At 40.4% G+C, this 144179-nt stretch overlaps 1 protein-coding gene and 1 long non-coding RNA gene across 12 annotated transcripts; both read left to right on the top strand.

The window, feature by feature from the left end:
* Window positions 1–3225: 3225 nt before the first annotated feature.
* On the top strand, window positions 3226–59978 carry Cpeb2 (cytoplasmic polyadenylation element binding protein 2). Of its 10 annotated transcripts, none has more exons than XM_085836664.1 (13): window positions 3226–5316; window positions 7552–7842; window positions 8569–8658; window positions 14677–14767; window positions 32038–32088; window positions 39152–39175; window positions 47711–47881; window positions 48864–48953; window positions 51329–51447; window positions 51590–51704; window positions 54204–54385; window positions 55978–56029; window positions 56132–59978. In XM_085836664.1, the coding sequence occupies exons 1-13, from the start codon at window positions 3694–3696 to the stop codon at window positions 56203–56205; spliced, it is 2973 nt and encodes a 990-aa protein (XP_085692790.1). In that variant the 5' UTR covers window positions 3226–3693; the 3' UTR covers window positions 56206–59978. The 10 variants fall into 10 exon arrangements, with proteins under 10 accessions (XP_085692790.1, XP_029333985.1, XP_021017746.2 ...); XM_029478125.2 differs by adding an exon at window positions 37052–37093 and having other exon boundaries at window positions 3228–5316; window positions 55978–59978; XM_021162087.3 differs by having other exon boundaries at window positions 3229–5316; window positions 55978–59978.
* Window positions 59979–123402: 63424 nt separating this feature from the next.
* Window positions 123403–124884, top strand: LOC147005135 (uncharacterized). 2 transcript variants are annotated; one of them, XR_015046830.1, is made up of 3 exons: window positions 123403–123504; window positions 123855–123896; window positions 124828–124884. It is a non-coding gene; the product is annotated as an uncharacterized LOC147005135 (long non-coding RNA). The 2 variants fall into 2 exon arrangements; XR_015046829.1 differs by having other exon boundaries at window positions 123403–123499.
* The last annotated feature ends 19295 nt before the right edge of the window (window positions 124885–144179 follow it).

Genomic DNA, 144179 nt, shown 5'->3' on the forward strand with positions numbered 1-144179 from the left:
TGGAGAAGCAGTAAGTTCTGATGGCTTATACATGGTACAGATTGGGACATCAAGACTGGCTTCAAGGATTTTGACCTTGAGCAAATGCAATGGCAATTTGAGGTATCTCTGAGATATTCGCTTGGATATTTAAATAGGTACCAGTAAAAGCAGAAGAGGGAGAGTAACCAAAGAGGAAGAACCAAAACTTAAGGGGCTTGGGTTTTGTTTTTCAATGATGGAAATTGGTGACTGATATATTTTTGTGCACCTGGGAATGTTTCCAAGCGAGCAGAGAGATGGTGATAAAGGGAGGAAGAACTATTGAAGCTAGGACTTGAATAGGAGGGGGTAGGTGTGCCAGTGGAGGACCTGCCCTTAAGCAGGTAGACAGGCCATCCATTGTAGCAAGTAGGAAAGTCAGGTGTCCATGGACAAAGGCAGACCTCAGGTGACTGCCTTCCTTTCTCAGTGAAAGAAGCAGTCAGGTTTGCAGCTAAAGGTAAGACTAGGAGAGAAGTTCTGATAAGAGGTTTAAGATAGAGCAGAGAGTACAATAAGGTCTTTTATGACTGTGGCCTTTTGGATTTTGTATCAATATGTATTTATGGATCTAAAGAATTGTGATTTGAACTCATTTGGATACATTTAAGCTAAAAACAGAATTCTTTGCACCCTCCAAGAATAAGGATTGCTTAATAATGTCTTTTAGTTGCACAAACATATGTGGGTTTGGGTGTATATAAAGTGGAAGCAAAAATATACATTTTAGTGCTTGCCCAGGATAGTGGGAGGGAACGAATGAACTGCTTATTTTGACTTAGGTACATTTGAGATACCAAGAAGTACAAATCATATTTAGCTAACAGAGAACAAGGAGTTATCTACATATCTAAGAAGACGGTGCTTATAACATCTAATCTTAGTCTAGCCTGAATCAACCCTTTAATTAATGGTCATAGAGTAAACATATTTTCAGATGAAAACAAGACCATAATATAGACTCCTAAAATCTGAGTTTGGAACCTATTGTAAGGCTACAAGCCCTTCACTTCCAGCACCAGCACCCACCTACACGTTACAGGAAACCTTTCTCTCTGGACATTTTCACACATGAGAAGCTCAGCAACTCCAAAGCTTTAGAAGTCAGAAAAGAACTTCCCCTCCTGTGAAAAATGGGGCCTTCCCAACCCTCTCTGAGGTGTTGAACTCGTGAGTAGAGGACATGGCAGATAGGATTTAGGATCTGTTGCACAGAAAATGAAGTTTGACCTCATGAATAACGACAAACGTGATGGCTCTTGTCCAGTTCAAGAGGGCTGTCAGTCCTTTGAAACAAAACCTTGCACTTAGAGCACTAAGCAGTCTTGTTTGTGTTCAAACACTGGTGCAGAAGGGCATTGAGGAGAATTTCAATAAGGGCTCTCTCTTCTCTGTCCTGAGCATAGACTGAGCTAGGGAGTGCTTACTGAAACTTGATTCCAATCAAATAGTCTTACTTAAGGAAAAAAAGAAAAACACAACTATATCTGTTTTTAAGACTTCGTTGGCCTTAGTTCCTTATTTTATGCTTTATCCCTGTAAAATATATTAATACTATCTAAATCTTTGAGCTAGAAATGGACATTTGAGCCGGGCGTGGTGGCGCACGCCTTTAATCCCAGCACTCGGGAGGCAGAGGCAGACGGATTTCTGAGTTCGAGGCCAGCCTGGTCTACAAAGTGAGCTCCAGGACAGCCAGAGCTATAAAGAGAAACCCTGTCTCGAAAACCCAGAAAAAAAAAAAAAAAAAAAAAGAAAGAAATGGACATTTGGGGAAAGGATGACACAGACTGGCATGAAACTTCCCTTGACATCAGCAATTCTCCTGCCCCATCCTCCCAAATGCTTGAATCACAGGCATGGACCTCACTGACACTGATAACTTATTGATAACTTTTTATTCTAATGTATGCTGCCTTTTACATATTGTAAATTAAAGGAAGCACTTCTCCAGATCAATATCTACCTTGTTTGTTAAATATGCTATTGAGACTAACTTTTAAACAGCATTCTGCTTATCAGGCCAATTTCTGAAGTATATGAATTCTACAAAATATGTTTTTGGGAAACTTAGCTTATTAATCACACATAGATCTTATAAATAAAGTATTTTCTTTTCGAAATGCTGTTCTCTTTTTACTGATTATTTGACTTGCATACTTTTGAAATAAGATGAGGAACCAAATTCAACTGACAAGGGCTTCAGAAAGACATTTACCTAACTTCCTTAAGAGAATAGTAAGTTACAACATCATTAGTCCAGTCTGAATCAACTTTCTGCAAACTGTTGAGATTTCAGTAGGTATTTCTGGAATCCCATTCAGTAATTTCAGTTTTCTAAGCACCAGGAAAACTTAAAATTAAAAACTAATAACATACAATTCTTTATTACGTTGTGTGGATCAGTTATCATTGAACTAAACAGTCAAAAGTGGCTTTCTCTGTGTAAAATGTTCCTGTGGGGAGGAATTACACGGGATTAAGTCCCCATCCAGCGCTCCTCAGTCTACATGGAAAGCCTTTCCCCTTCCATTTTACAAGCCTCAACAAGTCCGCTGCTGAGTCACAATCTCCTTTCCCCCCTGATGTGAGAAATCTTTCTCCCTTGAAAACTAATAAAGCTTCGGAAATGTTCCGATTAGAGTCTCCCGGGGGACGGAGGGAAGATAGCCAGAAAGAACTTGTAGAGGAGGAGTCCGGTACCCCTGGGTCGTGGTGACAGCGCACCCAGGGCTTGCAGCAGCGAGGCCAGGAGGAGCTGGTCTCAGAACCTACTCAGAGCTCTCCTGCGCGAGTAACCGCGCAGAGCCCTGTCGGCTCCCAGACTTTGTTCCCCTTGCAGAAGTGAAAATGTTTGCTACAAAAGGCGCCGGTGTTTCGCGTTTTACTCTTAAAAACAAACAAACAAACAAAAAAAAAAACGCCTTCCCGCGGTGGCAAGGGTGGGTGACAGCACGCGCGGCTCGCACCCGACCACAGAGCATGGGACCTTCCCAGAGCCCTGCAAGCTTAGCGCCCTAGTCCTGCTAGCAGGTCTGGGACAGCGGCACCTCACGTGACCCCCGGGGCTGGGACAGGGCGGGGCCTGAGGAGGGGGCGCGTGCGACCGGGGACAGGAGGGGCGGTTGCCCAGGAACCGTCCGCAACGCCCGCGCGTGCTCGCCTCCATGCGCACGCGCACAGTGCTCGAGACCCATTAGCCGTCTCCTCAACTTCCACCGGCTTTTTATTTTTCTCCCTTGGGCTCCATCCAAGGTCCTGGGTTGAGGGACGCGCCGCGCGCGCCCGCTGCCTCGCAGGGTCCACAACGCATGCTAATGAGGGGCGGGGCGGGGCGAGGCCCGCGGCGGCGGCGGCGCGCTCGCGCGTGCCAGGGCGCGCGACAAGGGGCGGCCCGATTGTGAGGTGGCTGCTGACGCACGTTCCGGGGTTCTTAAGCGGCGAGGGCGGCGGCGGCCGAGGCAGCGGCGGTGGTGCCGGAGCCGGTTCCGGGAGGCGGCGGTGGCCTCCGTGAGGGGCGGCGGGGCCCAAGTCGGTGCCCCGGCTCAGTCACAGTGTCCCTTTCCCATTGACCCCATCCTTCCACCACGGCCGCGCCGCCACGGCTCCCGGGGCTTTCTAGGCGGGGCAGGGGACGGGGTGCGTCTCCTGCCGCGGCCGCCGGCCTGATAAATGCGGGACTTCGGGTTCGGGGTGCTGCACACTGCCCTGCTGCGCAGTGGCAGCCCACGATCCTCGCCCGGCGGCAGCGCCTACCGGCCCTTCGCCGCCGGGCCGCCCGCCACGCCCTTCGGCCCGCTGTCGCCGCCGCCGTTGCCTGTCACCGGCTTCTCGGAGGCCGCCTCCCCCTTCGCCATCCCCTCGGGCGGCGGCGCGGCCAGCTCAGCCGCAGCTTCCTCTTCCTCCCCGCTCGTGGCGCATCCCCAGGCCGTGCAGGATGAGCTACTGCTCGGGCTGACACAGCAGCCGACGAGGCCGCTCTCGGGGGCGGCGGCTGCAGAGCAGCTCCCCAGCCACCACCCCGGCGGCGGCACGAACGCGGGTGTGACCCACCTCCTCCCCTCCCAGGACTTCAAACCGAGTCTGCACCACCCCTCCTCCTCCTCCGCCTCCTCCTGCTGCTGCTGCCGCACCTCCTCCCCGCAGGACTTCAGTAAGCGGCAGCAGCAGCAGCTGAGCAGCCAGAAGAGGAAAGAGTTGAGCCCGCCACACCGTCCCCACCCTCCGGACGCGAAGCCGCCGCCGCCGCCGCTCCACTGCCCCGGCCGCTTCAGCCCAACGCCGCCAACGCCGCCACCACCGCCCGGGCCGCTCCTGCAGTCGGCGCCGCTCGCCCAGCGCTCGCAGCCGTTCAGCCTCCCGCACACGCAGCACCTCCCGCCGCAGGACTTCGCCCCGCGGCAGCGCCCGGTCGACCTGCCCCAGCTCCCGCAGCTCCCGCCCTCGCCGCCCGCAGCTCCGCGGCGCCGCCACGGAGGCGCGGGAAGCCCTCGCCAGACCCCGGCCGCGGGCGAGGGCAGCGCCGCCGAGCCCCCCAATGCGGGCTTGCCCCCCTCGACGCCGCCGGTGAACCCCGCGCCGGGCTCCATGGAGTCGCCCAACCACCCTCTGCTCAACAGCCCCAGCACCCTCCTGCCCGGCGCGGCGCTCGGCACCAGCGCCTTCAGCAGCCTGCAGAGCCCGGACCTGCCGCACCCGGGCGGCGGCGGGGGCGGGGGACCCCCCGGAGGGGGAGGCGGCTCCGCGTCTCCCCCACCGCTGCCCGGCTTCGGCACCCCCTGGTCGGTGCAGACCGCGTCGCCGCCGCCGCCCCAGCCTCCGTCGGCGCCCCAGCAGCAGCCACCCCAGCAGCCGCAGCCGCCCCAGCAGCCGCCGCAACCACAGCCCCCGGGCTCCTCGGCTGCCACCCCGGGCAGCGGCGGCGGCGGCGCGGGCGGCTCTCTGAGCGCCATGCCGCCGCCCAGCCCGGACTCGGAGAACGGCTTCTACCCCGGGCTGCCATCGTCCATGAACCCGGCCTTCTTCCCGAGCTTCTCGCCTGTGTCGCCGCACGGCTGCGCGGGGCTCAGCGTGCCGGCCGGCGGTGGCGGCGGCGGCGGCGGCTTCGGCGGCCCGTTCTCTGCTCCCACGGTGCCCGCGCCGCCCGCCATGAATTTACCTCAACAGCAGCCGCCGGCGGCGGCGCCGCAGCAGCCGCAGAGCCGGAGGTCACCCGTCAGCCCGCAGCTGCAGCAGCAGCACCAGGCTGCCGCAGCCGCCTTCCTGCAGCAGAGGAACTCGTACAACCACCACCAGGTACGGCGTGCGGCGGTGGGCACAGGAGCGGCCAGCCCCTTCGAACGCCCCGGGCGCTCGGGCTTGGCGGCGGACCCGGGGTCGGGGCAGCGCTTTCGGGAAGGCGGGCGGAGAGTGAGTAGCTAGGGCCGGGTCCTTCCCCGGGGTGACGGAGGGAACCAGAACTGGGGTTGTTCCCTTCTGGAGTTTGTCCTGCGCTGGGCTAAGGAAACCCAGGCGGCACCTGCAGCCGCACCCGCGGGCTGTCAGAGCGGGGAGGAACTGTCAGTCTGCGCGCGGCGGGCGGCCGCGGGCTGGAGTGCTCTCGACTTCTGCTCTTTTTAATGTTTGGTCACATCTTGAAGGGTTGAAGACCCAAGGCGCCCTTGAATCTAGGTTTTAATGTGTTTCCTCCTAGATGCCTCGACATGGGTGTGTACCGGAATCAGGGGGTATGCGGTATCATGAAATGACAGCAAGCAGGCGCTTGGCTAGTCTGTGCCCTTTCTGACTCAGGATGTTTTCTGTTATTTGCCCCCAACCCGGACTCTGCCCAAGGCAGATTTTGGGTGTCCGCTGAGTTCGCTGATGTTGAGAGTTTCCTTGACCTTTAGTGGGGATAGCATTTATTATGGTGATCATTCGAAAGCCAATGTCAAGATGAGGGATTGCCATGGAACCAAAATTTGACCTTAACTGGTTCTTCTCATAACTTTTCTGTTGACCAAAGTTTTCAAGAATGGATGCTGATTAAATTAACCAACGTCACAGTTAACAGTCTATCGAAATTAACCCAAGTAAAAGTTAACAGATTTGTTGGATTGTCGTTTATGCCCCAAGAATGGGGAAATATCAACTTTTGAAGTAATACACTATTTCCCATGGTTTATATGAACAACTGTCTTTTGTGTGTCGGACTCTTCTCTTTTTAACTACAAGTTTGCCATTGAAATTGATAAATAATTTTGAATTTCCAAAGTCAAAATAGAACGTTAGCAGGACATACTGCCGTGATTTGTATTCAACTGTAGTGTGCTCCAATAAACAAAAAGAAATGGGTTTTACGGTGGAGTGTAAGAGGTCACACGGCTTTCATATGGAATTTTAGGTCACTGGAGAGGAACTTTGAACTGTGAGTCATTTAGTAGGCAAAATAAGGCCTTAGTGCACTGGGTAATTGTGCCTTGGCTCCTGGGCTGTGCTTTTCAGCTATGAGGACGGAGGAGGCTGTGTTTGTGCATGATTAAATTAGCATTTAAAACCCTGTAGTAGCATCCATATCAAGGTTTTAAAATTTTCTTAAAGGAAACATTTAACTTTATGATTACCATATTTATTGGGTTTTAGAAAGTCATAATCTATATTTTCACTGTCTAAATATTCCCAGAAAAATTTAGCCTTAGTTTATCGACAGTACAAATACTAGCAATTCCCAGGTCCTTTAAAAAAATGTACTGTGAATTTTCCATGTTTGGATGACTTAACTTTTCGTGTTATCGACTCTATATTTGAATATAATTTGCTTTTGAATGTCAATGAACTTAACAGAGACTTGCCTTAAGATTACTAAAAATAAGCAAAGCCTGTGGTTGTTTATTGTGTATCTCAGTGGATCCACCTATGGGTAGCATCAGATAATTGCTTAGCAGTTCAAGGATAATTAAGTGAAAAAAAAGAAAAGAAAACTGGAATAAAATACCTCAAAAGTTAAATTAACAATTCAGGAAAATGAAGTTGGGTTTTTTTTGTTTTGTTTGTTTGTTTGTTTGTTTGTTTGTTTTTCTCCCTATACTGTGTCCCTGTCCCTTAAAGGCATCTTCAATTCATTCTTAATGTTACCACTGTTTTTTGTTTTGTTTTGTTTTTCCAGAGTAGCCCAAACTGTTTAGAAAGCCTAAGGTCTAAAAATTTTGCTCCCATAGCTGAGGTCATTAAGAACATTTAACTAATACTAATTTAACTAGTAGAATATTGGTTACTTTAAGGATTTTCAAGGCTAACTTCAGCTTCAAAGTATATTTTTAGTAACTATCATAAGACATCACTGCTTTAGTAGATAGGAGGGTGAAAACTTCCCTAATTCGAAGTAAACAAGATCAAATAGCAAGATCGGAAGATTTCTTTTTGGAAGCCCCTTAAGAAATATTCTATTGGCTTTTGCGTTTCTTTCTTTATGGTCTCATTAAATTCATAGTTCTAAAACTTGAATTATACACTCTCTAAGGGCTGTAATTTAAATAGATATATTTTCCTCAGCCTCTTCTGAAACAGTCTCCTTGGAGCAACCATCAGAACAGCGGTTGGGGCACTGCGAGCATGTCCTGGGGAGCAATGCATGGCAGAGATCACCGCAGGAGCGGAAACATGGGGATCCCAGGGACTATGAATCAGATCTCTCCACTGAAGAAGCCGTTTTCGGGTAATGTTATAGCACCACCGAAATTCACTCGCTCTACTCCATCACTGACTCCAAAGTCTTGGATTGAAGATAATGTGTTCAGGACAGACAACAGTAGTAACACACTCTTACCCTTACAGGTAAGAATGGTATGTAAATATCCTCATTTCTAATGTTTATCTTTCACAATAGGAAGTGGGGTGGTTGGAGGCATCAGTAGCTGTATAGGAAGATTAACAAAATTAACGTTCTAATTTTTAAGCATATCATTTAATTATTAGAGGGTAAAATACACAGAGGAAACAAAGAATTTCTCTGTAAATACACAATGAATGGGAATAAGCTTCCGAACATTTTAAAAAGCTATGTTTCTCTCATACAGATTGAAGCCTTTAACTGGCAGTTCCTTAAAAGTGCTTGTTAGTTATTTCTAAATAGACAAGCAAAATTTGTCTTTCTGATTATATAGCCAAGATAAAAAAATTGTAACTGCAGTTGTGCATAGGTTTTTCTGTGGTCAGCTGTGTACATGTTAGATTATTCTTAATACCGCTGTGATTGTGGCACAAAAATATTAGACTCTGAATCTAATTTAAATTACCTCAGTGGTTCAGTGACTATAAATATAGACATATGTGTATATGTGATTTTTTTCCAACTGATGATGGCCTAATAATATTAATGGAAATCATTTTTCCAGAACTGTTAATATTTTGTGATTCTTGCCAATGAGATTCAGTTTTTCTCAAAACCGTTAAGAGGATGAACAAAAATTTAAGATAGTTTGATTGTTTTTCATTTCTATTTTTCTTTTTCTTGGGTGGGATGGGGAAGAGAACTGTTCATTTCTGATGCAAACTTCTATGCTATTGAAGGTGAGATCTAGTTTGCAGTTGCCAGCTTGGGGCTCAGATTCACTCCAAGATAGTTGGTGCACTGCAGCCGGAACATCCAGAATAGACCAGGTAGGCTGCACAGTAGTGTGTGTTTCTCAGGATCGCGGCTAGGAGTTTAGTATTTACATTATGAGTAGGAGTGATCACTTGCGTTTCACTTATGCCTTTTAAGCATATGTCGGAGATTATTAAAGCAATTTGAGTTTTTCAATATCATTTGATCTAAACTCTTCAATATGTTTCTGTTCAAATTTAAAAGATTTGTAGTCATATTTTGAAATCATAACAAATGTGTTTATTACAATGAGTTTATTATGTATCCAAGAGCACCTGACTTTAAACATCATTCAAACTAAACAGATACTGTCTTTCTTTCAGAATTATCTGCATTTAAAATACAGCCTCATATGTTTATTTAACATCCAGCTTTACATTTAATGTTTTAAGAAATCTTCCAGTCTATGTTTGTCATGAAGTTTGATGCATTTGTTTTGCAGTATATCTCTGAATAGCTCCTTTTTTATTTAGTTTTTTTTTTTTAACTTTTATAAAAAAGCCTTATAGTATAGTATTTTTACTCTATACTTTATTATTGCTTTTATCCTACAACTTGTCTTCAGTATCTTTGTGATTTAGGATGCTATCTGTCTTTCTGCAGACTGAATGTGAATGTATACCGTCCCAGGTGATGGGGATTACTATAGGAGGGCATAGAAACCCCAGTTCTCACATATGAGGGAGGGGCTTTTCCTAGAGATCCCAAGTCTGACCTTCATTTGCAAGTTAAGTGAGTGGAGCTTTGTAATCCATAGCTGAGGCTCTTCCTCAAGTAATGTAGCAACGTGAACTGATTTTTACCAAGATTGTATAGGCAGATTAATAACAAGACATTTTATAGCTAGCCTTCCAATCTGGAGGACTAGTGCTAACTTGAGTAATCAGTCGATACCTACTGCTGTAGACCAGCCCTGCCTCTTTATCAAAGTTGTCCTGCCAGGATCTCAGCATAAAAATAGTGGTTATCTTGCGGCTTTCAGCTTGCTGTCTTGTGAATGTAAACTCGCCACTCAACTGCTTCTGCTTCTCTTTCACTCAGTCCCAGTTCACTTGTGTTTGGGTAGCAGTGTCATAGTGTTCAGATTAAATCTGTGATTGCTGAAAAGAAGTTAGGTAGAGAGAGAAAAGCGATTGTAATTATTTTGAAGGTGGGAAAGGAAATATTGTTCAGAGATGAAGTGTAAGTACAAAAGCAGTGGGCCCTGGTACCAGCATACAAGCAGCCTTTACAAGTGTGGGGTGGGCGGGTAGGCTTGAAGTGTTGATTGAGTTGAGCCCTTGCCACTAGAGTAGGCAGAGGTGATGGTGAAAGGGACATCTTTAGACTCACTTCTGGGACTGAGGGACTGACTCTGGCCTTCCTACTTAGGCTTCCAAGCAACTGTGCCTCTTTGTAACTTGGGATTTTAGATAGGTCTCCCTCCCCCCAGTTTTGGCACTTAAAGATATACGTTCTGGGAAACTACTGAGCAAGTAGTGTTTGTACAGCAGTGCTGTGATGCTGTGATGGCGAGTTCAGTGGTGGATGAAAATAGATGACTGATGCGAACTGAAGTGAATTAGAAGGCAAGGCAATCCAAACCTGAGTCATCTTCTTACCTGTATTCTTTACCACTGGTTATGGCTTTTATCTCTAGGTCATAGCCTCGTCTATAAAGAAGGACCTTGAATTATACCGTGCAAAACCTTTGTAGGCCAACTCTTACACAGCCTCTGATCTGTTTGGCCTTTTCTTTTTTTCCCTGGTCTCCCAGTTCTCCTAACACTGACTGTATTGTTTTTTCAAATGATATAACAGGCTTGGGAGACTAAAGCCTTGAATTCAGACCATGCAAGTATATATATAACCTTATTGCCTTCTTTAAGTAGTCAGTCATTATACTTCTGTTCTGTTTCTATCTTTCCATAAAAGTGTGTGGTGTTTGGAGTTCTATAAAGCACAACAGAGGCTAGGTAAACTGACACTGGTAACTCAAAATAAATGTGAAGTAACTCCTCAGTATTCAGAAAGATTAAAATATTTAGAATGATCAATTACATTAATATCATAACTGGTTTTTATTTTTGTGATCATACACTTTTTGTTAACAAGTACATTATTTTAAACAACTTATTTCCTTTAGTCTGAAATGAATCAGGTCTACACTAAAATAAATTACAGACCTAATATCTTAATTAAGGATGCTTCAGCCATGACCTACAACAAGATTTGAATATGTAATTGAATGGAAGAAATATTTTCAAAGGTTAATTTATGTCATTTGTTTCAAGTAAAATTTTATGGATTGATTTTTTGTTTTTAATATTTTTATGGGAAAACTTCAAATTTAAAATATTTTTAAAGCACATGTAAATTATGTCCATTACTGACTTTAAAAATTATTGTCATTTTTTTTTTTTAGTGTGTGTATGTATACTTGTGTGTAAGGTGTGTGCACATATGCACATGAGGATGAAGAGGTGTCATCCCTTGGAACTGGTGACCAATTAGGCAAGGATGACTGGCCAGGGAGTCCCCAGGCACCCTCCTTCCTCTACCTGCCCAGCTTGGGAATTACAAGAACTCCCCACCATAACATATTTTGCATGGGTTTTGGGGTTGTACCTCATGTTTGTGAGGCAAGCACCTAACCAACTGAGCTACCTGCCCGGTCCCCTTAGTAGATCTCTCTACTGACTTCTCTCAAGCTAAGCTTTCTTATTTGTTTTTCTCTTTGTTTTTGAGAGTAAGCTGCTACTTTATAGCTCAAGCTGGTCTTAACTTTGAGGTGTCCCTGCCTTTATCTCCTGAGAACTGAAACTATAGTAGATGTGCCCAAAATCCATTAATTTGAAAATGCTTTTACCATTTAGTAAGAAATCATGCTTAAAACTGTAACTTAGTAATTTCCTCAAAATAGAATTTTCAGAGATGTTTTAGAAAGTATGTTCATTTGTGAATACTTAAAATGTTTTAAATCAGAGTCAATTTCCTTTTAAATAAGGTTGTTTATTGTTGATATGTGTCACTTCTGCAGTACATACATCCTGAGAAACCTATCAATATATATTGGTCTACAGCTTGCTGGGCCGTTTTCAGTGCTGGATATTTGCTGTACATCCTGGATATTACCTTGAATTAATTGGAAATATTTTTTACAAATCAAACATCCAAAATGATATAATGTAAAATAAATCACATTTTGGAGATCTTGTTTTAGGAAAATATGTCACTTGACTCTTGTGAGTTCCCCTGAGAATCAGTGTGTGATAGGAGAGTAAGGCCAGTGTGTCGTGATACAGTGGCCTTGCTGCAGGGACCCTGAACTTCAGAAAACAGAGAGCTTTAAACTCACACATGGCCAACAGTGAAGAAGAATGCTTTTTCCCAACTGTGTTTGAGCAGTGGGTGCTTTCCCAGGGTGTTTACTGTCTTAACTTTAAAGTTAAAATATAATATGCCTGCCTTTTTCCCATACAAGCTTGTGGCTAGAGTATGGGTAAAGAAAGATAGTAGTATAAACAATAGACTTTAAGAAGCAATGATAGGTTTTTCAGTTATTCTATTTTTATCTTCTTACTATGGGGCTCTATTGCCTTATTTCTGTAAAACTCCACTTAATTTATTACCAGGTTGCTTTTGTACTGTAGAATAGACGCTTTATGGATTTGTCCCCAGAGTCTAATGTTCTGAAACGTCCTAGTGATTTTCAAATAGCCATGCAGTGATAACTATAAGATGCATTGCCATGATTTTCTGTGTTTGTTAGTCTGTCAGGATTGCTGTGTGCATCCTTTATTGCTAAATTGCCTCAAGTCTTCCTTATAGTTTTAAACTGGTGACAATTTAGTTGAATAAATCTTTTACTTAGTATCCTTATCTTAGAAGGGCGCATCTTTGTTTTATAGCTGAATGTTCATCATTAAATGTGATTTGTTTTAAACTGTCTCTTGAAAAAAATAGTTCTCAACTATAACATGGATCCATTCAGTAGCTAGAAATTCATTTGCTAGCAAAGCTGTCTTGGTATTTGATACTTGCCCCAGTTTAATCAATTAGCAGGTTCAGGAGAGGGTTGGATTTAGTCCTTTATAATTACCACTTTAATAGTAGTCTTGCCACTCAAACAGCTCAACTTACATATTTTATAGAGATTTTATGGCAGAGATAAAAAAGTATTTAACAGACATTTGAGAGCTAGATGTGTGATTAGAAGGAACCCAGCTTTAATTACTTTAGAAGTTTAGTGGTAGGATCCGGAAACACAAACACATTCCTTGTACACACTGTAGAGTAGAATCAGAGTCAGTGGAAATGAAGACATTAGTAACTGTGTTGGTCTTGTTTGCACAAAGGTCATCTTCTTCTTCTTTCTTCCACTTTATGTCATTTATTGTTACAGTACTTTTGCTTTTTTTCTACAATTTTAAGTGGCCTATAGGCACCATTTACTCTGACACGGTTATTTTCTAGAAGATGGAGACAGAGTAGAAAGAGGTTCTGTGGTGTAGAGGATCATAAAGCTTAATGCTGTTTATAATGTCTGGCCAGTAGCTTCACTGTTACCTAAGAACTGCTGAAAAAGACCCAGGAAAGGTGCAGCAGTGTGTACTAACCTGCCTTTCATCGAGTTCTGATGCATGTTCAGTTTTGGATAGCACTGCTATATTTCATTGCCTCTCTTTGCTTCGCCCCCCTTACCACGTTCACTTGTTGTAGTGAAGAGTGCTGTAGATGGGTATGTTGTGTGTTGAGGATCTTTCAGTTAAAGCTCACTCATTGGGTGGTGCTTGGTGATAAAGTTAGAACATGAGCCTCCTCTCGAGCGTCTTTGCATCATTCAGTGTTACTACTCACCCTTCCTAATTCCTTGATAGCACCTTGTTTAGTCTGCAGTGCTGATTCTGGCTCCCTAGCTTTAAAAAGCATACAACCCTAGTTAAACATCAAAGGGGAATAAATAAACAAACCTTATGTTTCTCTTTAGCTCTCTAAAGACCTAGTTCTGAATGTTTGTTGGTCCCTATGGAAAATGATGAAAGCTATAAACTTTTTAAAAGAAAATAATATATGTAAATTACCTATGGGTACATAAAATCCTAGAGACTCCTAGTGTCACTTGAATGTGGATCCAGGTTAATCAGTGCTGGATCAATTTTGAGAGTTTAGGGTGATCTATCCTGCTTCCCCCATGTGTACATGAATTTGTGCATTTAAGTATATAACATACAGTTGGGAAAAGACTTCCAGACTCTTTGGAGGCTATGGGCCTTAGCATGTTTAGCTAGTTTCCCATATATTTCATTGCATATTCATTGAGTATATATATAATTAAATATATAGCACCAAAGAACTCAGTGCTTTCAAGCAAACAAGGGGATTGTGCTTTGAGCAAACAAGGCTACTGACAGTACAGAAGGCAATTCTCGGTTGGGGATGTGGGAATGTGAGCACCTTTCCTCTCCTTCCTTTTGCCTGCCTGCCTTCTGCAGTGGAGCTGGGAGAGGGAAACTTGTAAACTGTGGAAGCACGTTGGAGAGTGAGAGTTGAGTGTAAACACACTAGACATTCATCCTTTTTTCTGATACTACTGTCTTACAGAGTTTAGTGTATAGGCTGTTTATGCATTCATTGTTTTACAATTTAGATGACTAAGTCACTTCTAAGTATCTGATAGATGTTTAAAGTGTGGTGCAATTGTTAAATTCTTCTCCAAGATAATTATTTTCCAAGTGCAAAATTTTATCTGCCTTCCTAAACATGAGAAAAATGTGAAGCAACTGAAAAAGTGTTTTTGTGCATAATATTTGTAAAAATGATCAGAGATTATTTCACTGCATTCAGTTAATACTGCCAATGAAATTACATTAATTTTTATATATTTTAGAGGTGAATGTGTTTTAAGTATCAGTATTTTCTTGGGATACAAGTTAAATGATAATGTATTAATAAATTGTTCCGTTTTATGTGAGAAAGATTATATTATATAATGTTTTTAACTTTCTTTAAAATTACATAGATCTTATATCTTTTCTTTTTCTGTCTTCCAGGATCGAAGTAGAATGTATGATAGCTTGAATATGCACTCTCTGGAAAATTCCCTTATTGATATCATGAGAGCAGAGCACGATCCTCTCAAGGGTAGGTAGCATTTTATAGCTTTGATTTCATACACATATTGGTTTGACTGCTTATGGAAAATTAGCACTTATATATAAACTAACTGAAATGAAGAAATTTCATTAACATTCTTACTTCATACGTGTAATTTTTCTGTCACTTGTCTGTTTTATTAGTGGTGAAAGTCTTGTAATTGAATCCCCTTGAGGAAAGAGAGGTGTTAGTTGTCTACGTTTTAGCTAAAGTTTCTATTGCTATGATAAAATATCATAGTCAAACAACTTGGGGAGGGAGGAAAGGGCTTATTTTATCTTAGAACTTTAGTACATCACAAGGGGAGTCAAGGCAGGAACTCAAGACAAGAACCTGGGCGCCTGGATCAGAAGCAGAGACCTTGGAATAGCACTGCTTGCTCGCTTGCTTGCTTCTCATGGCTTGCTCAGCTTGCCCAAGGATGACACCATCAATAATGGGCTGGGTCCACCCAATCCATCAATCCATCAATCAGCAAATTTATAGAGGCATTTTCTCAATTGATTCCCTATTGTCACAAGAGTCTAGCTTGTGTCAAGGTGACAAATCAGTAAGTAGCCAGCAGAGTAGTGTATTGTGAATTTACCAGTATACTAACTGTTGTGTCTAGTTCAGAACTGCTCCTTGGCTCAGAATCATGAATTTCTTTTTTTAAATCTGAATTTTTAATCTAGAAAGGTAATTTTCTTAGAAATGTTTGCCCCATGGACAACTTTTTGTTGCCAAGTAAGTTAATAACATCAATGGGATGTCTAAGAGTCTTACTCGGGTCCTTTTGTCTTCCTAATCCTGTCATTTTAAGGACTGTGCTATTGTTGGTATACACTAGTGACAGTTCCTCAAATTAATAAGGTTATGCTTTGGATTGTTTCATTGTTTTCTTATGGGTTTTGTTGATCTTTGCCTCATATATTTTTAGGCTCTCTGTACGAGGTCTTGCTCTTTTTCAAAATGAGTATTGCTTACCTCGGATCTTCCATTTCAGAATAGAATTTACACTGGGTGTGGTGGCACATGATTTAGGAGACTGAGGCTGGAAGATCACCAGTTCAGTGCCAGCCTGAGCTAGGCAGCAAGACTGTCTCAAAGTAAACGCAGGCATACAAGAAAGAATACAATTGTTAACAGCTTACAATTAAGAACTTCATTAAAATTCCGTTTTCTTTAGAAAGAAAAACTCCTAGCACAAATTCAAGATAGTTCACTGTTACCATAGATGAGGAAAAGCTTTTCCTTACTTATTTCTCCTGATCTTTCTTAGCAAGGCTTCTGGAAGATGCTAGAGAAAATGCCCATCGCCACACTACTCATTTTCGTGTTTCTTTAGCCTAGGCATCCTACAAAGTAGAAGGGCATCTAGAGAGGCCAGGAGGGAAATGCAGCAGCAGCAGCATGTGCTGAGAGCAATGACTTCAAAGTTAAAAGGAATTCATTCAGTTTGTTAGGAAAGGCATCTTAGGCTCTGAAAAAGAGAGAGGATTGAAGTCCTGCAAGTTTTAGGGATCACCATGTTAGCCAGTTTCTGTTTCTAACTGGGATAATTTATTTTTCATATTTATTATGTCAAGAAAGGGAAAAGAAGCTTTAGGAAAACATCTCCGCATCGTATAAAGACATAAGGCTGCCTATGCTGCCGCTGTGTAGCTATCAACACCGTTAGCTGAACACTTCTGCTTGATGTCTTCCTCCTCCAGCTGCTGGCTCATGCCACTGGTTCCTGCTTAGCATGCCTTTTCTTTCTCCACACTTTGGGACCACTGCCTTTATATGGGGGCGGTGATGCTGGACCTCTACACGGTCTGTCTAAGCAGAGCTATGGCAAACAAAGTAAGCAGCTGGGGTACCTGATGTGATTATTGTTTCCCCGTCTTTCCTTCCCTCGTGTTCAGGGCAGCGCCCAGTCTTCTCTTGTCTTTTTATCTCAGAAAATCATTTCCGCTGCTTAGGACACAGACTGCAAATGTGTTTCTCATAAAATGTCTCCTGGAACCAGTATTTGCTTAGTCTTTCTCAAGAGATCTACCAATAGACAGGATTCGGAGAGTGCAAATTTCAAAATGAGCTCCTTGTTCTCTTTCTATTGTAATAGGAGATTGTATTACTTGTCTAGTGCTGCAGAACAACTCAGAATTAACTTAAAACATTAACAATAATCACCTTTCTTACATAATCTCTAAAGGTTAAAATTGGGGAACGACTTATTTCTGGCTAAGGGTCTTATGAGGTAGCATCCAAGAGGTTTGTTGATCCTACAGTGTGACTGACCTCTCGGTTAGTCTGAAGGAGTCCTTTCTGTGTGATTAGAAATTTAGTGTAAAGCTACTGAAGAAAACGAACCTCAGCTCCTTGCCATGTAGACCTCTCCACAGGCCTGCTTTATCCTTGTCACAGCATGGCTGCTGGTGCTACCTCGTCCTGTCCCCAGCCCCTTGCTGCCCAGAGTGAGTGCACAGATCGGTGTGAATGTCTGTGTCCTAGAGCCGCCTCAAAGTGGTTCTGATCAGAGATCAAGTAGTTGAGTCGGTGAATAGAATGTGAAAAGTACTGCTCTCACTAAGGTCACTCACAGAAGCAACCTCTCAGCCCACTGTCATGGAAAATTCTTTGCTCTAGCTCCTTCCCTTTCCTAGCACCCATTTCAAAAGTTAAGATGGAGGTTTTTATGGTCTAGTATAGCAATAGGAAAGCTCTCTCATCTTGTTAGAGATATGCAGATAGTAAATGGTGGCAGCCAGAGATGGCGCTGACTGTGCCAACTTTATCCTTTGCTGACTGCACTGTGAGGATGTATACTGTGAAGAAAGCCAAGTTCTCTATCCATGTGCAATGTATAGCCTTCTGGGGAAAGATACCAAACTATAAATATATAGAGGAGTTGGAAATACCATGGAGGAGGAGTAAGATGTGTAGAGAGATGGTATGTGGAAAGTTATCCCTAACTTTCGTGTGGAATAAAGGCAATTCTGATACAAAGCTGGGGTAGAGCAATGAAGAATTGTTGGGAGAAAGTGTTATTTCATGGAGAGGCATATATGAGATTTTAACTTTTGGAGAACTGAAAGACTGCTCTCAGCTTGTTGTTGAGGGCCACATGACACTGTTGGCTCATTCAGTGTTGTCAGACATGTGCTGTCCTTTGCTGGGGAATCAGAAACACTAACACACTGTGATGTGCTTTGCTCGGCCTGAATGCTTCTGACCCAACTGCTTTATTTATGTGCAGTGTGATCTCTCTGCTGACACACTATTTCTAATGACGGTCTCAATGCTAGGCAAACTGCTTTCTTTCCAAAGGAAGAATAAGTGTGGAATTTTAAGTGCCTAAAGAAAATCACGCTTGCCAAGTAGTTTCATCATTTTACCATTTTATATTTGCATATTTACTTAAAATAGTCTGTGATCTTTTTATGTTTGTGTGAGTCAGTTCATTCCCCTTTAAACAAAAGAACAAGGCAGATCATTGTTAAACCCTCCCTCCTCCTACCCCCAACAATTTGTAAAAAAAAAAAGGTCTTGCTGTGCAAGCATTTAAACACAGTGCTCTCCCTCAAACTGTAAGAACAAAAAAAAAAAAAAATGAATTTCAGCTCATAAAAATTGACTTAAAAACTATAGGGAGAAATACAGTTTGGGTAACAGTTCCTGAGATGATCAGCCGCAGCTGGTCATAATGACTTTCCCACTGTTCCCTGAATAGTTCAAGAAAACATGAACTCAGAATGGGATTTTATGCCAACAAATATTTTAAAGTACATGCTTTTCAAAGGATTTTTTAAAAATGAGATTTTATTACCTAGTATCAGCTCTATTACTCACTGATAAACTCCCATATGTAGGGCTTTGGAAGCAAGAAGCCTTGCAGACTTTAGGGAGCCTGCCTACCCCTAAACTATAGGAACCTCTTAACTGTTTGTGGAATACCAGATTTGTGCTCTCTTCCCATTTTGCCCTCTTTCCTGGTGATTTTGTGAAAGCGAGTAAAGTGCAAAGGCAGAAATAACTTAGCTGAATCTGAAGCCTCTGGTGTGAGAAGTTATATTCCGGAACTTGGGAACTTTTGAGTGGAAGAGGCTCTCCAGATTATGTCAGGTCCACTCTCCACAACTGTGTAGTTCATTAAAAACACATTGCTAGAAACTCTGGGATAGGAGAGCAAGGGCAAAAATAATTATGAAAAACTGGAAATGCTTAGTGCATTTCTTTATTAAAGCAAGATAAATTGATACATATCAGTGATAAACTTGTGAAACAGTTTTATGGATTTCTGCTACAAGGCCCTGCCTTATTCCCTCTGACAGACAACCTCAAAATTGACTATGGTTTCCTACAGTCACCAGTGATTCCTGGTGCCAAACATTTTACAATTACCAAAAGGGTGTGGACTAAAATCAGAAGATTAAAAATCCAAAATCCCAAATATTACAAAATGTAAAACTTGATGCTTTACACAGAAAATTTTACATTTCCTCATATGTCACAATCAAAATATAGTTACAATAAAAATATTGTACAAAATTATCTTTAAACTATATATGTAAATCATAATTTCATATTTGGATTTATATATCATATCAAGAGAATGCATTGTATGGTTTAATATATAAATATTAAATATTTTTAAATTCAACAATAAATCCAGTGTCTAAAATACTTCTGGCTTCAGACATTTTAGTTTCTATACTAGAATGATTTTTTTTAGAAAAACAGAAAACAAAGGAAGCTGATCTGTAAATCCTACCTCTTGGAAGATCGGAGGCAGGAGTGCCCTGTGAATTTGAGGCCACATTTGGGTTATACAAGAATCCCTGTCTAAACTGAAAACCAAACCTATAAAAGGAAAAAAGAAAGATCTGTTTTCTAAGTGGTGTGATTTTTGAAATTCATTTGTTTTATGAAAGAGTGCATGATATTCTCTTATTCCATTGGCTTTTTCTTATGACCATGGGCTTTTTCTTATGACCATTGGCTTTGGTAAGGAAAAGGAAACATACAACACATACACATTTTCCTAAATGCACCCTGACGCTGAAATAGTCATTCTCATAATAAATGTGGAAACAATATTTTATCACATAGCTTATTTTATCATAACTTATTATTTTATCACATAGCTACTCAGAACTGAGTTTATGAAAGTACGACTTACAAGACTTTGGACTTGTGTTCTCAGTGAGAGGATCTATAGTCTAAAAGGGGAATGAGAAAACTCTGTGAAAGTTCTTGTCAGAGAAAACTTACTTGAACTATAGCAAGAGTAGAGATTTGAAAGTCTTATTTCCTTATAGGTAGCTGTCTCTGTCAATAGCAATATTTGAGAGCATGGATGCCCTTATTTCCTTTAGGCATCTTTGACTATTTAGGCAAATTCTTGAATTATAACACTAGAACTTCATTTTTCAAAACCAAAGCCTTTTCATACAGAAATTGCAGTGCATTTGTGCCAATTCAGATACATAATATTCTTTTGAAAGTCACTTCATATCTTTCTTGTGATTTAAAGTAGAAGTTTTTATCTCTGAAAGTGGACAATTTAATAAATTCTTATATATAAAACATACATCGCATACATAATTTATAATGCTAAAATGAAGTACTTGGAAATATTTGGTATATAAATTTTGGCTTATATGAGGAGCAGTATCTTAGAATTTTTCCTTCAAAAGCATAATATTTAATCTCTTAAAGTATTTTCCACCACAGAAAGCCTTTACTCATTAATGGAAAACTAGAAATGTAAATTTTAATACCACCAGCAGTAATGCAGAGTAAATAATACTGGCATTTAACTGTGTAGTTTTTTTCAGTCTTGCTTTTCTATGTATTACTTAAGGTATTTGCAATCTTCATCATCTTTTCTCCAAACCTTGTAAGTGTTTTTAAAACTAGGATGTATATGTACAACAGTTAAAGTGAGATATGGCCAAAAACTTACACTCCCTTGTCCTTCTTCCACTTGGAGACTTTTGCATTTTTTAGTGGATTCCTTATTGGGTTGTTTCGTATTTCTTTAAGCTTTTAGTATTATGTTTTGATATCCTGTAGCTTACCTATCCTTAGCATTTCCACTATTCCGTCTTCATGGTTATTATAAAATATTTAATATAAATATTTATCATTGATATATCACAAGATGCATCTGTATAATTATACAGCTCTTTCAAAAACATGCATACACATCAGGTAAGCATGCACACAATTTTATTGCATGTGTCTGGGGTATCCCCATAGTCCTGGGGAGCTAAGCCCTGTGATCTTCATGTCCTTTCCTTCTTGTAATCTTGATGATTTTTTTTTCATTTTTTCCTTTTATTGCCAATAGATTACTTTTTCACATAAAATATATCCTGATTATGGTTTCCCCTCCTTCTACTCCCAGTTTCTTCCTACCTCCCCACCCAGCCAGATCCACCCCATTTCTGTCTCATTAGGAAACAAACAGGGTCCTAAGGGAATATAATAAAATATAAAATAGTATAATTTGATAAAACAAGAAACTAAAACGTTGGAGTTGGACAAGACAAACAGAAGAAAATGAACCCAAGAGAAGACAGAAGAATCAGAGACCCACCTGTACATACACTTGGGAATCCATAAAACAATAAGCTGAAAGCCACAATATATCCAGAGAAACCATGCCGTTGTCTTTTTTTTTTTTTCTTCTTCTTCAATTTTAGAGCCTTTATTAAATCAGAAATTTTAGCCAGCTGGTCTTTCTGCTTCAGGAAAAAGTTCATTCATGAGCTTTAAATCTATCTGCATTTGGCTTTTGGTGTCCCTCATGCCAGCAGGCCTCCAGGAAAGCAGGCAGGATTGTGGGGCAGAAAATACGACACAGGGCATGGGGTGCAGGTTCCCCCATGGCCTTGTCTTAAGATACCTAGACCTTGTTTTGCTAGGCCTGTGTTACAGTAACTTCCCACCAACAAGATGTAAATTTTGAACCTTCGTATATACAAACACACTGATTTTCTTTGCAAAAGATGACAGAGCAGTTAGAGTTATACTTTATCAGTTTGGGATATCCCAGTATTACTGTTTAATGTTTTATCCTGGTTCCTATCAAGTATGATACTATTCTGAAGCCTGTTGCATGATTGTCTTCTCTTCTCTTCTCTTCTCTTCTCTTCTCTTCTCTTCTCTTCTCTTCTCTTCTCTTCTCTTCTCTTCTCTTAACTTTTGAACTCTAATATTTTTCATGCCTGCAGACCAGAAGTTTCATAATAATGCCTTATTAATAGGTCACATATTGCATAAATGCTTTGCTCCATTTTGCTTATTTTTTGAGTTCCATATTGGTTTGGATCCACAAATAGTTGTCTTCTTAGAATTTGTGGCTTGATTTCATTTATAATTTCAACTCTTCTATTACTAATATAAGCATTATTAGAATTCTTTCAAATGATAAACCTACACTCATGATCTGTTGGATTTTTGTTTTGTTTTTGTTTTGCTTTGCGTTTCTTTGTGTGGTGCTGGGACAGAGCACAGAGCTGTGTGCCCTCACTGTCTCACCACCGGAGCACTGGAAGAGATGCTCTCATGCCACGTGACTGCAGCTTTATGACCCTCCGAGACAACGATTTTCAGAATCTTGCTAATACACCTTTTAACCTTATTTGATCTTAGTTACCTGGTGGACACTGTTATGTGGAGACTATTTAAGTTTATATTGTTATCTATGTTTTCTCTGTCTTTATTTTTTCCCCTTCTGCTTGTTTTACTCTCATGCTGGAAGCTGTTCTAAATACTGAGCCCGTTTATTGTCCGTACTTCGAAGTAAAATATTAAAGTGGGAATGGGAAGCTCTGCGCATGCAGTTAGCTGTAACTGGTAGGGACTGCACTAAGCTCATGATACTCAGAATGTCTGTACTTAGACCTTTCATTGTGGTCTAGGGAGCAGACCTGGGTGTAAGTCTAGCTCTGTAGTCCTTTGTGAAGAAACAGAAAGGTGGCTGTGTATCTGTGAGGTGATGTTAAAAGTTAACAGGCGTCCATTGGTGTTGCTGCTTTCTCCTCTGCCTTCAGGGTTAGCCAGAGTTTCTTAGAGCAGATTCTCAGCAGTCGTCTGCTTGCTTCCTGATGACGTTCCCCAGACACAGAGTCAGTCGCTTGGGGTTGTGTTTTCAGTGATTTACAGTTTATAGAGTCAGTTACACTTCTAAAACTTACAGATTCAAAAAAAAAAATGTTAACATGGTTCTCCTGTGATCCATTCCATTCATCTTTGCCCTGGTGAGCCATTTTAGGTGATTCACAAAGCTTAAAGAGGCAAATAAAAAGTCCTTGGTCCTCCATGTTTAGATGGAAGGCTGTAGTTTCTAGTCAACTTGTATTTCCTAAGCAAGGAAGCTTTGGCACCCTGTGTAGCTTAGATTATATTGTGTGAAAGACTTAGAGAGTCAAATGTCCTTCATTTATTTTAACTGTAATAACTTCTTAGTTTGTTTTTAAATATCTTTCAAATGAGAGAGACTGTGTCATGGGAAAACTGGCCATGTATCTGTTTGACTTTGCCATCTATGGAGATGTCAAGCACATAGAGGCACAGTAACTATTTGAAAAATAAATATTTTCCAGTGTCTTTTTAGTACTTCCAGAATCCTAGCATAAGATATTCATGCATGTATAGTAGCATGTATCATTACAGTTAGGGTTTTATATATTTACAGTTTTTAAATGAAAATCTCATGAGTTTTTATCTGTACTTATTTTCACAGGATATGCTAAGTAATTTGATTTTATGACTACATATATGCACTTTGATCTATAGTCAAAAATTGTCAGTCAAAACTGTATTTATGATACCAAATCTGCCAACTCTCAGCCAAGCCTACTTTATATTTGCCCAGGGCATTTACCACAGTGTTTTATAATGTGTGTAGGGCTTAGGGATGTAGCTCAGGAGTCCAGTCTTGCCGAGCATCCCCAAGGTCATGAGCTCATCTCCTGCACGTGGGAAAATGGTGTCGAGTATCTCACGTGGAATGCTGTACTGAGAGCAAACACTGGGATGGTGGGATGGTAGATTTTTTTTCTATTTGCTATTTTTATTTGTTATTTTTGGTAGCCATCAGCATTATTTTCATTTTCACAAATGCTTTCATGGTAGAAAGTTTATAGCTATTACCTCAACTTGACTTTAATATTCTTTTTGTGTTAGTTTTAATGTAATAACTGTAAGCCATTATCTTACTAGATAACTTAAGACTTGAGTTTAGTGTTTTCTTTCTTGTTTTCTCTTAGTTATACTCTGCTTGGAACCATTATAGTACATGATCCTTAGTATTTGTTATATAGTTATAGTATAGAGTGATGATTGAACGAAGACGTAAAGCATCGCTTGGGTAGATGAGGGTGCTATAATAGAACTTGATTTAAGAATGAGCACTTAACTCTAGTGGATATTGATTAGCTAGAAGTCAGTGTTCTTTTTTTTTTTTAAGTTTTTATTAGACATTTTCTTTATATACATTTCAAATGCTATCCCGAAAGTTCCCTATACCCTCCGTCCGCCCTGCCTCCCCTACCCACCCACTCCTGCTTCTTGGCCCTGGCATTCCCCTGTACTGGGGCATATAAAATTTGCAATACCAAGGGGCCTCTCTTCCCAATTATGGTCGACTAGGCCATCTTCTGCTACATATGCAGCTAGAGATACTAGCTCGGGGGGGGGGGGGTACTGGTTAGTTCATATTGCTGTTCCACCTATAGGGTTGCAGACCCCTTCAGCTCCTAGGGTGCTTTCTCTAGCTTCTTCATTGGTGGCCCTGTGTTCCACCTTATAGATGACTGTGAGCATCCACTTCTGTATTTGCCAGGCACTGGCATAGCCTCACAAGAGACAGCTATATCAGGGTCCCTTCAGCAAAATCTTTCTGGCATATGCAATAGTATCTGGGTTTGGTGGCTAATTATGGGCTGGATCCCCCGGTGGGATAGTCTCTGGATAGTCCATCCTTTCGTCTTAGCTCTAAACTTTGTCTCTGTAACTCCTTTCATGGGTATTTTGTTCCCTATTCTAAGGAGGAATGAAGTATCCACCCATTGGTCTTCCCTCTTCTTGATTTTCCTGTGTTTTGCAAATTGTATCTTGGGTGTTCTATGTTTCTGGGCTAATATCCACTTACCGGTGAGTGCATATCTAATGACTTCTTTTGTGATTGGGTTACCTCACTAAGGATGATATCCTCCAGATACATCCATTTGTCCAAGAATTTCACAAATCCATTGTTTTTAATAGCTGAGTTGTATTCCATTGTATAAATGTACCACATTTTCTGTATCCATTCTTCTGTTGAGGGACATCTGGTTTTTTTCCAGCTTCTGCCTATTATAAATAAGGCTGCTATGAACATAGTGGAGGATCTGTTCTTATTACCAGTTGGAACTTCTTCTGAGTATATGGTATTGCTGGATCTTCTGGTAGTATTATGTCCAATTTTCTGAGAAACCTCCAGACTGACTTCTAGAGTGGTTGTACAAGCTTGCAATTCCACGAGCAGTGGAGGAGTGTTCCTCTTTCTCCACATCTTCGCCAACATCTGCTGTCACCTGAAGTTTTGATCTTAGCCATTCTGACTGGTGTGAGGTGGAATCACAGGGTTGTTTTGATTTGCATTTCTCTGGTAATTAAGGATGTTGAACATTTTTTCAGGTGCTTCTCAGCCCTTCGGTATTCCTCACTTGAGAATTCTTTGTTTAGCTCTGTACCCCATTTTTAATGGGTTTATTTGAATTTCTGGAATCCAGCTTCTTGAGCTCTTTGTATATATTGGATATTAGTCCCCTATCAGATTTAGGATTGGTAAAAATCCTTTGCCAATCTGTTGGTGGCCTTTTTGTCTTGTTGACGGTGTCTTTTGCCGTACAGAAGCTTTGCAATTTTATGAGGTCCCATTTGTCAATTCTTGATCTTACAGCACAAGCCATTGCTGTTCGGTTTAGGAATTTTCCCCTGTGCCCATATCATCGAGGCTTTTCCCTACTTTATCCTCTATTAATTTCAGTGTCTCTGGTCTTATGTGGAGGTCTTTGATCCATTTAGACTTGAGCTTTGTACAAGGAGATAAGAATGGATCAATTCACATTCTTCTACATGATGACCTCCAGTTGTGCCAGCACCATTTGTTGAAAATGCTGTCTTTTTTCCACTGGGTGGTTTTAGCTCCCTTGTCAAAGATCAAGTGACCATAGCTGTGTGGATTCATTTCTGGATCTTCAATTCTATTCCATTGATCTACCTGTCTGTCACTGTACCAGTACCATGCAGTTTTTATCACAATTGCTCTGTAGTACAGCTTAATGTCAGGCATGGTGATTCCACCAGAGGTTCTTTTATTGTTGAGAATAGTTTTTGCTATCCTAGGTTTTGTATTTTTCGAGATGAATTTGCAAATTGCCCTTTCTATCTCAGTGAAGAATTAATTGAGTTGGAGTTTTGATGGGGATTGCATTGAATCTGTAGATTGCTTTAGGCAGGATAGCCATTTTTGTCAGTGTTCTTGTTCTTTTGGTGTCTGGTCTTTGCATCTTTTGCATTTTTATGATCTTACTAATACTTTAGGGGATATGCATAAAGATTTGAGAAGTGGGTTTAGAAATTATTGTTATGTGCACTGGAACTGATTAGAAATTGGAATTATTTAAGGTTGGTAAGGACTACATTCAAAGTGGATTTTTGGAACTTTATATAAGATATGTAGACACAGAAGTAAAGGTGAAGTGTAGATTGTGGAAATAGTATTGGATTAATAAACCAAACAGTGAGAACAGTGCTTTACTAAAGTTCATAAGAAGGAATGCTAGCTGTCTTCAGATAAGAATCCATAGGTGTGGGTGTTAAAACACTTGTACATCGACTACATATCAAACACATTTGTTCCTACAACTAGCATGTAACTGGTCTCATGTTACGTCTGGCCACAGTAACTTATTATTAATAACTGCCAAGTGTCAACTGCTAGGAAGTAGTAGAACCTGGTAGGTCTTGAGTTGGTGCTTTTACCACTGTGCCTTTGTGCCCTTCTTTGTAACTGGTCTAATATTAATTCTAACCTAGAATCCTTATGACTATATATAGTATGTGACATTTAGATTTCTCTTAAAGAGTGTTGGCAAAGTGCATGACATTGAACTTTAGCAATTTCTCATCATTATTGAGGAAAAAGTTATTATCATTATCCAGAGCAGAAGATACCTGAAACTGCCTTAAAAAATAGCATCAAACTCTAGATAAACATTGTAGCGCTGTGGTAGTCTGATTTTCTAGATGTCTATGAAATGATAAGTGGTAAATAGCAGATCCAGCATTTTGCATTAGACAAAGAGGTAATACATGTCCTGGGCAGGACAGAGGGGTGATGTGTGAGAATTGATGATGCTATTTAGAAGAGCACCGTGGTTAATTAGAACTGAAAATACAGAGAGAAAACCAATAATAAGATAATACTCCTGCTTTCATTAAAGAAATTTGCTTTGAAGTCAGGGAAAAAATTACCTTGGCAAAATTAAAAAGCACCCCTTTTAGTCTCCAATGTGCTTTGTTATTCCTGTTAACTTTGTTTCTGGTGTCAACATACAGCATGTCTTTAGGTAACTGCTTTTAGTCAAATTTGTATTTCACATCATAGAATAAAATGATATATTCACTCAACAAATATTTGAGAGCTTATTATATGTCATTCTGTTGTAGGTGCTAGAAAGACAGTAACAGAAATGGAAGCCCTGCTCTTAGATCTTTTGTTTTAAAAAGAGCAGTGGTGAAAAATTGTTAGATAATTTTTAAAAATGAGATATGGGGATAAAGGAAGAAAGAAGCTGCCATTGGAAACAGGGTGATATATGATGCTGCCTAGCACTTAGAGATCTGACTGTGCTGAGGGGTGCGACCCTTGGCAGAAATCAGAAGTAGAAATATATCTTCCAATGGGAGGATTCCTGACACATTAGAGAAGCAGCAAAAAGGCCAGCATAATCCCTGTAGGGGATGAGGTGCCAGCTGCTTATTATAATGGATTCTGATACTTTGTCCAAGCAAGATGTAGCTTGTTTTTAGTTGTCAGTCAACATGAGCTAAGGCATGCATGTGTATGTGTGTATGTGTGTGTGTGTATGCATCATTATTTAAAATGGTAATAGACTAATAAATGATTTAATGACAGTGGAAGTCCTCTATCTTTTCATAGACATGTAGAATTTAAAAGTATGCATTTAAAAATATTTTACGTTAATATCATAATTTTTACATGAATTTATCTGTGTGTGTCTGTGCTAGTGTTTGCCTGTGTGTATTGTGCCTGTGTGTGTATGGACATGTATCCATACCTCAGTACACATTTGGAAGTCAGAGAATAACTTGTGGGAGTTGGTGCCCTCCCTCCACCAAGTTGGTCACAGGAGTCAACTTGGGTCTTCAAGCTTGGAAGCAAGTAACATTACCCATTAAGCCATCCCACCAGACCTGATGTTAATGCTAAAAGGAGATTGCCTAGAAGTAGCACATATTAATTATTTATGGATGTATTAAATCCTTTGTGAAATGATTATTCTACAAGCTTGCTTACAATTATAAGGAATGACTTGCCTCATAAGCTTAGATCCTGTGGGTTATCAGGAAGCTATAATGGTTTCAGTGAGATGGAGGTTCTTCTTGTAGAGTGGAGCTTGCAGAACATGCCAGATGAATGAGAATGGCTCCCATAGGCTCATTTGAATACTTCATCAACCCTTGGTAGACTGGGAAATCTGAAGAGTTGTTGCCTTGTTGGAGCAGGTGTCGCCTTGGAGTGTCACTGGGAGGGACCCTACTTGGTGCCTACTTTTTTGTTCCTGTTAATCAGGGTGTAGCTCTCAGATACTTCTTGTCTTAGTCAGGGTTTCTATTCCTGCACAAACATCATGACCAAGAAGCAAGTTGGGGAGGAAAGGGTTTATTCGGCTTACACTTCCATGCTGCTGTTCATCACCAAAGGAAGTCAGGACTGGAACTCAGACAGGTCAAAAAGCAGGAGCTGATGCAGAGGCCATGGAGGGATGTTCTTTACTGGCTTGCCTCCCCTGGCTTGCTCAGCCTGCTCTCTTATAGAACCCAAGACTACCAGCCCAGAGATGGTCCCACCCACAAGGGGCCTTTCCCCCTTGATCACTAATTGAGAAAATGCCTTACAGTTGGATCTCATGGAGGCATTTCCTCAACTGAAGCTCCTTTCTCTGTGATAACTCCAGCTGTGTCAAGTTGACACAAAAATAGCCAGTACACTTCTCCAGCACCATGCTTCCATATCTCTATGCTCCCACCATGATGACAATGAACTGACCCCTGCAGCTGTAAGCAAAGCCCCGATTAAATACTTTCTTTTATAAGAAGTACCTTGGTTATGGTGTCTTTTCGCATCAATAGGATAGTGGCTAAAATAGATGTCTAAGTTCCTTTTCATGTTGTTTTTGCCTCCTGGCCTAAGACTCCTGTAGTTTAGCCATCTGTCTGCATCTCAGCAAACTGAACAACAACAACAACAAAGTCTTTCCCTTTTAAAGGATATTTTTTTTAAAAAATTATATATCCCACTTTTATCTTTTATTCTCTGTCTAGATCTTACACAGTTTGGCAAAACCAAAGAAATATAATTTTTATGCTTTGGGCCTTTTTTTCATAAAAGAAATTGTTGTTGCTAGTAAGCGTCAGAGTCGGTCTGCACCACCAGCCTTCTGGACTAATAGCAAGGGATTACTTCTGAGCAGTGTTCTTTTATGTATTATTTTGTACTGAAGCTCAAGTGGTCTACAGCCTTTAAGTAGTGCATGCCTTTTCCTGTATCGTCTTATCAATAGGAACTCAGTCTCAGGTAGTCAGTAAGAGAATCAAGCCAGATAGTTCCCATCCTATCAAGCATTCCTACCAGTGATGAGACCTCAGCCAAGTGACTTAATCTTTCTTGTGATAAAGTGTTTTCATATTAAAATGGAAAAAAAATAGTATGAAATCCAAGGGATTGTTAGCAGGATTAAATAAATGGCAGTTGAGAACTATAAAAACTCCTTGCATATAATAAGCCTACAGATGTTGGCCATTATTTCAATTGGCTGGTACCTTGTGCAAGTGGTTTTGATCTCATAAATAATAATAACTATGAAAGTTAACTTAAAAATTTATATTACTGTTTTCACTGTAGTAGAGGATAAATAATTGGATAATTTGAGTCTATATTTGCTCATTTAATTGTGAAGTTATTACATTATGATCTTTAATATTTTAGAACATAAATACAAATATATACTTTTTTACAAAATTTATTTTAATGGTAAACTTGTTTTCTGTGCCTTTTTAAGTCCATTCAAATGCCAATACCTATTAGAGATGAAATTTGTGTCAGCATAAGGTTACCTGTCTTTAAAGTAGAACAAAACCTCAGGAAAAGGGCTCTGCTCCCTTAATGTAGCATCATAGCAGAGTTCTGCATTCCTGGGTTTAGCTAAGTCCTCCTTTGTGTTTTGTTTTGTGATGCACTGTGCATGCATAATTCTTACAGCAGTGAGTAAATGTACTGAAATGTTGTGTTTCTGTCTCTCTGACTCCACTGTAGGGAAGACGTGTCTCTTGTTTTTAACTTTTGTGTGCTGCATTCTATCAGGAAAGAATTGTACTCATCAGCCATATAGGTTGCTACTTTTGAAGAAACTTACTATTTTAAATCTCATGTCAGAAAAGAGCAATTTTGATAGCTTTAAATATTTCTCTAAACTTGATTTAAATACAACAAAATGTTAAGATAGTCCTGATGTGAGTCCATTAAAGTGTTATGACATGTTACTAAAATTCAATTCAAAGAAACTGCATTTCTTAGATCTTTTTATTTTGTACCTTCTCTGTGTATTTTTCTGATTCTCACTCCAGACCACGGTTTCAGAACAGTAGACATAATTATATGTTTCTAGAGTATGGAAGCTCTATTTAACAGTTCATTTAGTTAACTAATGTCTTCTTTCATGAAACTTGGGAGTAAATAAATGGTGGTAAAATATCCTTTTAAGGGAAAATTGCTTAGTTTTCTTCACTGTACAGAACCAGAAATCAAAATGTTCATGAGATCATGTTATACATTTTTATATGTGCATCTCTACATCATTAATATGTGCATGTATATATATTTATGATCAAAATTGGATTATCTGCCAATTATTCTTGTATTAGAAGGTAAACAATTCAGTTCATATATACAACAAAAGCCACAATCTCTGGCTTGTAGAGTATATTGGGATATATTAAGTCTTTTCAGAGTTTTGGGCTAGGGTAGCAAGAGTGGATACAGTGCTCTAAATCAAAAGCTTATGCTCACCCTTCTGATGGCAGTGAATTTCATGTAGGATTTCTGTCCTTTTCAAAGAGAGCTGTGCAAAAGGGACTAGATTGCAATCCTAGCATTGCATTTTAGTGTAGACTTAAAAATAGATACTCTGGGTCAGATACCAGGAAAACCCCTGGATTTTAATGAGCTGCACTAGGGTCATCCTTGTTGTTGGCATTAGCCCATCGAATGTTGTGTCATGCAAATGCTAACTGAGCTACAGCTTGTTTTCAGTATACCCAGCATCTTTGTAGAAAACTGTTGTCTCCCAATTTTATAAATACAGAATCTTCAAGAAGAGTGACTTAGAGCAGACACTTTGTTACTGTTCTTACAATTACAAGCCTTAATATTTTTGATTTTCCTTCATAAATAATTTTTAAACTCTAAATGAGGGATATAATTATAATATATATAGCAACACCCTAGGAAGTCTTCTTTGAATTTCTTTATTTAAATATGACAGTATAAAACTACATTAAGTAAAAAATTAAAAGGCGTACTCACTTTTCATATTGTAGTTATTGATTTCAAAATGTAAATATATTTCCTTGAAAGTTTATTTTTGGCGAGAAAAAAGCTAGAGAAAATTCAAACTGCTTGGGTCCATTTTTAAACCTCCTGTATTCTGTTCTCAGGTTTTGGGCACTCTTGCTGCTTTTAAAATTCAGATAGAGATAAGCACTGTTGTATTTTCATTTGATCTCACAGCATGCTATGCTCTAGGGCTTGGGAACCAAGACTCCCTTTCCCCTTTTGTTTTCAGGTTTCAAACTTAGCATATATGTTGAGTTAAAGATCAACGTTTTAGTTTAAAAAATATACAGTGCTTAACCCTACTTACCCCCCGCCCCCTTTTCTTTTCAAAGAGCTTCATAATCTTCAAATTCTTCTTTTCCTGTGTTTTTTCAAGGTCGTCTGAGCTATCCACATCCAGGAACCGACAATCTGTTAATGTTAAATGGTAAGTTTTACCCAAAATTGTATGTTTTCATTTGGTTTATACAAATGAAGATGACTGTGTACATATTCTCCTGAGCATCCCCATACAGACAGCTTAGTCATTTATAAAATGACTGTGGTCAGGCACGGCTGTGCTCGCCTATAGTCCCAGCTCTGCAGGATGTTGGAATGAGCATCATATGACCCATCACATACACACCATTCTGTACAAGAATGAAAAACTGCTGTGGGAATTAGGCATTTGTGTGTCCCTGAAAAGAAGACTAGTCATCGGGAAGTGTACTTATAACAATCTAATTGAGCCATCCCAACCTCAGGAGCAATCCCTGTTTGAATGCTGGGGTTCTATTTCAAGCTATGACCTAGGACAAGTGACTTTGTTTTTACATCCTATTTCCCACTCTGTAAACTGGAGATAGAATATCACAGCATATAAGAATTAAGTGAGGTAAAAGTTTGCAAAGTACATAGACCCTAGTACTCAGTATAAGCCCTTGTTTTAAGGAATATACTGGTGAATTTATAAATGTAGTGATTGCACTGATTTAAGGTATTCTAACCAGAAGTTAGGAGTTTACCAGTCAGAGAAGAAAAACATTGATTAAAGTTTCTTTTTTCTATATTGGGCAAATATTAATATGTTTATAGTCAAAGGCTGTAGTTTAAACATGAGCATGGAATGGGAATGGAGGTGATTTTCAGGAGTACTTTTAACTTAAGGTAGGCAAGGAGAGCCAAAGAGGAGGGAAAAGTAAGAGTATTATTTGTTTAAAATCACGTGATTATGTTGGCTTGGCTCTTACTCAATTAAAGCTTTGTTGAAATAAGATGTGTTGAAGTTGTGGAAGCAAATCTGAAAGTGGGGCCACTGCAAAGTTAGAGCTTGTGGATGGTGATGCTAGTGACAGACAGGAGTGTACAGCGATGGTGTTCACAGTCTGGCCATGATGCACCGAGTTTCCTAACACATAGCAGCCTAGTGTAACCTAGTCTAAGTTCTCAGACTTCCATAGAAAGAGGAGGCCTGAAACATTCTTCAGGGACCCCTTTATTTCTCTTTTCCCTCTCTGTCCATCTTGTCTTTGTTTCTCAGTCTGTGACTAACGTGATGCTATTGAAACTGAATTTTAAAATAGCAAACTAGCTTACTGTTACTGTTCTGGCCATTCGGTTTGTAAGATATGATAGGCTTTGGTAACAATAAACTATATATAGATTCACTTCCCTTGAATATTCTGTGTGGGAAATAAAAATAAATCACATTTATTTTAACTTCTGAAAAAGTCACTGAAAATTTTCTGTTTTCATGTGTCAGAATACATTTGAAAGAAGGTACCCTGGTAGTCTGCTGAGATGTCTGAGTTACATTATTCACAGCAATCTTAGGTTGTTGCCTAGAGAGTAACCCAGATGATTACAGCACAGTGCCAGTCATGAAAGCAATGACATTGGAAAGGCAAAATGGTTTTGCAGTTTTATGTTTTGTTTTTGTTTCTGTTGTTGTTGTTAATCAGTTGTTTTGCAAATTGCTTAAAGTCCTATGAAGATTCACTAAATTATTATTCATAAAGAAGAAAGACATGAGAATATTTTATTTCAGGGAAGTTATATCTAATACAAAACATGCTTATTTAATTTTATTATTTTCTAAATATGAGCACTCTTAGTAGTCTGCCATTTGAGGCCATAATGCTTACTCAGAGAAGAAAGACAACCTGGAAACAGCTTTTGTAGCAAGGGTCTGGGGAATGAAAAGAAGCTAATGACTCTAGGATATCAATATGTATTCAGGACAAGGAGAAGAGACTGTTTCTTGGGGATAAAGAGTTAAGAGGTTAAAGAGTCACTTAATTGGGTGCCTCGGTGGGGTAAGGAAGTCTTAAAGAACGAGATATGAAGGTCACCAAATAAAGGGAAAATACAGCATTTGGCAGTAAGGGAAAATTTTTCTTTAACAAATGCAGTTTAGCTATATTCTTAGCATGTTATGTTTTCAGGAAACCAGGGGAATCAATGATGTTAGCACAAGGCTCCTTCTGTATTAAATAGTTACTAAATATTACTGATTGGTGAAGAAAGTATAGCATTTTATTGTCTAGATTTAATTCACTGTAGAGCAGGTGTTTAAGTTGCTTAACCATTGCTTCTTATTATAGTAAGCATAGATAACCCTATTCACATTAAAGATAAGTATTTAGTGATACATTTTGCATCACCATGTTTGGAGGTGTGTGGATAGCATCAGACTTTGACACCAGCTCACCTTTCTGTACAATCTGGAGCATCGTACTTGACTTGACCTTGACTTTCATTCCTTAATATCTAAGCCAGAGCACACTGCTTGCCTCAGGGGACTGCTGTGAGGACTGAGTGAATTCATGAATGTATTTAGAACAGTTTCTAAGAGTACATTTTAGCTGGGGAGAGTTAATGATGGAAATCCATGTGAAAGATCATGGAGGAGTGAAGCCAAGTCCTGTGAACAAAGAGCTGGGAGGTTACTTCACATGTCATGTGATGAAGAGACAACATACCTGGTGTTTTCAGCTATGGCAAGAATATTGTATGTGATAAGCAGAAAGCTTGTTTTTATTATTTCAGGAAAACCAATAGGAAGAAGCTATATTAGAAGTTGTATGTGAGGAAAAAGTTTGGGTCCCTTAAATTTGCTGTAGTGTGAGACCATTGTTCTATGGGGTAGATGGAATAAATTTCAGTGACACACAGGTATATTATTAAACAAATGCACAGCTATTTAAATTAAATAGTATTTTTGAGAAAATATGTAGAGCTGACAGAAATCAATGATTACAGTGCACCAAGTCTGAATTCTTTAATTAAACATAACACAATATAAATAACAGTGATACAATGCAAATTAGATTACTAAAATTAGAAAGACCTTATAACTACTTAGGAGTTAATTATGTGTTATGACTAAAACTTTCAGACAAAGCTTTAAGTAAATCTGGGGAACAGAAAGTTAATCAGGACACTGACCATACACTGACCATTGCACGCAGAGAGCCTCTGCCAAACTCATACCTCTGAGGTACCGCTACTCAGATGTCCCTTGGCACGGCACCCACATGGCTCAGGGAGTTTTTAAATCTAAAGTGCCATATAAGCTGGAGCCAGGAGTCATTAATTGTGACAGGAGGCAGAGGCTAGCAGACAATGTCAGCTGTAGACTAGCCTGGTGTACATAGCACCCTCCATTTAGCCAAGACTACATAGTGAGACCTTACCTCAAAAGGAAGAAAAAAAAAGGCATATAAATGTAACTACAGAGAGGCTCCTGTTTCTGAATAGACAGTGCTCCTTAGATAAGTTTGAAATAAAGTTGACTTGATGGTTAAAGATTACTATTATTGTAAGTCACTGTTATATGTCTATATTTAGTGCTCATTAGCTTTTTAAGAAAGTCACATTATATGCAGCTGTTTAAAATATCAGTTTTAATTATTTAGAATGACAGTTAGAATGTTTATATTTTTGAGCGTATAATCCTAACATATGTAATATCAGGGAAAAAGTATTTTCTGTATTTTCTGCAGGAATAAGGGAAAATGTTATATATGTCAAGTATTTGTCTCTATTTGGATTGAATTGCATTTCGCCCCTCTTTCCCAAAAGAAAATTAGATATTTTTATTAGTACATTGACACAAAAGGGGGAACAGACAGAACAAAGTATGAGATGAGGGACCTGGTGGTAGCAAGCTAGATTGAAGTTTAAATTTGCATTTATAATCCATAATACACCATTTATGTGGTGAAGCGCTTGTCTTATTTTGGAGGTGAAATGAATCATAGGTATCTTTTAATTAAGGAAATTTACCCAATGCATAGTGCTGCATACATGCCATCCTAGCACTTGGGAGGTAGAAGCAGGAGAATCAGGAGTGTATGATAATCCTCAACAGCATAGACCTAACTCTTGAGGTGGAGCCCAGCTTAGCTTGATGAGACCCTGTGTCAAGAGAACAAGCCCATTATTGATGCAGTACTTGTAAAGGTGGATGCTCTAATCTCCTATATCAATGTATGAAGTGAGGAAACACGGGTAGCCTTAAATTGAGGCTGCTCACACCAGGGAGTGTGAATGCAGTTGATGATGATGTGGGATTTTGAAGAGAGATGTCATTTGGATCATGGGTATTTTTCTTTTCAGTTTTGCCCTGTTAATGTTAGAGAAATAATACTGGCTTTAGCTTCTCATCCATAGAATTTTAACCTCTATTTCTAGCTTATTTTGTATTTTTCTTCCTATGCTGAAGTAATTTAGCTACACTGAGCTGAGAACCAGTAGTTAGACCACAAAGCCCCTAAACAGCTGTTTTGTTTCCTTCTTGTTATCTGGTTAGAACCTGAAGACCATCATCTGTACCCCTGCCCCAAATGTTAGCGTCCTTTGTATAAAAGTCTTCAAACTACCTCAGAGCCTCCTTTTTATATAAAGAGTACCAGCAATCTATGAAGAGTTAGTTACTTCTTTATAAATGTTTTGTAAAATATATTTTGAAGAATAAATCACTTGAAATCATATTGTTTTTGGAAGTTCAAACTGTTTAAAGAAAATTAAAAAAAAAAAAAAAAGACCAGGAAAAAAAAGAAAGCTTTTTAAACACACAGTGTTCATGAAGTTCTTTTTTGGTGGAGGCTCCTTACTACTCTGCTGCAGTCTCAACACTGAAACAGACCCCAGAACTCACATGGAAACCTCACATGTGAAATGTGTGTTAGGCTCAGCGTTTGTGGTACAGTGGTACCAACATGGTGATTGCCATGATAGGGTAAGATAAATGTTTCCCATAATTTAGCTTCACTTGTAGACCATTCTGTTTTACTTACTAAACCCTCCTCCCAAGCATGTATTCATGTGTCGGGTGTGGCTGTGTGTGTACCATTTGCCTCCTGGGGAAGTCAGAGGATGGCTGTCAGGAGTCTGTTCTCTCCTTCCAGGTTGGGTTCCTGGGATTGAACTCAAGTCTTCTGGCTTGCATGGCAAGTACTTTTACCCACTGACTATCATACTGGCCACATTTCTAGTTTTGGTAATATAGAGACATCGAATCTGAAAGCTGTCCAAAAAATAAGTAGATGACTCTTTACAGGTTTCTGAAACTCCTCTGGTATGAGATAGTTAAGAAAATTTTCTAAATAATTATGCTTAAAGCTAGGAATGACATTAATCATAAGATGCTGTTAATATTTATACATGTTTTCACTATTTTATTACTCTGTAGTTCCATCTAAAAGTATAACTGTTAAGAACATCAACAGGACTGGTGGTGTCTTATTAGGTCAGGAATTGTTAGCCACATTCTAACCTCATCATCACTGATGTTTTGATTTCAAAGTTGTTAAAAAAATAGTTTTCAGAATCTTTGATCTCTTGAACTATGGTTAAAATTCTCCATAGTAAATGTAATTTGAATAATATTATTGGGATACCCCTAGGAAAAGCAAAAGACCTAACTCTTGAGGTGTTGCTATGCAATGTTTTGGAACCTGTTAACCACTGGAAGATTTATTGTAGCTATTAAGGGAATTTCATTCTTTCACTTAATAGCTCTGTTTAGGTTACCTTTGTCAATATGATTTTGTACATTTAGTTTACCCTTGAGGTGAGACTATTTTTAAAGCCTCTTTAAGTCTTAGAAGAGTTAAACAAAATTTTAAAAGTTTGGTTTACTTTTACCCTCACCCTAAGCTAACGCATGTGTCAAGTAAGGTGTAGATAAGTAGACTTTGAGTCTGTTGGCGCTCAAGAACACATTGACTGTGTGCCATAATGACAGGGGTGATGCTGGTGGTCTGCTTGAAAGACTGGTGGAAGCCTTATGCTTACCAACTTATTTCTGAGAAGGTGAAATGACTGAGAGATAACATGTTTTCCATCCCTACTCATTATCATAGAGTTAGAGCCATATTAGCATGGAGTAGCATTTCTTTAGAGCAAAGCCTTACTGTACAGTTCAAGATATATTTTTTAAGCCTTACATAACACAGAACATACATCTTTGACCTTTAAGTTTTGTACTTTAGAGAGAGGACATTTCTAATACAAATTTGAACTGAGATTTAATTCAACATTGATTTTTTTCTTGCTTTCCCAATCTGTTAGCATGAATTAAGACCCCAGTCTTCTAGCATTCAGTTTGTTTTGTGTATTGCTTGTGTCATATAAATTATCAGGGAAAGACATTTACTTAGTCCACTGATTGGGGGGAAGATTTTCTCAACACTGCTAACTTTCTGTGAAGAAGTCACATTCATACATTATCTTTGGGAATGGTATAAACTGCCAGCTCCTTTCTACCTTATATTGCTAGCATTTATCATTCTATGAGAGTAGTCATTTTAATTTACACTAGAATGCCTTTTATCTAGAGGCAGACACATAGTCAGTAGCTCTTACATGGCAGAAGGCTAGAAAGTGTCATTTATGTCATTTGCTGCAGTCTCTGACTGTTTCCCTAATCGGCTTTGAACTCAGCTTTGATTACAGATTTAGTTTTATAACTCACTAACAGTCAACTTTCTTCACCATCTACGTTTTCTAGTATAGCCTTGTCAGCGTTGGCTGCAACATACTGGTTGTACATAGCTGGTGAACAATATATACCATACAATCTTATCAAAAGAAAAAATATGAATTTAATTCAAGTCAGTTTCATTCACTGAGAAAAGTATTTTGGGAACTGTTTAACTGTAAATTGTTAAATGTCTCTATCATGATTAGGTGAAACAAGTATTTGTGAGTTTTAAATAAATTGATGTTCCTGTCTGATTTTACAGCTTTAGGTGACTCAGATGGCATATGTATAGAATAATTGTAAAGAATATATCTGACACATATCACATGTATATCTGTATATATGTGTATGTATAAGGGCTTTGTAAATGGTAAAGTATGCAAAGTTTAAGTGCTGACGTTATCATTGGTCTTAAAGTAGCATTTTCTAAATGCCCACATAGCTTTTCGTGTCACGGATATTTGGATGTGTGGGCTTGTTTTTAGTTCTAACATTTTACAATTTGTCCTTTGTTTACATGCAGCAAGGAGTTATGGGCGAAGACGAGGTAATTCCTTTCTGTTTGCTATAGTTCATCTGTTTCTAGTTGGGCTATGTTGATCAATGTCCTAATTACTGATCTCAGAATTTTTTTATACAATGTCTGAAAGCTCAGAGAAGAATCACATGTGGATGTGAGCACTTACCAACTTTAAAATTTTAACTCTTAACCTCTAAGGGTGTATTTTCATACTAATGGTTATTAAATAAAATCTGTCCTGAAACTGTCCAAATTTTTAACTCTTATTAAAAATTATGTCTGTATCTTCTAAAATAAGGCTGTTTTATTATCTCCTCAAGAAATAAGGTGTTAGTATTAACCAGAGTGTCATGTGTTGTGATTTTCTACTCTGTAACCTATTCTCTGATCAATGACCTTGGTGTTTGACTCAGTCGGAAATGACACCTGTGTAAGTAGATTACTGTCATCGGTGACAGAACCCATGTTCTGTCATTGGTTCTGTGAAGCTGAGATCCTGTTCAGCCATTTTCTCTACCCCTGCATACCCCTTCCTACCTTCTCCCTTACAACAGGATTTCCGTGAGCATTCTTATTGGGACCAAGGAACAAGGCTTTGTGGTATGGGGCTACTACTGAACTCCCTGGAGAAGCAGGAACACCGTCTGTGACTGAAACCTCCCCTCTTCCTTTACCATGTGCAGAAGTTGAAGGAAAGGCAGCATGAAGGGAAGCAAAACCACACGAGTTGAGCAGTGAGCCGTACCTGATAGTATAGCTTCACACACCGAATAACAAATGTTTGCTCTCCCCTCTAGAATTTCCCTGAAGCCATCGGAAGACACACAGTAATAACTGTGCTCTTGGTTGTATTTGACAGATAGGTAGAAGTGTCCTCTCTGTTGATAAGTGATTCTCCGAACACATAGACAAAACCAGTTACCACCACTGACAACCAACGCTAGTATTTTGTGTTCTTAAGCTGTGGCTCCTGTTTCATATTTCAATTTAATTTCATTGCTGGAGTCTTGAATCTCTAAATATTTGACTGAATCTTTGGGTTCTTTAGGTTTCTAAAAAACTGGAAGAGAGTGAGGCCAGGTAATTTTCTAAAGGCTGCTATTAGTAAGCGGGAATAGAGTGGGATGGTTACACATTCAGACCTGTTATATCAGATCTATGTTCTAGATCTCTTGACAGTAAAGTGTGATTTGGGGGGAGGGGGGGGAGGGGTGATTTTAAAGTGATAGAGTAGTTCAGAATTCTTTTCATGTTGGATACCTTTTATGGTTTATCTCTAGTAACTTGTATTAAGTCAGTTAGGCATATTCTGATATAAATATAATGTGCTAAATTTTTAAGAGCAAGGTATCAGACTCAGTGGTTTTCTTATTATAGCTCAGGTCAATAGCTGTAGACGAAGATACAGAGAAGGAAAATAGACATTTAATTCCTTGCTGCTCAGATACCTTCCTAGCTGTGTCTCCCCTTGGGGGCTGTAAAGAGAGGCACTCCACTTTAGAGCTGCCTCAGCACAAGGTGGAAGGCTCCATGGTTTCTTGTCCTGAACTGGCAGCCTCTCCACAACAGCTGGGAGCTGTGGCCTCTTTTTTTCCTCAGGTTTGTACACGGTGGCTGTAATAGAGTTGTAGTCCTCTAGAGAGTACATAAATCCACTGCTGCCCTTGCAGTTTGGATGGTCAGATGAAAGGTTTACCATTGAGACTAGCTGCTGTGAGATTTTACTTGAATTTGGAGTACCTTGGCTTGGTAAGTAAAGGAAATATTTTATAAGAAAAACCTGCACACCAGAAGAACAGTTCAGAAAGGAATAGAGATGGTAGCCTGGCTATCTTTCTGCTTTCTCTTCATTTTCCCCTCCCGCTGATATAATAGCTGTCTCCAACCCTTCTAGCCATTCCTATTGTGACTTGTGCTGTAGATTTGATAGGCTAGTGAAATGTTGTGTGTCCATTTTGATCATTTGGGGGGGGGGGGGGCTTAGAGTAAACACAGCTTCAGTTCCTGAGGGATGTGTCCAAATGAGTTGGTGCAACTGGCCAAACCCACGTCCTGTCAGCGCCGATGCTGTGGGGTGGGGCAGCCTCAGATGTCAGAAGGCAGTCCAGCTTTCTGGTGCCAGTGGACTTTAGAAGGGTTTTCTTCCTTCCCACCTTTGCCTGACCTTTCAGTGCAGCAAGGAGCAGCACTTTCTGTTTTAAAGACTTCCCACTTGGCTGTACTGAAGTCAAAGTATGCCAAAATAAATGTCTTTGATATATTTTCAGTTCCTTAATAATGTCAACAAAAACTTTAACTCAAGCTGGCTCTAAGTATTGATTTAATGAAATATACTTTATTGATTGAAGAAATATACTTTAGGGATCATCAAAGAATAATTATACCAAAACTAGTGAGCAAAGCCGGAGATCCCTTTCTCTGAATGTCAGGAACCCTGGGGCCGTGGGAAGTTCTGTCGTATTAGGAGAGGTGGGCACACTGAAGCTCCTTATGTCAGGAACACTGCCTTTCCCTTGCGGTTGCTGTTTTCTTTAGTGTTTCCTCCATCCTGTTCTGAGACTAGGCATACTGCTCTGGGTTGGAATAGGGTTAGAATTGTGCTAGGAGGTCTGTAAGATTATTTAAGCCCTGTCACTCAGAATTTTTCTATTTCTATGTCACAATCTGTCCTTTTGATAGAGGAATAAACAGCTATCTCTAGAACAAAGTAAAATGCATTTAGGAATATTTAAATAATAGAAATAAAGAACTTACTTTAATTAATGTACTAAGAAAGCATGGGGGAAGCAGTTAGCCTAAAAGTTGGTATATTGCATTTGGATGAAAAGATAAGAGAAATAATTTTAGAGGGAGCAAGTTTTGGAAGCTCAGTTGATGAGGTTTGGTATATGCACAGTAGCTGTTTAGATTAACATGCCACTATATACAAAGAGTTATGAACAGTTTAATATAGAATATATTATTTATTTCTAGGATTTTCTCTCTAATAATCTTGTGGAGTGTATTGAAGCTCTGCCTTCCACATCTTTGATAATTACTATAGTCATCAGAGAAAGGGCAAAATCTCTGCAGCATGACAAAACTCTCAGTGGAGTTGCTGCACATAAGGATAGCTGGCCATGGCCTCTGGGCACAGCCTCATGTGTCTGAACAGTGTTAGCTTTGGTAGCTGCACTGGCATTATCTACTGTTTGTTTGGTTTGTTTGTTTGTTTCCCACTTTGGTCACCTTGGAGCTACATCACAGTAGAGTTAGAGTAGTTATAGCACAGAATGTACTCTTTGTAAAACTTAATTTACAGCCCCAAAGAGGTTGTTAACAAACTATACCCTGCCATATGAGTTTTTTTAAAAAATAAAATTTCAATAAATTTAATTTTAAGGGAAATATACCTGGTAATTAACTTTTCGAAGATGCAAACTACTAGCCTAGAATTGATTTCCTTGGCTTGTAAGAAAAGGGAAAAATTATTATTGGGGCAAAATATCTTCAAAGAATTGTACATTAAGTAGTAGCTCTTTCCGTTCTGAGGAGGAAAGTACCAGATAAGTGACTGCTTGTTTAAACTGGTGGTACTCAAGAGAAACCAGTCCTGAACCTACCTTTACTGTCTTGATAATTAGAAAAGAAATCCTTGCGTCACTCACACTGGTGGCTATTTACAGCTTCTTTCATCCTAGGAAATAGGATGACTATTCAGATCCCCTTTAAATTTAAACATATGTGTTTTCATAGTTTTAAAATGTTATAATACTATTCTATAAATAAAATTATGAAATAATTCATAAAACTGAAGAATCCTGCTTAGAATCAACCTATAAAATGATTAACTTATGCAAATATTTTCTCCCTGTACCCCCACATTATCATGTTGAGAAATGTTTGTTCTGAAATTCCAGAATAAGTTCAAAATCTTAAAAATCTCAAGTGCAACAGTATCTGAGTATGTTAGCAAAGCATCAGCTTCAGCTTCTCTGACATAAGTGCTGCCCCCCCCCCCCATCCACAGAGGTGCATAAGATGGGGCAGGGGAGACAGCCGAGCTCAGAATTCAGTGATGCTATTGTATTTTATATATAAAAACAACAACAAAATCCACGTATTTTTCTAATCTTTTTTTAATAGCAGTTTGAAATGTGTAACCTGAATTAGAATTGTTGCAAGGAGACTTAAGAGTTTCCTGCTAAAAGTATCCAAATTACTGATTATAGATTCTATCAATTGTTTATTTTTATTGATGATTGCCAAAAGGAACCATAATATCAATATCATTGTGCCTCCAGCTAGATTTTCCTAATGACTAAAATGATAAACTTGGAGTATCTTTACATATACTTAGTTTTTAAATTAATGATCTATACATTCTGTTACTTCCTCTTTCAAATGAGTATTAAGCTTCATTGAGTTTGGTTTTTTGTTTGTTTGTTTTGTTTTTTTCTTTTTGACTTTTTGAAATACAGCAATCACTGTTTTCTAGAATGAAGATTGTGATGTGTGTGAGTGGTATGGGAAATGTTCTTAGCCATTGTGCTTCATCCTGTTCAACTGAACTTTGGTTAAGGGATCACACAATGTGTGGATGGTTACAGTAAGCACAGTACACAGTTACTGATTGACTGTTAGTGTTGTTGTAGTGTGTTTGTTGTGTAAGTATATGTATCATGTTGTAGTTCATAAAAATCTTAAGTTGCTTTTGGTTACCTCTTATTCCTCTTTAGATTCTAAATATTTGTGATGTCATTTAGACTTGTTAATTGTATTTATTGTCTGTTAAGCTTGCATAAAAATACTAGAAAATGAAATTGTGGTCAAAATATTAGCACTATTAGTATGTCTAAATTCAATCCAGCATTTGGATTAGTCATTTTAATTTCCCTAAATCTAAGCAGTTGTTTTCCCTACTCATCTTTCTTTCTTTAAAATGCAGATTTATTCAATTAAATAAGATAAGTTGGGCAACTAATTAATGCACAATTAATATAAATTTTAATAGATATTGATGGTGTTGCTTTTATCAAAAGAAAAAAGGAAGGAAGGGAAGGAAGGATGAAGAGTGGAAGGAAGGAAGGATGGGTTGAATACCTCTAATCTGAAAATCTAAATTCTAAGAAATAGCAAAACAAGAACTCTTCCTGGCCCAAGTGTTTTAGAGACAAGATATTTGACCTATAATTTAAAGTTGAAGGATTTTTTCTATTAATCTCAAAGAAAATATAAACATTTATTTCTTATTGACCCTTATTTCTGAAAACAAAGGAAATTTAGAAATTTAAATTAATAGTTACTCAGAATGGGTGTCTTTCAGAACAATTGAAATTTAATTTCAATTGATATTATCTGTTAAGTAATGCCTATTTCCTGTAGGATCTTTCTTCTGTTGTTGTATCCTATAAATTTTACACACTTATATCTAACACATATATATGTATATATGTGTATGTATATATGTAAATGTATACATGTAAGTACATGTATGTCTATATAGTATCAGCAAGGAACACAATTCTCACCTAAAAAGGAAGAAGAGATAGTTTATTTGGAAATCAAATATGAATGGCCACAGCCCAGGAACACTACTTGAAATCGCGTCCACTGATAGTTCCAGTGTGGAAGGAAGACTTTATTTGGCTTTTGTAGTCACAGAACTAAAGAAAGTCAAGTAAGCTGGTGGTAATAATCAGGTAGGGAGACCATGCAGGAGGAGGTTTGTTTTCTTTGCAGATTAAAGAATTAAAAGGCAAGAAAAAATTGAAAGTCAAGCAAAACCCAAGTTTATTCAAAGGACAATTTCATTAGGGTTTAAAAGAGAACCCTCCAAGAGGCCAATCCCTAATTTCAGCGGCTGCCCAGAGGAAGAGCAGCAGAGGAGAGGAGGAAACCTTTAGTTAACACAGCATAGCGACAAGTACACCGTGAATAAGCACTTAGTGGGGAGAAGTTTTAGAGAGAGTAAGGAAACCTGAGGCACCAGACAAGGCATCCGTAGGGTCTGGTGAGCACTGGAGAAGGAAGGAAAACAAAGCAGTTACACCTCTCTGAGGCTGGTGCACAGACCCAGCCAAACTTGATGACATCCCTTAAGGGCTGTGCTAGAGGGCAAGGGTTCTGGGAAGGAAAGGTGCATTATCTCATTAAAGGGTGGTTATTCCACCAATCTCTTTATCTTGGATTCTAGTAAACCTACCTTCTGAGGGTGGACTTTGGTCAGGTGATTGACTGGCACAACTAGATTAACTTGGCTATGTTTTAGATCACTTGGAGAGTTAGGTTTCTGCACAAGCCAGAGATTCTATCTTCTTGACCAGAAAAAACTAGTTTTCCATAGTAGACTGGTGCTGTTGCTGTGTCAGTAGGCGTGTTACAGCAACATGAGAGATGTCTGCTGTAGGCCTCAGATGTTGTCTGATGAATAGTATTAGCTGAGGGGTTCACAGAGGCTACTCCCACTTTCTACACTCATTCAGTCAGCTTTGTGGAATCTTTAGCATGGCGTGGCATTTTCCCTGGGGACTCCATTTTAGACTGGCTTGCTCATGGTCACAGGTATGTAGCTCATCCCTCCTTCCCCAGCCAGTTCTCCACAGGATGCCATGTTCCTAATTTTCTTTATTTATATCACATCACCATGGGTCACACATTTCAAAATGGTAACATGTTAATGGTATTTTATTTAAGTATTTCTAGATTATGGCGCATGTTATATAGAATGTATACTTGTCTCTTTGTCCTAAAAATATATCCTTCATTTAATCTTCAAAGAACAGTCGTTAACTTTGCTCCTTCTGCAATACATTTCTGAAGACTAGGCTTCCTTTGATATCTGCATTGGACTAAACATGTACAATACACATATCCCTGCATGTGGCACCCTGCCATCAAATATGCAGATAACCTCAAACACTTCTTTTCATTTCTTGAAATTATCACTCATTTGCTTGATGGTTCTTTTTCCTTCTTCCCTCCTGCTGTTTCGTTGATGCTGCTGTCCTAGTGCTGCTCTGCTTGCTTCCTCTCCCTTCTTCTTTCCATGGTAAAACTTCCATGCCTCCATGCTTTCTCACAGCTCTCTGGAATTGTCATCAGTTATAGTGCACTTTTTTTCCCCCTTGGAAATCTGTTTTCTTGAAAAGATCACTCTCCTTTCTGTAATCTGATCCCACTTTCTACTGTGCATTTGTTCTCAGCACTAGAAGCTTTTTGTGTGGCTTAACACAAGTCTTCCTTGCGCCTGTATTTGACATTTACTCTTTTATATTCAGCCAAAGTGTGACTTTGTCTCTTTCCTTTCCACTGTTGTTTCTCATTCATTTCCCATCCTTGGCTTCCCACCTTCTTTGTAGTTTGGATCCTCCCTAAATCTCAGCAGTTTATTTGTCTTCCGTCATAGAGAGTTACGTGTGTGTGTGTGTGTGTGTGTATGTGTGTGTGTTTGTGTGTGTGTATGTGTGTGTGTGTGTGTATGTGTGTGTGTGTGTGTGTTTTGGGGGGGGGCTCCTGATCGCAGGCAGTTGATTGGGAGTGCTGGTTGTTTGCTCATTTGTTTTGTTGTGTTGTCTTTCCCCCGCCTACTGAGTTAAACATATTCTTTTAAGGGTACATTCTCTTTTCTTCAAAGAGCTTTCTTTTATTCTGGCTTTGAATGTCTCAGCCAGGTGCTACCTAGTACCCTTGAAGCGTCAAGAACTTCCCTCGGTATTCAGTGCACTACTCCTCTCCTCTGCTCTACTTCCTTTCCAGCATTTTGAGGCTTTCCTATAGATGTGTGTCATCGTTACATGTATAGATCTTACCTCGTGTGTGTGTGTGTGTGTGTGTGTGTGTGTGTGTGTGTGTGTGTGTGTGTATTTCTTGAGGATGAAGGCACTATATTTTATCAGGTCCTGTTATTTTGTGTGAGCATACAGGACATCTAACATCAGCATTATTTCACAAGATTGAACTAGACATGCCCTGTGAAGTGGGCTCAGATAGGAACTAGAATCCTAAGACACTGTTCTATGCTTTCCACATGTGCATGAGTCCCCTCTACACAGTCATGATTGTCATGGGTGATAACTTCAAGACTATAGACAAGTACAGTTTGCAGCTTAATGTAACATCTTGCTTTCTTGGTTTCTTTTGAAATGTCCTCTTACCTATTTGACATAATGCAGTTTCCTTTTTACCACCAATTTCTAAAGAATTCTGTTGTACATTCAGACCTAAGTGTTTCTTATACATTAACTTCTTGCTGCAGTCCATACAAATCTGAAATGAACTAGTAGATCTGTTGTTTCTTACGTGCTGTAGTTATTATCATGTGACTCCCTTTTGTTGCTGGGGCCTCATCTGTGCTAGGCAAGTATCTGCTCCAGAACCACTTCCACACACAGCTCAGTGGCTTTACTTCTGAGTCATGCTGAGATCACTTCTCTCTGCACTGTCTGTATCTCCATTCATTTTTATGCCAGTCTCATCTTAGTGCCTAACCCTTTGTTTGACATCAGTATGTTTGACTTTATCAGTATGTTTTATCATTTTTTTTAATATGAGATTCAGTTTATATTTGTTCTTATATTTTAGGTCGCTCTTCCCTATTTCCAATAGATGATAGCTTGTTGGATGATGGTCACAGTGATCAAGTTGGTGTTTTAAATTCACCAACATGTTATTCAGCTCATCAAAATGGAGAACGAATTGAACGCTTCTCTCGAAAAGTTTTTGTTGGTGGGCTTCCTCCGGATATTGATGAAGGTAAGTTTATCCTGCTTTAAAAACAGACAAAAAAACCCAAAAACCACCAGAGTAAAATGTAGTTTTGAGCTGTTGAAATATGAAGGTAATTGAACAAGTACTTTTAAGGTCTAGTAAGTTTTTACCATATATATGTAATGAATGTTACTGTGAACATTTTTATAAAGGACAAACATGTTCTAGTCCTATCAGTTTACTTAAAGATACAGAAACACAGTATAAAATCTAATAAAGTAGAAACAACCTAAAATAGGAAATTAGTATTATGCAAATGATAGCAAATGTGTAAAAATATACAATAAAGAAAAGTAACTTAAGGTAAAAGTTAAAAGTTATTTAAACTATTTTTGTAATGTTATGGAAAAATCTACTGATTCATTAATAGCCTACATAGAAGATATTTCTAAATTTGGAGATAATTTTCAGTATAGTTTATACATCTGCAAATGTATTCTGCATATTCTAACATATATTAGAGAAGATCATTGAAATTGACCATATGGTATTGAATGTCATTGAAACTATCTGGCTTGTGCTAACCTTGTGTGTTTTACTGACATAACAGCTAGTCTTGTTTTAGTAACTCAAAGTACAGCTAGTCTTGTTTTTAGTACACCTTATCCCAACAAAAACATGGTTTTACTTGTGAACACCAATAGCTGTTTTAGTTAACTTGATAATAATGACGTTTCAGTCTAATGCTACTTATGATTGCGTATACTAAGAATCCATTAATATTCCGGTGAACTATGAAATATTAGGATTCACATTGAATACATTAGCTATTGTGCTGCTTAAAAATGGCTAAATTTTATATAATTCTTTAATAAGAGCATTAGATATATTTTCTGTTGGTATTATACTTAATCTAAAGCTATTTGACACTTTAGACAATTAAATTTTCCAAGTACTTAGAAACATGGAGTTTCTTGGAATGAATGATTGGGACTAATTTGTGATGCACATTCTGTACTCTCCTAAGATGAGATCACTGCCAGCTTCCGAAGATTTGGACCTTTGGTAGTGGATTGGCCCCACAAAGCAGAAAGTAAATCCTATTTTCCACCAAAAGGTAAGAGGTGTATTAATAATATTTGCTAGGTTGAATGAGAGCAAAAGAAATAATCTCAACTACTTGGGGCTCACTTTTAGAAATGACTAAGTACCTTATATAAATGCTAGTAGTGACGTATGGACCTGGAGGATGGCTTATCCAGGAAAGGCTCTGGCCACACAAGCCTGAGTTCTATCTACCCTAGATCCCACGTAACGATAGAAGGCGAGACGGACTCCTGAAAGGTGTTCTCTGAATCCACATAGACCCAAATGATAAGTAAAATGAACGTTTTAAAAAGTTAACACTTTGTAGAGATGATTAGCCTGAGTTGAGCGAGGCAGAGTAAGTCTAAAAACTATTCCAGTTTTACTTGCAGCCATTCAAGAGTCAGAAGATTGACAGTTTCCCATAATTTTATTTTATTTTAATTAGGTATTTTCTTCATTTACATTTCCAATGCTATGCCAAAAGTCCCCCATACCCTCCCCCTCCCGCTCCCCCACCCACCCACTCCCACTTCTTGACCCTGGCTTTCCCCTGTACTGGGGCATATAAAGTTTGCAAGACCAATGGGCCTCTCTTTCCACTGATGTCCGACTAGGCCATCTTCTGATACATATGCAGCTAGAGACATGAACTTGGGGGGGGTACTGGTTAGTTCATATTGTTGTTCCACCTATAGGGTTGCAGACCCCTTCAGCTCCTTGGGTACTTTCTCTAGCTCCTCCACTGGGGGCCTCGTGATCTGTCCAATAGCTGACTGTGAGCATCCACTTCTGTGTTTGCTAGGCCCCGGCATAGTCTCACAAGAGACAGCTATATCTGGGTCCTTTCAGCAAAATCTTGCTGGTGTATGCAATGGTGTCAGCATTTGGAGGCTGATTATGGGATGGATCCCCGGATATGGCAGTCTCTAGATGGTGCATCCTTTCATTTCAGCTCCATACTTTGTCTCTGTAACTAATTCCATGGGTGCTTTGTTCCCAATTCTAATTCAAATGAATATATGTTTGAATATTTCTCTGCCTAAAGCATCATTTTATAAGTAATGTGGATTCAAACTACTAAAAAGTATTTTCAATGCTAGGACTCAAGATGCACATGAAATGATTCATTTATGTTTTATACAAATAAAACTATTTAAGTATTCTAAATATTACCAGGCATACGCAAGTATTCAGGTGATAGTATGACACAGCACTGGGGAAGTAACTGGTTGGTATTTTTAACTTGCTGTCAAATAATGGTTTTAAACTTCTGGCTTTATAAAAACGTAAACCCCCAAAAGAAGAAGTAGTAAAACACTGGAAGGCAGGGGCACGTGGAAGGAATATATGAATGCCTCAGGCGGACTCTAGGTGCCTGGAAATAGACCCCACCCTAATGAAATGAAAAGGCTATACAGTGAAGGAAAGAGTCAAAGACACAGCCTACTGGATGGGAGAAAAATCTTCACAACTATACATGTGACATGGATTAATATCTAGACTATAGAGAGAACTCAAAGTAACAGACAAGCAAGAAAGAAACCACGTGACCCAACCAAAAATGGACTTAGGAACTGAAGAAGTAGATTTATTTCTACAAATAAAAGTACAACTGGCCAATAAATCATTTTAAAAGCATTTGACAGTTTAGCATTCAGAGAAATGAAAATTACAACTACTTGATATTCCATTTAATTATGATGATGGCTATATCTTTCCTAATAGCAAAATATTAAAAACTTAAAATATAAAATTTAGAGTATTTTAAAACTAAATAATACTAAACTATTAAACATCACAAAATTTTAAAATTTTTACTTTAAACTGTTATTTAAGTATATTGGTCTAGAGGCTTGTTATTATATATAGAATATTTATAGAAAATTTCCTTTGAAGCTTAGTTTATATCAAAATTAACTTTCTAAAGAAAACTAGTCTTTGTTTTTAAGAATATTTATAGTTTTCCCTCTAATTATATATGTCTTGAGTGTAGTTTTAATCTTGCATACTCTTATCTATGGAAGTCTCTCTGGTACAGATACGTTTAATAACTTGAAGTTTTTTAATGAAATGAAATACTTTTATCAAATGCTGTTCTTTTGTACCGCATCAGAGCTACAAGTTCTGAGTATATCTTGACCTCATAGTCACCACTGTATCATGGAACCAGAGGGATTGTTTCACTGGACTGGACTGTGGTACTGTACACTGAGTGCCATAGGACCTTGTCAGGGCTGCCATCAGTCTTTCTCCCTCTTTCTCTTTCTCTTCTTCACTCACATCCCACGTCTGTGTATGTTCCATAGGATATTGTGTTCTCCTGTGGAAGACAGAATGATTCAACCCTATTTCATGGGCTTTATTTATTTTTAACAGTACTTAAATTTTTCACGGTTATTCCAGGCTATGCATTCCTCCTCTTTCAAGAAGAGAGCTCAGTCCAGGCACTCATTGACGCTTGCATTGAAGAAGATGGAAAGCTCTACTTGTGTGTTTCCAGCCCTACTATCAAAGACAAACCTGTAAGTAAACACCACATGAACCATGCCCTATAAAGGCAGGTTTTCAAAATGGTATTTTAAAATTACTGTTTAAAAATATAAGACCGCGTTTTAAAAAATTAAACAGTAAAAGGAGTAAGACCAAATGTAATTTTCTCCATAGGTTCAAATCCGTCCTTGGAATTTAAGTGATAGTGATTTCGTCATGGATGGTTCTCAGCCTTTGGATCCCCGAAAAACAATTTTTGTTGGAGGTGTTCCTAGGCCACTAAGGGCTGGTAAGTAGAATCTCTAAATCAAAAATATTTGGATTCTCATTTTCTTGACTTTGGAATCTATGGAAGTATGTCTTTTTCTGCATTTGAGTTATTAACTAAATTAGTATTTTAGATGAATGAATTATAAAGGTCTGTTTCTCAGTAACCAGGAACCAAAAATTTAAAGGATATGCAGCAGGATATAATTATAGATGTGTAAATTTACTGTATATGCATTCTATATAGTATCACACCATCTGAAAGACTAGTGATGTCTACCTCTGAAAGCAGACTCTTCAAGTCAGTGAAATACGAATTATCTATTCACACATGTAAATGCTTAAAGGATTTGATAGCTGCTGCAAAGAATGACAATTGGGAATAGAAGTATACATGTATGTGTGTGGGTATATATACATATATATGTGTGTGTATGTGTGTGTGTTTGTGTGTATACATATATATGTATAAATATGTATAAATATATACATATGCTTATATATGTTCATGTTTAGAATATGGTATGATGTGATATCTAAAAGATATGAGCTTATCAAAAAGATTGTATAGAGTTTGGACAGTAGGACCACTGTGAGGAGTGTGTTGCAAGCAAATGTTCCAAACCCTTCAAACAGCGTGTCTGGAAGTCTTTAGTGCAGAGCAGAGTATATTCATAGAGGGACTGTATAAAGCAAAGTGGCTGACCTGGGAATGCACAGAATGATAGGGGAGATACAAAGATGTATTAGAAATACCAATAAAAGTTAGATCACGCAAATCTAATGGACTAATTGATATTTATCCCCAGAACAAGAGGAGTTTTTAAGCAAAAGAGAGCCATGATGATAGAGATCTTTGAAAGCTCACATGACCTGATCAGTTATGAGGGAAAATAGGCTTTTAGTAAATATGGGTAAGGGCCCCTTGCAAGGCAGTGAAGAACCAGGTGAACAGATACTTGAGGACTTAGGCAGAAAATAGAAGGCTGAATCCCAGCTTTAGTCAGAAGCTGCGATGCGAGGTGGCTGCTTACCTTGTACATAGCTGTGAGAAACGGCAAAGGAGGGCATGGTAAAGGAGATGGTGTCTGGGTTCTCAATAGAAGTTCATGGCCCCATTCAGAAGTCTGAAGTAGAAATTTCAGTTAAACCATGTGGTGTCTAGTATAATGTTTTAAAAAAATAATTATTTCTAGTGGTTTGGAAATAAATGGGAGAGGAGGGATCAAAGACAAGCAGATAAGCTTGTTTCTGTAAACCAAAGGAAACATGATAATACTAGCTTTTAAGCAGAAATGACTGATGGAAGTGAGCAGATTGGATTCTCACTGTGTTCTAAAAAGCAGCTCCGTGGGATTATCTGTATAGTGGAGATAAAAATGATAAGTCAGAGATCTTGACTCAGGGACTTGATCCTTTCTGTCTCTTTGACAATTGAGTCAACAAAACCTCATTGGAACATGTTTCATGAAATAGAGGAAGATTGTGTTTATGCTGGTCCTTTTTATTGTGCTGTGTGTTGTGAGATTACAAGAAGTTGTCTGGGAGACAGTTGCTTTTATGAGTGTGGAACTCAAATTCCACAATTTGTACAAATTCGGGAGTTTAAAGGTACAAACACAGGTAGTATTTAAGTGCATATAGAATGGAGACCCCAAAACTGGAGTGTAGACAAAGGAACAAAGATGGAGCCCTAAGGTGTCTGATATTGAAAAGTGTTGTAATTGAGGAAAAGATGTAATAAAAAAAATAGTTTTATATGTAAAAAAAAAAAAAAAAAAGAAAAGTGAGACTAAGAAGTTATCAGTGAAGTGTGAGTTATCAGCAGAATGGAGAAGTATTTCCAGACAAGGGAATAGGTTAGCTATACTCAGGACTGCCAGCCGGAAGATTGAGCACTGGACTTATCCAGAGGGAAAGTTGATCCTAACGAGAACAATTAAAGTGGAGTCTTAGGGTGCTACTCTGATCATTAAGATTGTACAGACATGAGCACACTCTGGCTACAGATCTGGTCACCAGAATGATTGAGCTAGTCTGGCCTCCATCACCATGCTGTGTGTCCCTCCAACCTGTGTGGCCTGTCAGAGAGGACAGGATTTTCTTGTAGAAGAGGGTTGTTCTTAAGGAAAAAGAGACCATGCAGGTAGAAATGAGTGTGAGGGAAAAGCTGCACTGCAGAGGGGAGAGGAGGCAAAGCCGAGCCCTTCTAGAAAGAAAGTGAGTAACACAGATATGCAGACAAAGAGCACGCCACTGCTTCTGCACCAGAGTATAAGACAGTGCATACGACGGTGGTAATGAGTCTAGCTTTGCAGTGAGCAAGTGCTTTGGAGGATGGTTCTTTGGTTTGATTGTTAAGGTTAAGAATATATCTCAGTGATAGAGCACCTGTTGGCATGTGCAAAGCTCTGGTTTCCAGGCTCTCTCCTAGCAGCTGCTTTGCGTTAGCCTTCTCTTGGTTTGCAGTTGTTGATTTACTGTCTTCTCACCTTTAATGTGAATGTCTTTCCTTTTGAAGTGGAACTTGCTATGATCATGGACCGGCTGTATGGTGGTGTGTGTTACGCAGGAATTGATACAGATCCAGAACTCAAATACCCAAAAGGTGCTGGGCGAGTCGCTTTCTCCAATCAGCAGAGCTACATTGCTGCCATCAGTGCTCGATTTGTTCAGCTTCAGCACGGTGACATTGATAAACGTGTAAGTGACACACCAGGAAGTCATCTGTGCCTTACTTATTACTTAGTAGATGCTTTCACCATAAGGAGTTAATAATATGGCCCAAACACTTTTAGCTCCCTTTGTCTCCTAGTGTTATATCTCTGAAATATAAATTCCTGGTGAACTTTAAAGGCATTACATGAAAGTATAGATGTGATTCTAAAACCATGTCAAAAATTTTTATCAGCCAGTAAGTCCCAACTACCTGCTTAGATGTGGAGGCAATTTATACAAGCTTGTGACCAAGACAAAAGTGCTTAGGACCAAGCCACATGTCTGCCATAATCTCAGCCAAACAGCCCTCTCTCTGCTCCTTTTTCAAACTTACAACATGGGAAGGACTGCAAGTTAGTCTTTGGGTTAAGGACTTCAGGTGTCCACAGGTGCTTAGAGAAATTGATCCATGGAAAGTGCTAGTTAAGAGCTATATAAAAACTAAAATTTAGACATATGTATATATTTCTGTAAGTCATTTAACCCAAAAGTGGAAACATTAGTCCATTAGTAACATAGATTGGGTCATCAAAGTAACAGCTTTGAGAATGACAGCTGAAAGGCTGTCCTACTGAATAATTGAACACTGGTTACCATTTAAAAGAGGAGAGCAAGCCACTAATTTATGTACCTGTTTCACGCTAAAATCTGTGAATTGTACATGACTATTCTAAAATACTGACACCATCAGTCAGCCAGAGACAACAGCCTCGGAGGTTCGTTCCTAAAGTTCCAAGACAGTGAGGCTGCTGCAGCTGAGAGCACCTGACACTGCTTTCCAGGGCAATCCCAGAACTGTCCTCTTCCATGTGGAATTTAACCCTCTGATCCCCAAAGACCGGTCTATCCTCCTCGGTTTGAAGATGTGGAAGAAGGTCAAGAGAGACTGATGTCTAGAGCCAACTCAAAGCAGACATTTGCTGAGTCAGTCTTTCCCCATGAGGCTTTATTTCTTAAGAGTCTATAAAGAAGGCTGGGCGTGCCCTGAATAGCATTAGCCACAGTTCTGGCTTGTTTGCAGCAGTTATTGCAAGCAAGGTGCAGCTATAACCTACAGTGGAGAGGCTGCTGCAGTCCTAGGCTGTTGCGTTTCACCAGCTTACAGATGATCCTAGAATAAAGGAAAAATATGAGAAGAAATGAGTCTTTCATAATGATCTGATAATCCCCTATGAATTTTGCTCACAATTTGAAAATATTAATGCTACTATACAGGTGTTTCAAAGATGTTACAAAAGTGAGACAAGTGTCTTAAATCTTTAAAGTGACTTTTCTCTTTGGAAAATATAGTAAAATAGCACTTAGTGACCCCTGAAGGAAACCTGTTGAAGTAAATGAATGAGTGTGTAACCACTCAAGCTCACAGCCAGTTATAAACATGAAAACTGACACACCATGTAATCAGCACAGAGGCAAACTGGCTTGTGTTTGCCTTGTTCTCGGGGAAACTGTTTCCACAAGACACTGTCTATTGTCTCTTCTTTCTCTAGAGCACTATAAACATTTAAAGTCACTGCAGTCTTTATTTCTGAAGCAGACTCCACAGAGGTTTTCTTTTTTTCCTTGTCTGTTCCTAGGTGGAGGTGAAGCCATATGTGCTAGATGACCAGATGTGTGACGAGTGCCAGGGTGCGCGCTGTGGTGGGAAATTTGCCCCCTTTTTCTGTGCCAATGTCACCTGCCTGCAGTATTACTGTGAGTTTTGTTGGGCAAATATCCACTCTCGTGCAGGACGCGAGTTCCATAAGCCATTGGTGAAGGAAGGTGCTGATCGCCCACGTCAGATCCACTTCCGCTGGAACTAAGTATAGCCAGCTGGCCTCCGTGTAAGAAGGAAGGAAAGGGTGCATGTGGCTTACTGTGCTGAAGACACTGACGTGCAGAAGAAATAAGTGCGTTCTCCTGCTGCTCACCCAGCTCTCGATACATGCATCGTTATCAGCAGCCAAAACACTACAAGCCTCTTGTTTTCACCAAAACCCTACATCTCAGGCTTACTAATTTTTGTGATATTTTCATGTTAAAATAAAATGTTTTTTTGTATTTTCTCCAAGTTATTTTTATATGTAAAGTTAAAATTAGATATGAGAATGTTTTGCGTAGGGGCAACACAGTCTGCTGCTATATAGTGGGTGAAGCGTGCACTTATTTCTTAACATGGGATTTTTAACTTCAAGATCTGCCCCAGTACTTTACCAAAGGTAGCAAAATAATAGTGAAGATGGAATATGTCTGCTACAAATGCTTATTTTTATTGTTGCTGTTTTCAGTGTGTACATAAACTAAAAATTAGGGTTGATTTTGTTGCTCTCCATTTTGACTTGCAAGAAATAATACCTCAAGATAATCTGATTTATTAGCTATTTTTAAACATTTTTAATCACAAGCTGTATTAGCTTTGCTGCTATATAGGTGTTATGTGTAAATGTCACCTATTAATACGGGATTGAAAACGTTAGAGACACACTGCATTGCGGAGGAAATGCAGGCAGCACAATATGGCCGGAACTGCCATAGTTTAGAATGTGAAACAATGCATGTTTACTTACCTGTGTCCACCATATGCATGCACTCGGACATTAACTAATGAGGTGAGGTATTGCAGATGTTCAAAAAGCTCTCTTGAATCTAGGTAGCATGAACAAATTAGAAAATTTGTTTCTTTACAAAAAAAGCAAACTTGCATGCATTATTGTGACTTCAAGTTAAAAATGTTGTCCTACCTGTGTACAATACGCAAATTAGTTTTAGATTAGAGAGTGCAGCCATTTTGTGATCTGGTCAGTAGTGGAATTCGATTTTATGCAGACTGGATGTAATATTTGTAATCCCTGTGCAATTTTGTGATGTGCGGTTCTAATTCATGTGCAGTGATATAGTATAGATAAAAGATTGAATAAAAGAAAAACACAGGAATTTTAAAGAAAGTTGATTTTAGCCCCTTTGATAGTTCATGGTTAAGACATCCTTTAAAAACCAAAGATGGCCAGCACACTGCTAACCAGTCACCGAATGTGAGACCCATGAAAAGACCATACTTTAAAAGAGGATTTTATAGAAGAACACAGAACTTTAGTGAAGTCAAAATGGAGATGGGAAAATATAATAGATGGCTAGTTGCATAAAATTTACCTTTAAGACAATGGTGAAATCTGGCTTAAATTTGCTTACATGTTTGACCTATGTCTATGGGGTCTTCTGTCTAAACTGGGGTCACTGTTGCATGGAGCATTGTTATTCTTAATGGTTAAGAATTGCTTTTTTAAAACTTTGATGAAGGAATTTCAGTAATGACTTTGCTTGCATTTTTTCTTTTTTCTTTATTGAGGGAGTTGCGTGGAAACATGCACGGTTCTGACCTAGAACATGGTTCGTTCGTGGTGGTTTTCCTCTTTAGAGCATCCTAACAGCAGCTAGCCGCTGTGTTAATAATGTAGGAGTTACCCTGCAGTCTAAGCAAAGCACCCCACATGGTAAATGTTGTTTTTTTGTTGTTGTTGTTGTTTATTTTTTTAAATGCAGAACTAAGATTTTTGACTCTAAAGAGAGAAAATTGCAAGGGTATGGCCCGTGCAGCAAACCCTTGGGACAATCTTTCACATGAGCAAAGTGCAGATCTCAACATTGGTTGTCGATGGTATGCTTTTTTGTACTGTAAAAATGCGTGGTTCATGTCTAACTCTGCTGTTTTATTGTGGTTGTGGCTCAAGTTTTTAGTGTTTGACATTGATGCTGTTTTCAGAGGAGCTCTTTACTAATTTATTTGTCCGTATCCCAACCTGTTCCTCCCCGTGGCCCTCCAGAGTTTCTGGAGCATTCTTTTCACCCTCGCCCTGCCAGCCCTTGATCCATTTTGACATTTGTTGTGCACTATTTTTATATCTCTGTGAGTGATTTTTTCCAGCAGTCAGCTATTTTATGGCATACTTTTTTTCACTGATGACATCTCCTTTGCTATACCTCAATTTTTGGAATTTAGAAAAGAAATCAGTAGTTTTGCAATGTTAATTATTTAGATATTTAATTTCGCAGATTTTTAAACTTTATTTTCATAATTTCTGCTTAATGTTTAAAATTGAAGAGCCTTTTCATGTATTAAATAATGAACTCTAAAATAAATTATATAATAAAATAATTGGAGATGCCGAAAATTATTTTCCCTTCTTAAACGGAAGTAAATAGTTAAAATGAAGGGAAATGAAAGAGAAACACCTTCTCCTACCAGGGTGAATGTGACAGAAATGCTGGTTTGTGTCACCTTCGTTCCTGTTAGGACAAAGCTCATTGGTCTAATACTGTGTCCCTCCCTGCCTCTCCCCTACCTCTGATTTGTTTTGTTTTCTGTTTGTTTGGGGATTATTTTTCCTTTTATGTACTACATTTTTATTTTCTAACTGTTAAACACTGTATTTGAGTTTTTTAATTTACAGATCATATTTATTTTACTATTTTTGTAGAAAATTATTAATTTTGATTGTATTTTTGTATTTTCAAAGCTTCTTCATTTGTGTTCCCTAAATGTTCATATTGCTGCCCAAAAGTATGAATGACTGTGGAGGAAAAAGTACTTTAAAAATCCACACTTTTTGTTAAGAAGGAAACATTTAGCATTTATATATTTGTGTATGGAAAACACTTGATATTTTATCCCTGTTGCATCTGGCTGCACGAGCCTCTCCTCAAAGATGCCACAAAACTTGAATATAACACATTTTGGAAGGCTGACTAACCTCGATTCTGTGTTGTGATGTGCAATACTGTTTCTAATGTTTGTATAAAGATACAGTGTAAACCTTTTTAATGCAAATTTATTTTTTTCATTGCATATTTTGCAGACTTTATCCACAGTGTCATTTTTTACTGTCAGAAAAGATGCCCCTTTTGTCATTGCAACTATTTTTTAAACCCAGAAATCTTTGTACTGATGTAAATGATTGTAGTTATTTTGGATAGTGTTTTGCTAACAAAAGGAGAGACTTTTTTCATGCATATTTCTATTTTGTTTTTTTGGGTTTTATTTTATTTTAATAGTAGTAAAATACTTGGAATAATTTTTCATATTCTTGTCATTAATATTATTTTGTATTTTTATGTGAAAATATATAATTTTATGACACTAATTGCTAAAGTTTATTTTATGTTGAATTATTTTTGGAGCTGAAATCTTTGTAATATTAAAGCAACTAGTTTCTAATTCCCAGTTTCTGTATAGAATCGCACAAGTGGTTTATGGAGTGTTTGGATTGTAACTATAAATGGTTCTTTGATATGCAAATTAATATTTTCAGTTGATTTTATTTTATATTCCTAATGGGGTGTTAAAGCCGTTTTTTATTTTTTTCTAAATAAAAAGAGAACCCATGCTTTTATGGACACTAGGTAAAACGCCTTCAGCTTAAAATTTTTGTTAAATAATTTAGTTTATTTTATTGTTATCTTCCAGGTGTCTAAATCTCCAGTCTGTCTGTTGTACTGGTAATTTAACTCTGTAATGGAATAGTTTGCTGCCAACTATTTATATTAAGTAATTTTTAAATATTTGTAATATTGTTGACTGACTAATAAACTATTAAGTTATTGGCATAGCTGTGAAATCTTATTCTACAATTCGCACCCTTCGCACTGTCAGGTGAGACTGTAGTTTGTCAGAGGCATCAATCAATGTCTTAAGAAAACACAAGCCACTTCACAGTGTAGTGTGTGGGTCAGAGCCACTCCAGGAGCTACCTATGCAGGATTCCTCAGTATTTTCAGCCTGGAAGCCCCTTTGTATCCACGCTCCTTCCTTCACCTAGCCCTCACACACCTTAGATACCTCGCAGTAGCCCTGAAGTGTTACCTCATCTGACCTAATCCTTTACTCCAAAAATGAGAAAGTCAAGGGTTGCTAGAGAGTGCAGACCTTGAGAGCACTTAAGTTCCTCAGGGGACTCCACTGTGGTTCCCATGTTGGGCAGCTAGAAACTGCCTGGAGCTCAGGGGAACTGGGCCAATGGCATACACAAGCCCATGCAAGCTGACATAGAAGTAAACCTTTAAAACTGAGGTTACTCCTGCTGCTAAACAGGTCTAGTGGTCGTGCTTTAGATCACAGTGCTAACACCCGATTGTCACTTTCTCCTGGTTCTCTGCACACCCCGTGGGTTCTTTAGTGCTCCGTGTAGAGGAGGAACAAGGAAGAGACACAGACTGAGCAAGCTGAGGCCTGGTTCCCTTAGCATAAAGGTGAAATTCCATCATGAAGCCAACACAGGATTCTGGGATAAGTGAAAGGAAGAGTTATTAGTTTTTTTGTTAGAAAGTTTGAACAGTAATCCATCACAGTATAGATTTGTGCTTGTTGTAAGCATATAGGCTTCCATAGAGAATAATAGGTATTGGAAAATAAAAGTCTAGATTTTCAAGTCATCTATACCATGCCTCCCACCAAGGCTCAGGGGTATCACAGAAGAGGGAGCAGGGAGACTATAAGAGGTTTAGGGAACTTGGTTGTGCTTTCAGAGAACCTGAGTTTGGTTTCCAATTACCATATTGGGTAGCTCACAACTCCCTGACTAAGTACCATTCTAGGGGATCCTATGTTTATGTGACTCTACAGGGACCTAAACATGTGGAACACAGAGAGAGAGAGAGAGAGAGAGAGAGAGAGAGAGAGAGAGAGAGAGAGAGAGAGAGAGAGAGAGAGAGGGAGAGAGAGAGGGAGGGAGGGAGGGAGGGAGGAGAGAGAAAGCATGAATAAAAATGAAAACACTTTAAAAATGACGGTAGACACTGGGAGTTTGAGAGGACTGAAGAGACACTGTCTTTTGCACAGAATAGGGCCATTGTCCTTAAAAACTCTTAGGAGAAGCTGTTGCAGGCACAAAAATCAAGTCATCCAGCTGGGAGGGGGATGGAAAGAGGTCCAGGATGAGTTGGAGGTGAGGGTACGGGGTGAATATGATCCAAAACACATGGATAAATAGTCAAAAAAATGCTAGATTCAAAGAGCAAAATTTGGACTGGGAGAAGTGACTCAATGGTTAAGAGCACTGGGCTGCTAGGTCCTGTGAAGGTTCTATGTCCCAGTATAGGGGAATGCCAGGCCTGGGAATGGCAGTGGGTGGGTTGGGGAGCAGGGGGAGGGGGTAGGGGATAGGGGATTTTTGGAGGGGAAACTAGGAAAGGCAATAACACTTGAAATGTAAATAAAGAAAATATCTAATTAAAAAATAAAATAAAAACGAAGCACTGGGCTGCTCCACCAGAAGACTCACATCCCACCCCCAGCACGGTAGCTCACAACCATGTGTAACCAGAAGACCCACATCCCACCCCAGCACGGTAGCTCACAACCATGTGTAACCAGAAGACCCACATCCCACCCCCAGCACGGTAGCTCACAACCATGTGTAACCAGAAGACCCACATCCCACCCCCAGCACGGTAGCTCACAACCATGTGTAACCAGAAGACCCACATCCCACCCCCAGCACGGTAGCTCACAACCATGTGTAACTCATGACGCTCAGTCATCTTCTTCTGGCTTCCAAAGGTGGTAGGTATGCAGTGGAGGCCCAGAAACATACATGACATCCATACAGATAAACTTGCTTTTTAAAAAAATGTTTAAGAAGTAAAAGATAAATTTTCCCATATTCTATAATATGATCAAAATTCCCTAAATGGGGTTAGTCAACACGGTAACCCCTACATCATTACCACCATCACCCGTAGCCTCCCAAAGAAATCATGGATTGTACTCAGCACAGGGCACTAATTTTTTTATTTGAAACTTTATTAAATCCAAAGATGCTCATCTGGATTCTGACCTATTTTAAATTATAGCAAACATTTTTTTTTTTTACATTGTCTTGGCTTTTCTGGTGCTAACACATCATCTAACTTGCCAGACTCCTCTTTCACTTAACAAAAGAATAAAGGACTTTGGTGGTGGTGGTGGTGGTGGTGGTTATTGTTGATGTTGTTGTTTTCTTTTTGCAACAGTCCTTTAAACCAGGCTGACCTAGACACCAACCGCCAGAGACCTGCAACTACAAGCATAAGCCACCACAGTCAGCTGCAAAAGAATACATTTTGGATACAACCTAAGCACTGGACACTGACTAAGTGGGACCCTTGCCACCAGGCCCCTTTAGAGCCCTCTGTATAGGTAAAAAGTCAGTTCAGTTCAAACACAAAATAATACAGAAGATAAAACAGGCTAGCAAATAGGATGGTCGGGGGGGAAAGCTGCCACTATAATAACTTTTTCTTGAAGCAACTTGACTTCATGAAGAATTTCATATGGAAGATAATATATGTTTTAAATTTTTGCATTATTTTAGTAAATATAGTTTGGGGCAGTGTCTTAGTCAGGGTTTCTATTCCTGCACAAACATCATGACTAAGAAGCAAGTTGGGGAGGAAAGGGTTTATTCAGCTTACACTTCCATACTGCTGTTCACCACCAAGGAAGTTAGGACTGGAACTCAAGCAGGTCATGAAGCAGGAGCTGATGCAGAAGCCATGAAGGGATGTTCTTTACTGGCTTGCCCAGCCTGCTCTCTTATAGAACCAAGACTACCAGCCCAGAGATGGCACTGCCCACAATGGGACTCCCCCCACCCCCATCACTAATTGAGAAAATGCCTTGCAGCTGGATCTCGTGGAGGCATTTCCCCAACTGAAGCTCCTTTCTCTGTGATAACTCCAGCCTGTGTCAAGTTGACACAAAACCAGCCGGTACAAGCAGCCAAGATGGGTCAGTGGGTAAAGTATCTGCTGTACAAGCATCAAGACAAAAGCTTGGATCTTTAGCACCGACACAGCCAGCCATGATGGCGGGCATCGGTAACCATGATAATGTGGGGACTGTTGTGAGTGGAAATAGAGAGGATCTCTGGAGCTTACTGGCCAGAAGGCTAGTCATTCTGAGGTCTGGACTCTTTGGGGAGATATCCAAAATATTATCTAGAGACACCTGAGATTGCCCCCTGGCCTACAAACATACATAAACACATCTACATGAACATGTAACACAGAAAGAGAGGGAGAAAGGAAGAGTGAGAGAAGCTGAACAACAACCAACAAAAAATCTTTCTAAAAGAATTATATGATACTAGAAAGATGACTTAGCAGTTAAAAACTCTTCCAGAGGACCAGAGTTCAGTTCTCAGTACCCATGGCAGGTGGGTCAAAACTTTAACTCCAGGGGATAAACTACAACACTCTTCCCAGAAGAAGGCTTTCCAGAATCAGTGGGAGAGAGAAGATGGTGCTAGGTGACTGTCATGGGTAAAGATGGCAGGCTAATGTGTCATTAGGCAATACAATTTCTATTCCAGTTAGGTGACTACTTTAAGGTTCTAGCACCTTTGCATTGTTACATGGTTTACTTCCTCATAGCAAAGGAGCAAACTTACTTTGTTCCTTATTTTCAAATTTAAGATACTTGTGTGTGTGTGTTGTGAACTTTTAGAGAGTACACATTTCACAGTGCACTTCTGCTTATGTGGGTTCTTGAGGTCAAATAGAGATTGTCAGGATTGTGTGGTCCCCTGAGCTAGCTCACCAGCCCCTCAGCTATTATTGACTTTCTAAAATAAGCATGTTTTCCTTTCGGATGTACCAGGCATGAACACACTCAATAACAAACAAACGATGTTCATTGTGTGAATAGCCTAATGTGTTTCTACCCACTCACTTACCCACTCATTTTATAGCTCACTAATGAAGTATATTTTAAGGAAATTGGAAAAACAAATGCTTGCTCCAGTAGTAAGACGAGAGAGGGACACTACCACAAGAATTGCAAACCCAGGTCTCAGATTTCCCATGGCAACTGAATTCCAGATCTTCAAGACTTCCTCCTTTTTTATAATTGTGTGATATCACTCAACATCAGTTCACACTGTGTTTCAAAACTCTTGTCAGGAAATGGAAGATTCTTAAAAGAATCCAACCACCTTTCTATGTCCGTGTTTATGATGCTAGCAGGTAGTGTAGTCACAATATGAAAAAGGAAGATAGATATCTGTGTCTGTCAATGGATGCTCACCAAACCACTTGGGATACAGCCATGCAAGGAATATTACTCCTCACAAAAGGACACTTTGACATTTTCTACAACATGGATGAACTTTGGAGAAATTACACTAAGAAAAATATTTTGCTCAAGAGCAAAAATATCAAGTAGCACAAGATGCCATGAGTAGTAAACTTTGCAGAGACAGAACAGAGTGGAGTTTTCCAGAGGCTGGGAGATTTAGCTTTAGTTCAGACTTTGGGATAGATGAAAACTGGTGATGGATGGGGAGTCACATAAAACTGCGGATGTGTGTAATGATGTGGTATTCACAGTACCATAGAACTTAAACATAGTTAGAGGGAAGGCTTGAGAGATGATTGAACTATTCAAAGCCCTTGCTGCTCTTCCAGAGGACTGGAGGTGGGTTCCCATTACCCACATCAGGCAGCTCACAACTGTGTCACTACAGCTCCAGGGGATCCAACACCCCCTTCTGGCCACCAGCCCCACCCCACCCCTGCTCCCTCTACTCCATGCATATGCATATTCATACAGAGACAGATACATAAGCATAAACTAAACCTTAAAATAAAGATAGTCTATTTTATACTTAGTTCAGTACAATTTTCTTGAAATAGTATCTGGGAACCTGTTAGGATCTTTATATTAGTAGGGGTTCTCTAGAATCACAGAACTTATAGAATATCTCTATATATTAAGAGAATTTATTATAATGACTTACCTATAGTCCAACTAACCCAACAATGGGCAGCTGTGAATGGGAAGTCCAAGAATCTAGTAGCTGTTCAGTCCCACCAGGCTAGTTGTTTCATCTGGTCTTCTGTATAAGCTGGAATCTTGAAGTAGGTTTCAACAGATGTGCTGGCAAGTAAGTGCAAGCAGGTGAAGAAGAAACCCTTCTTCCATTGATTGTCCTTATGTAGGCCTCCAGAAGAAGGTGTGGCCCAGGTTCAAGGTATGTATCACCAAGCCTGGATCTGGAACTTGCTTTGTCCCAGGTTGGCCTTAAAGTCAGAGATCTGCTTGCCTCAGTCTCCTGGGATTAAAGGCGTGTACTACCTTGCCTGGGCCTAAGCTTTTCATGGCTTCCATGGCTCAAGATCTCCGTGTCAAGATCCGGGTCAGAAGCCTGTGTCTTCCAGTCTCAAGATCTGGACCACAGGTGTGCCTTGATTTCTGGATTGTAGCTCATTCCAGATGTAGTCATGTTGACAACCAGGAATAACCATCATGGTCTTCTTGTGTGCAAAAAAACATCCTTCCTTCTTCTGAGGCAACCTCTCACTTTCCCACCTACCTACAATTTTACTGTATACATGTAAATCCCAAAATAGTAATGTTTTTTACATTTTTAATTTAAACAATGCAAGATGGTATTTACTCGTGTACCTGCTTTTGCACATTTTTTTTGTATAAGGCGAACACTCAGGATCCCCATAGTCAAAATAGGCTAGAGCCCAGAAGGACAAATATTAAACCCTAAAGCTTTATGTCCACCCATGAGAGCATCATGGGCACAGTGTAGCAGGAGATGTGTGCTCAAGGTTTGGGGCAGTACTTCCTCCTGTTGTTCTGCTGATCATATTCTTTCAGACTGACTTCACATACTCTGTGCAGGTTAATCCTAGTACCATAGCATGTTTCTGGTACCTCTACCATCCTAGAATCATCACCGTGTTTTTTCCTACAGAACAATGCACTAGAACAATACAGAACCCTGGAAGGGTTCTAACCCTGAAGCCCTCTGTCTGTCCTCCCAAGCTTTCCTCTGAAATTTTGATGTAAGCAGCCATGGAAGAGTAACTCTTATCTTTTACCTACCTGTAAAACTAGCATCATCTAGATATCTTTGTCTACCCCAGGGCCTGTTCCCACTACAGCTGTGGTTGTGGAGGGCTTTGCTAATAAATCGTGGGGGAATGAGTCCTGAGATGATTATGGGCATATTAGGCATTCTGAGGCTCTTTCCTGAAACAATTCTTCATAGGTAGGCTCCAGACCCAAATACATCCATGTATGTGTCTATGATAAAAGGGGAAGCTGCAGAGAGTTCTGAGATATTCTACTGGCCCCTTCCCTTTGTCCTCTTGCTAAGCATTTGACCTTCGATCCACACTGCTCTTGCCTTTTAGACCCTACCGTTCTTACTCACTCCCATGGTCTCAGGGGTAAAAATCTTCCAAACCAATCCATGTTCCTTCTTGTACAAACAATCACTACAAAGGTGAGTTAAAGCATCTAGTAATACCCATGCCACAGCCTAAATGATCTGTGGTTTTGAAATGATTTAGTCCAAATAAATTAATCTAATTTAAATAAAATTTTAAAAAATCTTTATTTCAGCTATCCACAGAGTCATGGAAACAATGTTTTCAGGTTTCTTGCTATGGTGTTACTAGGGTGGACCCTCAATTAACTGTCAATAAAATCTTCACCTCTGAGACCTCAACATGCTATTTACTGTCCACTTTACCAGCATCTGATCTTCCCATCCCCCAACCAGAATCATCTGTACACTCTACATACAACATTCTCTCTTTGCAAGCATGTTCCTCTAAACTACCCTACATCCCTTCCATTAACCAGTTCCAAAGCTGCTTCTGCAGCCCCGGGAACAGCCTCAGCACCAATGTGCTTCCCTCATCAGCCTTGCACTACAGCAAAAGTACTTTTCAGGAAGCTAACTTCATAGAGAGAATGGGTCTATGGGACTCATGGTTTTGAAGCTTGAAAGACAAAAATCAGATGACCACACTGACTTATAGGAGCTTATGTAGAAGTAGACAGTTACGTCTCAAACTGGAGCAGAGAGACTGGGAGAGACTGGGCTCCCAAAATCTTAAGATACACAATCCATGACCTAAGGCCCTCCAAAAGCAGTGGTTCTCAGCCTTCCTAATCCTGAGACCCTCATGTTGTGGTGACACCCAACCATAAAATGATTTTGTTGCTACTTTATAACTAAGTTTGCTACTGTTATGAGTTGTAATGTATCTGATACACAGATTATGTGATATGGGACTCCCAGGGGGCTAAGGACCCACAGATTGAGAACTTCTGACCTAAAGCTTCTACCCTCTTCCAGTATGGCACCCTTTAGACCTAGACTTTCCGTCACAATGGTGTAGTGAGAAACAATCACATCCAAACCATAATAAGGCACATGGGGTCTCAATACTTTCTTCCCAATGATTGCTTAATTCTGCTTTAAAATAAATACTTAACTTAAAAGTCAGCTGCCCTTAACAATGCTTCTGTTCTTAGCTTGCATTTGCTTGTTTCCAGTTTATAACTTCCTTTTCCTTACTCCCTCCTATGGATACAGCATATCCCCTTTTTTGTTTGTAAATGTTAATACATGGCACTTAAAATTCTCTTCGAACTATGTGTGCTGTGCACATCTATTTATTTGTAGTGACTGCGCATCGTTTGTAGACAGTCCTTTCTGGTGATTGTTTTGGTTGCATTGTCTATAGTTTTGGCTTTCACAGTTATCTAAGTGGAAATGTCCCATGATTTCCCAGTCCTAGGATGTTCAGTCTTCTAAGGCTGGTGCCTGTCCAGTTGCTTCTCACTATGGTATTTAATTTGCCAGTCCAGACCAGGTTTTATTTAGGTACCTGCACCTCTTATCAGAGCCAGAAGTTAGTTGGCTTCAGTCCCAGTTTTAGACACCGCTTGATACAAGCTGTAGCCTCAGGCAGAATGATATAAATAAACTTCAGTGACCTTGCAAGGAGGAACCCAAGGGAATCTACACATAGCAGAAGCATCTTAAACACTGTGACATTAAGTGTCCTTCTAACTTGCCATCTGGTGATGGACAATCCTGTGCGGGTCTTTACCTGTTTAGTGCTGAGAGTTCTGCCACTATCCATGAACTCCTTCCTCTCTTTGCTCCCTTACCCTCCACAGACCACTCAACCTCCATCTAAGGAATACAGGATATGGGGGCCTTTAAAGCAACCTTCAAACAAGGACTGGGGCAATGGTTAACCACGCATTACTTTTACTTCCAGGTTTAAAATGCTCAAGCAAACTCCACTTTCTTCTCCAAAAGCCTAGATTTGTATTCCTGCTTCTGATCATCTCTTCCAGATAATAGATGACAGCTCACTGTAAGGGCATAAGAGTACTCTTAGTGGTCTCTGTTTTGGGTCGGCTCTTGTTTAAAACATGGCCTGGCATCAGTGGAACCAAGCAAAAGTCAGCAAGGAGAAATGCTATACAACTCATGGTCATCTCTTTGGTCATAAAGAATAGAATAATATTGACAAAGGAACCTAGATCATTGCCACAGAGTCTGTGACCTCCTCGCTGAGGATTAGTTTGTATGATATATTCTTCTGAGAAAGAAACAAACGCTTGCACAGGTCCTTTTCATATTCTTCTGTGACCTATTGAGTCTGGTAAAAAAAAAAAAAGATGATAAGTCTAGTCATTCAAGTTCCATGCAACAGCAACATGAAGTTATTTGATGTTAGCACGGACAATAGTCACAAGGCTATACACAGCTGCCAGTTTAGTGGGGGTACTGGTGAGAGCATTGAAGCACTGTGGAAAGTTGCATAAGAGGCTTTAATGAGCCTTCTGATTCTGAGTCACAAAGTCAGTTTCTCCTAGTAGAGTCACAACCCTTGCCTTCATGAGTTCAAATGAAAGTCAGCACTGAGTAAACAAGAAATGTGTCTGCTAACCAAAGGTAGGTAGCATCACTAACAGAGATTTCTCAACCAAAAGGAATCTCTACCACACAAGGACAGAGATATGCGAGCTTCCAAACAGCTGTTTTGTGGTTCATGCTCCCAAAATACAGGTTAACATGAAAAGCAATGCAGAGCTCTCTGCCTCAGGAGCAGCAGGCACCATCTTGGTTCCGGGACTCAGCTGAACTTAGGAACTTCGTCTGCACAGGTGAGAGTGTGCACCACAGAAGCTGACAGCTTCTGTGACCTGCCAAAGCAACACAGCTTCTGGGAAAGGTCCTGTTTTGGGCCTTCTTCTTCGGCCAGGAGGAGGTCCAAATGCAAGATATCTGTGCACCTTACCTGTAAGAGGAGAGCTTGCCAGCAGAGAGTGCTCTGACCACTGAAACTCAGAGGAGAGAGCCTGTCTCCCAGATCTGCTGATAGACAGTAACAGAATCACCAGAAGAACAATCTCTAAACAGAGTCAACTATAACAACTAACTCCAGAGATTACCAGATGGCGAAAGGTAAACGTAAGAATCTTACTAACAAGAACCAAGACCACTCACCATCATAAGAACCCAGCACTCCCACTTCACCCAGTCCAGGGCACCCCAACACACCCGAAAAGCTAGACGCGGATTTAAAAGCATATCTCATGATGATGGTAGAGGACATCAAGAAGGACTTTAATAACTCACTTAAAGAAATACAGGAGAACACTGCTAAAGAATTACAAGTCCTTAAAGAAAAACAGGAAAACACAACCAAACAGGTAGAAGTCCTTACAGAAAAATAGGAGAACACATCCAAACAGGTGATGGAAATGAACAAAACCATACTAGACCTAAAAAGGGAAGTAGACACAATAAAAAAAAAACTCAAAGTGAGGCAACGCTGAAGATAGAAACCCTAGGAAAGAAATCTGGAACCATAGATACGAGCATCAGCAACAGAATACAAGAGATGGAAGAGAGAATCTCAGGTGCAGAAGATTCCATAGAGAACATCGGCACAACCATCAAAGAAAATGGAAAATGCAAAAAGATCCTAACTCAAAACATCCAGGAAATCCAGGACACAATGAGAAGACCAAACCTACAGATAATAGGAGTGGATGAGAATGAAGATTTTCAACTCAAAGGACCAGCAAATATCTTCAACAAAATTATAGAAGAAAACTTCCCAAATCTAAAGAAAAGAGATGACCATGAACGTACAAGAAGCCTACAGAACTCCAAATAGACTGGACCAGAAAAGAAATTCCTCCCGACACATAATAATCAGGACAACAAATGCACTAAATAAAGATAGAATACTAAAAGCAGTAAGGGAAAAAGGTCAAGTAACTTATAAAGGCAAGCCTATCAGAATTACACCAGATTTTTCACCAGAGATTATGAAAGCCAGAAGAGCCTGGACAGATGTTATACAGACACTAAGAGAACACAAATTGCAGCCAAGGCTACTATACCCAGCCAAACTCTCAATTACCATAGATGGAGAAACCAAAGTATTCCACGACAAAACCAAATTCACACATTACCTTTCCATGAATCCAGCCCTTCAAAGGATAATAACAGAAAAAAAAACAATACAAGGATGGGAACCTCGCCCTAGAAAAAAAAAGAAGGTAATCCCTCAACAAACCTAAAAGAAGACAGCCACAAAAACAGAATGCCAACTTTAACAACAAAAATAACAGGAACCAACAATTAATTTTCCTTAATATCTCTTAATATCAATGGCCTCAACTCCCCAATAAAAAGACATAGACTAACAAACTGGCTACACAAACAAGAGCCAACATTTTGCTGCTTACAGGAAACTCATCTAAAAGAAAAAGATAGACACTACCTCATAATGAAAGGCTGGAAAACAATTTTCCAAGCAAATGGTATGAAGAAACAAGCCGGAGTAGCCATTCTAATATCTGACAAGATTGACTTCCAACCCAAAGTCATCAAAAAAGACAAGGAGGGGCACTTCATTCTCATCAAAGGTAAAATCCTCCAAGAGGAACTATCAATTCTGAATATCTATGCTCCAAATACAAGGGCAGCCACATTCATTAAAGAAACTTTAGTAAATCTCAAAGCACACATTGCACCTCACACAATAATAGTGGGAGACTTCAACACACCACTTTCACCAATGGACAGATCATGGAAACAGAAACTAAACAGAGACACACTGAAACTAACAGAAGTTATGAAACAAATGGATCTGACAGATATCTACAGAACATTTTATCCTAAAACAAAAGGATATACCTTCTTCTCAGCACCTCATGGTACCTTCTCCAAAATTGACCACATAATAGGTCACAAAACAAGCCTCAACATATACAAAAATATTGAAATTGTCCCATGCATCCTATCAGATCACCATGGACTAAGGCTGACCTTCAATAAAAAAATAAATGATAGAAAGCCACCATTCACGTGGAAACTGAACAACACTCTTCTCAATGATACCTTCATCAAGGAAGGAATAAAGAAAGAAATTAAGGACTTCTTAGAGTTCAATGAAAATGAAGCCACAACATACCCAAACTTATGGGACACAATGAAAGCATTTCTAAGAGGAAAACTCATAGCCCTAGGTGCCTCCAAAAAGAAAATAGAGAGAGCACACATTAGCAACTTGATAAAACACCTAAAAGCTGTAGAACAAAAGGGAGCAAATTCACCCAAGAGGAGTATACGGCAGGAAATAATCAGACTCAGGGGCGAAATCACCAAGTGGAAACAAGAAGGACTATTCAAAGAATCAACCAATTGAAGAGCTGGTTCTTTGAGAAAATCAACAAGATAGACAAACCCTTAGCCAGACTCACTAGAGGGCACAGGGAAAGCATTCTAATTAACAAAATCAGAAATGAAAAGGGAGACATAACAACAGATCATGAAGAAATCCAAACACCATCAGATCCTTCTACAAAAGGCTATACTCAACAAAACTGGAGAACCTGGATGAAATGGAGAAGTTCCTAGACAGATACCAGGTACCAAAGTTGAATCAAGATCAGGTTAATGATCTAAACAGCCCTATATCCCCCAAAGAAATTGAATCAATCATTAATAGTCTCCCAAACAAAAAAAGCCCAGGACCAGATGGGTTTAGTGCAGAGTTCTATCAGACCTTCAAAGAAGATCTAATCCCAGTTCTTCACAAACTATTCCACAAAATAGAAACAGAAGGTACTTTACCCAACTCATTCTATGAAGCCGCAATTACTCTGATACCTAAACCACAAAAAGACCCCACAAACATAGAGAACTTCAGACCAATATCCCTTATGAATATCGATGCAAAAATCCTCAATAAAGTTCTTGCTAACCGAATCCAAGAACACATCAAAACAATCATCCATCCTGACCAAGTAGGCTTCATCCTAGGGATGCAGGGATGGTTCAATATACGGAAATCCATCAATGTAATCCAGTATATAAACAAATTCAAAGACAAAAACCACATGATCATCTCGTTAGACGCGGAAAATGCATTTGACAAAATCCAACACCCATTCATGATAAAAGTCTTGGAAAGATCAGGAATTTAAGGCCCGTACCTAAACATGATAAAAGCAGTCTAGAGCACACAAGTAGCCAACATCAAAGTAAATGGTGAGAAGCTGGAAGCAATCCCACTAAAATCAGGGACTAGACAAGGCTGTCCACTCTCTCCCTACCTATTCAACATCGTACTTGAAGTCCTAGCCAGAGCAATTCGACAACAAAAGGAGATCAAGGGGATACAAATTGGAAAGGAAGAAGTCAAAATATCACTTTTTGCAGATGATATGATAGTATATATATGTGACCCTAAAAATTCCACCAGAGAACTCCTAAGCCTGATAAACAGCTTCAGTGAAGTAGCTGGATATAAAATTAACTCAAACAAGTCAATGGCCTTTCTCTGCACAAAGGACAAACAGGCTGAGAAAGAAATTAGGGAAACAACACCCTTCTCAATAGCCACAAATAATATAAAATACCTAGGCGTGACTCTAACTAAGGAAGTGAAAGATCTGTATGACAAGAACTTCATATCTCTGAAGAAAGAAATTAAAGAAGATCTCAGAAGATGGAAAGATCTCCCATGCTCATGGATTGGCAGGATCAATATAGTAAAAATGACTATCTTGCCAAAAGCAATCTACAGATTCAATGCAATCCCAATCAAAATTCCAACTCAATTCTTCAAAGAATTAGAAAGGGAAATTGGCAGATTCATCTGAAATAAGAAAAAACCTAGGATAGCAAAAACTCTTCTCAAGGATAAAAGAACCTCTGGTGGAATCACCATGCCTGACCTAAAGCTGTACTACAGAGGAATTGTGATAAAAACTGCATGGTACTGGTATAGTGACAGACAAGTAGACCAATGGAACAGAATTGAAGACCCCGAGATGAACCCACACACCTATGGTCACTTGATCTTTGACAAGGGAGATAAAACCATCCAGTGGAAAAAAGACAGCATTTTCAACAAATGGTGCTGGCACAACTGGCGGTTATCATGTAGAAGAATGCGAATTGATCCATTCCTATCTCCTTGTACTAAGGTCAAATCTAAGTGGATTAAGGAACTCCACATAAAACCAGAGACACTGAAACTTATAGAGGAGAAAGTAGGGAAAAGCCTTGAAGATATGGGTACAGGGAAAAATTCCTGAATAGAACAGCAATGGCTTGTGCTATAAGATCGAGAATCGATAAATGGGACCTCATAAAGTTGCAAAGCTTCTGCAAGGCAAAAGACACAGTCAATAAGACAAAAAGACCACCAACAGATTGGGTAAGGATCTTTACCTATCCCAAATCGGATAGGGGACTAATATCCAATATATATAAAGAACTCAAGAAGGTGGACTCCAGAAAATCCAATAACCCCATTAAAAAATGGGGCTCAGAGCTGAACAAAGAATTCTCACCTGAGGAATACCAAATGGCTGAGAAGCACCTGAAAAAAATGTTCAACATCCTTAATCATCAGGGAAATGAAAATCAAAACAACCCTGAGATTCCACTTCACTCCAGTCAGAATGGCTAAGATCAAAAATTCAGGTGACAGCAGATGATGGCACGGATGTGGAGAAAGAGGAACACTCCTCCATTGTTGGTGGGATTGCAAGCTTGTACAACCACTCTGGAAATCAGTCGGGCAGTTCCTCAGAAAATTGGACATAGTACTACCGGAGGATCCCGCAATACCTCTCTTGGGCATGTATCCAGAAGATGTCCCAAACGGTAAGAAGGACACATGCTCCACTATGTTCATAGCAGCCCTATTTATAATAGCCAGAAGCTGGAAAGAACCCAGATGCCCCTCAACAGAGGAATGGATACATTAAATGTGGTACATTTACACAATGGAGTACTACTCAGCTATTAAAAAGAATGAATTTATGAAATTCCTAGGCAAATGGATGGACCTAGAGGGCATCATCCTGAGTGAGGTAACACAATCACAAAGGAACTCACACAATATGTACTCACTGATAAGTGGATATTAGCCCAGAAACTTAGGATACCCAAGATATAAGATACAATTTGCTAAACGCATGAAACTCAAGAAGAATGAAGACCAAAGTGTGGACACTGTGCCCCTTCTTAGAATTGGGAACAAAACACCCAGGGAAGGAGTTACAGAGACAAAGTTCATAGCTGTGATGAAAGGATGGACCATTTAGAGACTGCTGTATCCAGGGATCCATCCCATAAGCAGCTTCTAAACGCTGACACCATTGCATACACTAGCAAGATTTTGCTGAAAGGACCCAAATATAGCTGTCTCTTGTGAGACGATGCCGGGGCCTAGCAAACACAGGAGTGGATGTTCACAGTCAGCTATTGGATGTATCACAGGGCTCCCAATGGAGAAGCTAGAGAAAGTACCCAAGGAGCTAAAGGGATCTGCAACCCTATTGTTGGAACAACATGATGTACTAACCAGAACCCCGGAGCTCTTGTCTCTAGCTGCATATGTATCAAAAGATGGCCTAATAGGCCATCACTTGAAAGAGAGGCCCATTGGACTTGCAAACTTTATATGCCCCAATATAGGGGAACGCCAGTGCCAAAAAGAGGGAGTGGGTGGGTAGGGGAGTGGGGGGGGGTATGGGGGACTTTTGGTATAGCATTGGAAATGTAAATGAGCTATATACCTAATAAAAATGGAAAAAAAAAAAGAAAGAAAGAAAAGCAATGCAGAAACCCATTAGTCTCTGGTTTGGTTTATAGATAGTAAAGCTAAAACAGAGCCTATGTTCAGGATTTGGTACATAGTTTGCTAAGGTAGCAGTAGCTCACTCTGGACACCGGAGCCTCTTACAGAAACCAGGTTTAGAAGAAACACAAGGAATCGCTAAGGAGGAGAAATAGAGGCAGGGTTGCTCTTGCCTGGGCTACTCAGTGTACACTAGGATCTGTCACTGAGACAAAAGGACACTGGAAAGAAAAAGAAAAGGGAAGCATTCCTGACAGTAGGTAGTGATAGACAGACTGACTCCTGAGTCTCCTGAGTATGCAGAGAGTTGTGAGAAAACAATCCCTATCAAATGCCCGGAAACCTTTAAACAACTACACAAGGCAGCTGCTGTTGGTAGTCCTATCCCACAGATTATACAAAGAAGTCTCAAACCGGTCAGGTAACAGTCCCAAGGTTGAAAAACTTCTTAATGTCAAATTTGGGCCAAAGAAATTTGTCTTTCAGACTTTTGGTCCTCATGCTCTGAACTAAAAGGCATCTGTGGATTCAGATGCTCCTCAGAGCACACAGGTCTCTTGTTTCTGAAGTATGCTACATACATCTCCAGCTGTTTCTCCTGTCTCTGCCTCCCACATCTCTTCAAGAGTTCTGGGATTACTTCTAGAAACTCCCAGTTTTTATGTGGGTTTAGGGCATCAAACTCCAGTTACTAGGCTTGTGTAACAAAACTTGTACCCACTGAGCTATCTCCCTCTCTCCAGAAAATTGCTCTTAACAACTCTTTGACCCTGTTTGATTCTATTCCCTTAAAGAAAATCGAGTAATATGACATCAAGCCCTTTTAGCAAAAATGTAGTATTTTATAAAACTATTCACTATACTATAGCTGTATTTGGAAATTTTTAGAATAGAAAATAGATTATTATTCAGCTTCAACATCATTGGTATTCTACTGAACAGAAATTTTAACATTTCCTTAACAAATGTCATTGTCACCATTTTCTGTTGTCCAAGTTTATGATTATGCTGGATCTGATTCCATATCATCATTTCACACGAAATTATAGCCATTCCTTGTGACTAATTTACTCTCCAAACTTTCCTTTTAAATACTTGCACTCAAGGAGCACTAAGTTGCCAGAACTGACTTAATTTCCTCTTACATGTGAAAAACTTAATTTGTTTTCATTTTTTCCCATTATTTATCTACCTACATAAAGGATTTTACATATTTGGAATTATTTCCATAGGGAATTTTGTCAAAGGCAGAATAATGATATTAGAAAGTACATATTTATTTAAACTCACAAATCCAGTTGTCTTTCAAAACCCACTCAGCCTATGTTCCCACCCACAAAATATGAGCATCCTTTGAACATATGCTCACCAGCACTACAAATTCAATTACTTTTTAATTTCATGATTAAAATTAACTACATGGGTTTTTTTTTTTTTTTGAAAATTTTTATCCCTTCCGTTGGTAGCAGGCAATGGGATTTAGTCATTCTTCTCCCTTGATGCTCTACTGTCATGCATGCTTGGACATGTATGACATCTCTCTAGTAGCATCATGTAGCTTAATATTTTATAATGCTCTTCATAGCCATACAATTTTTCTTCACAATATTTCAGACAGTATTATTGCTTTTGCTAGTTGAATTGTGGAATCATTTCCATGACCTCATTGATTTTACTTTTCAGTATCTTCTTAGGATTATTGTGGTAGCTTTGTAGGAAATAATGGGTTTCCTTATTCAGACCAGGAAACTTAGGAAAAGAACAGGTGACAATATGCATTAGCTTCTCACTTGTAGAAGTTGTGAGAAGTTCCCTGTTGTGCTCTCCAACCTTCTGCTTTGAATCCGAGGATATCCACCAATAAAGCAGAACTCAGAGCCGAGACTGGCACTCTTGCCAACAGGAAATTCTGAAGCAGGACCTTTGTGTGGTGGCTGCAGAGGCTTCAGGGCATTTCAAAGGCATTGCAACCTTCCATTTTCTGAGATACATTCTCAGAGAGGCAGACAGACACCTGCTTCAGACTAGACCATAGCATCCGATTATCCTATCACAATTTTATAATTCCCAGAGGTCAGTCATTCCACCAGATGATACAGATGAAGATGAGAACGACTGAGGAGGAAAACCTTCCCTGTATGCTATCTGGTAGGCTTTCCTACGCATCTCTTTGGCCAGATTGACATCACGTGATGATGCCTCCATAACCAGTGGTCAAAGGGAAGGAACTGCTGATTGCTTTTATGGAATTAGCAGTTAATATTGAGAGACATGGACGTCTTTGTTGAGCCCTGAGAGGTGACACCATCTAAAACATGGGTGGCAGAAGGGAGAGAATAGTCAGTTGAGTCAAAATAGTTGCTACTCTAAGATAATCTCAAATTATCCTTTTAATAAACTCATACAGTTTATGAGTGCTCAAATGTCTGTGTTTTAAAGGCACTGGACCTATTTGAGGAACCCAATGTTTTTAAGTTTTTCTATTTATTTCATACACAGTATCCCCAGAACTTCCCACTTTTATACATATCCAACGTGTTTTGTTTTGTTTTTCTCGATCTCTCTCAAAAATCAAAATCCCAAAATGAAAATCAAAACAAATTAAGAATCATAAATAATAACAAGTCACCAAAAAAGCAAAACAGAAAGTGTACAAATAAAACATGGAGTTCAGTTCATGTTGGCCAATTCCTCCTGGGCTTGTAGCCTGTCTAGGAATGGGGTTGATGTACCCAGTGTTGAACTTCCCTTTACCAGCAGGTATCAACTGCAAATGGCTTCCTTTGTCTAATTTATTTTGTGTGTGTGTGTGTGTGTGTGTGTGTGTGTGTGTGTGTGTGTGATTTTGTCTGCTTTAAGCTTGTGCTGGTTTTGTGCATGCTGTCCTAGCCTCTGGGTTTGCACATGTGTCATCTCTGTTGTGTCTGGACATCATCCACCATCTCTGACTCTTAGAAGCTTTTGAACCCCTCTTCTGCATAAATCTCTGAGCGGCAAATGGCAGAGCTTGATTAAGGCAGCCGTTTGCAGCTGAATACTCCAAAGTTTCTCACTCTCTGCACTTTGTTGAGTCGTGGGTGTCTATGATAGCTACCAGATACTTCAAGAAGGGCTTTTCTGATGAGAGCTGAGCAATTTGTTGATCACTAGGTATAGTAATAGGTCTTTAAGATTCATTTTACTGCCTCTATTTCTTTAGCAAAATAAAGTAAGTTTTTCCTTAGGCCCCTGACCTATTTACTCTAAGGTTTTTGGTCAATTTAGCCATGTCAAGTATGGGTTTGATGTTACAGAATAGACCCTGAGTCTATTTATCACAGTGGCTGGTTACTCCTATACCCTTCGGTCATAACATCAGTATATCTTGCAGCTAAGTCACTGTTGTCAATCACAAGATTGGTATGGATGACTACTTTTCTCTGTGGGCAGTATACATAGCACTTTCCAGCACCATGAATGCTAGCCAGTAAGGGGGAAGCTTTCAGTTTGGCACAAGCTCAATTTCGTCATGTTTGGTTACATAAGTACGTGCTGCCTTGTCCAATAGGACCATACTGTCAGACTGTGGAAGGTAACAAATAGCCTTCACAATAGCCTGTGATGTCTTGGGAGTGTCCACTGCCCTTTCTAGCCATGATTCCATAAGATGTGACCAAGTCTTGGCACTGGGGTTTTACTTGGTGGCATAATATCTAGTTGGGGTACTGTCTTCCCCAACACATGATGACTCCATTTAAAGTTCATTCACATAATAGGAATCTTCTGCAGTTAATGGGTTTCCATGTTGCTTTTCAAATAGCTTTTAATGCAGTGATTCTCAACTTCTCTAATGCTGCAGACTTTTAATACAGATGATGGTGGTGTGGTGATCCCAACCATAAAATTATTTCATTACTGTTGTGCTCACCTTGTCCAGCAAGAAAAATCGCAACACGGTCGGGTTCTTTGGAACTCCGGAAACCCCGGGAGGACTGCTTATATTCACCCCAGCACTGGGGAGAGCTACTCTGTCAGCACTTTCATATGTAACACCCGCTTGGGAGGGGTTGGCGCCAGATTCGGGCTAGCGCCTGCGCAATGACGTTGTTTACGGCGCTGGTGTACTGGAGGTCGGCGCCATCTTTTAGGCGTGCGGCTGCCTACACATTACTACTTCAAAACTACAATTTTGCTATTGAGTCATGATATATGCAGGATGTCTGATATATGACCCCAAGGGTGTTGCAGCTCATGGGTTAAGAACTTTTGTTACCTGTCTCTCTTCACATTGTCTCCTTTACCCTTGTCCGCCATGAAAATTCTCATTTGTCTTCTTCCCTCAGCCCCCTTCCCATCATCCCTTTGGGCCTCTTATTGATTCTCTTGTCCCAATTGCCCACCCCTATCCCCCTTTGCCATCATGTTGCATATAATCCATTACTTTCTCTTTCATTTTCTTCTTAACATTCCCCCTTCCTAACACACCCGCACATGCAGATAGATACACAGCATGCCCTGCCCCCCACCCCACCCCCATGCATATGTACAGGAATTCTTCTGTCTGGAACCCTCAGCCTGCCAGTCACAACCTCAGTCTCTAGTGCTTTGAGGCTCTTTCTTTCCATTTGGGGGATCCTGTAGCAGAGGCTTTGAGAGGTACAGAAACTTCTCTGGCTCCTGTTTTGTCAGTGGGTGATTTGTGCCCAGCTGTGCATAGGTTGAGGCTGCCAGTCACATCCTGCTGCATACTTACCAAGTTCCCAGGAGGTTAGTTGACAAGGCAGTGGCACAAATGGAGCCTTTTCATTCCGCTCACTTCCCTGGCCCTGTGGAGACTCAGCTTCTGGTTCCTACAGAACACTTCTGCCTCCTCCATTTCTGTTTCCTTAAAAAAAAAACACCAGGTCACCAGGGTCTGCTTCCCTGCATGTGTGCATATGCATCCCTCACTATCTATACTTTACTTATGTGTGCCACCTGCAAGGGTCTCTGTAAGCTGTATCCCATTTTTTTTGTTGTTTTTGTGATTTTCTGCTACTCATTCCTACAAATGCTCTTTGCTTTTAAGAGCCCAGGAACCTGCCCTGATGAATTTCTTTGATGGAGGCATGGCGTTACTGTTTGTTCATTAAATTTGTTTTTTTGCAGTGGTGCTGATGGTTGCTAATTTTATATGATGAAATGGACAGATCTCTCCAAAGATTGGCTCTGGCTAAATACACCCCATACTTTGTTTTGTCTGGATTACTGTTGTCTATTCTCCTGGGGGTGAGGTAGACTGGTACCCCCCCCCCAAACAACAACAACAACAGCAATAATAATAACAACAACAAAAAGAAAGGTAGGTTCTATGGTTTAGTAAGTTTAGGCTGCATTCTAGAACCTTCCAATAGACAAACAGCCTGCTTTTATATGCATCCTTTAAGTTGCATTGCAGTGAGGCTGCCAGATTGTTATTGATCTTAGTATTATTTTTAATATATATTACTGTAAAAAAATTAGGAGCTGACTATGAGATGCTATTAATGTGGCTAAGGTTTTAGTGTCCACTTTGGTAAGAATTCTAAAGTATGAGAGTGTGATCACTTAACTAAAGGCTGACATGGTACTGGAAACCTGTTTGCAAGACAAATAAACCTTATAACTCATGCATCGGAAGTTGTTTTATATGTAGCCTGACACCAACTAACCAGCTCTGGTATTTATCAACAGTGTTAATGCAGACCTTCAAGTTAAAGGGCACAGCCTCACTTAAGACCATTATTCTCAGTGAGACACCAGCTAAAAGTGAGTTATCTCAACCACTTGCACTTCAGGTAAATTGATTAAAATTTACCTGCAACTTTTCTAGTCCCATCATTTCTAGAATGTATTCTAGAATTCAGAAAAATGCGATATTTATTACAGGGGTTGTTGTTGTTATGATCCAACTCTGGAAAAAAAAAAACAAAGAAGCTCTCAAAGTGATTTCTAGGAGAGTCGTTGGTACCTTTACCCCATGAGTCAGGATGTGACCTTTTCCTGAGCCTTGACATATTTGTTAGTTGGAAAACTGCAACAAGCCTCAAGCTTCAATGTCCAGCATTTTCATCAGGGGTTCATTGAGTTTATATGATTGAGTAAGTCATTAAAATACTTACCTTACTCTCTAGCCACTCCCAGGGTTCCGACTGGCTTAGAATCTCAGCCTTCTAATCATGTGGCTGGTCTCTTTGGTGATCAAGCCTCATTTTGGAGCTGTCAAGGAGGTGACTTTGAGATTGCTCATTGCTATGTGGCTCAAGGGACATGCAGAAAACTACATGATGTCTGTGCCTTGGAATACAGACAAAATTAGGCAGATTCTCTGGTATCCAGCAGCATTGTTTCGGTTAACATCACTTAGGACCCACAAACAGATTTATGGCTCAGTTTCTGATCACTATGCAGCTGTTGATACTGATACCTTATAGGAGAAAAAAAAAGACATCCGCAGTTTCCTCATTGGGCTAATAGTTAATTTTAGCTCCTGCCTAGGGGCAGGGTAACTTCTACTCAAGTTTTAACTGATGGGGAAGACACAATAATATAAACTTCTTTTGTTGGAAATTCCTTGGTGCTGGGGAGACAGTTCAGTTAGTGAAGGGCTTGCTATGACAGTAAAAGAACCTGACTCTAGATCCCCAGAACCCACAGAAAAGGCCATGCACAGCTGTATAATCCCATAGCCTCAGCGCTGGGCATGTGAAGACAGATGCCAGGAGCTCACTGGCCAGCCAGACTAGCAGAATAACTGAGATCCAGGCTCAGAGAGAAGCCCTATCTCAAAGAACCCCAGGAAGTCCAGCATTGAACTTTGGCATATGTGCACACACACTTAAATAATTAAGTAATGTTGGGAGCTTGGCATTGTCCTCAAATTCAGTGCAATAACTTCTGGTATCCTATATATGAGATAATGTTATCTATTTTGGAATGTACTGTGTCATGCTAACCACAAAGACTTCAAGACCTTGTTTACCTTAGCATTTCTATTAATAATAAAATTTGATTTCATTTATACCCACTTTAACACCATTGGTTCTCTGCCTTTGTTTATTTTTGAGAAGCTAATAGCAGACTCTAATTCATGTCTTTGTTTCTGTATTTGTAGGGCAGGGAATGGAACCCAGGACTTCCTGTACTCTGGAAGCATTAGGGCTCTACTGCTGAGCCACAACCTAGAGTTCTCATCTGTAACTGACAATTCCACCATCCTTACCAAATCTCACTTAAAAGCGTCTTCCAGCTCTTTATACGACCCCTTTTCTTTAGGGGCTCATAGCACTATTTAAACCAAGATTATGATGCTTGGAGCAGGAGAAATGAAACAAAAGGGATATGCTGCTCCAAAAGTTTGTAAACAATCCACATATACAATACAATGCTCAACATCTAAACTGCTTTGTAAGAAAAGATGTTGATCAGGGACTGAGAATCTGAGACCTGGGATACACAAATCCTCCCATTTGCCACTTACTTTTGTGGGTTGCATTTTAATGGAACCAGGCATGCACATTCATTTATGGGATATCAGGAGTTCTTGTGCTATATGGCAAAGGAAAATAATTGGTCCACATTAAATATTTACTTTTGGCCCCTAAAAACATTTCCTCTCTCATGATGATTGGACTATGCACAGATCTATAAGTATAGCGCCACCACTGCCCAGCTGCACATAGATGTTCTTCTGTAACATTGATTAACTCTAAAAAGGAAAACCAAGTCTTCTAGAGTTCTACAAAGATACAAATGTATGGCTCTGGGTAGTTCCAATTTGTGATACATTTTTTGAACACTATATGGGTTACAACCTACTTCATACACTGCAGTTACCTTTGTTGTCATAACAGTATATCTCAGTTCCTAGCAAACAAGACACCCTGTCGGCAACAGAACTGAATCTTTACTGTATTGTTTTTTCCCTCCAGTTTCTTTCATGATGTTGTACCTGTCCTCAAGTCATTCTCGGTGTCCTCAGAGGGTGGCCTTGTTAGAAACTATTTACTTAATTAGCTAATAAATGCTGCAACTGAAGGGGCTCCTGGGTTAGTTAATTTGCCTGGATGAGGACAGCAATCAGTGATAGCTAGGTTACTAAGTCATTGTAATACCTTCCTGGTTCTTTGTTTCACTTTCATTTTTCCATGTACTGCACCTAGCAGGGACTTCCCAGAAGCCACTTGGTCCTGCGATGTAGGCTCCACTGCTCACCTTGAGGTTTTACTAGAGTTCATGGATGAGTTAATAATTACTGTTCAGTTCGGAAAGTTTCATTTTTTCCTTCCCAGTGCCTGATACAGTCAGCGACTTCCTCTGTGGTTGGATGTCTGTCCTTCAAGTAGCTGCAGTATGATTAAAAGCATCACTGTGGTGTGGGGACATAGAAGGGCAACCCCTGCGATGACCTCAGGTCTGCTTCACCATTGCATCTGTTTGTTATTGCCAATAAGCATCCCAACCAACCTGAGACTGTTATTGGCCCATCTGTTTCAGATGATATAAATTTATGGCATAAAAAGCAATAACAACAACAAAACAGCTTTCTGATAAAAATTAGACTGAAATACTAAATTATCTTAAGAACTGAAGATAATCCTGACATACAACTTCTACCGTTGTAGATTCTAAAAAATGCAGACTTGTGTTTTGGGATTATAATGGTTTTAGTTTATAAATGTTTTATTGTTCTTTAAAAAAATCTCCCTAAATCTCTTTGAGCTGTACCAAAAATTCAGGGAATTTCAGAAAAAGAAGTTTGGGGAATCATTCTAGAGTTTGGAAAAACCTTTCTCGGTTTAAATTCTTTTTTGATAGTTACACAGTACTTCAGAGTAGCAATTCCACTTCTACAAGTTTGCTCCAGAGAAACTGTTACATAAATACTATAGCTGTCACAATAGTTAGCAGTTTCTGTGCCTGGCTTGTGCCAGGGTTTAAGCTGAAGGCACCTCCTGAATACCTATAGTGAGGCGTGGAATGACACATCTGTCTTATCTTTATTTTACAGATGAAGAAATGATGTTTGCAAAGGTCAAGGTTCATATTACCAAAGCTACACGGTAGGGACAGTAAGAAGGTAATTTCTGCTTGTCTATATCATAAGGCCTAAGACACATTTAGTTATGTTGTACATAACTGTATACCATTATTCAGTGACAACTTAAGTATCAGGAGAAAAGACTGGAAGGATATGCAATGTTCCCATGATATTGTTGGGCTCTGAGAGGAGGGGCAATGCTTTTTAAAAAATTTATCTTGCATAAAAAATGTTACAGTGCTCCAATACAATGCACACACACACATATATATGCACATATGTACACACATATACAAATATGCACGTGCTCACATATATACGCATACATGCATGCATATGCATAAATATACACAAAGACACATGTACACATATTCTCACACGTATGCAAATATACACACACACATATGTATACATATATATATATATACACACGCACTCATTTATTCATCATATATACACATACCTAGATTCACTCCATCTTTAATATTTCTCAACTATATTTCTCCCTATTTTAGCAAATATTCAAAATAGCAGAAAACTTGGAAATGCCTTAATTCTCTTCTCCCTCCCCACCCCCTGGTACCCAGCTCATAAGTCTTGCCAGTAAGACTCTGCTGGTAAGGCATAATCCCCAACTCTAGAGCTGGTAATCGCCTCTTAGCATTTTCAAGGACATTACAGTAATCTTTTCTGATCACTATTTTCCTAAAGTGGCAGAAAGGAAAAAAATCTATGAAAAAAAAGTAATCTGAACATATTCCTTTCCATTTAAAAAGTTTGAAAGGAGAGTAAAGTCCCATCCCAACAATCCACATGTCCCCTCAAGCTTTTGTGCACAGGAAAGTCTATCTTCCATCTCCTCCTGTCTCTTCCTACCCTACAGGATCCTCCTCTCCTGTCGCTTTGGGACATGGTTCTCAGTTAACTGTCATTCATTCTTCTTGATTCTAAGTTGCCTCAGCCTATAAAAGACCCATTGCTATCCAATGGAAAATAGACTCTTTTCACACCAATACACATACTCTCTGTATCCTTCCCCCAAACCTACTGCTTCTTCTTCTAGAGAGTTTTATTAGTATTTGAAATCATTTTGTGCTTCACTTTATTTTCCTGTCTACTGTCCCCTACACTAGCCACATTTTCCCAGAGCAGGCAAGGCTGTGTATATGAAGGCTTTCTTTTTTTTTTTTTTCTTTTTTTCTTTTTTTTTTTTTCTAGACAGGGTTTCTCTGTTTAGCCCTGGCTGTCCTGGAACTCACTCTGTAGACCAGGCTGGCCTCAAACTCAGAAATCCACCTGCCTCTGCCTCCCGAGTGCTGGGATTAAAGGCGTGCACCAACATGCCCAGCCTACATGAAGGCTTTCTTATGGGAAACGGATAATATAATTATAGAACCCAAGAAGTCCCATGTAGAGTGCCGGCAAGCTGGAGAATCTCAGAAGCTAGGGACTGCTATCTATGCTATCTAGTCTAAGTCTGAAAGCCTACAGGTCTGGAACTCTTATGTCTAAGAGCAAGAGAAGGTGCTGAAGGAATTCACAAAGAGAGTCTGAATTGCACCCTTCTCCCTACTGTCTGTGCCCTGAGACGGATAATATCTGAACATTTTGCTGTGAACAGCTCTCATTTGCTTAGTCTCCTAATTCAAACACTAACCTCAGGAAACACTTCACAGACACACCCAGACGTCTTTTATCAGCTCTTTGGGTACCCAGGAAACAGTCAAGTTGACACCTAAAATTAATCATCACACCTTCTAAAAGACAGGCACTCCATGCTTGGCACCGTACCTGGCACACAGTGGATACTCAGCAATCACTAATAGCTACAGTAGAGGAGGGCAGAGGTGACTCCTGCCTCCGCAGCAAACTTGATAATTGTTAATTCCCTCAAATCAGAGACATACAGCTAAGTCCTTGGGAAGTGAGCACCAATCATATACTGGGAAAGCTCAGAGTTAATTCTGTGGAGAATATGTCATTTATAAAGGCATATGCAATCCAAATGTGCTAATTTAAAGTTTCTGTGTATATACTAAAACTCTTTTTTTTTGGGGGGGGGGGTTGAGACAGGGTTTCTCTGTATAGCCCTGGCTGTCCTGGAACTCACTCTGTAGACCAGGCTGGCCTCGAACTCAGAAATCCATCTGCCTCTGCCTCCCAAGTGCTGGGATTAAAGACGTGTGCCACCACTGCCCGGCATATACTAAAACTCTTAAGCAGAATTATTTTGGACAGTTTGATTGCACAGTAGAATATTTGGACTCAGTGTTAAGAAATGAGGCAAAAATAATAATAAAAAACCTCACACTTTCTTTTTTTTTTTTTTTTTTGGTTTTTTGGTTTTTTGGTTTTTCGAGACAGGGTTTCTCTGTAGCCCTGGCTGTCCTGGAACTCACTTTGTAGACCAGGCTGGCCTCGAACTCAGAAATCCGCCTGCCTCTGCCTCCCAAGTGCTGGGATCAAAGGTGTGCGCCACCACGCCCGGCTAACCTCACACTTTCAACTTACAGTTTACATTTGATGGCCTTAGATATGTTTCATTCCATTTTCTTATTCCATCTCTCACTGGTGGTGGGAATTTAGTGCTCAGTGGACCTGTCCAACTTCTACAACTCTGGATAGTGGTTGAGTCTCTGGACACCTACCTGGGCTGTGACTCTTGCTATTTCTCCTACAAGGTGCACATGCTGTGTAATGCTAGAGGCTGTTATACACTCTCTCTGGGAATATAAGTAAATACACTCTCCCTTCAATAAGTAGCTTTGGGTTCTGTTGTTGTATCACATCAGCAGAAAGTAACTAGCAGTTTAGAATTAAATAAAAAACAGAGTAAAATCTTTCACTTAATTCATTATTTTATTTTCATTAACAGAATAATGGACAAAGCATGATTAGTATTGGTGAAAAATGATTAAGGTTAGATGTCTCTTAATCCTGATTTTAGTATTTTGTCCTTCTGTGATCCTTAAAACTTTGGAAAAACAGTCTGCATTCAGGAATGGGTAAATTGGAAAGTCATCCTGCCCCAACCTGCCCCAATCTGCCCCAACCTGCCCCAACCTGCCCCTAAGATGTCCTGCACAGAGATAAAGCTGCACAGCTGGGTCCCAGGCAGGCATTAGGGAGATGAGGTTTCACCTCAAGTTCTGATCTTGAGAAAATACTGCCTAGTAGTTATTTGGTTTTGGATTTTTGTTTGTTTGTTTGCTTTTGTTTTGTTTGCTTTATCTTTCTATTGGGAAGTTTGAAAATGGGAATCTGAGAACATCTGGATACACACTCCAAGCCCAATGCTACTTCAGGCACATAACTTAGCTTTTCTGGACTTAATGACTCTTGGTCACCATTGGAGTCCTAGCCCCCTTTTCATGAGATTGCATGAGACACAAATAAATGTTCCAGGCATGATGTCTAAAAGACACTGAGTGCTCAATAAATATTAACCAACTAAACATCTTTGAGATATTGGGGGGGGTGTTGTATATGTATATGCATAGGGTTGAGAGTCAGGGGACAGGAAGGGTGAGAACAGTCTTGAAAGACAGGCCCCTGAAGTCTCTATAAAACACAGCAAGTCACCCCAGTGGAAACCAGCCAGCATTCGGTACAGGCTGTAGACTCAGCCCTGATGTTTGCAGACAGGGAAATCCTGGAACTGCAAATACTAGTCAGAGGCGAATGTGGCCTTTGTGCATGCCTTTTGGGCTGCTTTCTGAGAACTGTTGCTTCCTGTGACAGCTTGCCACCACCACTCTGTTCCCTAGCCTCTGGAATGTGCCTCTCATGGCAGGGAGCCTGAATTGTTACCTGGGAGATGAAGATGACCTTGGCTCAGAGTTTGCTGACTTCGCTGAACAGCTGGACAGGGTTAACAACCAGACTCTCATGGTCAAGGGCAGCTCAGGCATTTAGGGGGTCAAAGAAACTGTCAGCTCCAAAGTCATTTGTCCATCTCATTCAAGGGTTCTATTTATTTTCAATATGTTCTAGACAACCAGTTCTCCAGAGGCCATAGAGCTATTGATCATAGTATTTGGTGATTAAGCTGTTACCCTGAAAGACTTTCCTTAGAAATTTGATGTGTGTTTAATAGAATCAAATAAAATCCATTCCAGCTGTTATACTTGTGACATTGTGTTTCTCTGTCTTCCCTCCCCAACCCCTAAAAGCTGAGAAGGGAGAATGTCTGAGCTGCTACTAATACGGGCAAACTTCATCGTTCTCCCTGCCATTTTCAGACTACATGGTATTTCTTTTGGACTGAGTCCAATCACGAATCGTGGGTTTTACTATTTAGACTATGTTGCTGGCATCCCTAACATCCTAGTGTCTCTATTATAGCTTAGGATTTACCCTTATAGCTTCATGACTTATCCTCTCAGAGGCTTCTTGCAGGGAATCTTATCCTGCTACATTTTCCTGCCAACTAAGGCAGTCCTTTCAAATCTCGGTGGGCGTTTCTATGGCCTCATAACTCTTATACTCTGTATGGCTGCAAACCCACAACTGTATGGATAATACCAAAGTGTGCCACCAACCTAAACAATAGATGGGTATCCTAGACCGTACCTGCAATTGCTTCTCATTTTCTGTGTGGCTGTGTCCAGAAAAGTCTTTCCATAGATGCAATTGGATCACTCTGGCTGCATTCTTGCCTTAAAGAAAAATCTTTAACTTGAGTGCAGAGTTTTACCCTTTTGTACCTGTGCTAGATAGAATTAGGCAGTGTGGTAGTTTGAATGAAAAATGTCCCCCAAGAGCTTGACCATTTGAACACTTGTTCTCCCATTGGTGGGGCTGATTAGGAAGATTATGAACCCATTAGGGAATGCAGTTTTGTGGATAAAGTACTTACTGGGCACAGGCTTGGATGAGTTACAGTCTTGCTTCAATTGCAGTTTGCTCTCTCTGCTTTCTATGTCAATGTTGATTTGATCTCACAGTTCCTGCTTTAGTCTCCTGATGCCATGCATCCTCCACCATTACAGACTCTCCCTCTGTAGATGTAAGCTAAATAAACTCTTTCTCCAATAAGTCGCTTTGGTTTATGTTGGTTTATCAGACCAACAGGAAGTTAATAACACAACCAGCTTCTTACTGTTCCAGTGAAGTGTTTGGCTTTGATGGTGACAACCTCTCTGACAACCACACTCTCCGTGCCCGCTGCTTACAATCTGTTTCTTTTCTTGCCAGCCTGTTGTTCCTCACATCCTTCTGCTTTGCTTTTTGCCCCTGAATTGTATTGTCATTCTTGCTAAACACACCTAGGAATACCTATGGCATAGCCTGCATGCTATGCTGGCTTGAAATGCCATCTGTCTGCCACTGTTAAATTCAGCCTTTCACAGAATTTCAGGACTTGGTGAAGATGTAAGCAAAACCTTTGCAGAAGGTACCAAGACTAATCTCTCATTCAGGTGCCAATAGAATCCTTGTTCCCATCAGAACTGTCTTTGTCATCTATATGTTTATCAATATCCTGCTCTTCTTCTACACTTACACAACTCTTGAACATGGAGATATCAACTTGGTGCCTACATTATCTACATTAACAAACGTGATAGGGTAAACATTAAAAATGTATATCATACCTTATAATTTACAAAATTGTTATAATTATGCTCAATTTATAGCTGAGAGAAAAGAGCCTTTTTAATCAGACAAAAAAGGGTAAATGTAGTGGGTTTGGCCTAATGCTGCTTGTGTTCCAATGTTAGTTTGGGTCCCCAAAACTGCTTAGATAAGTATCTACACATTGCTTCTGGGAACCTGCCCCCGGTTGGTTCTGATTGGTAAACAAAGATGCTGACAGCCAATGGCTAGGCAGGGCAGACAGAGTCGGGACTTTAGGATTCCGTGGTTTGGGACTGGAAGGAGGAGAGGGAGATCCTGATGGCGGGAGAAGAGAGACACCATGCCTGAGAATAGTGAAGGACAAAAGAAACATGGCCACCATGTGGAGGAGCCAGGAGAGCACAGCCCAGAGCACAGCCCAGTTGGGCAGCCCTCTGGGTCCAGAGCAGCCAAGATAGAACACAAATTTAGTAAGTAATAACTCGGGATTAACATCATGGAGATTAGGTTGTGAAATGTATAAGGTAGATTAAAATTAAGGGCTCTGTGAGTATCAACCATTTGGGAACACAAATCATTGGTGTGTGTGTGTGGGGGGGGGGTTGTAGAGTAAACTGTGCTGCCGAGATTTATTAGTGAATCAATTCAACAGATGTCTCCATCAAATCCCTCCCCTCAGAGCTCAGAAAACCCCGGGGAAGGGGATGCAGACAGACTGTAAGAACCAGAGGAGAGCTGGGCGTGGTGGCACACGCCTTTAATCCCAGCACTCGGGAGGCAGAGGCAGGCAGATTTCTGAGTTCGAGGCCAGCCTGGTCTACAGAGTGAGTTCCAGGACATCCAGGGCTATACAGAGACACTCTGTCTCGAAAAACCAAAAAAAAAAAAAAAAAAAAAAAAGAGAGAGAGAGAGAGAGAGAGAGAGAGGAGATGGAGGACACCAAGAAAAGAAGAGCCTCTTAATCAACATGAGCAAAGCTTTATGAACACAGAAAATTATGGTTTCCAGTCAGTGTACTGTTTTTATGAGATTCCTGAGGGTATGAATGAGTGGGTCTCTGACTGTCATGCCTTCTCTTGGACTTTGTTTCTTCTGTTAGCTTATCTCATCCAACTCTAATGTGATGTTTTTTTTGTTTTATCTTATTACATTTTATTTTATGTTTAAATGAATGAGTGAGTGGATGAATGAATGAATGAATGAATGAAAAAATGCTTTGGTCTTCTAAGAGCCCATCAGAATCACCCATTAATATAGCCTTCAGAATTATGGGTTTTCTATAGTTCATGTCTTCAAATTTATTCAATTCCCTTAAAAATCCAAATTGAAAGGCTTATGAGCCAAATGGTTATAGTTGCGACACAGCAGTGGTCTCATTCCTCTGGAGATGGTTTTCTGCGTTCATGACCTTTCATTTTCCTGTGACAAAATGCCTGAGAGAAGCAACTTAATGGATGAAGGTTTGGCTTTGAGTCAGCGTTTCAGAGAATTTAGCCTCCCATAGTAACTGTGGTGGTTTGAATATGCTTGGCTCAGGGGATGGTATTATTAGAAGGTGTGGCCTTGTTGAAGGAAGTGTGTCAGTGTGGGGGTGGGCTTTGAGACCCTCCTAGCTGTCTAGAAGCCAGTCTTTTCCTGTTTGTCTTTAGAACAAGATGCAGAACTCTCAGCTTCTCCTGCACTACGCTTGCCTGCACCTAGTTATGCTTTCCACCTTGACAATAGATTGAACTTCTGAAAGTGTAAACCAGCCCCCCATTAAAGGTTGCCCAATTATAAGAGTAACCGTGGTCATGGTATCACTTCACAGTAATGGAAACCCTAAGATAGTAGGGAAAGAATGTCTGAGCAGAATGGATTGGGTTATGGCAGCTAGGATACAGAGAAAATTTATGTGGTGGTTTTCTTCTGGTTCTTTCTGCCCCACCTTTATTCTCTCTGGGCTCCCAGCACATAAGGTGGTGCCACTCATATCAAGGGTAGGTTTTGCCCTTTGTTTAACACATTCAGAGGTATACCAACCCATCATATAGATCAGCAGTTCTCAAATGTGTATGTGCATATGCATGTACACACATAGGCCCCACGGGAATAATAAATACACACATGCGCATGGACACATTCATGTGTACACATAAACCTGTACTAGTATGCATGCATACAATAAACTCACACATATGCTTACTTGTGTATGGGCATCTGCATTCTTTAGAAAGGATTCTGTGGTCTACCATTTCCTCAGCTATCACAAACTCTTCCTTTGCATCTTCACTGTTAGTACATTTTTTATTACTTGCCTTTATCAATGCTGGTGATGAAATATGAATTTGCATGTTATTATAAGTTCCTGACGTCTCAATGTCCATATTTTATATGAATAAAGAGATGCAGGAATCCACGTATGGTGTAGCCTTGTCCTGGTTGTTATCAGTGCTTACTTATCTGTGCTTATAAAGTCATATGATTTTAAATTGCACTCCGACGTTGATAATTGAAGGACTCCTATTTTTATCACAGGCCTTTGATTTTACTATAAGCAAGCGCATAATGACTGTCTTCACCTGGATGCCTCAAACACCTCAAATATGATGTGATAAAGCAAGTACTCATTTTTCCTCTCAATATGCTATAAATTGATTCACAGCAGTTACCTGACCCTCTATGATCCCTTGCCTTCCAGTAAATATGCCACCTTACCTATACATAACTGCCAAGTCTATAAACCAAATCAACAATAACAAATCCTTATCTTTTCCTTTTTAAATTTTCCTTCACTATGTTACATCTATCACCAACTCCTGTGAATTTTACCTGCAAATGCACCTGCAGTGGACCTACTTCTCTCTACTTCTGCCACTGTGGTCCAGACCTGCAGAGAAATAAAAAGGCCCCCTGACCGTTCGCTCTCACATCTACTCAGTCCAAGGAATCTCCTTAAAGCCAGCTCTCATTAAGCATTGCCTGGTTGACAGTTTGTCACCATTCCTTTCTGATTGGAGGGGGGAATTTCCTGAAAAAGTTCTACATAGAATAAGAAATCCTCTAAACGGTATTTTTGAAATCCCTTGTGGTACATAAACTTGACAACTGGAAACATTAAAAGTAGATCTTTTCTTCCTTCCTTCCTTCCTTCCTTCCTTCCTTCCTTCCTTCCTTCCTTCCTTCCTTCCTTCCTCTCTCTCTCTCTCTCTCTCTCTCTCTCTCTCTCTCTCTCTCTCTCTCTCTCTCTCTCTCTCTCTCTCTCTCTCTCTTTCTTTCTTAGTGCTGGAGGTGGCTGAGCCCAGTCAAGTTCAGTTTGCACATCTCCCAACACCAGAGCTGCATTCAACAACAGACATTTACACAGTCACAAAGCTCCTGTCGGATTACTTGGAGCCAATAATTTTCCCATTCTCCTTTCCCATTCAACTCTTATTCTTCCATGGTGACCACACCCTAGAATCAGAATTACATACAGGACCAGGGAGAGGCAGCAATGTCAGATGTAGAAGAATCTGGAGCTCTAGTGAATGTGTTAGGCTTTATTCAAACGATGAAGCAGGCAAGGTTTCTTTGAACTGGTTATTTTTATGATCAATGAAGATTAGAATTTTAACTGAGTTCGTTCTCATGCAATAGCAAAGTTGCAGTGTCAGTTCGAGAAGGTCACGTGTCCCTATGTCATGAAGGCATCGGGAATCACAGCATCCACACAGCAGAGTTCATCCACACTAGAATGGAAATAAAACCAGAATGCAAGAAGACTGATTTAGTCTGCCTCCGTAGAGAGTGGTGGTGGATAATTTAAACTCTAAGACAACCTCTGGGCAAAGACTGGATGGATGCCTTTGCGGGTGAATAGAGTAACATTTGCATAGTTGCCAAAACTGGAGTTCACAAGACCTCCAGGGCTGGAACCAGGGGATAGGGAAGTTTTGATGCAGCCTGAGAATCCAGAACAGTCCAGATCACTGTAAACGTTCTAGAATTACAGTTAGGTGGGAGAGATACTCCAGTCTACAGCTGCCAGACTATGGTAGAACACTTGAGTGGCTAGAGGAAGGCGAACAGCAGAAGAGAATGGCTCACGATGGACTTGTCAGTTTCTCTGCAGAGCTTTTCCTGTGTTTCATCAGCACATTGTTTTGTTTTTAATATCTTATTTATTTATTTATTTATTTATTTATTTATTTATTTATGTTAAACTCCAGATTCTATTCCCCTCCCGGTCCACCCTCCAACTGCTCCACATCCCAAACCTCTTCCTGCCTCCCAGCCCCCACCTGACCTCTAAACTCCCTGGGGCTTCTAGTCTCTTGAGGGTTAGGTGCATCATCTCTGACTAAACCCAGACCCTGCAGTCCTTTACTGTATGTGTGTTGGGGGCCTTGTATCAGCTAGTGTATGTTGTCTGTTTGGTGGTCCAGTGTCTGAGAGATCTCAGGTTAATTGAGACTGCTGGTCGTCCTACAGAGTCACCCTTCTCAGCTTTTTCTAGCTTTCCCCCAATTCAACCATAAGGATCAGCAGCTTCTGTCCGTTGGTTGGGTGCAAATATCTGCATCTGACTCTTTCAGCTGCTTGTTGGGTCTTTCAGAGGGCAGTCATGAAAAGTTCCTTTTTGTGAGCGCTTCATAGCCTCAGTAATAGTGTCAGGACTTGGGACCTCCCCTTGAGCTGAATCCCACTTTGGACCTGTCGCTGGACCTTCTTTTCCTCTCCATTTCCATCCCTGCAGTTCTTTCAGACAGGAACAATTATGGGTCAGAGGTGTGACTGTGGGATGGCAACCCCACCCCTCACTTGATGCCCTGTCTTCCTGCTGGAGGTGGGCTCTGTAAGTTCCCTCTCCCCAATGTAGGGCATTGCATCTAAGGTTCCTCCCTTTGAGTCCTGAGAGTCTCTTATCTCCCAGGTCTCGGGTGCATTCTGGGGGTCCCCCAACCTCCTATTTCCCGAGGTTGCATGTTTAAATTTTTTCTATTGGCTCTCAGAGCTTCAGTCCTTTTCCCTCACCCAATACCAAATAAGGTTCCCCTCACCACCCCACTCTCCTCCCTACACTTTCCTTCCCAAATCCCTCCCTCCCTCCCTACTTGTGATTGCTTTTTTTTTCCCTCCCAAGTGGGACTGAGGTGTCCTCACTTGAGCACTCCAGCTTGTTGACCTTTTTTGACTTCTGTGGACGGTATCTTGGGTATTCTGTACTTTTTTTTTTTTTTGGCTAACATCCACTTATTAGTGAGTGCATACCATGCATGTCCTTTTGGGTCTAAGTTACCTCACTCAGGATGATATTTTCTAGTTCTATCCATTTGCCTGCAAAACTCAGGATGTCCTCGTTGTTATTAGCTGAGTAGTATTCCATTGTGTAAATGAACCACATTTTCTGTACCCATTCTTCTGTCGTGGGACATCTCCGTTGTTTCCAACTTCTGGCTATCACAAACAAGGCCAGTATAAACATAGTGGAACATGTGCCCCTGTGGCATGGTGGGGCATCTTTTGGGTATATTCCCAAGAGTGCTATAGCTGGGTCTTCAGGTAGATCTAGTTCCAATATTCTGAGAAACTTTCAGATTGATTTCCAGAGTGGTTGTACCAGTTCGAAATCCCACCAGCAATGGAGGAGTGTTCTTCTTTCTCTACATTCTCACCAACATGTGCTGTCACCTGAGGTTTTGATTGTTTGTAAACTATCCTTAGCTCTGGCCCAGGATTCATCAGTGCTTGTTTGCATCAGGATTTACTTTGTTAAACTGTATGCTTGTTTTTAATGTATCTGTATGAGATGTTATGTGTATTAATTAATGCAAGTGCATACATATGTACATGTGTGGGGGATGCTTGTGCACATGTGTGGTGAGGAGGAGAACAGAGGTCAACACTGGGTGTTTTCTTCACTTGCTCTCTGCTTTATCTGTTGAGACCGTATCTCTCAATGTGGAGTTCCAGGATTCAACCATACTGTTGCTCAGCAAACCCCCATAGCCTCCTATTTCTACCTCTCCAGCCCTAGCATTACAGATATGTGCTGTCACAATGACTTATTACATGGGCACTGGGGATCTAAAATGAAATCCTTATGTCTTTGTGGCAAAACTACAGATTGCACCATCTCCCCACTTCTTAGCTTTTTAAAAAGGAGTTCTAATGGAAGATGATTTTATTTTTCTTTAAAATTTGTTTTTCGTACAGTATAATTTGATCATGCTATTCCCTATCCCCAAGACTTCTTAGGTCCTCCCCACCAACCTATTCACACAACCTTATTTTCTCCCTGCCCCCTGAAAATCCAAAAGCCAAACCAATAATGAAACTCAAAACAAAAGAACAAAAATAAACTGAGACAAACACCTCAAAACAAAACCAAAAGTCAGAGTGTATTTGCAAATTACATGATTTGAAGTTATACTTTTCAAAAAGGAAAAAAACAAACAAAAAAAAAAAAAACAAAAAAACCCTAGCCTTGATTTGAGAGTTTGCAAAGATCCTGGTTCTTTGAGAAGCAGGAAACAGTCTTCCTTACAAACTTGAACTTTTTCATCTCCAGAACTATGAATAATAAATTTCCATACTTTGTAAAGTTCCCAGTCTGTGGCCCTCTGTTATAGTATCACAACCAGCTAGGAAGCACCTGCAAAACAGCCATCCAAAATTAACACTGTAAAACATCTGGCTGGTTTTTTTTTTCTATGTGGGCATTATGAATCTGTGTGTTGCTAAAATTAGATTCATAACATTTGACTCATTTCCTGTCACAGTTTGGCCTCCCTGGGACCTACATCAAGCTTACCCTGGCATTTCTACACGTACCTAATCGAATCATAACTTTTAATGGCTACTCAGAATTTTACAACATAGTTCCTGCCACCAACCTATAGCCTTTGAATTTTGGGGTGTTTCTAATTCTTTCCTTTTGTAAATATACTAGACTGGATGTTTCTGTACCCATAGAGGTAACATTTGCCTAGATATTTCTTAAGGATTAGTACAAAGATGTGATTTTTTTTTATTGATCATAGATGTATACATATGGACATTGTTCCAAAATGTTGTTACAAAGCAGTACGTTATCAATCACTTGGCAAACACCAGAAAGCTTTGTTTTCCTTTTTTCTCCCAGTATAGTAAGCAAACAAAGGTATTCCATTATTGTTTCATAGTATGCTATGTTTTTCATTACTGATATTAACATGTTTATGAATCAAGGGTACATATTTTCTTTTGAAAATCACCAGCTTATACTCTCTATCTGCCTCTGTGGAGATACACACCTTTCTTTTTCATTGATATAAAATTATTATAGCCTAAAGATAGTCTTTGGCCCTTTTAATTGAAAAAAAAAAGGCTCCAGTTTGTCTTTGATATTTTAACTTGGCTGTGTTATTTTCACCACTCAGAAGCCAGTTTGTGTGATGCAGCCATTTAGCCCGTTTCTTTCATGTTTCAGCCTTTGGAGCCATGTTTGGGGAACCCATCACCACCCTGTGATTAGGTGAATACAAACCAGATGTCATCATGGTCTCTGCAGCTGTGGTATCTGCAGTGGCTGGCTCGCTGCTTAGGAAGCTTGGTCCATTAGCCAGTTTTGACAATAAATCCACTCACACCAACCACTCTGTGAAGATTAGCAAGGAGGAAATTGGGAGGCTGTTCTAGTTTGCCTTCTGCTGTGATAAACACCACGGATGAAGACAACTTGGGGAGGAAGAGGTTTATTTCACCTCACGCTTCCAGGTCGCAGCTTATCACTAAGGGAAGGAAAGGGAAGAGTGTAAACGGGAACTGAAGCAGGAATCATGACGGAATGCTGCTTCCTGGCCTGTTCTTTGGAACATTCTTAGTTAAAATTCTTATACTTACTAGGAATGGTGCTGCCCACAATGGCCTGGGATCTCCAACATCAACCATCAGTTAAGACAAACTCTCACATGGCCACAGACCCATGTGATGGAGGTAATCTTTTGTTTTTTACATTATTTATTCATTTTTATTTATACAAGTACACTGTAGCTGTCTTCAGACACACACCAGAAGAGTGCATCAGATCCCATTACAGATGGTTGCGAGCCACAATTGAACTCAGGATGTCTGGAAGAGCAGTCAGTGCTCTTAACTGCTCCAGCCCAGGAAGTAATCTTTTTAATTTAAGGTTCTCTATTCCCAGTTGATTCTAGATTGCATTAGGTTGACAATAAAAATTAACCAACACAGAGGGTTTGTAGATAAACCATAAAGGGAAAGACAACCCACCATCTTTTCACCTTGGGAATTTTTTTACATCATCCTCAAGTGAAACTTTAAGCTCCTTTATTTCTTTTTTTTTTAAAGATTTATTTATTTATTATCTATAAGTACACTGTAGCTGTCTTCAGACACTCTAGAAGAGGGCGTCAGATTTCGTTACGGATGGTTGTGAGCCACCATGTGGTTGCTGGGAGTTGAACTCTGGACCTTCGGAAGAGCAGTCGGGTGCTCTTACCCACTGAGCCATCTCACTGAAAGATCCTCTGATCTATAGGGATTCTCGAGTGTCTTGGCATGGAACTCAAACAGCTTATCTATCTTTTCCTTCTGGTCATATTACTCTTTCTTCTAAAAGATCTTAAAACACTTTGTAAAAATATGTCTGGTTTACATTTTTTTCTGTTACTGTGATAAAACACCACACCCAGGGTAACTTAGAGAAGAGAGAGTTTATTTTGGATTGCATTTTCAGAGGAACAAGAATCTCCTTACACAGCTGCTTCTGGTACTCAGTGAGCCAATGCATAGGTTTAAATATCAAACTGGAGGCTGATGGTTGACAAGTACTTAATCTGAGTTAGCTATATAATCCCTTGGTACTGCAGAGCAAGAACAAGAGGACAGTACTCTCTGTCACTACAGAATACTCACAGGTACTTGGATTTTTCTCCAAATGACTTGAGTGCTGTTTAAAGATGGAGTGGCCAGAGCTTTGTGGACAAAGACCAGGGTAGTTCTATGCCTTTGTTAGCTGTTATCATTGGGACCTTCACCGGGAAGCCGTCTTCCTGTTTGCATTGGGAGAATGCCTTGAAGAAATGTTGGACACTAGTAGGAGCATAGGGAATGGCTGACCTAACTTGCACCCTAAATCACCTCTTAGAAGGCAATTTAGTCGCTGTGCTTCCTGTTGATAGAAGCCAGTATGTATCTCTCTGCAGATTTACATAGTACCTCTGTCAAAATCGGAATGTTCCCCTCCCTCCCTCCAAAAGAATTGACGGGGTTTGTACAAATATATTAGTCTCTTATAACTCCTTATGAACTATGTACCCATCCGAAAGGGGCTATATCCTGCTTCTCTCATTCATTCTCTTTGTATGTTTTATTAAATATCAACCTAAGTCCACATGACTTGCATAGTTTCCACAATGGCCATGACATCAGCCGAGTGGAAACTAGGCTCTTCAACACTATATGAATCTTTTCCTCCCTAACATCCCAGGTGATGTGGCCACCAAATAAGGCTGATCGTTTGAAAACTCTGAAGATCTAGATAAGCCCAAGAGAGTATGATCAGGAAAGAAATTCGAAAATAAAACATAAACTTTCTTAGTATTTTTAGAGGTAGTTTTTCAGATCCTTTGGGAGTCAGGTAGCATATGATCGTTTGTATGCATATATGATGTAACTTGAAGCTTTCATAAGCTTCCTAAGGTCTAGGGACAGAATAAAGAAATAAGTACATTTTGGGCACCATTAAATAAATGAAAGGAATAATAAGGAGAAAGGGACATTTGACGTGTTTATGTGATGGGCATGAAGGCAACTGCATAAGACTTTCTCAAGTGTATTCCACAGAACTCAGTAATCCTTCTTGTGTAATGGCTGATCCCACTGTGGCTCACAGAGTTCTACAGTCTGCTAAAAGGCCAAGCTAGAGAAAGGTTTCTTAGTAGATGTTGCTTATGACGCCTTTGTGCCACTGCAGTGGGAGATCTGGTGAAAGTGAATGTTTAGGACAGATTGATCTTGGACATGAAAGGTAGATGAAGAGAAAGAAGAAGCCCATTGGGAGAGGTCTGGCCAGCAGGAAGTGAGACCTAGCTTCGTAAAGCAGGAAGCATTGAAAAGAGCAACAAATCAAACTGTATTTGAATAACATACTAAAAATTACAGTAAAATTAAGCTTAAGAAAGTACTTTAAGAATAAATTTTGGGACCTTTAGAATGCAAGCTCAAGATCCTACACTCATTTTACATAAACAGGGAGAAACGGAAGCTAAATCTAGCCAATATTTCATCAAAAATGCTAGCAAAGATGGCTAGTCTTTGCAGACCAGACAGCAGAGAATGACCCTGAGGTCAGAGAAGCTGAGCCTAACCCCAGCCTGACAACAAGATCTATGTCATGTTTACAAATGAAACGTGAAGGAGAAATCTGATTGTTAAAGCCACCAAGACACTCCTGACGGCTGGGGTCAGAGAGTTCGGTTTTGCTTGCCAGCTCCATTTTTGCAGAGCATCAGCATCCTGGCGTAAAATCTAATAAAGCACGTGATTACCTTTCACATTATACAAATGCATAGGCAGAGAAAAGACATTCCCCCGACCCCCTGGAACGTCTTGTCTTGGGTTTTTGCTTTTCTTGCTAAGAATGTGCCTGATGTAAGGCAGCAGCCAGCTCTGGCAAAGTTCCCTTCCCTCTCCTGCTGAAGCCCCACCCCCACTGGCTCCAGGAACCCAAGCTGGAGCCAAAGTCAGAAAATCTATAGACACCCTCCCTCCCTGCCAGCCACCCATCTCAACCCACCCGTTCCCAGTTTAGCAAGTTTGGCCTTCTGGCTGAAAGCTGACTATTTTGGATTTTGAAGAATCATGCTCTGTTTCCCCTGATGGCATCTCCAGGGTAGAGAGAAATAGACTGGCCTTTGTTATTTTGCCCCTGGTAGATTACCAGGCAGAGCCCAAAGCTTGGGGGTGGGGGGTTGAGTTGGAGGTGGCAGGAGGTCTGGTCAGTTGACTTAGTATAAGGCCAGCATTGTCCCAGCACCCTCTTGTGAGGACGCAGAACTCCTCAAAGAATTGAGCTGCCCACTTGGACTTAGAACCCACTAGTTCTGGTACCAAGGGCTTGTGTGCCACTATTCCTTGTTCTCTCAATTCCTTTGGGCTTTGAGCATAACTGGGATATTGACTTGCAAGGTAGTGTCTTCCCACACAGGACTTTTCCTGAAACAAAAGGAACTCAGAAGAGCCCAGGGGGCTGAGAGCTTTACAGTCGATTTATCTGAGATAAGGACAGGCAAAAGTCATGATCAGTTAGCAAGCATTGAGGAAGTCCTGCTATAGGACTACACTGGGGACAGCTTAAACTTTACCCTAAGACATCCATCGACCTTTTAACTCTCTATTAGCTCCATCGTCCTATTTTCGAATAGTGCTAACTTTGTTCAGCTATGAGGTATTATGCACAAATGAAATCTTGAAGTGAAGAAATATGCAAACTATGTTTAAAATTATAATTGGTATGCTACTATACATCCACTGTTTGAATCTGTGCCATTTAGGTAAAGATAACTGAAAAAACACAATGAGTTACTTCTGATTAACTTGAGGGCACAAACAAAGGCGACACCCGTTCTTTAGGCTTTGGAATATATCTGCTCTTGAATTTTGTTACTATTGCCCAGAACTGAGACTCCTTTCTTATGTAGATAAATAGCTGCAAGGTTTGGCAGGTCCTAAATAGTTCATCTTGGAGGCTTCACATGCGTGCGTTCTTAGGAAAACTAGTCCAAATGTTGTAATGTTGAGTTGTTATTAATTCTTAATTATCACTCCGTATTCCTTATCATAAACTTAAGTCGGATTGAAAGGAAGTAAAACTTGAGACCTGTGATTCATGTAATGTATGTCAAATAGCTCAAAGAGTTGTTTGTGAGCTTTGAAACCTGGGGCTGAGAACATAGCAGAACAGACCAGGACATGCCCGGGCAGGCCCGTCGCCTCCCTATCTCCCACCCCTCTGACCTAAGTTAAGTGTTAACAGGCTGCTGATGTTTAAATGAACCAATCATGTGAAACCGCGCCAATTCCTCCCCCAGCCCCACTCCTTTTCTATAAAAACCCCTAGCTTCTAGCCTCGTGGTTGAATCCACTGTCTCCTGTGTGAGATATGTTTCAACCTGGAGCTCCGCCACTAAAATACCTTGTGTTGTTACATCAAGGTGTTGTGTTCTGTTCGTGATTCTTGGGTGCACGCTGAATTGGGAGTTGAGTGGGGATTTCCCCACTAGGTTCTTTCAGGATCATTGGCCCTTCAAAAATACACTCTTCTAAGAAATTGACTGTGTTGGGATTATTGTCATGATACTATGTCTTACATGTCAACCTTCTCTCCTAGTACACAATAAGCACATATGTGCATTACGTATGCACAGTCAGTTCTATGTGGCAGGACCAGACTGCACTTGAATTGGGAAAAAGAATCAAACAATAAAAAGGAGGCCTTCCAAATCAAAGTATATTTTAAGAAGAAAATTGAATACACACATCAAACATCAGGAAATTTTTATTGGAAATCCTTCCCTGAAGTAACACAATTTGGCTGCATTACTCATTAGTGGTCTCAGCCGTGTTAAAGTTCAATCTTTAAAACCTTAAAGTGTGTGTTGATTTGAGTGGGAGCTAAAATTGAATAAGAAAATAGTTAAGAAATACTTTAGGAATTCCTAAAAGTGTTTTCGCAGCACAACCCTGACCCCAGGATTTCCTTCATGATTTCCAAATTGCTTTCACATACAGCATAGATGAAGCAGAACTCTTGAGCAAGCCTCCTATAAAGTGTAGCCCAGAGCACATGAGAATTCATTTAACAATCGGCTCCTAAACACACAGTTCAAGGCACTTAGGCTATGTTAAGTTTCATGTTGATATATGGTGTGTGGGCTCAGTCCCTGGGTATTGAAAGTCTACATTCATGGTGTGAACATGGAGCATTGACCATGTGCTGCACTTTCCTTAGAGCTGCTGTCTAAGTAGCAGTTAAAATAGTCCACGTGCTCATAATGCAGACTCTCTAATTGAAGAAGCCAGCGCTTACATTATAGACTCCCTAATGTAAGATGAGTTTGACATACACACTAACCAGGATTAGTAGAAAAACACTGGGATATGAAGCAAGGTGAATTCTGGGAGAATTTAAAAGGGTATTTATGAATGGCTAAGTACACACCTTAAACTTGGTGATTATAAATGGTTTGGAGAAGGTAATAATCAATTTTTCATACACACTCATGGCTTTATTCGGGTTTATTTGAAAGAACTCACAAAAGGTATTTCCATATATATTCACATACACATATATATAAAGACATACACACACACACACACACACACACACCCCTCAAGCATTTCACCCTCCATAGTCATTAACATTTTACAACCTTGCTTTATTATCTCTCTTATATTTCCTATACATGTTATGTCTTCATTAGTTTATTTTATAGAAAATCTATCACATTATTTCTATCATCACCAGTATGTCTAACAAAATAATTAAAAAATTAAAATACAGTTTCTGGTAGGTTGGCCATGTTCCAGCAGATGACCTCACACTTATTTATACATGGGCAGCACTAATTGGACTAGAAAGTTATAAAAAAAAATAAGAGTGCCTATCATGTGTATTCTTTTGTGATTGCGTTACCTCACTCAGGATACTATCATCCAGATCAATCCATTTGTCTAAGAATTTCATAAATTCATTGTTTTTAATAGCTGAGTAGTACTCCATTGTGTAAATGTATCACATTTTCTGTATCCATTTCTCTGCTGAGGGACATCTGGGTTCTTTCCAGCTTCTGGCTATTATAAATAAGGCTGCTATGAACACAGTGGAGTATGTGTCCTTATTATATGTTGGAGCATCTTCTGGGTATATGCCCAGGAGTAGTATTGCTGGATCCTCCAGCAGTATGATGTCCAATTTTCTGAGGAACCGCCAAACTGATTTCCAGAGTGGTTGTACCAGCTTGTAATCCCACCAGCAATGGAGAAGTGTTCCTTTTCCTCCATATCCTCACCAGCATCTGCTGTCACCTGAGTTTTTAATCTTAGCTATTCTGACTGGTGTGATATGCACTCACTGATAAGCTGATATTTGCCCAGAAGCTGGGAATATCCAAGAAACAATTTGCAAAACACATGAATCTCAAGAAGGAAGACCAAAGTGTGGATACTTTGGTCTTTCTTAGAAAGGGGAACAAAATGCCCATGGAAGGAGTTACAGAGACAAAGTGTGAAGCAGAGACTGAAGGAATGACCATCCAGAGACTGCCCCACCTAGAGATCCATCCCATAAACAACCACCAAAACCAGATACTATTTATTGTGGATGCCAACAAGACCTTGCTGACAGGAGCCTGATATAGCTGTCCCTTGAGAGGCTCTGCCAGTGCCTGACAAATACTGAAGGGTATGCTCACAGCCATCCATTGGACAAAGCACAGGGTTCCCAATGAAAGAGCTAGAGAAAGGACCCAAGGATCTAAAGACACAACAATATGAACTAACCAGTATCTCCAGAGCTCCCTGGGACTAAATCACCAACCAAAGAAAACACATGGTGGGATTTATGGCTCTAACTGCATATGTAGCAGAGGATGGCCTAGTCGGTTCATCAGTGGGAGGAGAGGCCCTTGGCCCTGTGAAGGTTATATGCCCCAGTATAGGGGACTGCCAGGGCAAGGAAGCAGGAGTGGGTGGGTTGGGGAGCAGGGGGAAGTGGTAAGGGATAGAGGGTTTTCAGAGGGGACACTAGGAAAGGGGATAACATTTGAAATCTAAATAAAGAAAATATCTAATAAAAATTAGTAAAAATAAGAAAAAAGTAACCAACAAAGTCATGATCTCTGTAAAACCTCTTTAAAATAAGTATCCCTTAGTACTATTCAATGTTAAAACTGTGATCAAAATGTACCTTATCTTCTCAACAAAAAAAATGTTCAGGGTTAGTTTCCCCAAATCCAGTGAGTTAGAACTGAAACAGAAATACTAAGTGAAAAGAAGGAACAGGTACAAGATGATAGAGGAAATGCCACCCAAGCCAAGGATCAAATAGGAACAGACCTGTCTGGACCTCATTTTACATGGGGAGTCACATGAATGCCAGCCTAAAACAGTGTTGCACACAAGTGCTCCTCAGAAGCCTGAGACAGGAGAGTTGATTGAGATCCACATAAGCAACATGAGGACACCATCACACAGTAGAAGGAGGGAGAGGAGGTGCCTATGATTCTAGTGTTTCATAGAAATCTGATCTGCCATAAAAGTATGAATTCTAAGGTCAGAGTCATTAGTGTTTTGAGTCCAGAGTATGATGGATACCACAAATAGCTTGAGGCAAGGCCTATGATGTTTTATATATTCTTGGACCAGGGAGTGGCACCATTTGGAGGTGTGGCCTTGTTGGAATAGGTGTATCATTGTGGGTGTGGGCTTAATACTCTCACCCTAGGTGCCTGGAAGTCAGTCTTCCACTAGCCGACTGTAGATGAAGGTTTAGAGCTCTCACCTCCTCCTATACCATACCTGCCTGGATGCTGCCATGCTCTCACCTTGATGGTAATGGACTGAACCTGTGAACCTGTAAGCAAGCCCCAATTAAATATTGTTTTTTATAAGACTTGCCTTGGTCATGGTGTCTGTTCACAGCAGTAAAACCCTAACTAAGACAAGACCCTAGAGATTAAAATGGATGATAAAGGACAGCAAATTGCAGAAGTAGAAGACACACATGAATCTTAGAAGGGATGAGATTATTATGATTAACATGCTTGACAGAGCCTTTAACTTTCCACCTGTTATAACAAAGTCTAATCTCAGTGAGTCTGATGGTCCCAATAAATCATGGTAATGAATGCAGGCATGGCTGTCAAGCTGGTTCAGCAGGTAAAGGTAATTGCTACCAAGCCTGATGACCTGAGTTTGATCTCAGGACTCCTACAATGGAAGGAGAGAGGTGACTCCCATGAGTTGTTCTCTGGCCTCCACATTTGGGTGTCAGCATGTGGTCATACATGTGACCTCATACATGAGGGCACATGCACTCACCCAATAACTGCATTAATATAAATGGTTAAAAAGAAAAAGATTCAGAAATGAGTCAAGAGAACAAAATGGTGAGTAGCTTTAGTCCATGTGGTGTATACAAACTGGGCTCAATGGTTTAAGGAAAAACCAGTACGTGAAGTAGAGAGAGGTGGGAGGGTATGAGAGGAGTTAGAGGGAAGGTAGTGGGCACAGATTCAATCAAAATATGTTGAATACATGTACGGGATTCTCTATCTATCTATCTATCTATCTATCTATCTATCTATCTATCTATCTATCTATCTCTCTATATGCCAAGCATGGGAGACAGGCAGGCAGATAGAGCAATGTGAGTTCAAGGCCAACCTGTTCTATATAACAAGTTCCAGATTAGCCATGCTGCATAGCAAGACCTTGTCTTAAAACCACAAAGTGATGGCTATGTCCTTCCACTGAGGCAGGGTGACCAGGATGTGAATCCTAGCTTTAGTAATGATTGGTTATGGGGAGTTTAAAACTCATCTTATTCCTTCTAAGATCCAGCATAAAGAAGGCAAAAGTAGTCTCTGTCACAGGTCAAATGGTAGCCCTCCAAAAGATATGTGCATAGCGTGGCCCTTAGAATTTGTAAATGTCATCTTATTTACTATAAAAAGAGCCTTTGCAGATATAAAGTCATATATGCTTTTACATTATCCCCATGGTCTCCAAATCCAATAACTAGAGATATATGGATGTGAAAACTAAGTTAACTGAAGAAGAAAACAGCCATAAGGTAGCCACAAGGAGCTGAAAGAGACTCACTACATCCTCCATAGAGAACATTTTCCCATCCACCCCTTGATGCTGGATGACTGGACTGAGAATACATTTGTACTGCTTTAGGTCTCCAAGCCTGTGATTATGTATCATGGCAGCCACATGTCCTTGGGTGGGAGCAGAGGAAAACAGACTATCTGAGGAAAATATTGACTCTGGCCATGGATATTCCCTTGATTCACTGCCAGCTAGACCTATCTTGGCCATCTGTGTTTGTTCACTGCAAAAGGTTAAAGCTCTCCTCAACTTGCTTAACAAAGAAGACCATTCACTGGTTTAGGTCACTAAGCAATTCAAAAGATCATCTGCCCCATGTATGCTGGACTCAATGTTCACATCAAAGAATTACCCTCTATTCCAATTCAGCCATGCTGCATCTTCCATTGGCATCTTGGTTATTCAAGGCCAGGTAACCACTTTTCAATTCATCTTGTTGAAAGGATGAAGAATGCATCCTAATAAGCCTGGCTTATGTTCATGTCAGAGGGGAAATATGGGTGGAATCTGATTCTGCTACTATAACAAAATACCTGAGAGTGAATAATTCAATGAAAGGAAGTATATTCCTCATAGTTATAGACACTGAAATTTCAAGGAAATGGTGAGAGCAATTTGGATGTCCAAGAGGGCACCCTGTTGCTGGGTGCTTCAGAAGGGACAGATACTGTCTCCTCACAGGCTGTAAGTTAGACATGTGAAAAAGTATGAGGAGTAGTTTCCTTTTTTATAAGTAGTCTTTTTTATAAGGCATGCCTCTATCCACGAGAGTGGTACCATTACCAAAAGAGCCCTTCTCTTAGCACTACCTAAGAAGATTGAGTTTCTTTCAATACATGCACGAGACAAATTTGAGTTATAACAATGAAAGAAAGACAACCTCTGAGAAGAAGAGAAAGAATGTGGCACCACAATAAAAGGAAACGTAGATTGAATAAGACAAGACAATAAAATGTATACTTCAAATTGGACAGAGATACCACTGCCTCCCAGAACTAGATGCAAATGCACTGAATTTAATACATGAATGTTGAAGCATGGGCAGTCAGAGAGGAATGAAAAGGCACTCATTAAGGATGGCCAATAAAACTACTGCTCAGACTCTGAAGAAGGCCAAGAATAAATTTCAGGTGCATTTGACCACTAGGATTGTAGTAAAGCTCTCAATATTCTTGTGTTATAATAAAGATATATATTTCTTATGTTAAGGAAAGCAAGAAATGTTTTGTTTGTTTTTTTGCTTTTGTTTTTCAAGATGGGGTTTCTCTGTGTAGCTCTGACTGTACTGAAACTCATTTTGTAGACCAGGCTGGCCTCGAACTCAGAAGTCTGCCTTCCAAGTGCTAGGATTAAAAGCGTGTGCCACCACCGCCCAGCTAAGGATATTTTTAAGACACAAAAACCACTAAGTATAGCATATTGATAAATTTAAAGTATGTTATAATTAAATTCTGTTGATGCAAAAAATACTCAAAGAAAATTATGTCAGCTGTGCACTGAACTATATATACATATATGCAACAGATAATCAAAATATATAATGTCAAAATGTTTGAAATGTAATGACAATATAACATAAGCAAGCAGAATGAACGAACTGGTAAAGGACATAAAATGTATCCCAAGTAAAAGACACTCAAAATCAGTAATCTTTTAAAATGTTTATCAATTTCATCAGCAATCTGGAAAGTACAAATGAAGATCTAATGCAATTTGTTGATTATACATAGTACATAAGTACATGTGTTTGTTACATTTAATTCAGTATACAGTTTATTAATGGTCCAACAATGTCAAGTATACTGAATGTCAAGAAGATGCAACAAACAGAAATAATTTACACAGCTAGTAGAGATGGGAGCTGGTGTAGCCACTATTATTGCCTGACTGATTGTGGCCATCCCAGAGTAATATAATTATATATGAAGGCCTAACCGCCAATGAGATGGCCTGAGAATAGGCTTTAGGAACTGGTTAGGAAATGAAGGCAATCCTCATGGATGGAATTCATGTCTTTAATGAGATATCTCAGAAAGGCAGCCCCTTCTGCCATATGAAAACACAGCAAAATGAGCCAACGGTGAAGTGTTCATTACACCAATTCAATTATGACCGTGTCATATGAGTTCAGTGTTCTAGCTCATTCAGCTCTAAGCTTTAGAGATCCATTTCATTCCCAAAGGGATTCATATGTACATATGCATGTGTGTATGCATGTGTGATGCATGTGTGCAAATGATGTAAATGCACATACATTTTACATATGTATAAGTTATAGCTATAGTTTTCATACATAATTGTACACATTATAATTATATATGGCAGATACTAAGGTTAGAGAGATGAAATTTCAAGTTTTGGAGTTACCACCAGAACAACCGATGTGTGAACTCTAGGAGGAGTTTCAAATGAAGACCAGGAGCCAAGACATGAGTCCTGTGGTCACCATGTTTAGAAACAGCAGAGGAAAGTGAGACATCATAGGGTAATTAATTGGCTAGGGAGGAAGGAAAGAAAGCAGAACAGAAAAAGCAACTTGGAAACTAAGGGAAAAAGGTCATAAGGTAGTCATGACAACACTGCCATGGACAATGAGAGCAGAAGAGTAAGGACTGAATTTGACAAGCCCATGACCATTGGAGACACTGAGTTAAAGAAGATCCTATGGAATTGCCCTACTGTTCCCTTGACCCATGATTCTCATCTGTGACATACCCAACCTACTGTCCCTTGCCAGCTGTCCCTCACATCATCATCATGATCAATACAAGACTTAGACATACCATTTTCCCACTTAGTTCTGCTGAAGCCACACAAACAACCTTCCTCCCTACTTCTCAACTGCTCCAGCTTATCTCTTGTTTCTCAAGCCATGGGGCTATCATCTCCAGACACCGGGTCATTTCCTTCTTTCTGCCAACAGGCAGATTTTCTGACATTTTCCTTCTGTGTGTTGCTGGCATCTTCGAAAACAACTGCATCTCTTCATTTTTCCACTTACCTGGCAGCGTAGGTCTGGGAAAATATAAATACTAGGGAGACCCCCTTCCAATTCTATTTTTACCACTGGTAAAGTTTGAGTGTATCCCTTGAGAGTCATGTGCTGGAAATCTCATGCCAAGTGTGTTGGAGGTGGTTCCACCTGAAAAATGTGTAGGTTGTTGGGGCCCCACATTACTTCATGGACTGAAAACATGATCTCACACTCATTTCTGCTCTCAAGAGATTGCTATTACCCTTCTACATTAAGGCACAGGGGGCAAAATTTCTCTCCAGCCATGAGTGGCATGGTCTTAGGCTTCCCAACCTCCAGAACTTTCTTTGCAAAATTTCTTTACAGGTTATCCTAGTTAAGCTAAGTAGTGGGGTACACGCCTTTAATTCCAGCATTTTAGAGGCAGAGGGAGGTCGATGTCTGTGAGTTCAAGGCCAGCTGATCTACAGTTCAAGTCCCAGGTCAACCAAAGCTACACAGAGAAACACTGTCTTGGAATAAAAATGATCCTATTTTCTGGCCATAGATTAATACTGCTCTCAACCTTGGCCAGAGAAGCTTCTCTCAGCAGTGAGTAACAGTTGACATGAAGACTCAATCATAAAGGCAAAGTGCCTAGAATAAGTAACCATCATGATGGTCAGTCTTAAATGATACATTTTTATCAATCCCACAAGACTTAGGGTGCAATATGAAATAGGGGGAGGAAAGAAAGTAAGGGCAGAAAGTTAGGGAGAAGTAGTGTAAAATGTCCTCTGAACACGGCATGGTCATAGCACCCAGGGGCTCCTCACAGCTCTAGTTACCTCCACATGTCAAATCAACAAGATCAGTCATCATTCCAGTGAGCCGCACTGACTGAAACTCAGTGGATTGGAAAGAAAAGAAAAAAAGTTGAGGACATGAAATAGGAAGATGTGTTATAAGTTTTCCTGTGGGAATAGGAGAAAGAAATTGGGGTAGATATGATCAGGATACATTGTATACATGTATGCAATCACCCAAGAATAAATAAATGTATTCTAAATAAATAAATAAATAAATAAATAAATAAATAAATAAATAACCTCATTTCAGATATTCTGTCAACATTGGCCAAAAAGGTTATGTGTGGGAGCTAGTCACTAAAAGTCTCCATAAATTGAGTACAGCCTACTTTCTGCTGCTCTTGGTCCCAGATTCCTAGTCTCTAAAATGAAGATGCTCTAATGGGGATGATATTAAGGATCCCTCCACCTGAAATCTTCTGTTTCAAGGAACAATGATAAAGAATTAAAACTACAGACTTGTCTGTTGACAAACTCGCAGAAGATAGAGCACTCTTTTTTTTTTTTTCAACTGAAGCTAACTTGGCCCTGGGAGTGGGGCTCATCCATGGGCCTGTTTTGCTGGGTGGTTTCCATATGGAAGGAGGGTCAGGAATGTGATGGAGCAGGTCTGTTTCCATCTGACAGGTAAACTTGGCTAGCTTCCAAGACTGGCTAATAGCTCCACGCTGACCCCAGCACGGCCAGTTCTGAGTTTCAAATATTTCTTTGGGTCACCAAGACTTTAGGGACTGAAATAGGAGTTTACTTGGAACCACTGGTGAATGTTCCTCATTTTGAAATGGCTAGTGATGACTGGTTTCATTTTTTATACCCACCATTTTCTTGCAAAGAAATTAAACAAATAAACAGATGCCACCCTCGCTCCCTCGTCTCTTTTCTTGGCTCGGGTCCTCCGACAATACAGTGCTTTCTGCACCATCTGCTGGCTCTGCAAAGGTAATTAACAAATGCACACCATTCCCAGACGAGGCTGCTTTATAAGGACAATCACGCCAGGAAAGCTGAGAGGGGCAGAGTCAGGCTGTGGCAGACCTGGTAGGCGGTGCAGTCCCAACCTCCACGAAAATGTGTTGTAGAAGATGCCTGTCAAACTCTAGCTTCTAAAAATGAATGCAAACGGATCAAAGTCAGAAAACATCCCTGTGAGGAGTAAGGAAAACTATAGAATAACAAGGGTGGTTGTGGTTCCTGTTGTTATTGTTTCTTTGTTTGTTTAGGTTCTTTTCCTGAGGTGGGGGGTTCATTTTCTTTTCAGTGTTTATGAAAATTTATTGTGCTTTTTTTAAAGGAGGAAAAATGAAAATATCCTTTAACAAAAAAGTAAATTATTGCTAGGACTACCACATGTTGGGTCAGAGGTCGGCAGGTTTTCTCATTTATTAACTGACCTTGACTATGCCCTCCAGGCCCTCAGAGCCTCATCCTCCTCATACCCGTGAGCTGGTAACAACAGCAACATTAAACATTCCAGGCCGTTCCAACAGCGAAGGAAGCAGGAACTTTGGGTCTGGAATGGGATCCAGTGTCAGGCTAGTAATAGCAGGAGGATTAAGAGTGTCCCTTACTGCTGTTCGTGTTGTCTCTATCAGGTGAACATCCAGGACAGATGGCCTAATCCACTCTTAGCAGCAGGGAATTAATAAGCCATCTAGCAAAAGCCACAGTCTAAAAAAGACAGAAGCACTGTGAATAAAATGAGAAAACTCATGGTTTCATGTTAATGAAAAGAAATAAGACTCCCTGCCACCACCACCCAACAAAGGCATGTTTTGGGCAGAGGAAATAGTTAAGAGCTTCAATATATGCAAACTACAGAGAGAGCACCCAATGCTGGTAGTCCTTCAACTGAATGAAAGGGTTGGAAATGAAAGGCATGTGCTGGAAGGTTTCAGGTGGGTGAGGTCCAAAGAAGGGTAATAATAATGAGGTTGATGTAAGAGTTGCACAAATGCAGGCTCTTGATTCCTGACATAGCTTGTCTGGTGACACAATTAGTGTTGGACAGGACCAAAAAGAAGATGGTATTCAGCATCCTTACAGAGGCTGTTAGGAGACACTGTGCCAGTCATGATAGTGATGGCTCCTTTGTTCTCTTTGGCTCTGACTGGCAGAGGCTCACAGGACTCAACTGTGGTGACCCAGAGAGAATGCCCTGATATAATGTCGTTTTCTGGGGGCCCTGGGCTGCTCAAGGCATAGACAGGGAGTGGGTGGTTTTGTTTTGGTTTGATAGTGGGTGTTTGCTCATGATGTATGTGATGCCTGTGGAGGCCAGAGGTCAGCCTCTGGTGTCAATCCTCAAGAGTTGTCCCTATCATTTTTTTCTCAGACAATCTCTCACAGAGACCTAGAGTTCATCGATTAGGCAGTGAGGCCTCTAAAAATGTCAATGCACTCTTCAAAAGGAAGGAGAAGAGGGAGAAAGAAAAGGGGGTTGGAGAAATAGCAGTGAGAGCATATGTCGCTCTTCTGGAGGGCCTGCTTCGGTCCAGCAGCCATGTTACCTATAACTTCAGCTCCAGAGAGACCAGGTGTATCTGGCATCCAAAAGCACCTGCACTCACATGCACATACCCTGTAATATACACACTTAAAATAAAAACTTTTTAAAATAATAAGTAAATGTCACCGTGCAGAAGGATGCTTGGATCACTTCCAGATGAGACAGCAGCCCACTCTGGAGCAACAAAAGATACCACCTTGCCTGGTTTATTCAGAGACTGTTTCTTCCAATTCATCAGATTTTAGTATTGGCATTCTCTGGGTGACATTTGAGAATCTTGGGTACTGTGAACTATACGCATTTAATTCTTGCTCTAAAATCCAGCTAAAAATCACCTTTGCTCCATCTCATGCCAGGGACACTTAGGTGTCATAGATCACCATGTTCTCTTTCTGTTAATGTGATGACAGACAGTGTTAATGATGGGTTTGTAATAGTTTTAAGAGGCTTTAGGGAGGAGCCTACAGATTTCAAGGCATGAGTACGAATTTCCCTTAATGAAAGAGAGAATAAAATCTCTATTCAGAGACCCAAGAAAGACATTGCCTGTGGTCTTGTTTTCTCAATCGGAGGGTATAGGTAGAGCATATAAGGCAAGGGGGGGGGGCAAGCTGGAGTAGTAAGAACATTTTCTCTGGTGGCCCTGAAAAGGATGGCTCTAGGTTTGGAGGTAGCAAGACCAAAGCAGGAGCCCAGGACACTGACTACTTAAAAAGTTACTGTGATAAAGGGCCTTGACATGGTGTTGGCCCTGCATGGACAAGTGTGTCTGGAAGGAGTGAGTGCTGAACTTACAACTAGGTTAGCTCCCAAAGGAACAGCTTCAAGGTTGGATGCTGTAGGTAGACTTCTGCCTGTTCCACATCAGTGACTAGGTGGTCTTGGGCTTGTTTTTCTGAGACAGGATTGTTCTAAAGATTAATAAAAATAACAAGGGTAGAAGACGCCAGTGCTCTGTGGAAAGTGCCTTTGTGGAAGTTTTATGGAGGTGGACCCAGGGAGGAACCTGAGTTGCCTGTAGTCATTTTAGTTTGTGTCTGGAATTTTTCTCCGGAAAAGAGAGACACAAGAGTAAAACCGACTTCCACTAACCCAGTGCCTACTTCAGTATCCTCCTTGTGCTTCCCCAATTAAACTTAATTACTGGTTTAATTGTGTTTACTTTGGGGTAGAAGTAGAAGGAAGAGGTTTATTGAGATGGCAAATAGGCCTTGGAAGTGATGTTGTTCACAAACAGGTGCTGATTCAATCTATCCAAACAGTTTGTGCAAATCCGTCTCAATTCTTCCCACTTTGCAAAGGGAAGCAGAAGTTCTGAGAGGCCAGAGAAATGTGCAAGGTAGCTCAGCTCTGGGAGAACGCATCTGAGCCTCAGGACACAGCTTCTTGGGATGGGAGTACTAAGTCCCGCAGTAGCTGATAGCCCAGAGCAAGTCTGTAGCCCAGGACACTCAGAGTATCAAACAGTGTCAGGATCTCTTGGGCAGAATTTGTCTCCCAGCAGAGCCCAGCTGCTGATTGAAGAGAGCCCAGACACTGATATTTGAGCTGGGAATCGTACAAACACCAGCCATGGACAAAAGACAAAAGACCAAAAAAAAAAAAATCCAATATTTTGTAGAAATTATTTAATCCTGTCCTAGGGTTTCTACCTTGACTTTGATCTTTTAGTTCCTGTAAAAAAGATACACACAGCCTTTATAATTATAATAAGCCTTAAACAGCACAAGAGCTGGGCAGATACCTACCCTCTATGCTATTAGTATCTACTTTCCTATTGAAAACCCTGAATTCTTACTTACTACTTACTATGTTTCGTCTGGGCTGCTCTTAATTCCAATTGGTCAGCCCTCAGGGCCACGTTTTCATGGCTCACTTAACCCATGGTGGCTTTTCCTTCTTCCTCTTTCATCTTCTTATTCTCTTGGTTCTCTTCTGACCCCAAATCTGGGAAACCTAAACCCCACCTATGTCTCTTCTGTCCATCCATTGGCTGTTGGCATCTTTATTTACCAATCAGAAACTTGGGGGCGGGGTCACTTGAGTCTATGAGCAGACTTCAGGTCACCAGAGTACACACTTAGCATTATAATATACAGCAAGACCAATGATCACAGACAACAGACAGGTCAGTACCAGTCCCTTTCTTGCTCATCTCTGCTCCCTGCAGTGAGACTGAGTTGCTCATTTAACTACCAGAGACAAGAAACAGAATTTAGCTGGGCAGTGGTGGCTCTTGCCTTTAATCCCAGTACTTGGGAAGTAAAGGCAGGCAGAGTTCTGAGTTGGAGACCAGCCTGGTCTACAGCGTGAGTTCCAGGACAGCCAGGGCTATACAGAGAAACCCTGGCTTGAAGCCCCCCTCCTCCCCCCCCCAAAAAAAAAGAAAGAAAAGAAACAGAATTTAATTTGCACCTTTCCACACCCCTCTGTATTGATTCCAGAAGGAATATTCTATTCTAGTATTTGGGGAAGAAAGTATTCATTCCTCAGCCTACACTAGCCTTCCAGGCCATTATTGCCTTTTCTTTTATTATTCTCACATGTTGCCTTCCACTTTCATTCTATTTCTAGCTGCATAGATGAATGACCTTGGACACTTCTGCTCCTGCTCCTTTGTCCGTGCTAGACTGATTGGTCAAGTAAATTTGGGCTTGAAAATAAGCTCTGTGACTTATTGGCTATTGTATCCTTTGTCAGATTTGTCTAAGTTCCCTAAGCCTTGATCTCTTCAACTTGACATGTGGAATGGTAATTTCTTCCTTGCAGAGTGTTGCTGAGTATTCAAAGAAAACACGTATTAGGTGTACTAGAATGTGACAAGTGCTATGGTCTGAATAACACCCAAAGGCCAATGTTGCCCCCAGAACATAGTTGTACCATGAGGTACTAGAACCCTTAGAAGATGGTTTGACCCTTTAGCTAGAACCTTCTTTTCTAGTGGTAAGAAATTAGGTCATAGCTGACATGCCTTCATAAGTAATGTTGAGACCCTGGCCCCCTTTCACTCTCCCTCATTGCTTCCTGGATGCCAGGGTGTGAGCAGTCCCCTCGCTCCATGTGCTCCACTAGTGTGTGCTGCCTTGCCATAAGCAATGGAGCCAACTGACCACTGACTGAAATTCCCCCAAATGCAGCAAGTCAAAAGAAACTGTTGTTGTTCCTAAATTGATTACCTCAGGTATTTTGCTACAGTGATGGAAAGCTTTCACACCAAGTGTTTAGTATTATCTTCCCTCAACTGCTAAGGTCAGTCAGAGTTGGCTGTTTTCACATCCCTAATCATTAGAGAAGTCATTTCCCTCTCTTCCCACCCTACCTCGTAAAAACAAGATAATTGTAGAGTTATTGAGCATTTCCTATGGTCCTAGTACTGTAAACGTGATTTCACCTACTATGTATCACGAACTTATGAGGTAAGCTTATTCTCTGTATTTTGTACTCTTAGAGGTTAAAATTAGTGATGACCCCATGAGGTCAAGTGTCTAAATGGGAGAGTGTATTTTTAGCTTTTCTGATAGGCCTATATTGTGAGATGTAAAATGTCTGTATTCTGACATGACATTTTTGTGAAATATTGTGCCAATTTTTGTTAGTTTTTTAAAATAATAACTAAATAATCTTAGTTTTTTGTTTCTTTGTTTTGTTTACTTTACACAAGTTAGTCAACTGGGAGAAGAAAACCTCAGACATGAGAATGTCTCTATCAGATTGGCCTGTAGGCAAATCTGTGGGGTGTTTTATTGGTTAATGACTCATGTGGGATTGCCCTGGGAATGGTATGACCCCCTAGGCAGAGAAATCAGGTCAAGTAAGTCTTGAGGAGCAAGCCAGTGAGCTGCATTCCTCCATTGTCTTTGATCCATTTCCTGCCTCCAGGTTCATGCCTTGAATTCCTGACCTTGCTCTCCTTAATGAGGAACTGTAAGTCAAACACAAGAAATAAACCTTCTCTTTCTTTAGTTGCTTTTGGAGAGTTTTTATCAAAGCAACAGAAAAGCAAATGACCATAGATTATGTTATACTACATATTTAACATGGCAAGCAGTCTAAAAGCCCTATCATATCTTCTGTGTGCACAAGTTCAAACACAACCCAGGCAAGGGCTCATCTATAGAGCTCCTTTGGTAAGAGAGGGAAACATGAAGAGAAGTCAGCTGAGGGTTCACACACGCAGAGTCAACATTCACAAGGTCAGAAGTCAGAGGCAACTTCATGAATGAAGTGTTACATGTCTTGCAAAATTTGACTTTTTTAAAATCATCTTTTCCTTTTCAAATGCTTTGACCTCTTTCTATCCTTTGTGGGGGGGGGAAGAAGTGTTCAATAAGTCAAGATAAGAAATGGGCAAGAGAAGACATTGATGTTGATAGTATGATGAAGTTAGAGAGGGAATAGAGAGGGGGGAGGGGAAGGGAGGAAGAAGAGGAGGAGAAAGACTATAAACTCAAGAGAAGTCTCAGACTGTGGTACATGTACCTCTGTGATAAATTGAAAGATGTCAACACCACAGCAGCAGCTGAAGTAGAGAGCATTCGGGAGCATTCAGGCTCTGCTGCAGCCCCTTCTGAGATGTGAACACAGAGGGGTGAATCAGGAGGAGGAGAGGAAGGATGAAATAGAGGACAACGTCCAGCCTCCTTCCTGGGTCAGTTGCTCATGGGTAGCAGGTACCGGATGGAAGATGAATACATCTCATGCCACCTGGAACTGGTAAGAGTGTGACCTGCCAAATACTCTAGAATCAGACTCCCAAGTTCACATGACCTCCCAGACACATGAGCATCATTAGTGAGAGAACACATTCTACAGCCAAGACCTCTGGCTTTGCCTCTCTCCTCACGTTTCACACACTAGATGCTCCATATATATCTTTCATGTTTGTATTCACTCATTATTCCTATTTTCTGATGACTTATACCCTTGAGCTCAGCCTGGCCTCATCTCCAGGGTCTCTGAATTTCATGTTGATGGTGATCTCAATTTAATATGAAACATCCAATGCTGAGCTACACGCAGTCTTCTCCTCTCACCCAAAGGGTCACCACTATGGTCTCACTTCTCTGGTATGTCTGGTTACCATCTCTCACCAGCGTGCTTCAGGCTTGGGAGTGCAAAGAGTATCTTATCTGGGTGAGATAAATGTACTGAGTGCAGAGGGAGGGAGGGGGAGAGAGAGAGACAGAGACAGAGACAGAGAGAGAGACAGAGACAGACACAGACACAGACAGACAGAGACTGAGAGAGAGACTGAGACAGACAGACAGACAGACAGACAGACAGAGGGGACAGAGATAGGCAGAGACCGAGAGAGAGAAAGAAAGAATGTAGGCAAGCTCAACTTCAATCCCAGTTACCAATGTCAGGGATTCTGGCACGTGTCAGTGTTCCCACCCAACCCTCTCTCCTCCCAGAAACTTTCAAGGCTCATATTGCTGTACAGAACTGGAATGGTGACATGTGTGGCATGTGGCAAGGGCCCAGCTAGGTTTTATTTGCTCAGGAAGGAGAAGGAAGGTGTCCAGCTATAGAGGCTCCAGGTCCTTCCAGGCAAACAAGCCAATATAAACCGGACAGGCTCTTCCAGATGGGGAAGTAAAGGTTCTCTCTTGGCTGCACCCTTCCCTGCAAGTTCTTGTGTTTCCACCTCCCTAGTTCTCAGAATCTCCTCAGGAACAGGAGGACCTTGTGCTGTGACATATGAGGAGGATCAAAGGCCCTGATGACTCATTGGAGGCCACCTGGAAAAAAGGTGTCAGGTCCCTGCTTGTGCTAAGCTGCTGGGTTCACATCTCCAAGGCTGCTCTTTCCTGTCCCCATTCCTCGAGCCTCTGCTAATGATGCATCTAACTGAGCATCAAATAATTGTACAGAACTTGCTCCACAGGCCAAGAGCTGCTGAAAGGCTGTTGAAAGGGAAAGCCTACATAAGGTTTAAATCCTGACCCAGGCAGAACAGAGACAAGGAGACAGGTGACATTTGGCAGTGCAGGCCTTTAATCTGAGCACTTGAGAGGCAGAGACAGACAGCTCTATGTGAATGTAAGACCAGCTTGATCTACATACCAAGTTTCAGACCACCCAGGACTACGTAGGAGACTCTGTTATTTATTCGGGAGCAAATATATGGAGGTCAGGACAACTTTCGAGAGTTTGTTCTCTCTTTCTACAACTTCGAGGCCAGTATTGAACTCAAATTCTCAGGCTTGGCAGCAAGTGCCTTTACCCACTGAGCCAGCTCACTGGCTCCACCTGTCAGTTTTCTGCCTCCTTGGTTCACGATGTAGCTCCACACACTTAACCTGTCCTTTTCTCTGGTGTCCATTGAAGCAGGAAAATTCTACTCTACTCTCTCCTTCCTAGAGGAAGGCTTAATAGATTTCTCGAGACAGTAATGGCTATTCCTTCCTGTGTTCCCAGTGAAAGAGGTGATATGTTTTTATGGGACACACACACACACAAACACACACACACTCACACATGATGTATTAGTAAAATATGCATGTGAAATGTGAAAATTGGTAAGAGATAGTTGAGATAGTAAATATAGACACACATGCATACATGTTACATATGTGTACATATACCTACATACATACACACATACATACATAAATAAAATCTCCTTGAATTCTTACAGTAACTCTACATCATTAGCCCCAAGCTTTCTGAACAAAAACTCAGGATTCAGCTTCTAAAGACAGACCAAGACTCAAACATAGGTCTTCTGTTTCCATCAATATGAAAATGTCTTGGTTATAAAGCCTGTGACATCTGACTCACTTACCTAACTGCTTTCCCATCTATCGGGGCCTAACTCTGCCCAGGAAATCCAAGGCACATCTGTTGAATAGAATTGATGTGAAGAGTGCTGGCAATTAGAAGGCTTTGGAGACCCAGCTCTTGGATGAAGGGACAAGGTGCTTTGGAATAAAAGATGAATTAGGTAAGAAGGAACCAATTAGCAGAGGATGCTACAGCCTATGATAAGGAGCTTTAATTTGATAGGAGACAATTGGGAGCCATTCATCGTAGAGCTGGAGAAAGGCAGTGACAAGCCCCTAACGACACTCAAGGGCCTTGGAAACCTTTAATTGCTGCCTCCAGTTCTACTTCTGAGTAGAAGTGGTGACATAGAGGATAAGCTCACATAGCCATATGCCTCAGGCTGTTGTGACCACAGCAAGGTCACTAGAGGATCATGTGCCCCCTTGTGTACGTAGCAGTGATGCTACAGAGGAGTAGGTGTCTCTTTCCCTGGTGTCCCTGAACTCAAGTTAAGTAAGGCCTTCTATTTCTTCTTCACAATGTCTTACATGGCTCCAGGGTTTCGGAGGCTCTGGGGCAGGGGCAGGCAACCACCACTACCACTTCTGACCCATCAGCATCTTCTGCCCCCTAGCCCACCTCACTAACTAAACCATGCCCAAAGAAATATTTACAGCTCTCAGAATCTCAGTTTCAGAGGCAGGTGTTTATACCCCCCCCCCCCCATCTAACTTCCAGGGCAGGTGGGTGTGTACAGAAGAAGAGAGAGCTGGAAAATTCTGCTGATGAAAATGTCAAGGTTGATTGGAGGTTTATCTTTTTTCTAAGCTTGGGGCCCCTTCATGTCTTTCATCTGCTGCAAGGCATGATGCCGTCCAGTTCCTGGGCCTGGCCTTGCACAGTCAGGGAGAGGCGTCAGCAGAGGAGACTCTGGCTGTTCAGGACAATAGGCCCTTTCTGGGCAGAGAATGCAGTGCAGTGTTGTATTATTTGTGTGGTGAAGGCACACAACCACTCCCATTTCCACCAGCCCCAGTTAGTAGTACTAACTGCTTAGATGCCAGGGCGATAAGAAGCAAAAAGCTGGATTCCCCAACCTGAAAAGTAAGGAAACCAAGTAAAACAAAACAGAAAGCCAAGTCACATCCGATAAAAAGAAAAGGCAGCAGAGGTGTGAGTGGGTGGTGGGGGTTGGCCTCCGAAATGGCACCAGGTGCATTAATTACACTTGATTGCATGTTGGTTTATGGCTGCGGTCACTAGTGTGCCGCATTCTGGCCCTGCAGCAGCTGGTCTGAAAGATATCCTTGGTATTTCGTTAAGCAAGATGAATATTGGCCAGATGGTGACTTCACGAGGACATAATTCACGTAGCATTTTCCTGCCCCGACACAGGTTTCTCTGAAGGAATCTTGAATGACACCCCCGAACAAAACAGAACAAGAAAACTCAAAAGCCCCAAGAAGGCTCAGCCGTAAGTTGAAGATTAATGGTCTCGACGGTGTCGCTGACAGGAGCCCAAATGGCAGTGGGAGACCTGGCTGCACACTGCGGATCTTGCCAACCCATCTCCCTGTCGCTTGCAGAATGAACTGACATCACCCTTGGAGTCTCAGATTCACTCTGTAGGGGGGAGGGCTGGCTCAGAGTCCCGAAATGACATGCCACAGGAAACTGGGTCACTTTTTTTTTAAAATTAATTTTGTATAGTGTCGGTCTTTGTCAACACCTGCTTTCTCTGTAATTTGATTGTGATGGTGAGCAAGGAAATATATGCCTACACATACACACATACATACTCTGGGTTTTCACAGATTGGGGCTAGTCTTCCTGAGTGGGAGAAGGAAAAAGGTCATCTTGGAAACTCTTGAAATTGCCACACCAAGGAACACTGGTAGAGCCAGGGCACCAGCTGAGCAAGCAAATTGGTTCAGCTCTGGGTTGCCTTAGAGAAAGTTCTTCCCTGGGAGTTATAAGTAACTGACCCACATGGAGTGAAAGAAAGAGAAAGAAAGAAAGAAAGAAAGAAAGAAAGAAAGAAAGAAAGAAAGAAAGAAAGAAAGAAAGAAAGAAAGAAAGGAAGGAAGGAAGGAAGGGAAAGAAAGAAAGAAAGAAAGAAAGAAAGAAAGAAAGAAAGAAAGAAAGGAAGGAAGGAAGAAAGAGAGAAAGAATGAAAGGAAGAAAGAGAGAAAGAAAGAAAGGGAAGAAGGGAAGGAAGGAGAGAGAAAGAAAGAAAGAAAGAAAGAAAGAAAGAGAGAGAGAGAGAGAAAGAAAGGAAGGAAGGAAGGAAGAAAGAAAGAAAGAAAGAAAGAAAGAGAGAGAGAGAGAAAGGAAGGAAGGAAGGAAGGGAAGGAAAGAAGGAAGGAGAAAGAAAGAAAGTAAGAAAGAAAGACAGACACACAGACAGAAAGATAGAAAAGAAAGAAAGGAAAGAAAGAGAAAGGGGAAAAAAAGAAGAAAACCTAGGAGTCATACACTTAAAAGTGGTATTTTAAATGAGGCAAGCCTTTCTGGAATTTGTGAAATGTCTGTCCTACGCACTGGCGTTCCAAACCATGAAACAAGGCAAAAGAGACTGATGGTCATTCTATTACAAAACAGGGTCAGTCTGAGGAAGTTCAGAAGAACAGCCAGGGGAAAGTAAGATGTCTGGAGTCTCTGCGCACTCATACCATAGAGCTAGCCCAGCTGACTAACCTTAGGTCGTGTTGCAGGTGCTATTTGACTTGAAAGAATAAATAATAGGGATAGCACCAATGAGGTGATGGGGTAAACCCTGTGACTTTGCACTCAACTGCCTGTGAAATTCCTTGCCTAATACTGCCCGCTCTGTCACTGCAACCTCCAGAGAACCACCCCCTGCGTTGCTATCTGTCCCTCTAACCCTGCAACGTGTCCTCTGTTGACCTCAGTGAGATTCAGTGTCCACACAGGTTAAATAGGAGGAAGAAAGCCGGCTCTCAATTGGTCAGCATCGAATGGCAGGGCATTTGGAAAGCTTGTTAATATGGAGCCTGCATCGAACTTGCAGAAGTCCGAATTTATTTCCATCACGTTGCAGAGCTGGGGAAGTAAGGCAGAGAGACCACAGGGGCCATCCTTATAAAATCACCACCCAGGCCCTCCTGGTCTGTTGCCTCCTCCCGCTCAGGACTGCTGATGTGAGTTCATGGCAAAAGGCCCAGTGACAACAGCCCCTCCTCCCCCGGCATGCTCTGGCAGGCCAGCCTTTGGCAAAAGGCCCACCCTCCCCATAAACCCACCTCTATTGTTTCATCAGAGGAGTTTTGATCCCCCGCTAAATAAAAAGGCAGCACCCAGTCTAACTTTCCTCTGCACCAGAACTGGCTCCTCCTACTGGGAACTCCAGCCCGGGGCCCGGGGAGGTTGGCAGGATGACTCAGCAGTAAAAAGCGGTGGGGGCGGGGAAGCCTCACTACTCAGAGCCCGCCCACCCTCCAGCCAGCTGTGGCCAGAAAAGGGAAGCTGTGTGAGGCAAACCAGGTCCCCGGGTGCACAGTGTCCTTTGTCTGCAAAGCCTTCTGACAGGAGCTGCCTGTGGTGACACTGCAGCTGGTAGGGTAAGCTAGGCTGAACTAGGAAGGTTAGAAGGCTCCTCCCCACACCCCAGAATCCAGCATGGTCCCACATTCTGTAGCCCTGACAGGATACCACAGACCCAGTATCAAGTTCTCTGTACATGTTAATGCACCGTACCTCAGACGGTAATTGTCTATTAGTCACCTTTCCAGTTCTGTGACAAACTATATGACAAAATCAGCTTAAAGAAGATTTTTGGGGGGCTCAGAGTTTAAACTAAAATCTGTCATTGTGGGGAAGAAATGGAGCCAGGGTCACAAAGCAGCGGTTGTAATGAAGTCAAGAAGCAGACAGCTAATGTGGGTACTTAAGGTTTTCTCCTTTTTCTCAGAGCAGGACTTCAGAGGATGGCATGGTGCCACCCACATTCAGGGTAGGTCTTTCTTCCTCACTAAATCTCTGGACTCATCCTTCGAGGTACGTACACACACACACACACACCCACACACCCACGTCATCTGGGTGATTCTAAATCCAGACAAGTTGACAAAGGCGATGGGCCAAAGCTTTGTCGTTCTGAAGATGGAAGGTACTCATGGATGCGATGCAAAAGGCAAATACCTTGTCCATAGGGAGCTATTCATTGTGGGGTAGAGGGAGCCTTAACCCAGGCCTAAGCAGGTAGACACAGCAGCAGATCTTTCCCACCAGCTATAGGTCTCTAGGTCTATAGCATCAGCTATAGCAAGACATACTTGGTAACAATGATTGTTGCTCAGCAACCATTTCTTTGTTCTTGTTTCCCTTTGGCACTGGGGCCTCTCACAGTCCTCTCTTGCTATCTTCTGCCCATGCTGGCCACCTTTCTCCACTTTCTTTTCCAAGCCTATCATAGTACTATATGGTATGCTTGCTCTTCTGCAGCAGTGACCCAATGCCTAATGACATAACCCACCATAAGACACTTCTGCTGCCATCACAGCCCCGCCTTGCCAGAATGTCAGTTTGAAATGATTTTTTTTTCAAGGACATAATTTATCAACATCACTTGGATACAAGGGAGTTGAATAACAACAATAGTAATGTTTCTGCATCTTAACTATATAAATCACCTCATTTCATCTTTCTTCCATACTTTTCCATCCCCTGAATTCTTAGTAGCACTGGTGATAGCATGATCATTAGCTTCCAGTAAAGAGTTGGGCATTTGGGACAGCTCTGTTCTTAAGACCAATTTACCTTATCCTATATTGCCATTTGAGTAGTAAGATAAGGACTGAAACAGAGGCTCAGGATAATAGAATAGTATCAAGGGGAAAGTGTTCAACTGAATGAATTGCTGACTTCTTTTGTTTTTGATATAGGACAAGTCAAATCCCTGATTCATCATCCGTGGAGTCCCCTGGAATTGAAGCCCAAACATAAAGTCACTGATGTTTTCTATTTCTTCCTTCATGTTTTTCTTCATACCTCTTCCTTCCTTTGGGTTAGTAAACTGTGTGGATTGGCTGGAGTTCTCCTGAGTCCCATGGGTAACTCTTGGCAGCAATAAACAACTCTGTATAATTTAAAGACTTGTCATTTCTGTTTTTTTTCAACATAACTAATACCTTCAAAATGATCTAAATATATTCATTTTTACTCCTCCTTACTTAATTTGAATGATTCCATTCTTCCAAACATAATGAGTATACGAGACAGAAACTAGCCAGTTACTGAGTATTGCTCCCTGAGCTATCCATTTGATAAGTCTTATCTCGCTGAGTTCAGCTGCACAGCTGTCAGAAGAGCCAACTGCTGCCGAAAAGAAATTAAATGATCTTTCCAAAATCACCAAGCTAAGAGTGGCAGGATTGATAGACCCTGGAATCAACCTGCAGGTAGAATCCTCTGCATCTTTCTACTTAGTATCCCATAAGCCCCACACATTCATCCAGGTCAAACCCCAACTCACCTCCAGACCTCTTTCTGTGAACACCAGTACCACCTGCTGGCCTGCTGAGCCAGCTTCTCTTGCCAGCACCCCAGGTCTTCTGTCTCTCTCACTCTATTCTCTGAGTCAAGTTGTTGTTTCTTCCACACCTTTTCCTTTCTGCTCACTCCACTGCAACATCTATTCCAGGGCATCATAATGTCCTGCTGAACTACAGCAATTATCTCTCAACTGGTTCCCCTGCCTCAGCCCTTCATTTTATGCTTAGCACTTGATTACTCTTCCCAGAGCTTGACTACGAGAATCACCTTCTCTATGCTGAGTCTCCAAGAGCACCTCATTTGATAAAGTCTATCTCTTCCCCCGCCCTGCACTGTCAATGCTGTCTTCATGACTTCTCTGTTAGATTAATAATGCCCTGACCAATTGGTAGAGAAGTCAGTTTTCTTATCTTTCTACAGATTCTTTGTTCTACACCTTTTCCCTCAGAGATCCCTCTGAGTGAATGGTCATTATTTCCCATGTCTCCCTCAAGCTCAGGGATGGCCTACCCTTTCTTCAAGAGGATAATAAGCTCCCAGGAGCCTGCCCCACAGACCTCTCCTGATTATTAGCACTTTCTGAGCCCTCTAAGACTGTCTAGACCACAATCTGGGGCTATGCCAAGAATGCCTTAGTCATTATTTCTATGAAGATATCTGTCTCTGCCACCAGCTTAGTACACTCTGAGGGGCTTACACTGCCTGCAAACAGGCATCATGATCATGGACACCTCAGTGTCATTACCACAAAATAGAACAGATGACAGCCTCTTCTTCCTTCCCGTATGAATCTTTTTCTTTGTCGGAACCTGTTGATTCAAGGTCTAGGCTAGGTTTAAAGTGACTGACTATCAGAACATCAGGGTTGCAGTTCTTAAGTTTCTAGAAACTTCCTCAGGAGCATTCCAGGGCAAAGGAAAGGGGGCAAAGACCTCGAAGGCAAAGATGCTTTACCTTCTAGGTTCTGTTATCTTATTCAGAAACATCTCTCTTGAGTCTATTCTACAAGCTTGGGCTTCTGGTCACACTTTTGTTTCTGTACATTGTTATTCATGACTTTAAAACACATGAAAATTACTGGGGCTGATTGATTCCATTGTGTCCTGGAGCTTTTCAACAGTTTAATCTGTTGCAAGCGATGAAGGGTAATAATGATTCACTCGTATTAAGTGTTTTTGGCTTGTGCTTGGCACTGTGCTAGCTACAGGTACTAATGACACACAATTGGGATGTCCTGAATGAAACCTAAATGTGGGATGAGTTTATTTATAACCTAGACAACACTATGCCCTGCATTCTCGAAGGACAATGGTTAGTATCTGGAACAATTTCCATTTCTGTACCCTTTGATAGAAAGAAGACAATGAAAGTGATTGTGGTCTTTTTCATAACTGTTTGGTGAAGGTGGCACAGCAAACTAGCTGACCTTCACCTTATCTGTAATCTTAAGCAAGGTTATCATTTGAGACACCCCTGATTGAGTAGCTGCTCTTATCACTGTGGCTATGCTGTCAGTTAGCTGGCTGAAAGGTGGGCTTTATGGAGACCTTACTAAAGCTAACCATCCTGGGCTTTAGCATCCTTGGCAACACTACTGCTCTAACCAACAGACCACAGCATGACTCAGAACTTGGCATTGAATTGAGTCAAAAAAAAAAAGCCTTCTTTCAGGCAGCCCACATACTAAGACATAAGACAAGTGTCTCTAGCCAGGAGATGTCCTATACACAACTGCACAAATTCTAACTTCATAGGTACTGAAAAACACGAGAGTATTTTAAAGTGTGTGTGTACACGTATGTATGTGTCTGGTGTGTTCATGTATATGAACTAGGTGACAATTTCCACAAGAGAAGGTATCTCAGAGTCTCTCCAGACAATGGTTCTAAAATAAGCAAGATTAGTCATGGTCAAACCATTTGCTTTTGAACCTAAACCAGATACTAAATTGTGCTACAAAAATCTGTAAATTCCTGGTATTCAGGACTGCCAAGATGTCTGAGAGAAGATGGTCCAAGCCTCAGTGGAGCTCATCACAATCACCCCTCGGCTGACAAAGGCGCTCTGTATGCTGTGCCCTGATTAGGAACAAGCTTAGGATTTAGCACAATCTGTTCTGTGAGGCCAATTTTCCAGGAGCTGTGACATAATTGCGCTCAGAAGTTGTGAGCTTGATTTCGAAACTCTTGATATTGTCATGGAAATGATCGTTGTATTTTATTGCAATCAATTTTTTCTTTAGACTAAAGCAGAGAAGTTGAGTAAGAGGGGGAAATTAGTCCTTTAATAAAGGAAGAAAACAGATACTTAATAGCGCGTTTCAAAGGTTGAATACAGTAAATTACAAAGCTGGAGAAAATAAGACATACCATTTTCCTGTTCCTTCTTATTCCCCCTGCTTCTAGCTCATCCTTTCAATGCCTCCTCTGCCCATTCACAAATGGCCCCTGCTTCCTGCCTTTTGTTGTTTTACCTCCCTGATGTGGGAGTGGTGTGATAATGAAATCTCTCAGGCCAGTCCCTGCAGATAGATAATACCTCTTTGTTGGCTGGTGTTTTACCTTTCTTCTGAGGCTCTCCATGGCTTAAAATAAGGCTCTACCAAATGTGTATGGTAGATGTCATTCAACTTCTATTTTTTATGGGTTAAAAACCTGAAAGAAATCACAGCCTAGTGGAAGGGCCATGCATGGCTTTTGCTTTATTCATTTTCAAAGTCAAACTAGAGAGATGGTTATTACATACATATACTTAAAAATACAAGAAAAGTGGGGGTTCTCTGATCGTTTCCCAAGAATGCAGTGATTGGAAGAAAGAAAAGAAAGGAGACGGGGAGGAAGAAAGGAAGGAAAGGATGAGAGATTGTTAAAAAAAAAAAAAAACCAATCAACCAACTAACCAAACAAACAAAAACCTACTCTATATGCATCCTGTGGTATGAATATGTCCTTTTTCCCTTCCAACCTCTGGAGTTTGCAAAGGACTTTAGACAAGTACACGTGGCCCCATCTTCTGGCAGACTTACGCAATAGCGGTACCTATCTGATGATTTTCAAGGGTGGTTTCTTCATTTTTCTTTTTCTTTTAAATGTACTGTTCAAGGTTTGTCTTTTCTCTGGATTTTCACCACAAGAGCTTTATTGCTCTCTAGATGCTTCCACTTCTCAAAGGAGGAATAAGAGACACAAATTGGATGGGAATCCAGAAGCTTCATGTTCTCTTGTCAGCACACGTGCATCTATCTGTGTAGGCAGCCCATGCATCTGCAGCTGCCTTCTTTATAGAGAAAGAAGTAGGCTCTCCCTCGTAGGTTAGGTGATTGGAAGAGATGCCATGGAACTGAATGGTCAATGAAGATGATTTATCAGCTGGTGTTGGACAACCTCCTCTCCATGACCCCCCCACAAATGAGTGACTCAGCTCAAACTTGGCTGGAATGCCAGCATCCATTGGCCTGAGCTGTTGATCTTGGGGCAATTAATTGTTATCCAAACGGGAGGTCCAAAGAGTCAAGATTCAATGGGAGTTGCAATTTGGACCAAGGATTCTGCAGGCCTTGTTGTGTTAGTGAGGATGGAGATCAGAGAAATGGCGATAGGAGAATGATGGTCTAATGTGTTCTTTTCTTGGAGGTAAAAAGTAAACAGAATTCTGAGAAGCAAATTGGTGGATTTCTTATTCTCAGGGGCTCACAAGGGGCTGTCTAACCTCTAGCTGCTGCAGTATGATGAGTCTAGACTTTGCAAGGTCATTTCAGAGGAGGTGGATCAGAATGGAGAGCTGAACAAAAAGTCCTATCTCTCCTTCATCAATCCCAGAAGAGTTTTCCCACATACCACGGAAACTGAGCAGTGTGTGTGTGTGTGTGTGAAAGCAGTCTCATTATAAAACTTGAAACAGGATGGCAGAACAGGATATTAACTACCCACACAACCTATAAAACCAAAAGCATGGATCTCTTTGTTCTGAAGCCACATAAGCATCTCAATTTCATTTAAAAGTGCAGAGTAAGGAAAAGGAAAAGCTTGTGTGTGGCACCCTGCAGAAACCATGACCATGCCTTAGATCACGTGGAGCTAGTTCGAATCTCTACTATCTCAGTCATCCAGCTTGTTCATAATTTGGAATGTTGGTAAGGATCAACCATAATGTAACTGTGGTATTAGTGATGATACCAAGGGTAAAACCTAATAATGTGTCTTGTGACTTTACAATATGCCAGGTTAAGTATGAAGCCTTGTATATGAATTGTCTTTAATTCCCAAATGAAGTTGTGAATCAGATTTACATATTGTCTGTGTTTTTGAGATAAGAGAGACATGGGCAAAGACAAGGACACCCTACAGTCCTGGAGTAACTTTGTCAGACCATCATTTTTACAAAGCACTTGTTATGTTAGGCCATGTTTGAGGAAGCAGAGACAAAAGCAGTGAACAGAATACAGAGTCCTGCAGCTGTAGAGCCTACACCAGGCAGATGACAAACAAACAAGTCACGACAGAGACCGAGTTGTGTTCTACAAAAGGCCAGTGTGGAAGTCATAGCCCACGATGTGAGTGCACCTGGAGACGGGACTTCTGAAAGTTAGTTCTGAAAGCTTCTGCCACATTGCCTAAAAGAAAGAACTGGGGAGCGTAATTGCGTATGTGGGCTCCTGTTTTCAGATGGTTCAAATCTTGGTGGCCTATCGTTTGGGTAGAACAATGTGGCCGTAGGAACGTGTTCATTGTATAATTTTCATACTAGCATCAGACAAAGAGGGATTCAGGGAAGAACCATGGTAAGATATAGTTCCTAAAGAAATGCTCCCTTGGGGGCTGGAGAGATGGCTCAGTGGTTAAGAGCACTGCTCTTCCAGAGGTTCTGAGTTCAATTCCCAGCCACCATGGGGTGTCTCAAGAAATACCCCCTGTAACCAGGTCCTCCAATTACGTCCCACCAATTACTTTACAGCATTTCCCAATAATACCATTTTATTGCTAATCTCTTAATATTGGATTGGAGTCCCCATGACTTAGTCATGTTTGGAAAATTCCTCACAGATACACCCAGAGGTGAGCTTTACTAGTCTCCTAAGCATTTCTCACTCCAATCAGGCTGACATTTAAGATTATCACAGCCATTTAGGACATTAAGATTAAATGAGGTCATAGGCATGACCTTAATCCCCAGCTGATAAGGGATGGTGACCTTACAGGAGGAGAAATTCCTTTGAGACACAGTCAAAGGAAAGGTCAAATGAGCCACAAGATGGTGGCAGTGCGCATGCCAGGACAACAGTATTTCTCAGTATTCCAGAACTAGGTGACCATGATCTGAAACTTCCGACGTCCAAAAACACAAGGGATGAGTTTCTATTGTTTATGTCACTCAGTCTGCGGAATTTTGTTACAACCAGAGCCGAGCCATACACAGTGAATGTCCTCTGGTGACAAGTGCTATAGATACTGCTTTAATGTTGCAGTGCTAGGGATGGCTATCTCTCTATACATGGGTGACATATCTCTTTTAGGGAAGAAATAGAAAACAAGTAGGTACTTGAAGAAGAGAGCATCGAAGGGATATTATACATCTATAAACAACAGGAAGAGAGCTGGCATGACTAGAATAGAATGGATGATGGTGAAGTAGCAAAAGATGAAATGAGCCTATGCTGGAGCCATGCCTATTAAATGGTCCTCCCAGGGAGGACTATATTTGAATACTTTCATTTAGCTTGTTCAATCTTACCTATACCTTTATAGGTATTGACTTTATTTAATCTCTCATTTAAAGAGTTTCGCTCACATACAGTATAGTGTTGAGTTTGGCTTTTAAATCAATTTGAAACATTACTCTTTTAATAAATATAAAAAGTCCATTCATACAATTGAAATGAGTGATGTACTTTGTTTTTTTTTTTGTTTTGTTTTTTTTTTTTTTTTTTTTTTACTAAATTTGAGCATAAAGGACATGAAATGCTGTAAGAAAGACAATTCCATTTTCATGATTTATTAACATTTTACCAAAGCTTCTACTATTTTTTATTAGGTATTTTCCTCAATTACATTTCCAATGATATCCAAAAATTCCCAGATACACTCCCCCCAGTCCCCCACCCACCCACCCCCACCCCTTGGCCCTGGCATTCCCCTGTACTGGGGCATATAAAGTTGGCAAGTCCAATGGGCCTCTCTTTCCAGTGATGGCTGACTAGGCCATCTTTTGATACAAATGCAGCTAGAGTCAAGAGCTCTGGGGTACTGGTTAGTTAATAATAATGTTCCACCTATGGGGTTGCAGTTCCCTTTAGCTCCTTGGGTACTTTCTCTAGCTCCTCCATTGGGGGCCCTGTGATATATCTAATAGCTGACTGTGAGCATCCACTTCTGTGTTTGCTAGGCCCCGGCATTGTCTCACAAGAGACAGCTATATCTGGGTCCTTTCAGCAAAATCTTGCTAGTGTATGCAATGGTGTCAGCGTTTGGAAGCTGATTATGGGATGGATCCCTGGATATGGCAGTCTTTAGATGGTCCATCCTTTCTTCACAGCTCCAAACTTTATCTCTGTAACTCCTTCCATGGGTGTTTTGTTCCCAATTCCAAGAAGGGGCACAGTGTCCACACTTTGGTCTTCGTTCTTCTTGAGTTTCATGCGTTTAACAAATTGTATCTTATATCTTGGGTATTCTAAGTTTTTGGGCTAATATCCACTTATCAGTGAGTACATATTGTGTGAGTTCCTTTGTGAATATGTTACCTCACTCAGGATGATGCCCTCCAGATCCATCCATTTGCCTAGGAATTTCACAAATTCATTCCTTTTAATAGCTGAGTAGTACTCCATTGTGTAAATGTACCACATTTTCTGTATTCATTCCTCTGTTGAGGGGCATCTGGGTTCTTTCCAGCTTCTGGCTATTATAAATAAGGCTGCTATGAACATAGTGGAGCATGTGTCCTTCTTACCGGTTGGAACATCTTCTGGATATATGCCCAGGAGAGGTATTGCTGGATCCTCTGGTAGTATTATGTCCAATTTTCTGAGGAACCACCAAACTGATTTCCAGAGTGGTTGTACCAGCTTGCAATCCCACCAACAATGAAGGAGTGTTCCTCTTTCTCCACATCCTTGCCAGCATCTGCTGTCACCTGAATTTTTGATCTTAGCCATTCTGACTGGTGTGAGGTGGAATCTCAGGGTTGTTTTGATTTGCATTTCCCTGATGATTAAGGATGTTGAACATTTTTTCAGGTGCTTCTCTGCCATTCGGTATTCCTCAGGTGAGAATTCTTTGTTCAGTTCTGAGCCCCATTTTTTAACGGGGTTATTTGATTTTCTGGAGTCCACCTTCTTGAGTTCTTTATATATATTGGATATTAGTCCCCTATCTGATTTAGGATAGGTAAAGATCCTTTCCCAATCTGTTGGTGGTCTTTTTGTCTTATTGACGGTGTCTTTTGCCTTGCAGAAGCTTTGCAACTTTATGAGGTCCCATTTATCGATTCTCTATCTTAGAGCACAAGCCTTTGCTGATCTATTCAGGAATTTTTCCCCTGTACCCATATCTTCAAGGCTTTTCCCTACTTTCTCCTCTATAAGTTTCAGTGTCTCTGGTTTTATGTGGAGTTCCTTAATCCACTTAGATTTGACCTTAGTACAAGGAGATAGGAATGGATCAATTCGCATTCTTCTACATGATAACCGCCAGTTGTGCCAGCACCATTTGTTGAAAATGCTGTCTTTTTTCCACTGGATGGTTTTTGCTCCCTTGTCAAAGATCAAGTGACCATAGGTATGTGGGTTGATCTCAGGGTCTTCAATTCTGTTCCATTGGTCTACTTGTCTGTCGTTATACCAGTACCATGCAGTTTTTATCACAATTGCTCTGTAGTACAGCTTTAGGTCAGGCATGGTGATTCCACCAGAGGTTCTTTTATCCTTGAGAAGAGTTTTTGCTATCCTGGGTTTTTTGTTGTTCCAGATGAATTTGCAGATTACCCTTTCTAATTCGTTGAAGAATTGAGTTGGAATTTTGATGAGGATTGCATTGAATCTGTAGATTGCTTTTGGTAAGATAGCCATTTTTACAATGTTGATCCTGCCAATCCATGAGCATGAGAGGTCTTTCGATCTTCTGAGATCTTCTTTAATTTCTTTCTTCAGGGACTTGAAGATCTTGTCATACAGATCTTTCACTTCCTTAGTTAAAGTCACGCCAAGGTATTTTATATTGTTTGTGACTATTGAGAAGGGTGTTGTTTCCCTAATTTTCTTCTCTGCCTGTTTATCCTTTGTGTACAGAGAGGCCATTGACTTGCTTGAGTTAATTTTATATCCAGCTACTTCACCGAAGCTATTTATCAGGCTTAGGAGTTCTCTGGTGGAATTTTTAGGGTCACTTATGTATACTATCATATCATCTGCAAAAAGCGATATTTTGACTTCTTCTTTTCCGATTTGTATCCCCTTGATCTCCTTTTGTTGTCTAATTGCTCTGGCTAGGACTTCAAGTACAATGTTGAATAGGTAGGGAGAGAGTGGGCAGCCTTGTCTAGTCCCTGATTTTAGTGGGATTTCTTCCAGCTTTTCACCATTTACTTTGATGTTGGCTACTGGTTTGCTGTATATTGCTTTTATCATGGTTAGGTATGGGCCTTGAATTCCTGATCTTTCCAAGACTTTTATCATGAATGGGTGTTGGATTTTGTCAAATGCTTTTTCAGCATCTAACGAGATCATCATGTGGTTTTTGTCTTTGAGTTTGTTTATATAATGGATTACATTGATAGATTTTCGTATATTGAACCATCCTTGCATCCCTGGGATGAAACCTACTTGGTCAGGATGGATGATTATTTTGATGTGTTCTTGAATTCGGTTAGCGAGAACTTTATTGAGGATTTTGCATCAATATTCATAAGGGAAATTGGTCTGAAGTTTTCTATCTTTGTTGGGTCTTTATGTTGTTTAGGTATCAGAGTAATTGTGGCTTCATAGAATGAGTTGGATAGAGTACCTTCTCATTCTATTTTGTGGAATAGTTTGTGAATACTGGGATTAGATCTTCTTTGAAGGTTTGATAGAACTCTGCACTCAACCCATCTGGTCCTGGGCTTTTTTTGGTTGGGAGACTATTAATGACTGCTTCTATTTCTTTAGGGGATATGGGACTGTTTAGATCATTAACCTGATCTTGATTTAACTTTGGTACCTGGTATCTGTCTAGAAACTTGTCCATTTCATCCAGGTTCTCCAGTTTTGTTGAGTATAGCCTTTTGTAGAAGGATCTGATGGTGTTTTGGATTTCTTCAGGGTCTGTTGTTATGTCTCCCTTTTCATTTCTGATTTTGTTAATTAGAATACTTTCCCTATGCCCTCTAGTGAGTCTGGCTAAGGGTTTATTTATCTTGTTGATTTTCTCAAAGAACCAGCTCCTCGATTGGTTGATTCTTTGAATTGTTCTTCTTGTTTCCACTTGGTTGATTTCACCCCTGAGTTTGATTATTTCTTGCTGTCTACTCCTCTTGGGTGAATTTGCTTCCTTTCGTTCTAAAGCTTTTAGGTGTGTTGTCAAGCTCCTAATGTGTGCTCTCTCTAGTTTCTTTTTGGAGGCACTCAGAGCTATGAGTTTTCCTCTTAGAAATGCTTTCAATGTGTCCCATAAGTTTGGGTATGTTGTGGCTTCATTTTCATTAAACTCCAGAAAGTCCTTAATTTCTTTCTTTATTCCTTCCTTGACCAAGGTATCATTGAGAAGAATGTTGTTTAGTTTCCACGTGTGTGTTGGCTTTCTATTATTTATTTTGTTATTGAAGATCAGTCTTAGTCCATGGTTATCTGATAGGATGCATGGGACAATTTCAATATTTTTGTATATGTTGAGGCTTGTTTTTTGACCAATTATGTGGTCAATTTTGGAGAAGGTACAGTGATGTGCTGAGAAGAAGGTATATCCTTTTGTTTTAGGATAAAATGTTCTGTAGATATCTCTCAGATCCATTTGTTTCATAACCTCTGTTAGTTTCACTGTGTCCCTGTTTAGTTTCTGCTTCCATGATCTGTCCATTGGTGAAAGTGGTGTGTTGAAGTCTCCCACTATTATTGTGTGCGGTGCAATGTGTGGTTTGAGCTTTACTAAAGTATCTTTAATGAATGTGGCTGCCCTTGTATTTGGAGCATAGATATTCAGAATTGATAGTTCCTCTTGGAGGATTTTACCTTTGATGAGAATGAAGTGCCCTTCCTTGTCTTTTTTGATGACTTTGGGTTGGAAGTCAATCTTATCAGATATTATAATGGCTACTCCAGCTTGTTTCTTCCTACCATTTGCTTGGAAAATTGTTTTCCAGCCTTTCATTCTGAGGTAGTGTCTATCTTTTTCTCTGAGATGAGTTTCCTGTAAGCAGCAAAATGTTGAGTCCTGTTTCTGTAGCCAGTCTGTTAGTCTATGTCTTTTTATTGGGGAGTTGAGTCCATTGATATTAAGAGATATTAGGGAGAAGTAATTGTTGCTTCCTTTTATTTTTGTTGTTAGAGTTGGTGTTCTGTTCTTGTGGCTGTCTTCTTTTAGGTTTGTTGAGGGATTACCTTCTTGTTTTTTCTAGGACGTGGTTTCCGTCCTTGTATTGGTTTTTTTTTTTTCTGTTATTATTCTTTGAAGGGCTGGATTCGTGGAAAGATAATGTGTGAATTTGGTTTTGTCGTGGAATACTTTGGTTTCTCCATCTATGGTAATTGAGAGTTTGGCTGGGTATAGTAGCCTGGGCTGGAAATTGTGTTCACTTAGTTTCTGTATAACATCTGTCCAGGCCCTTCTGGCTTTCATAGTCTCTGGTGAAAAATCCAGTGTAATTCTGATAGGCTTGCCTTTATATGTTACTTGACCTTTTTCCCTTACTGCTTTTAGTATTCTATCTTTATTTAGTGCATTTGTTGTTCTGATTATTATGTGTCGGAAGGAATTTCTTTTCTGGTCCAGTCTATTTGGAGTTCTGTAAGCTTCTTGTATGTTCATGGGCATCTCTTTTTTTAGGTTTGGGAAGTTTTCTTCTATAATTTTGTTGAAGATATTTGCTGGTCCTTTGAGTTGAAAATCTTCATTCTCATTTACTCCTATTATCCGTAGGTTTGGTCTTCTCATTGTGTCCTGGATTTCCTGGATATTTTGAGTTAGGATCTTTTTGGATTTTGTATTTTCTTTGATTGTCATGCCGATGTTCTCTATGGAGTCTTCTGCACCTGAGATTCTTTCTTCCATCTCTTGTATTCTGTTGCTGATGCTCGTATCTATGGTTCCAGATTTCTTTCCCAGGGTTTCTATCTCCAGCGTTGCCTCAATTTGGGTTTTCTTCATTGTCTCTACTTCCCTTTTTAGGTCTTGGATGGTTTTATTCAATTCCATCACCTGTTTGGTCTGGTTTTCCTGCAATTCTTTAAGGGATTTTTGTGCTTCCTCTTTAATGTCTTCTACCTGTTTAGCAGTGTTCTCCTGCAATTCTTTAAGGGATTTTTGTGCTTCCTCTTTAATTTCTTCTACCTGTTTAGCAGTGTTCTCCTGCAATTCTTTAAGGGATTTTTGTGCTTCCTCTTTAATGTCTTCTACCTGTTTACCAGTGTTCCTTTGTATTTCTTTAAGTGTGTTATTAAAGTCCTTCTTGAAGTCCTCTACCATCATCATGAGATATGTTTTTAGATCCGTGTCTAGCTTTTCCGGTGTGTTGGGGTGCCCTGGACTGGGCGAAGTGGGAGTGCTGGGTTCTGATGATGGTGAGTGGTCTTGGTTTCTGTTAGTAAGATTATTACGTTTACCTTTCGCCATCTGGTAATCTCTGGGGTTAGTTGTTATTGTTGTCACTGTTTAAAGATTGGAGCAGACGCTGTGTTCCACTCACCAGAAGTCTTAAGATCCTGTGGCGGGTGTCGTGGGTAGCTGGTGGGTGCAGCCAACCCTGCGCCCTAACTATCCCGGTGCTGGTCAGACCGGAAGAGGCTTGTGGCCCTACTCAGGCCGGTTTTCTGCCTCCCCAACCAAAGCAGTCTCAGGTCCCGCATGATTGGACTGGAGCAGAAGCTGTGTTCCACTCACCAGAAGTCTCAAGATCCTGTGGCGGGTGTTGTGGGCAGCTGGCAGGTGTCAGCCGACCCCGAGCCCCAGCCACCCTGGTGCTGGTCAGACAGGAAGAGGCCTGTGGCCCCACTCCATGAGTGATATTCTTGAGCTCAATTTTGTCTTATTGTTTTACATTGTGTATATACTATACATAATTAAAATGCATTTGTATTATATTGATCATAATTTCATCTCAGTGAGCAATGTCTTTTTCTGAAAAATTGGAGAAATGTTTATAGCATAGTAGTTCTGCTAGCATTAATTATTTTACTATTTCACTAATTTTCTGTTTTCTTACTGAACTTTTCTCTGTGCCATGTTTTAAAGACATTTCTATGTTGACTCGAGAGAGACCTGGTTTAGTGAGGGGCTTTGTGAGGGGCGGGGGTGTCTCATCAAGTAAAGCACTTGCAACACAAGGGTGAGGGCTGGATTCTGATGCCCAGCACTCACAGGAGTGCTTGGTAGGCATCCTGGCCTGCCTGTAATCTCAGCTCACTGGAGGAAGTTGCATGAGATCCCTGGAGCAGACTGGCTAGCTAGACTAGCTGAATCTGTGAGGTCTGGGTTCAAGGAAGAGACCTTCCCTCAGGGGATTGGGGGGGCAGTAAAGAGTAATCAACAAAATGTGTTCTCTGGGATATGCAGCTCGAGGTGGTTTGATCAAATTTCCTGTCTTGGTGGCTGTCTTGTCCTTGACCCTTTGGCTTGTAGAACAAGCTGATCTTGGGGCTACTTTTGTCTGTGTCCATTGACAATTCTGCTTGTGGGCTTCTCTGTTACCCAGTTAGGGGCATGTGAGACAACAGGAAAGCCTACTGTGCCATCTGTTGGGCCATGAGTTTCTGATCTGCATCATCTTCTTGCCTCTATTCTTTGGAGTCTAATATCTGTTCTCTACATGATGTTCATGCTTCCGGCTTGATGTAGGTAGGAACATAGAAAAGTATATCTCCTTTATCCTTCCTGAAGTAGAAGCTTCTCCCAGAATTTTCTTCTCTCCCTTTAGAACATATATAGATGTAGCACACATATATTACTTTAGGGGTCACATTGCTAATGTTTTCCCAGGAATGCCTTTCTCTTCACAAGCTCATTCTCTGACATCCAATGTTACTCTATTTCTGCTCTGCTTTCTATGTTGTTCTTATGATGTGTAGTGATAATTTAATTGCTCAGTCCAAGCTATTCTATGTTTTTTCTGGAGGACCTGAAGATAGATTCTTTTGCTCTGAACTCTGTTTATTTTCACTAGTCCATATCTCCATGTCACCAATGCCAGGTCAAGTATTCTTAGTTCCTTCCAGACCTCATCACACTTAAATTTAACCTTATTTTTACTTCTGGAGCTTTTGAATATTGGAGTTGTTATCAGTTGTTAACTTGACATAATCTATATAGCACAAAACATGCCGTCCCTATGAGGGATTATCCTGATTGTGTTAATTTGGGTAGAAAGAGCCACTCACTGTGAGTGGCACATTTCCTGTGACCTGGATCCTGTTCTTGATTAGGAATGCAATGTGACCAGCTGTTCCAAGCTCCCACCACTATGACTTCCCTGCCATGATAGACTTTAATGAGCCAAATAAATCCTCCTTCTCCTAGGCTGTTTTCATCAGAATACTTCATCGGGGTGGTAGGAAAACAATTGAAGAAGACTACTATCCAGTCACTTCAATACTCTTCCTTGGGGATGACAATAACAGGAATGTTTGACCTTGCTTGACACTTGCTTTGTAATTCAATCATGTTCCCTCTGGGCCCCTTTACTTTATGATTCCTGTCATTTTAATGCTTTGAATTCTGATATTTTTGTCAATGCTCTTCATTACACTTTCATTTGATTCCCTTCTCATGGGTACTTGATAGTTTGGTGTTTAATATGTATGCGATATTGTCCACACTGTATGTATTTTCCAATTGGTTCTTGACTATTGATTTTCCTGCTAGGTATTTTTGGGAGGTCCATTCTTTGACAATGGCGTGTGTGTGTGTGTGTTACATTTTTGGGTAATAGTTACAAACATTTTCTCTTATCTCCTTTCTTGCACTAAACATTTTCTTACTAACAGGTCTCTTCCTTTTCCCTCATATTTAACCTGACTAAATTTAACTTTAGTTGCTTGCATGAGCATGAGTCAACTCATCGAAGACTCTGCCCCTGAAGAGAGAGAAGGATTACCTCTCCTTCCTGCAGGAATCCCACAGTAGTGATTGCTATGATTCACAGAGGACTTTTTGGTTTTGCTTTCCATATCTCTCAGCTGACTCTCTTTGGAATGCTGCTTTATAGTTGTATAGCATTTCCTTTTACATTTGGTTGGGTTTTGTCGTAAGAACTCCATCAATATGTGTTTATATTTTTCTTATTTTCTAATAATGTATAGTAGTTATACATTACTACTATAATAGTAATATAAGATGTGGCTGCTTACCCTTTGTATTTTAACAGCCTGGGTTTTTCACCCTGGGTTTCTTATGCTTATACTTTACCTAAGTTTTCTGTCCCCCTCTTCCCTCCTCTGGGACTCATGATCCTCATCTACTTCGCTGTCTTGAGCACAGGTGAGGGCTATGAAGCAATTCCTCTATCTCCTACTTTAATTTAAAGGCTATGATGTCTCTGTTTCCTACAACACAAAAACTATGTATGTGTTTCTTTGTTCTACTGATGATTCTGTGTGTTTTCTTTTGAGGATATGGAGTAAAACTGAAATCAAGACTTTTTTTTTTTAACCCAGAGGTCTTCTACCCCCACCCCATCTTAGTTTAGATGCCAGAGCCACCTATTTCTACCAGTTCTAACCTGTAATCAGCTACAGAGTTAATGGGAAACGATCAACGATTCCAGTTATCTAGACTGTACTGTTGCTTTTATTTCCCACACAAGGCATCATGTTTTCAATGATTTTGATCTATTCATAAAGAACATCTTATCAACTAATAGTTTGATTGTTGATTCCATGGTAGCCATTGATGTCTCATTTGACAGCATTATTAGTATCAATGGTACAATAACCATGATGCGAAAAGGAATTTTATGCAACTAGAGCCAAACTCTCGGGAGCAGATGCACAGCATTCACTTTAAGGTTAATTAAGATCAAACATTGCTTATGAATCCCAGTTACTATTCTCTTCACTATTTGACATATCAGAACTCCTTGGGAAATATTACTCAGGCCACTCAACCTTAGCTAATCAGCAAGCAACGATGACTGGGTTAGTTGAAGTTACAGAGAAGTATTCTAAGTCACTCCATGCAAAAGGTGTTTATTGACTGAGGAGACATAACAAATGTATGTTGTTATTAGAGAGGGGTCAAAAAAGAGGAAGATTAAATTCCTGAATAAATCAGGAAAAGATATAACCAACCAGTTTTTAAATGGATGAGTTTGGGCATTTGCCAATTAACTTATTTCAGTATTTAGAGGAAAAATATAACAAAAAGAAACTATCAATATACATTCTGTTCATTTTCAAATGATAGTTTAACTATGGGAAAGTAACAATCTTCTAGTGATAACTTTTGTTTGTTAATTTGGAAAAATACCAAAGCTAGGTTGGGAGGTAAAGGCCAGTGGTAAAGTCCTTGCCTAGGATGTACAAGGTGTGGATTCAATCCTCGAAACTGAATATATCTTACCAGCTATCAAAATATATCAGATATAATATTTAAATATATTTACTATATATCAAACATATTATAACTATATGTATAAATTATAAATGTATTAAATATATTTATAATTGATAAAATACATACCAAATATATGTGTATGATATTTTATATATAAAATAGGTATTTATGCAAAATGTATATATGTGCCTATATGCTATTTTATGTACAAACTGAAAAGCTACACCTATCACAGAACCTAATTTCTGGGATAAGATATGCAAAGGCTCCAGTTTTCAAAGAATAATTTGGCATCTTCTGTGCTTGGGGAGAGGCCTAATTCCCAGGCCTCTGTCTTGTGATTCCAGTCAGCACACACATTCAGTGGTAGGGAAAACAGCAAGTTATAGACCCTCATGCCTCATTCTTCCAAGAACATAAGAATCCATATTGAGTTCAATGTTGGTTTATCCTGCTTTGTTTTATTTATGGGAAGAGGGAGTCCAGTAAAACTCTGTTCTCTGCCTCCTCTATTCCATGTCACCTAATTTCAGAGAAAAAACTTAAAAAGATTATAAATGAATATGTTGGGCAGCACCAATGGAATAGTAAGTAGGGTGTGAGCTTATCTCTGAGATAGGCCTGGGGTTCAAGGAGATTGTGGTGTTCTAGGCTCAGGAGCCATTATGTTCAGGTTCTTGAATCTAAGCTCTCTGAACATTAAGGTGGATGAACACTGGTGCTGGGGACAGAGGACATGATTGGAGGAGAACCTTCTTTCTAAAACCTGTCTTGTGTTGTGAACCTGTCTGCAGTTCCAGCCTTTCTTCCCATACTACGTAAAGTTCCTCAAAAATTATAGGAGAACATCTGCTACATCTCAAGTATGTCCAAAACATCAAGTTTGTGGGTAAGAATAGCTATCAAGAGAGCACTTACTAAGAACTGGCTATGTGCAGAACACAGGGGAGATATTGGTGGTAATGCAGTCTTTGCCTTCTTCAAGGTTCTACCTAGGAAGGGAGCTAGCTATGAATGAACACAATTATAAATTATCAGGATGACTGCAGAGCTCCAGGTAGAAATAAATATGGCTAAATATAACCAATAGCCCAGTGTAAGCCCCCAACTACCTTCTGAATCTCAGCTCAGGTTCTCTCCCACTTGTTCTTTCTGTGCTCTTCCACACATGTCTACTGTCTGTTACTCTAAGCAGCATCTGCAAGAAGTCAAATTGCCTCTACCTGCAAATGACCTGTAACACTCCAGGGAAGTCTACTTTGTTTTCTTTCCTCAGCTCTTGGCTACACTCACTGATGTGGGTCACCTTATTTTTACTTCTACCAGCCCACTTAATTTGTAGGTTCATATTTTTAGGATTGCCAGTGAGAAACAGGGTCAGATATTTGTTGAAGGCAACAAGATTCCACCTATTTCAGTGAAGGAGAGAAATCTCACTACAAACTGAATCCCATCTATAGTTATGGCAAAAGTGGCTAGAGTTTTAGAGGGAGAACAGCAAAGGAACAAAGCATGACTGGAGACATGTAGATGACACTGGAGTCACAGGATGGGTGTGGAGAAATGGAAAATCATGGAGGATGGAAGCAGAGACTAATGAAGATGCTTTGGCAGTGAGTCTTGGACAGTGTACATTTTGCAACTTGGAGGAATTGTTTCTTAGGCCTGATGTCACCTCTCAGGGAATGGACTGGGGCAGGTAGAAGCCTGGCCAGGTGCTTGGTAAAGTCATAGAGTTTGGCCAGGTCCTTTGTGGACATTGTGTAACAAGTGTTTTGTGTTCGTGGTCTGCTTATTTTTAAGATTAATATTTAGGTTAATGTCTGTTCATAGCTTCTCCCAAAATTAGACAAACCTAAGTACAGTTTAATTTCTCCCTTCCCTTTGATCCATTTTCTTTTTTTTTCAATTTTTTATTAGATATTTTCTTCATTTACATTTCAAATGCTATCCTGAAAGTCCCCTATACCCTCCCCCTGTCCTGCTCCCCTACCCACCCACTCTCACTTCCTAGCCCTGGTGTTCCCTTGTACTGAGGCATATAAAGTTTGCAAGACCAAGGGGCCTCTCTTCCCAATGATGGTCGACTAGGCCATCTTCTGCTACATTTGTAGCAAGAGACATGAGCTCTGGGGGTACTGGTTAGTTCATATTGTTGTTCCACCTATAGGGTTACAGACCCCTTCAGCTCCTTGGATACTTTCTCTAGCTTCTCCATTGGGGGCCCTGTGTTCCATCCTATAGAGGTCTGTGAGCATCCACTTCTGTATTTGCCAGGCACTGGCATAGCCTCATATGAGACAGCTATAACAGGGTCCCTTCAGCAAAATCTTTCTGGTGTATGCAATAGTGTCTGCGTTTGGTGGCTGATTATGGGATGGATCCTCAGGTGAGACAGTCTCTGGATGGTCCACTCTTTTGTCTCAGCTCCAAATTTTGTCTCTGTAACTCCTTCCATGGGTATTTTGTTCCCTATTCTAAGGAGGAGTGAAGTATCCACGTATTAGTCTTCCTTCTTCTTGATTTTCTTGTGTTTTGCAAATTGTATCTTGGGTATTCTAAGTTTCTGGGCTAATATCCACTTATCAGTGAGTGCATATCAAGTGAGTTCTTTTGTGATTGGGTTACTCACTCAGGATGCTATCCTCCAGATACATCCATTTGCCTAAGAATTTCATAAATTCATTGTTTTTAATAACTGGGTAATACTCCATTGTGTAAATGTGCCACATTTTCTGTATCCATTCCTCTGTTGAAGGTTTTGTCCAGCTTCTGGCTATTATAAATAAGGCTGCTATGAACATAGTGGAGCATGTGTCCTTCTTACCAGTTGGAACATCTTCTGGTAGATGAGCTATTGCTGGATCTTCCAGTAGTACTATGCCCAATTTTCTGATTTTCAAAATGGTTGTACAAGCTTGCAATCCCACCAGCAATGGAGGAGTGTTCCTCTTTCTCCACATCCTCGCCAGCATCTGTTGTTACCTGAATTTTTGATCTTAGCCATT

The sequence above is a fragment of the Mus caroli genome, unplaced genomic scaffold (assembly GCF_978045245.1).
Source record: "Mus caroli unplaced genomic scaffold, Mus_caroli_1 scaffold_4, whole genome shotgun sequence".
NCBI classification, from domain to species: domain Eukaryota; kingdom Metazoa; phylum Chordata; class Mammalia; order Rodentia; family Muridae; genus Mus; species Mus caroli.

What these genes read in the sequence shown, in the direction of transcription:
- Cpeb2 (XM_029478125.2), top strand. Translation starts at nt 3,694, where the DNA reads ATGCGGGACTTCGGGTTCGGGGTGCTGCACACTGCCCTGCTGCGCAGT. An exon ending in CAATCTGTTAATGTTAAATG is followed by an intron (nt 32,089 to 37,051) that starts GTAAGTTTTACC and finishes CTCTCCTTCCAG; the next exon opens with GTTGGGTTCCTGGGATTGAA. An exon ending in TCCTCCGGATATTGATGAAG is followed by an intron (nt 47,882 to 48,863) that starts GTAAGTTTATCC and finishes TACTCTCCTAAG; the next exon opens with ATGAGATCACTGCCAGCTTC.